Source organism: Oncorhynchus tshawytscha, linkage group LG03 (assembly GCF_018296145.1).
Source record: "Oncorhynchus tshawytscha isolate Ot180627B linkage group LG03, Otsh_v2.0, whole genome shotgun sequence".
Classification (NCBI taxonomy): Eukaryota; Metazoa; Chordata; class Actinopteri; order Salmoniformes; family Salmonidae; genus Oncorhynchus; species Oncorhynchus tshawytscha.
This window is the reverse complement of record NC_056431.1, coordinates 29102449-29245887: the sequence shown is the minus strand read 5'-3', so window position 1 is coordinate 29245887 and position 143439 is coordinate 29102449. Positions and strand designations below refer to the sequence as shown.

The 143439-nt window shown below is 42.6% G+C and overlaps 8 protein-coding genes across 18 annotated transcripts in view; 4 read left to right on the top strand and 4 right to left on the bottom strand.

Annotated features, from left to right (window-relative positions):
- The window catches only part of lyplal1 (lysophospholipase like 1), a 6167-nt gene extending 4518 nt beyond the window's left edge, over positions 1-1649 (top strand). For both annotated transcript variants that reach the window (XM_024402033.2, XM_024402026.2), the window contains exons 4-5: positions 680-795; positions 1093-1649. In XM_024402033.2, coding sequence (XP_024257801.1) covers positions 680-795; positions 1093-1344 — 368 coding nt within the window. In that variant the 3' untranslated portion in view covers positions 1345-1649. The remainder of the gene's footprint in view (positions 1-679; positions 796-1092) is intronic.
- Positions 1650-28559: 26910 nt separating this feature from the next.
- On the bottom strand, positions 28560-38251 carry LOC112234033 (prolactin regulatory element-binding protein). Of its 4 annotated transcripts, none has more exons than XM_042313910.1 (10): positions 38022-38251; positions 36845-37021; positions 36442-36622; positions 35817-36067; positions 35633-35725; positions 35368-35495; positions 33781-33954; positions 29873-29945; positions 29634-29793; positions 28560-29533 (listed from the first exon to the last, which is right to left on the bottom strand). In XM_042313910.1, exons 2-10 carry the CDS (start codon positions 36977-36979, stop codon positions 29439-29441), a joined length of 1290 nt encoding a protein of 429 aa, XP_042169844.1. In that variant the 5' UTR covers positions 36980-37021; positions 38022-38251; the 3' UTR covers positions 28560-29438. The 4 variants fall into 4 exon arrangements, with proteins under 4 accessions (XP_042169844.1, XP_042169834.1, XP_042169833.1 ...); XM_042313900.1 differs by having other exon boundaries at positions 35817-36070; positions 37905-38250; XM_042313899.1 differs by having other exon boundaries at positions 35817-36070; positions 38022-38247.
- Positions 38252-40636: 2385 nt separating this feature from the next.
- Positions 40637-66323, top strand: LOC112234013 (adenylate cyclase type 3-like). Of its 3 annotated transcripts, none has more exons than XM_024401995.2 (20): positions 40637-42907; positions 44113-44262; positions 52576-52718; positions 52869-52980; positions 53205-53332; positions 53784-53942; positions 54298-54463; positions 54838-54954; positions 55401-55543; positions 55872-56033; positions 56193-56280; positions 59274-59390; positions 59701-59969; positions 60209-60290; positions 60449-60607; positions 63948-64094; positions 64288-64401; positions 64719-64845; positions 64957-65081; positions 65541-66323. In XM_024401995.2, the coding sequence occupies exons 1-20, from the start codon at positions 42233-42235 to the stop codon at positions 65721-65723; spliced, it is 3366 nt and encodes a 1121-aa protein (XP_024257763.1). In that variant the 5' UTR covers positions 40637-42232; the 3' UTR covers positions 65724-66323. The 3 variants fall into 3 exon arrangements, with proteins under 3 accessions (XP_024257763.1, XP_024257756.1, XP_024257769.1); XM_024401988.2 differs by having other exon boundaries at positions 54835-54954; XM_024402001.2 differs by having other exon boundaries at positions 40638-41037; positions 54835-54954; positions 65541-66321.
- Positions 66324-69631: 3308 nt separating this feature from the next.
- On the top strand, positions 69632-81986 carry LOC112233999 (WD repeat-containing protein 26). Of its 2 annotated transcripts, none has more exons than XM_024401970.2 (14): positions 69632-70296; positions 72441-72540; positions 72740-72796; positions 73699-73835; positions 74197-74294; positions 75042-75198; positions 75630-75768; positions 75938-76078; positions 76327-76446; positions 76559-76704; positions 76807-76885; positions 76973-77102; positions 77414-77608; positions 78521-81986. In XM_024401970.2, the coding sequence occupies exons 1-14, from the start codon at positions 70004-70006 to the stop codon at positions 78592-78594; spliced, it is 1866 nt and encodes a 621-aa protein (XP_024257738.1). In that variant the 5' UTR covers positions 69632-70003; the 3' UTR covers positions 78595-81986. The 2 variants fall into 2 exon arrangements, with proteins under 2 accessions (XP_024257738.1, XP_024257746.1); XM_024401978.2 differs by having other exon boundaries at positions 78511-81986.
- Positions 81987-82137: 151 nt separating this feature from the next.
- cnih4 (cornichon family AMPA receptor auxiliary protein 4) lies at positions 82138-88891 on the bottom strand. Its single transcript, XM_024401957.2, has 5 exons — positions 88765-88891; positions 88191-88259; positions 84513-84625; positions 83381-83521; positions 82138-83191 (listed from the first exon to the last, which is right to left on the bottom strand). Exons 1-5 carry the CDS (start codon positions 88831-88833, stop codon positions 83164-83166), a joined length of 420 nt encoding a protein of 139 aa, XP_024257725.1. The 5' UTR covers positions 88834-88891; the 3' UTR covers positions 82138-83163.
- Positions 88892-102971: 14080 nt separating this feature from the next.
- On the top strand, positions 102972-117163 carry LOC112233963 (fasciculation and elongation protein zeta-2). Of its 4 annotated transcripts, XM_024401936.2 has the most exons (10): positions 102972-103517; positions 104386-104494; positions 104717-104830; positions 105171-105306; positions 105547-105818; positions 106147-106227; positions 115634-115709; positions 115913-115978; positions 116279-116306; positions 116557-117163. In XM_024401936.2, the coding sequence occupies exons 1-9, from the start codon at positions 103210-103212 to the stop codon at positions 116287-116289; spliced, it is 1173 nt and encodes a 390-aa protein (XP_024257704.2). In that variant the 5' UTR covers positions 102972-103209; the 3' UTR covers positions 116290-116306; positions 116557-117163. The 4 variants fall into 4 exon arrangements, with proteins under 4 accessions (XP_024257704.2, XP_024257694.2, XP_024257717.2 ...); XM_024401926.2 differs by lacking the exon at positions 116279-116306 and having other exon boundaries at positions 102974-103517; XM_024401949.2 differs by lacking the exons at positions 106147-106227; positions 116279-116306 and having other exon boundaries at positions 102976-103517; positions 105547-105674.
- A 1386-nt stretch (positions 117164-118549) lies between these two features.
- Positions 118550-120983, bottom strand: LOC112233958 (calcium homeostasis modulator protein 5). The gene is made up of 2 exons (XM_024401915.2): positions 120248-120983; positions 118550-119986 (listed from the first exon to the last, which is right to left on the bottom strand). Exons 1-2 carry the CDS (start codon positions 120788-120790, stop codon positions 119642-119644), a joined length of 888 nt encoding a protein of 295 aa, XP_024257683.1. The 5' UTR covers positions 120791-120983; the 3' UTR covers positions 118550-119641.
- A 470-nt stretch (positions 120984-121453) lies between these two features.
- Positions 121454-125641, bottom strand: LOC112233957 (calcium homeostasis modulator protein 6). Its single transcript, XM_024401901.2, has 2 exons — positions 123522-125641; positions 121454-122386 (listed from the first exon to the last, which is right to left on the bottom strand). Exons 1-2 carry the CDS (start codon positions 124062-124064, stop codon positions 121949-121951), a joined length of 981 nt encoding a protein of 326 aa, XP_024257669.1. The 5' UTR covers positions 124065-125641; the 3' UTR covers positions 121454-121948.
- Positions 125642-143439: the final 17798 nt, after the last annotated feature.

The window sequence follows — 143439 nt, the reverse complement described above, 5'->3', positions numbered from 1 at the left end:
GGCTCTACATAGTACCAAAAATGCTTCTACAAAGGGTTATCCTATGGGGACAGCCAAAGAACCCTTTTAGGTTCTAGATAACACCTTTTTTTGGTTCAAGGAGTATAGCCGGTGAAATAAAGAAAGAAACAGAATCTCATGGACAAATGTTTTATTCGTTGGGCAAAGCGTGTGAACTCCCCCCATATCTCCATTCTTCCCTTCCCCCTCTGACAGGATGATGGGTACTTTCACACTTTCCCAGATGTACACCGTGTGCCCAGATGTACCCAGATGTGTGAGATTAAGGACGGGCTCGTGAACGGATGCCGACTCCTGAGGAGCGAAAAAGCTGATGATGTGGAACTATGGAGTCTGTTTCATTTTTAATGTTTTTTTATTTTCTTTCTCAGTCAAAGGCAGAGTATTTTCCACTTCGGACCGCTTAAACTGCCAGGATGGCTTAAACTACTGTTACTCATACATAATAATAAATTAATATATTTATTATTATGTTCCTATCTTATATTATTGCCAGTATGCACAGTTGGAAAAAATGTTTTTTTTTTTTTTTTTTCCCCTGGGAAAAGCACTTTGGATACAATATTCAATACACATTTTCAGTGAATACCTGTACAAAGACACCTAATGGAACCCAGTGCAATGACATGTTCTGTTTTGTCTTGTTCCTCGTCCAAAGGGGGTTTCTCTATGGGCGGAGCTATGGCCCTCCACCTGGTGTGCCGTTATCACCCTGACGTAGCAGGAGTCTTTGCTCTGTCCAGCTTTCTCAACAAAGACTCTGTAGTATATCAGGTAAGGCAGGCTGTCACTGGTATGTCTACTAAACTGTCCAGACAATATTCAAAATCTTGATTAGAGTGCCAGAAAACTACAACTACCTACTCAACTGTCCTTTGAATGACAGATAGTGGTAGAGAAATATTGGTGTATTGATATACAGTTTCCCAATTCAAAGATGCTCCATGTCAGTCCCAAGATCTTGCATTTATCAGGAGTTGGCTGCACTTGGTTCTGACAGAGATATTGGGCCTATAGAGTGTGCTAGTAAGCAGTCTAGAAGTGTCTGACTGACTATTCTCCCCCTGCTAGGCTGTGGAGGAGCGGGCAAGGGCGGGGAGCCCCCTCCCAGAGCTATTCCAGGGCCATGGGACAGGAGACGAGTTGGTGTTCCATAAGTGGGGAGAAGAAACTACGGCCCTGCTGAAGAAGGCTGGAATGACAACCACCTTCCACTCGTTCCCAGGCCTCCAGCACCAGCTCTCCCGGCCAGAGATTGAGCTACTGCGCTCCTGGATCCTCACCAAGCTGCGCCCGGACAGTCTAGACGCCAGTGGGCAGTGACCAGTCAGCCCCACACCACTAAACAGACACATTAACAACATGCTATTAACATGTTAAAAACACATTCACACTATTGAGCTGCTTTAAAATGAGCCAAACCAAACGGTACTGCGCTGGCCTGGTAAAGCACTGCCCATAGTTTCTGGAACAAACCTGGAAAAGCCAGCCAGCACGGTCAGGTCGGTACTATAGTGTGAAAAGGATATTAACATGCTGGGTGGGCTGTGGACCACCTCACAACCTCTGTTGGACACAATACCGCTTTTTAAAAAATGTGTCAATAAATGTTTGGCTTTTTGCTTGGACACTGTCAGTTGTGCTTGCTTAGTGTCCTCAACAGCTGTGTGGTTCCCTTCAAAAGAGAACATGTGATAGTTGAGTGTGCTTATAACCACTCCCTCTGCACTTGTACAGTCTCCACTCTTCGTCTGTCTAACTCTGATAGGATATGGGAGCATGCTCTGCCTTCACCCCTATCGTTTAACTAACACTAGAGTCAATTTAGTACCGTTGCTGTAGAGAGAACAGGAATTGTTTAGTCAATCTTGCTCGCTCTGTTTTTTTTATACACCATTATCGTTTTGCGCTGGGGAATGTGTTGAACATGTGTGGGGATGGAGGGAGCGGAGGTCTGTTCTGTTTGCTCAGTAGTTCTGCTCCGTAGCACACATCGCCTCATTGATAGTTATTGGGAAGAAGCAGTTAGCTATTCTTCCCTTCTTCCTACCTGCAGCCTCTCTCTCGGCGTTGTGCTTAAGGTAGTCCGGATGTTGGGCTGACTTCACTAGTGTAGGGCTGCAGGCCAGGGTCAGAACACAGGAAGATCATGAGTGAGCAGTAGTAACACTTAGGTGCCAAACATAATGAGTTATGGAAATGATTCACGTTTCTTGTGTAGTCCTGGCTATAAATTAAACATCTGTCAACATCAGCAGTCACCCTTTGGAAAATACTTTGAATTATGATTTTTGAAATTGTATCCACAAACCTTTAAAATTAACATTATTTGAATGAGTTTATTATATATTTGTCGTTTACATGATATAGGCTATAACAAATCAGCAACTTAGACATGAATAAGGTGGGGGCCTCCCGGGTGGCGCAGTGATCCAAGGCACTGCATCACAGAGCTAGCTGTGCCACCAGAGACTCTGGGTTCTAGCCCAGGCTCTGTCGCAGCTGGCCGTGACCGGGAGGTCCATGGGGCGACGCACAATTGGCCCAGTGTCGTCTGGGTTAGGGAGGACTTGGCCAGAAGGGATATCCTTGTCTCATCGCGCACTAGCGACTCCTGTGGTGGGCCGAAGCAGGTCGCCAGGTGTACGGTGTTTCCTCCGACACATTGGTGCGGCTGGCTTCCGGGTTGGATGTGCGTTGTGTCGAGAAGCAGAGGCTTTCGACCTTCGCCTCTCCCGAGTCCGTACGGGAGTTGCAGCGATGACACAAGACTGCAACTACTATCAAATAAAAGACATGAATAAGGTATGAAAAATGATAGCTGCTCAGAACCAGCTAGAGAATGTAACATGGTCCCCCTACACACATTTTGGTTGGGTGTTCTTGTATCTCACTGCAAAGGAAAATGCATGTTTATTACGTCACAGCCGTGCATGCTTTCATTCCAACATATAAACTGTATGTCCAAAATGCTTTGGCATCTAGCTGTTTTTACAGTAGCAGTAAGGCTATTCAAATTCAATTAGAAGTTGGCCTCAACACCATCCACCATTTAGGAAGCGTTCACCTCCAGCATCTGTTTCATCAATGTGTGTTGAACTCAACACTGATTAAAGTCTGCTCCCACTATACTCTCTCCACTTTCTAATCACCCAACAAATCATGTGCAAAGTTTATTTGTCAATCATGCTCTCTCCCCCTTTTCTATCTAGGTTTTTTTTTCTCTGTCTCCTACAACTGGAGAGGATGGAAACGTGAGTATCAGGTGAACTCGGATTAGGCAACAATGTTAAGATCATTCTTAGTGGTTTGGTGTGGCTGGGATGGGATGGGGGGCTGAGAAAGGGAAAAGAGAATGGGGAGGTGGAAGATGGGGGTGCGCTCAGGGCCTCAGCCCATGTCGAGGGGAAGGGAGAGAAAGAAGAGAGGAGGGTGGGAGGTGCGGCCAAAGCAAACAGACTGAGCTCTGAATTTTTCTCTGGCCCTGATCGCTGATTACTTCCAGCTATGTGTGAAAGAATGCTACTGTTGAGCGGCCAGCAGTTCTCCTCCCCTACACCGACTGGCACACTCCCCTTCCCTTGTATGCCTCCTTAGCCATCGCTCCTTACTCGCTCCCTCCCTCCATGCCCCCACACGTTCTCTCTTTTTCTACCTCTCTTTCCCTTGCCAGTGAGAGGCCTGGGCTGTAGCCTATTGCCATCCATGCGTTTTTGTTATTTAATGGCGGGAATAGATGTAGGTAATGAAGGAGGCCTTGAGCGGTCTACTCCTCTCTAGGTGAAATTTTGGTGAAGAAACAAGTGTTTGTCGACGCCTCTAAAAACGCTGCATTTCGAAACGAGGAGGATACAGCCTTTACCGTGACAACCCTTTTCCACTGTAGACTTTAAGTCCTCTCAACACTCCTTATCCAATACCTTACTTTTCACCACTAATTGGCATATGATATGCCACTACAACTCCCGTCACTGTTTCTGAGGCTCCTACAATACTAGCGGATCGCAATTACATAGCCACCCTAACTTGTAACTGGCCCCTTAACCCTTAGCCTACCTCACTCCTCTCTCACTGGCATTTCTAACTTCACCCTTCTGTTCTCCACCTTCCCTTCTCTTTGCTTTCTTGTTCTCTCTTTTCCTGAGGTATTCCCCCTTCCTCTCCTCCCCTCCCTCCTCCTCTAAAGTGCGTCCCCTGTCGGCTCAGATGATAATCTGCTTCACGGTGCATGTGTCAGGGGGAAGGAATGCTAATCTGGAAGAGTTGCGGACTGTGAAGTCGGGGCTTTTTTGGCTGCCAGTTTCCACTGTGCACTACTTTCCATGTGGACCTGCTCCAGAGTGGCCAGGCTACAGCAGAAGGAATTCCCGGCTGAGGGAGCCGAGATGTTGAAAGATTCCAGATCACTCATCTGGTCACCCCCCCCCAATTAGAGGTCACCACTCAATTGGTCTATCGCAACGCTTGACCATCCGTCGATGATTTGTAATTAGATACTATGGATTCCAATCCAGTATTAAATGATTTGTGGTCTAGGGATTAGATTATTGTTGTAGTGTCTAATATATTTTTCTAACATTTGTTTTGTACAGTGTGCCAGCCAAATTAATTAGGAAGTGTGTGAGCAAGAGTGCCAAAATCTGATTGTATCCTCATTTTATTCCAATAGCCCATTTATTGTAGATTAGGATTTATAAATAGTCTGAATTGAAGAATAGGGTCTAACTTGAGTTAATGTTACTTTATAGAAAAACTGTTCCGACCAGCAAAAATAAGTTCTGAACCGGTTTGACCCCCAGAAAAATGCTGGTTCCTTTCTGTTCCTTTTTTTAACCTGTGAAATAAACCGTTTTTGAAAAACATTTAGGTCATTCAATTACTTAACCAATCAGTGTGGGTAGAGCAGGCAAGCTAGTTGTTTACATGCATGATGGACTGACATGTGTAGCCTATGGCGCAAGATGCGACTGACATTTTGCAGAGGGTTGAGGAGGCTTGAAGCGCTGGGCTGACATGCACTATCTGAATTAGTCCCCCCAGAAGAACTGTACCTGGCTTTTACAAGAGGCTGGAGCTGGGCTCTGGACAGAGATGTCACGGGCTGTAGCCATGGCCAATTTGTGATGGTGATCTCCCAACTCTGAAGAAAGTTAGAGGTAAGTGCAGGTGATTTACACGGAATATACCAATTAGGAACACCTTTCTAATATTCAGTTGGGGTCATGGACTCTACAAGGTGTCAAAAGCGTACCCCAGGGATGCTGGCCCATATTGACACCAGCTCTCCTTTGGGTGGTGGAACATTCTTGATAAACAGGGGAAACTATTGAGTGTGAAAAGCTCTAGCTTTGCAGTTCTTTTTTAAAATATATGTTTATTTTCCAAAAAGAGAACGAGATACAAACATTGACTTTCACTGTACTGTTGAATGGGATGGCAAATTTAGAGGACAAAACAAAACTTAACTCGCATATCCAAAATAAAAATCCTATTAGGTAGTACATATGATAAGACAGCGTATAGTCATTCCAAGCAGTGTAGTTAAACCAGAAGTAAATATTGAGTGGAGTACAGCACAGAGTAGCAGCAGGTCATCAACCCAGTTATGAAGGGGGAATAGACCATTTATCCCGTATCGGCTGCCATATTTTGTAAAACATTGGACTTCTATTGGAAGTATTGTATCGAATCTTTTTTCATTAGCATTACGTATCCTAAATCCGATCATCTTATTTTTTCAACTTAATTGAGAACAACCCAAAATGTTTTTTTGATACTGATGCAAAGCTAACCAAAAAGCATCATTCCCCAAGAGAGGATAGCTTTCACTTAAGCAGTGAAAAATTAATGAACTTCTTTGACAAAAAGATCATGATCATTAGAAAGCAAATTACGGACTCCTCTTTAAATCTGCGTATTCCTCCAAAGCTCAGTTGTCCTGAGTCTGCACAACTCGGCCTATATCGAATCTCCCATTCCTCTCAAAAATGTTAGAAAAAGCTGTTGCACAGCAACTCACTGCCTTCCTGAAGACAAACAATGTATACGATACGCTTCAGTATGATTTTAGACCCCATCATAGCACTGAGACTGCACTTGTGAAGGTGGTAAATTACATTTTAATGGTGTCAGACCGAGGCTCTGCATCTGTCCTCGTGCTCCTAGACCTTAGTGCTGCTTTTGATACCATCAATAACCACATTATTTTGGAAACCCAACTTGGTCTACACGGACAAGTTCTGGCCTGGTTTAGATCTTATCTGTTGGAAAGATATCAGTGGATGGTTTGTCTTCTGACAAATCAACTGTACATTTCGGTGTTCCTCAGGGCTCCGTTTTAAGACCACTATTGTTTTCACTATATATTTTACCTCTTGGGGGATGTCATTTGGAAACATAATCTTAACTTTCACTGCTATGCGGACAACACACAGCTGTACATTTCAATGAAACATGGTGAAGCCCCAAAATTGCCCTCCCTGGTAGCCTGTGTTTCAGACATATGGAAGTGGATGGCGGCAAATGTTCTACTTTATACTCGGACAAAACAGAGATGCTAGTTCTAGGTCCCAAGAAACAAAGAGATCTTCTATTGAATCTGACAATTAATCTTGATGGTTGTACAGTCGTCTCAAATTAAACTGTGAAGGACCTCTGTGTTACTCTGGACACTGATCTCTCTTTTGACAAACATATCAAAACTGTTTCAAGGGACAGCTTTCTTCCATCTATGTAACATTGCAAAAATATTAAACTTTCTGTCCAAAAATGATGCAGAAAAATTAATCCATGCTTTTGTCACTTCTAGGTTAGACTACAGCAATGCTCTACTTTTCAGCTACCTGGATAAAGCACTAAATAAACTTCAGTTAGTGCTGAATACGGCTGCTAGAATCTTGAGTAGAAACAAAAAATATGATCATATTACTCCAGTGCTAGCCTCTCTACACTAGCTTCTGTTAAGGCAAGGGCTGATTTCAAGGTTTTACTGCTAACCTACAAAGCATTACATGGGCTTGCTCCTACCTATCTTTCTGATTTGGTCCTGCCGTACATACCTACACGTACGCCACGCTCACAAGACGCAGGCCTCCTTACTGTCCCTAGAATTTCTAACAGCTGGAGTCAGGGCTTTCTCCTATAGACCTCCATTTTTATGGAATGGTCTGCCTATCCATGTGAGAGAAGCAGACTCGGTCTTGACCTTTAAGTCTTTATTGAAGACTCATCTCTTCAGCAGGTCCTATGATTGAGTCTGGCCCAGGAGTGTGAAGGTGAACAGAAAGGCACTGGAGCAACGAACCTTACTTGCTGTCTCTGCCTGGCTGGTTCCCCTATCTCCACTGGGATTCTCTGCCTCAAACCCTATTACAGGGGGTTAGTCACTGACTTACTGGTGCTCTTCCATGATGTCCCTAGGAGGGGTGAGTCACTTCAGTGGGTTTAGTCACTGACATTGATCTTCCTGTTCGGGTTGGCTCCCCCCCTTGGGTTGTGCCGTGGGGGAGATCTTCGTGGGCCATACTCTGCCTTGTCTCAGAATGGTAAGTTGGTTGTTGAAGACATCCCTCTCGTGGTGTGGGGGCTGTGCTTTGGCAAAGTGGTTGGGGTTATATCCTGCCTGTTTGGCCCTGTCCGGGGGTATCGTCAGATGGGGCCACAGTGTCTCCCGACCCCTCCTGTCTCAGTTTTCAGTATTTATGCTGCAATAGTTTGTGTCAGGGCTAGGGTCAGTCTGTTATATCTGGAGTATTTATGCTGTCTTATCCGGTGTCCTGTGTAAATTTAAGAAGGCTCTCTCTAATTCTCTCTTATTCTCTCTTTATTTATTTATTTCTCTCTCTCTCTCTCAGAGGACCTGAGCCCTAGGACCATGCCTCAGGACTACCTGGCCTGATGACTCCTTGCTGTCCCCAGTCCACCTGGTCGTGCTGCTGCTCCAGTTTCAACTGTTCTGCCCATGGCTATGGAACCTGACCTGTTCACCGGACGTGCTACCTGTCCCAGACCTGCTGTTTCAACTCTCTAGAGACAGCAGAAGGGGTAGAAATACTCTGAATGATTGGCTATGAAAAGCCAACTGACATTTACCCCTGAGGTGCTGACCTGTTGCACCCTCTACAACCACTGTGATTATTATTATTTGACCCTGATGGTCATCTATGAACATTTGAACATCTTGGCCATGTTCTGTTATAATCTCCACCTGACACAGCCAGAAGAGGACTGGCCACCCCTCGTAGCCTGGTTCCTCTCTAGGTTTCTTCCTAGGTTCTGGCCTTTCTAGGGAGTTTTTCCTAGCCACCGTGCTTCTACACCTGCGTTGCTTGCTGTTTGGGGTTTTAAACTGGGTTTCTGTACAGCACTTTGTGACATCAGCTGATGTAAGAAGGGCTTTATAAATACATTTGATTGATTGATTTCAAAGGTAGGTACAGTCTACAATTTCCAAAATTGCAATATGAGCCTTTTAGCTAATAGAGTACAAAGGGAAACAGCCTTCCCTTCCTGGTTATTCCCATCAACTGTACCAAACAATGATCAATTGGTCTGGGGCTATAACACTAAGGCTTTAGATGTGTTATCAAAAATGAGAGCCCAGTAAGCATGTCCAAAATAAGTGTGCCAAAGTCTCCTCATCCTGCTTGCACCTCTCACACAGTAGTGAGGTGTCTGGGAATATTTTATGCAGTTTTAACCTTTGAGTAATGTAACCTGTGTAGCACCTTAAACTGAACAAGGTTGTGTCTGGCATTCACTGAACTGTGGTTTATATTCATGAGAGCTTCTTCCCAGTCTTCATCTGAGATTTCTGAACCAAGTTCCTGCTCCCAAGTCCTTTAAATAGTGTCTGTAGATTCCTCTATGTGGGCAGGTAGCACATCATAAAGTCTAGAGACCGACCCTGTTGAATGGGGTTTGACAAGGATAAGGCTATCTAAAAAAAACAATTTAAAAATCCAAGATGGCGTAGCAGTCAGATGACATTGTCCTGTCCCTTGTGTAAATATATTTTTACTTATTTTTCTCCGCATATCTTTTAAAAATATTTTCCTAAGCCTCAACTTCTAAATACTCTCCTGCAACCCGCCTCACCCAATGTGGCATGGATCTGCTTTTTTCTAAAGTATATCTATTTACTTCGGATCTGGAATCCCTCAACTGAAGCCAGCTAACTACCTACCAGCTATCAGTTAGCAAACCATTGCTAGCGGTCATCAGCTAACCTTTAGCTCGGAAAGCTCTCGCCAGTTAGAACAACGTGACTCAAACCAGAGCATAACGGACCTATTTCTCTCCATATCCCCGGATTCCTACCGCAGACTGAATATTTTCATCTGGATCTTCGCAACTAGCTAACCGCAAACCCGGGTGACCACTCCTGGCTAGCATTTCCATCCCGGAGTAAGAACCAATTAGCCTGAAGCAAGCCCGGCCAGGGCTCCGGTGCTACCACAGAAGCCCACTCCTGGGCTACAATATCCGGAACTCTTCTACTGCCGGTACGGGGTACAGAACCCCGCCGATCCTCTATGACTGGAATACCGACATAATCTGCCCGAGGACTCCAACAGGCCCCTCAGGCGCGACGCCCGCTGAAGGCCCATTCTACTAACCTGCTAGGTCTGCTAGCTACATAGAGCTACCTGGAACCCTACTAACTCCACGACTGGTCTATCGACGTCACCGCACGAAGAGGCAAAAACAGACTTACCCCCATCGCGACGTCCCCCAAAGGCTAACTTGCTAGCCCCGGTCTGCTAACTGCTTGCTTGCTAACCCGGTCTGCTAACTGCTAGATTGCCAGGCCCGGCCTACTAACTGTTAGCTTGTTAGCATCGGCCTGCTAACTGTCTGAATCGCCGTGTCCCGAGTCAGCCCAACCACTCACTGGACCCATATGTTCACTTGGCTACGCATGCCTCTCTCTAATATCAATATGCCTCGTCCATTACTGTCCTGGTTAGTTATTACTGTCTTATTTCACTCTAGAGCCTCCAGGCCTGCTCAATATGCCTTAACCTACCATGTTGTTCCACCTCCTACATATGCGATGACATCACCTGGTTTAGATGTCTCTAGAGACTATATCTCTCATCATTACTCAATGCCTAGGTTTACCTCCAATGTACTCACATCCTATCTTACCTTTGTCTGTACACTATGCCTTGAATCTATGCTATCGAGCCCAGAAACCTGCTCCTTTTACTCTCTGTTCCGAACATGCTAGACGGCGTATAGCATTTAGCCGTACCCTTATCCTACTTCTCTTCTTTTTTTCTGGTGATGTAGAGGTTAATCCAGGTCCTGCAGTGCCTAGCCCCACTCCCACTCCCCAGGTGCTCTCATTTGTTGACTTCTTTAAAGGTAAAAGCATTGATTTCATGCATGTTAACATTAGAAGCCTACTCCCTAAGTTTGTTTTACTCACTGCTTTAGCACACTCTGCCAACCCGGATGTCTTAGCCGTGTCTGAATCCTGGCTTAGGAAAACCACCAAAATCCCTGAAATCTCCATCGCTAACTATAACATTTTCCGCCAAGATAGAACTGCCAAAGGGGGCGGTGTTGCAATCTACTGCAAAGATAGCCTGCAGAGTTCTGTAGTACTATCCAAGTCTGTACCCAAACAATTCGAGCTTCTACTTCTAAAAATGTACCTTTCCAGAATCAAGTCTCTCACTGTTGCCGCTTGCAATAGACCTCTCTCTGCCCCCAGCTGTGCCCTCGATACCATATGTGATGTAGATGTCATCCTAACTAACTCGCCCTCCAAATACACCTCTGCTGTTTTCAATCAAGATCTCATCGATCACTGCCTCATTGCCTGCATCCATAAAGGGTCTGCGACCAAACGACCACCCCTCATCACTGTTAAACGCTCCCTAAAACACTTCTGCGAGCAGGCCTTTCTAATCGACCTGACCGGGGTATCCTGGAATGACATTGACCTCATCCCGTCAGTAGATAATGCCTGGTTATTCTTTAAAAGTGCCTTCCTCACCATCTTAAATAAGCATGCCCCATTCAAAAAATGTAGAACTAGGAATAGATATAGTCCTTGGTTCACTCCAGACCTGTCTGCCCTTGACCAGCACAAAAACATCCTGTGGCGTTCTGCATTAGCATCAAATAGCCCCCGTGATATGCAACTTTTCAGGGAAGTTAGGAACAAATATACACAGGCAGAAATATACACAGGCAGTTAGGAAAGCTAAGGCTAGCTTTTTCAAACAGAAATTTGCATCCTGTGGTACTAACTAAAAAACGTTCTGGGACACTGTAGAGTCCATGGAGAATAAGGGCACCCCTGTTGACAGCCTTTGAACAGGCGGAATGACTGTGACATCTCCTGATTGGTTACCACGGATGCCACTGGGAGTGCATAAATTATTCTTATCCAATTAATAGATTCCTTTACAAACCCGAAATGCTTCAGAACCTACGACATATACTTCCACTCAATCTGCTTTCTCTATATCAAGAGCAAATAGCACTACTTCAACTTTATGATCATGATACTGTGGTATCCCGGGAGGTCTACCCCGAGGGTTGGTGATAGAGGGGAGGTGCGTACCGTATTTGGCCACTTAGCCGGCAGACACAGCAGTTCTGTATCCTCAGCCAGTCCTGATGCCTCGACTGTCACCTTAAATCGAGCTGGGAAGAAGAATCCATATCGGGTGTTTTGCCGCCCTGCATTTCTTGCGCAACTCATCATACTCTTTCCATTGGTTCCTCACCTCCAAAGTAAGATCTGGGTAGAAAGACACCCTGCCTCGTTGTAGTTAAGGGGGAACTTTTGACTAGCCAGCTTGAGGATGAGATCCCTGGTCTGGGGATAGTGCAGCCGTGCGATGAATGGCCTTGGTGGCGGGCCTGTGATCTGTGTGCACCATCGATCAGGATGGGCCGTTTGGAAGTGTTCACTCCCCAGAAAGATCGGTATCAGCTCCGATACAGATTCCGTGGGTTTCCCTTTCTCAGTGTCCTCCTGGATCCCAAATATTTGGATGATCGGGCTTCTTGAATGCGATTCGACCATTTCCAGTCTGGCTTTCAGTGTTTTGTTGTAATTTTTGTCCTGTAGCCTGGCCTCGTGATCGTCTGCCCGACCTCATGCACCCTTGGTTGCCTTCACAGTTTTAGACAAAGACCCAATACTCTTTGAGATATCGGCCAACCTGTGTCCACCTCTTTGCTTTGTGAGTTTATAGCGGCTAGTAGGTCACTTGGAGTAGGTTCTGTGGGGAGCTAGTATCTTCAGCTAACTCCTCGTGGGTCGATGTTGACATTGGTTTGTTTTCTGTCTCGTCCAAATTATCTTGTTTAGCGCCCCCTTTTTTGATGCCTTTTCCTTTTGTCACATTGCCAGACAATGTTTGAAGTTATATGTGGTGAGAGATTAACATAAATATGATTTTGTTTCAAAAGTGAGCAGATCTCTACAAAACACGTCTATTCCATAGCACACTCTCTAGCGCCCCTCCGCGTTACAGTTCTTGACATAAACCGGTGCGCCTGGTACCTAATACCATACTCCATTCAAAGGCACTTAAATGTTTTGTCTTGCCCATTCACCCTCTGAATGGCACACACAGAATCCATGTCTCAATTGTCTCAAGGCTTAAAAATCATTAATTATCCTGTCTCCTCCCCTTGATCTACACTGATTGAGATGGATTTAACAAGTGACGTCAATAAGGGATCATAGGTTTCACCTGGATTCACCTGGTCAGTCTTTGCCAGGGAAAGTGCAGGTGTTCTTAATGTTTTGTACACTCAGTGTATCTTATCACGTGCCTTTGCATATAGAGAAGATGCTTTGTCAGTTTTGTGGACAACACACTCAATTTCACTGTTCTCTCTCCGCCCATCTCTCCTCACGCACACACACTCTCTCCCTCTCCTTTCATTTTGCTCCATTCACCCTCTAACTCTTATAACCTGCTGACGAAGTGAAGCAGTAGGATGCCCGAGAAATTGTTCATAATCAGATGGCAACAGAATGCCGTGTAGTCAGTGATGATAATAATAGCTTGTGTGACTGGCAGACCACCCTGAAGTTCAAAGTATCCAGTGTTTACTTATTTCCATTTTGTTCTTTTTTTTAATGCCTTCCAAAAGGCATCATTGGCAGAGTTTAGTGAGAGGACATGAAAACATTATACCTCCTTTACCCCAGAGGCAGTACACAACCACTGGCATGGAGCCTCCATCCGGGCACTTCTCCATGGGTACGCACCCCAAACATTACACCCCTACCCCCCTGCCCCTCTATCTCCGGGGCACTTTTCCAACAAGAGATCATTAAGAGGCTTGTTTTAAGCTCATCAGAATTGTTTTAATTAAATTTGTCTGTTCATGTTGCTAAAGAAGGGGGTGTATGACCATTAACACAACATTAACAAGCCCTTAAAAACCAACTCAATACATTATGCATAAAGCTCTAGCCACATAAACAAGCTAACATTACTGTTTGGCAACATTGACATATGGTGCCCTGGACACCATATGTGAATTGATTGTCCCCCGTTAACTTGGCTTAGAACCTTGAGCGTGGCTGAGTTCGTACTGTTAGGTGACATAAACTGGGATATGCTTAACACCCTGGCCGTCCTACAATCTAAGATAGATGCCCTCAATCTCACACAAATGATCAAGGAACCTACCAGGTACAACCCCAAATCTGTAAACACGGGCACCCTCATAGATATCATCCTGACCAACTTGCCCTCTAAATACACCTCTGCTGTCTTCAACCAGGATCTCAGCAATCACTGCCTCATTGCCTACGTCCGTAATGGGTACGCGGTCAAACGACCACCCCTCATCACTGTCAAACGCTCCCTAAAACACTTCAGCGAACAGGACTTTCTAATCGACCTGGCCCAGGTAGGATGTTGACCTCATCCCGTCAGTAGAAGATGCCTGGTCATTCTTTTAAAAGTGCTTAAATAACCCATTCCAAAATGTTTTAACTAAGAACAGATATAGCCCTTGGTTCACCCCAGACTTGACTGACCTTGACCAGCACAAAAACATCCTGTGACGTACTGCATCCGCATCGAATATCCCCGCGATATGCATCTTTTCAGGGAAGTTAGGAACCAATATATACACAGTCAGTTAGGAAAGCAAAGGCTAGCTTTTTCAAACAGAAATTTGCATACTGTAGCACAAATTTTTGGGACACTGTAAAGTCCATGGAGAATAAGAGCACCACCTCCCAGCTGCTCACTACACGGAGGCTAGGAAACACTGTCACCACCGATACATCTACGATAATCAAGAATTTCAATATGCATTTTTCTACAGCTGGCCATGCTTTCCACCTGGCTACCCCTTTCCCAGCCAACAGCTCTGCACCCCCTGCAGCAACTTGCCCAAGCCCCCCTCACTTCTCCTTCACCCAAATCCAGACAGCTAATGCTCTGAAAGAGCTGCAAAATCTGGACCCCTACAAATCAGCTGGGCTAGACAATCTGGACCCTCTCTTTCTAAATTATCTGCCGCAATTGTTGCAACCCCTATTATTAGCCTGTTCAACCTCTCTTTCGTATCGTCTGAGATCCCTAATGATTGGAAAATTGCCGCGGTCATCCCCCTCTTCAAAGGAGGAGACACTCTAGACCCAAACTGTTACAGACCCATATCTATTCTGCCCTGTCTTTCTAAAGTCTTCGAAAGCCAAGTTAACAAACAGATCACTGACAATTTCGAATCCCACCGTACCTTGTCCGCTATGCAATCTGGTTTCCGTGCTGGCCATGGGTGCACCTCAGCCACGCTCAAGGTCCTAAACGATATCATAACCGCCATTGATAAATGACAGTACTGTGCAGCAGTCTTCATCGACCTGACCAAGGCTTTCGACTAAGTCGATCACCCCATTCTTATCGGTAGACTCAACAGCCTTGGTTGATCAAATGACTGCCTCGCCTGGTTCACCAACTACTTCTCAGATAGAGTTCAGCGTGTCAAATCGGGGGGCCTGTTGTCCGCACCTCTGGCAGTCTCTATGGGGGTGCCACAGGGTTAAATTCTCGCGACGACTCTTTTCTCTGTATATATCAAAGTTTTCGGCCTTCGCTGCGGGTGATTCTCTGATCCACCTCTACGCAGACAACACCATTCTGTATACTTCTGGCCTTCCTTTGGACACTATGTTAACAAACCTTCAAATGAGCTTAAATGCCATACAACACTCCTTCCGTGGCCTCCAACTGCTCTTAAATGCTAGTAAAACTAAATGCATGCTCTTCAACTGATCGCTGCCCGCACCTGCCCGCCCGACTAGCATCACTACTCTGGACGATTCTGACTTAGAATATGTGGACAACTATAAATACCTAGGTGTTTGGTTAGACTGTAAACTCTCCTTCCAGACTCACATTAAGAATCTCCAATCCAATCCAAACTTAAATCTAGAATCGGTTTCCTATTTCGCAACAAAGCCTCCTTCGCTCATGCTGCTAAACATACCCTCGTAACACTGACTATACTACCAATCCTTGACTTCGGCGATGTCATTTACAAAAATAGCCTCCAACACTCGACTCAGTAAATTGGATGTAGTCTATCATAGTGCCATCCGTTTTGTCACCAAAGCCCCATATACTACCAACCACTGTAACTTGTATGCTCTAATTGGCTGGCCCTCGCTTCATTCGTTGCCAAACCCACTGGCTCCAGGTCATCTGTAAGTCTTTGCGAGATAAAGACCCGTATTAGCTCACTGGTCACCATAGCAACACCAACCCGTAGCACGCACTCTAGCAGGTACATTTCACTGGTCATCCCCAAAGCCAACACCCCCTTTGGTTGCCTTTCCTTCCAGTTCTCTGCTGCCAATGACTGGAATGAATTGTAAAAATCCCTGAAGCTGGAGACCTACCCTCACTAACTTTAAGCATCAGCTTACTGATCACTGCACCTGTACACAGCCCATCTGTAAATAGCCCATACAACTATCTCATCCCCATATTGTTATTTATTTTTGCTCTTTTGCATCCCAGTGTCCCTACTTGCACATCATCATCTGCACATCTATCACTCCAGTATTAATGCTAAATTGTAATTATTTTGCCACTATGGCCTATATATTTCCTTACCTCCCTAATCTTACTACATTTGCACACACTGTATATACATTTTTCTATTGTGTTATTTGACTATGTTTGTTTATCCCATGTGTTGTTGTTGTTTTTGTCGAACTGCTTTGATTTATCTTGGCCAGGTCACAGTTGTAAATGAGAACGTGTTCCCAACTGGCCTACCTGGTTAAATAAAGGTGAAATAAAAAATATATTTGAAAAATGTTATTAAAAAGAAAAATGAAGATGTGAATACCTTGCAACAGATCAGACTCTGGTCTTACGATGATGATGAAACTCTGAGTCGAACTCATAATGCAGGCATTAGTCATCCAGGTTTTTGTGTGGATGTGTGTCCGTCTGTGTGTGTGTCCCCGAGAGTGTATGACAGAGAGACTAGAGATCGAGTGGAGTATGTAGTCTGCTGGTCTGTGTCCGCACTATGCTGCCATTTATAGGCTTTCCTGTGATTAGAAAAGCAGCTGCAGGCGTCCGCCAGTGTTGACTCAGGGCCCTGCGGGGGCCGCCATGTTTTCTTTCACTGTTTAGGGGGCTGGGCAGCTGGAGTACCCGGGGTGATAGAAACTCACCAAAGAAAATTTGACGTCCACTGCTTTATTTGAGCCTTTTTGGGTCATCCCTGCCAGAGAAAACCTTCCTGAAGCAGAGAGTGAGGCCAAAATGCAGGATAAACACTAAACCCTCCAATCACAATACGCCCCTCCCTGCTGCTGCTTATTTTGAAGAGGGATCACATTCAAATTTTGCCCTATTAACATTTCAAAGCGTGATCAAATAATGAAATACCTCAAGTTCTCGTGCAAAATGGGTGCACCTTGTTTGAAAGTGAAACCTCGGAACCCAATAGGAGGAGGAAATCTAATTTAATTTCCTCCCTTGTTGTCCATTACAGTGATTCGATTTAAGTGTTTCAAAAGACCTTTGACATCAGAAAGAGAGACACTGAAAGTCCTCTGAAGTTTATACAACTGCCTCGAGTAGGCTCCATTTTTAATAGTGGGCCATCGTCCAACGTATATATTATTCCAACTTTCTTACTGCCACGAGACAGTGCCTGCTCTGTTCACATAGAGCCCATAGATGGCCCTCCCCATCCGCTATGCTCTGCTCCACACTACTCTACCAAACCAGTCCAATCACACCGCTGCCAGTGGAGCACACACCGATTTGCAGTTCAAGTACATCCCGTGTCTTATGCTGGGATGTGGCATCGTACACTTTTCAAGCTAGCCCTCTCAGGAGCACACTTGTACATTTCTATTTTCATTTCGTTGTTTCTTTTCATCATGCTGTTTTCCCAGGAAATACTTAGGTTAATGTAATGTGCAAACAAACACCTTGCCCTTTCATCTTGAAACATTTTGCAGTCGTTACAGTACTGTACAGAAATGTCATGTTATTTAAAACGTGTCTACAGCCACATGGAACTTGAACACAGCGTGACTTGTAGACGTATCCAGAAATTAACCCTAAAAGTATAAGTCGTTGGAGGGGGTTCTACTAAGCTAACATATGGAATTGTTTTAACATGGTGATACCATGGATCATTTTGCTATTTAATTTTGAATTTTAGGACCCCTGTAGGTATATATTAGTTGTAGGCCAAACCGTTCGGGCGCTACATCCCGATTTTCAGGATGTCTCCTGGTCTGACAAACAGTGCTGGAGCGCTCTCACTTTCCCCCGCAAATGCGGAAAGCTGATGTCTGGCGGATGGATGGTGGATGGTGGATTGAGACCAATGCAAAAAAAACAGATCTTTAATTTAAACAGACTTTTTATGGGGATTTTTGTATTATGTTAATTAGATTGGTGCTTCAGTCGACTCTTATTTTTATTTTTTATTTTTTTTAAAGATTATGCAAGGCTCCATCATTTCAATGAATGAAACAACCAGTCTGTTTGGCTTGAGACTTGAGAAAAAAAGACTTAAGGACTAAAACATACACTTATGTTTCCTGACCAATCGTGTGGTGTAACAGCAGGTGATGCCAATAGCAGTAGACATTTCTAGAATGCACTCCTGCAGTCTGAGACTGTCCAGTCATTGACACGCAGCGTTGTGCTTCAGACAGAATGTTCCTGTATTTGTCATGGGGTTTTCAGATGGCTGTCACTTGCCAGATTCAGTGCGCTGTGACATTTAGTGCCATTTTCGCAGGGGCGTGTTGTTTACGAGACCACTGATTGTTTTACCAGAAGATCCTTTTTTTTGTTATAGTTTTATTTTATTTATAGAGGAATAGTCTAAACCTGGGCAGTTGCCCACCCCCCCAAAAAAAATATATTTAATGTATTTCATATGTTAAAGATGATTACCAACATCTTCTTTAATGCGGTGTAGAATGGGTGTGACTACCTCATGCAAATAAAATGGCTGTGTATGAGTATGTGTGTGTTTATGTGTTGTGTTAGTGAGTATGTTTGCAGTCGCCAGTCAGATGCATCCATCAGGAGGTATAGTCCAGGTGAAAATTGCTAGTCAGCTACCTACGTTCCTCTCTCTGATGCTGAGACTGTGAAGCGCCGGACTGCCGTTAGTGGTGTGGTGGTTGTCTCATTCATAGCAGGGTTGAAGGGGAGATGTTTGGGACTCCACCCCCACTACCTCTGTAGGCACGCTATCCAGGGAGAGTGGGACTGTACTCTTTCATATCCACTGGTCCCTCTCATCCCAGCATGGAGAAATGGACCTCTAGCTAGCCGATAGCCACGTGTGATCATCACCATCACAGGTAGTCTGCAGACCGGTAACTGACCTCCTAGTAATGAGCCTGACTGCCCATATGTGAGAGCCCCACTGCCCCCCAGCACTGCTGCCTCTGGACTGGTCTGATCAGGGAACAGCTGGAGAGACCCTCTGATTTATTTCACCTCACAGGAGTCAAAATGGCCCCTGCTCGTGTTCACTCTGCTAACTATCCAGTGCTGCGAGAGACAGAGGCCTGCCTGTGAGAGGAGGATGTCTCATCACGGCAAACCAAAGCTCAATCGCGGATCTTAACACATCAGCCCTGCGGCAAACGCACATAAACGTACATGCTACCTCACTCATAGCACCACCACCACCACCACACACAAACCATGCGCTGCTACTGGGGATCAAACCGCATCACGGTGAATCACACAATGTTTGCCCTGGGCTAGACGTATAATTTCATTGTGCTGCTTGCGTCTTAAAGAGTGGGCGGTAGAGAAAGTGGTGCCATCACCAGCAGGGAGCCCCCCACCACAAGCCCCACAACGGGTGTCCGTGACGCGCCACACATGGCTTTAGCTCCAAGGACTGGCTGAGCATGTTGACCCATATCTCTGTCATCCGATGCGAGTTTACCAGGCCAGACTGTGGGTCTGTGAGAGATACCAGAAATAACCCATGACGCAGTAATATATCATTTCTAAATGTTGACAAGTGAAGATGTGAGTCGTTTTAGACGACTTCAGACTTGTCTATGGAACATAATGATCGTGTTACCCCTGTCCTGCCGCAGCATCGGTTTTCCAACTCTCGCCTCAGCAGGCAAGCCCCATGCTGCTCTAACGGGCCAAGACTGTTCAAGTCACCCACAGCCAGACAGAGAGAAAGGGAAGGAGGGAGTCAGACAGAGGGACATAGTTGTTCCACTCACCCTGTCATTTTCTTTGTTTCATTGCCCTTTTGTCAGAAACCAAAGCCCTTCTCTTAATGCGACCATGTTGTCTTTTCCATGTTTGAGTTCAGAACTCCTTATATTAGACCCAAAATATCAGCAGCAGCAGGGCCAGGGTGTGTGCACCCAGATTCCCATCATCTATGTTATTTAATGCCCCGTCCTTCACTCGGGCACCATAGCCACCATGGTGACAAAAAGAAAAAGAGTCAAAATGATTCCGTCTGGTTTACCGAAATAGAAGTCGAAGGGAAATTACGCCCTGAAAACGCCCCCACTCTCCCGTGGCACCCTGTTCTCACCAGAATGGTATATAGCAGGTTGGGAGAAAGAGCCCATACCAATAGATGGGTTGGTTGTTTAGCAACTAAACCGACACGTGCGCAACTATGGGGCAAAACAGATGGGGTTGGCTTACATTGTTCACAACATGTAAACAATATTTAGTCTCCAATGTTAATTGCAAACGTAAATAAACACACATATTTCTGCCCCATTGAAGCGTGTGCATTGTTTTCGTGACATTGTCAGCTAACCCATCTATGGCCCAGACAGATTGTGGCTAAATGGGTGGGCAGAACTGCAGTTAAGGTTCGCCACCAAGGCTTTCTTGTAGGCCAGACTCTACGCACATGGCACAAAGCACAGTATGATTAAAAACAATGATGTGTGACACACAAACAAGCATCCTACTGCTGGTTATATATAGTTTGGTTGACATGCAGGGCTTTGCGTCACAGCCTCAATAACATGTCTGTGGCTTTCCGTACATCTAGGCTGCCAGGGTCCAGTTCTGCTCTGTGTGTACTGTCTACTGTCCGGTGGGCACGAGCCAGGAGAGTCAGAGCTTCAACTGTGTTCTGCCAGCAAATTCAACATACTGTATCTATTGTGTGTGTGTGTCTGTGTGTGTGTGTGTGTGTGTGTGTGTGTGTGTGGTGGTGTGCCAATTAACATTGAAATATTTAACCTACTATTTTATATGTATAGGACATGCTTGTGTGAGGCATTGCAGGGTTATGCTTTTTTTAAAGTTTTGTTTTGTTTACCCTGGGAGATTTTGCTCATGAAAAGGAAAAACATATACTTTTACATCCTTCATTTCTTGTCTGTTGTTGTTTTTCCCCTCTTGTTTATGTGGCCTTCTAATTTGGGCTCTGGCTTATTTACACACACATCCACAGACAGGGCCACTTTTAGCTGTGTGTGACAGATTTCCACTCCAGCCGTGGGCCGGCTGACTCCATGGCTGACGTCAGTGCAGAGGGGCCCCGGCGCAGACACTTGTGGTGTGAGTGTGTGGGATGGGATACAGGGTTTTCTCGCTGGAAATCCCGGCTTACTCACTGCCTGGCTCATTGTGGCTAGGTCACCACTGGCCTGGGTTTGCTGCTAGGGTAAGAGCTTAGACGCTAGACTAGACTAAGACACATGGGCTTTAGTCTCATCGGGTGTCATTCCATCCCATGTAATCTGATTATATTTGACCTCTCCTGCGAGGAGAGTTATGACGTTTTGAAATGGCATTGGCAGATACCATTAGAACACCAATGTTTAGAAAGACATAGGCCTGCCAGGTTTTTTGGGTAGGACTTGGCGTCTACAGAGGCACACCCCGCTATCAAGTCCACAGCCTATGTCTGTCTGTGCGTATGTGGCTATATGTATATATGTGTGTGTGTGTGTGTGTTTGTTTAATCTGTGCCAGCAAGACTGCCTGGCAAGCATACCACCCTGAGTTGGTGAGACGGGTCAGCAGTGTTTAAACAATGGCCAGATGAGAATAAACAGAGCATGGCCACAGGACGGTATGGGAGGGAGGTAGAGATGAGGTTCTATTCCACATTTAAAAACTGACTCACTCCCAGACATGGGGGTGAATCATTCCAGAATAAGGGGCCCTACAATTAAAGTCCCTGACACACATTTTTGCTGTTTTCTTTCCAGCCCATCCCAAAAGCTTCTCATCAAAAACAAACACTCTTTTTCTTTCTTCTCTAGACTCCTTGGGGTCTGCCCACCACAAAATTTAACTCAGGGCGGATCATGTTTTACTATACATTCGACCACCAACAATTTTAAGCAGTATTCTTTTTTTTCGTCTTATGTTGCCATGTCATGGGGTTGTAGCCACACGAACACACACACACACACATTCACAAAGAGACAGGGTTGAGCGCAAATTAAAATGAATGTACATTTTATGTGTGGAATTTAAAGCTAACCCCTAACCCTTCCAATTCAAACTGGTTGTGATGGGAGTGAAGTAATGTGTGGAACGAAACATGCTGAAGCAATAATACTCTCTGTGTTCCATCTCTGATAAAGCACTGTACCTGGTGCCGCTCTGGCTACCACTCCACCTCATACAATCACACTGCTAGACGACAGCACTCTCCCATACACACACAGTCACTCAATCCCAAAGCACATAGTCACTCCATCACCCATATGCTGTACTCACCTCAAATACACAGCCACACATACAGTACACTCAAAGACAAATTCACTCACCACACTGCAAAGACACACAGGAAGAGACATAAGCACACTACACTGTTCCAGTTCTATGCCACACAATTACACTCACCCTTACAAACACACAGAATCAAAGTCAAACATGAAATAGCCTACACACATGCATGCAGACACAACCTATTTCTTGTACCATGTATGGTGCTGTACAAAAGGTATGTTACACATTTTGTTCAAAGTGGTTCCTCGCTCTTTGTCGGTTCCCAATAATGGATGAAAAGACCTTGAGTGGTCGTATATCATTCATATAAAACGTTTTATATCTATAGAGAGGACCATACGATAATGAGGAATTCCTCCTCTCCCATCCAAGATAGGGCTGAGAGATGGAGATGAGTAGACAGGAGGTTTAAGTCAAAGGCAGCTGGCCTGGCCTCTCCACTGCTGTGCGGTATGCTGCTGTGATGTGGCTATGAAAGGTGAGGCTTCTGGGCTGCAGAGGCTACCAGGAGGGGGCGACTTCTGGGTTCAAACTAAAGCTCTGCTACCTGACCCGAGCCCGATGGGCGCCGACATTATACGTTGGGTTTTCATCAATTTGTACAATAATTTACTCATTTACTCATTTTCAAAACATTATTGTTACAAATTCCAATTTGTTGTGGCTAACGTAAGCCACCAAAAAATGTATTTCATAAATTTTGAATTCAGGCTGTAACACAACAAAATGAGAAATAAGTCAATGGGGAAGGAATACTTTCTGAAGGCACTATATGGGGTTTAGTGTGTGTGTGTGTGTGTGTGTGTGTGTGTGTGTGTGTGTGGGGGGGTCTCTTTTATATCTCAGTTGTTTGCCATGCTGATAGAGGCAAAGGCAGGTATAATGTTTGCCCTGCTTGTCTGTTTCACATTATTGCTTAACTGTACTACATTTAAGACTGTATTTTATGTGCTTTAGACCCCAGGAAACCTTTTCATCTGGGAGAATGTGTTTTTTTCCCCTCCCTAATTTGAAATGCTTGATCTTCAACACACCTGAAGCAGCAACGGGAGAGGCCTGCCTTTATAGTGGAAACATGCATGTTTTATGATTTCTATCTCACACCTTTGAAATCCATTTAAAGCTGCCGCTCTCTGATACCATAACTGTATCCAACTGGGTGAGTTTGAAGTGTTTTTTACATGAGAATTGAAGAGAAATGCAAAGAAGATCAATGTTTCCCTGTAATTCGACATGACAGTATCTGAACCAGTGGTCACACACAGCCTGGTCTCATAGACTAGACGTAACATAGTAAATGCAAATGCGGGTCACTCAAATTAGTAGTAATTATTATGATATGTTACATTTGGTATGGTTACATAAGACAGAAGGTTACATAAGGCAAAAACAAAAGTAGGATGATTGGTCAGGGTGGATGTGTAGGCATACGATGCAAATGTTCAAATCTCATCACGTACCACTTTAGCATTTTAGTTAGTTAGCAACTTTGCAACTACTTTCTACTTTTTAGCTACTTTGCAACTACTTAGCATGTTAGCTAATCCTTCCCCTAATTCTTTTACCTAACTCCTAACCTTAACCCTAACCCCTAGCCTAGCTAATGTTAGCCACCTAGCTAATGTTACCATTAGCCACATCACATTGGAATTCGTAACATATCATATATTTGGCAAATTTGTAAAATATTGTATGAATTGCAATTTGTAATATATTGAACAAATTGCGATTTGTAACATTTCATACGAATTGTAATTCGTAACATCATATGAAATGGATAATGGACATCCACAAATCAATACATACCATACGAATCATAACATATCATACTAATTGGAGTGTTCCGCATTTACTATGCTACGTCCTACCCCTGAGTCCCTGTTGTCCCACAAGGTTTGATCCATGAACTCACATATCCATTCATATTGTTTTAGTAGTCTCATTTGAACAGGAGTCCCCAATGCTCTGTGCAGACCAGGCTGACTGGCCAGCCAACAAAACCCACCCGCTGAGACACATGACCCTGGTCTGCATTATTACTGTATTACTGTATTATCAAGGTACGCCAAAACAATCACCACGATGGGACAGATAATCATGGTCACTTGCTTAGTCACCACTATGGAGAAAGACAAACTTCCCCCTCGCTGTCTAGCCATTTTGCCCCATGCCACCAGTCAACTCCTCAGACAAATTGAAACCATTTTACTGGTCTGGCAAGGGGCATACCCACAGGGTATGTGCGTTGTCGGGAGGACAGGAGGTGAAAAAAAGAGAAAGAGATGGTGTTTGTTCCTCTTCATGGAGTTTGAGACACGGGCCTGTCTGGGGAATTCATTTCCTGCTGGGCTGGGCTGCGATGTAGGTGAGAGGTGGGAGTTGGGTTTCCTGCCTTGTGCTGATGTAGGGGTGGGCCGTGGGGTGGAGGAGGCTGGCTGGAGGGCGGGGGTGTATTTGGGGAAATGTCTGAATCGGCTTCACAATTTGGTGAGAAGAATGACGTTTCGGAGGGGCGAATGGGTTGCGCAAACATGGCTGCTGACCTTTTAGGGCGTCATTTTGTCTCACTGATGGAACTCAGCATTTTCAGCACAATGATGACTGATACTTGCCCCTTCGCTCTCTCATATAGACAAATAAACCAGGGATGGCTGGCTGGACAGACAGCATTTAGAGAGTTTCACAATGAAACACATACTGCCATTGTGAAGTGGCCTTGGACTTTACTGGAGAAACCATAGACCTCTGAGTCTGAGAGGTCTGAGACTTTCCCCCCCTATCTGTGATAACTGGCTCGGATGTGTGGGAAGGTTGTGCTGCTTCAACTGAATCAGAATGTAGGTTAGATCAACAACATGGGGACTTCCACCACTATACAGCAAGAATTTGCCAGACACACAGTGCCACCTGTTGGCCAAACACACTGTGAGTGAGTGCACACATGCACACATTTGTTTTCAGTGAAAGCCTTAAAGACATGTTCCGGTACTTTAGCGACTAAGGAAGTAATCTTTAAGCCTCCCTCTTTGGGGTGGATGTGTCAATGTCTAGTTCATACTGCTGGAGCTGCAGGAGGTAGGAACACAAGCATTTCGCTACACACGCAATAATTTCTGCTGAATATATGTATGCAACAAATCAAATTTGACTTGATTGGGTGTCGTTCATACATGTGTAGCAGCTGTCCAGAGAAGACAAGATGACTGGTCTCGGCACCAGTAGTGTAACAGATGTGATCATACTTTGTGACTGTCCAGCCAGCGATGCCATTTGATTTGTGTTTATTCTGACAGTAGACACAAGGAAGCGCATTAGAAGTGCAGGACAACAACATGTTTATGGATGTAGATTTCTTGATTTGTCACTTGCATGTCAATATTTGTCTGGGTATATTGAAATCAAACATAACAATGACAAAAATAGTACAAAGGAAGCACATTAGATGTAATGATTTGATTTGTGTTTATTCTGACAATAGACACATTAGATGTGCAGGACAACAGTATGTTGATGGCTGTAGATTTGTGATTTGTCTGTTAGAATGGAAATAACTGAATTAGCAGGGAGCTAACATGACCATTACAATTAGAGCATGCTAACTCGCTCATACAGCAATAACATACAAAAGCAGATCATAGGATGCCCCCAATATCTAACAGGTACCATACACATATATACTGTATATACAGATCAGGACATGTGCAGAGTGAACTCGTACACATATAAATATGAAAATAGAATACAGTATTTCAGAACGTGACCTACCACTTGAATGTCAATATCAGAGTGGGAAGAATTTAAATTTGTGATCTCCCCCTATCTGCAAGCATGACCAATGGCATAACATCTCATTGATATGTAAATTCAACCAACCAAAATGAATACTGTATAGAGATTTATTTTTTTCTATTGTGTAATTGACTGTACGCTTGTTTATTCCATGTGTAACTCTGTGTTGTTGTTTGTGTCGCACTGCTTTGCTTTATCTTGGCCAGGTCGCAGATGTGAATGAAAACTTGTTCTCAACTAGCTTACCTGGTTAAATAAAGGTGAAAAAAAAATCTAATAAATAAACATCCAATACATATTTATGCAGTGTCAAGTGGAAACGTAACCAACCTTGTTACACATTCATAATCAACTTGCAGAATGACTGTCTTACCTCAATTAGCCACAAAACTGTTTTCTTGAAGTTGTCCTGTGTCATTTTCCCTACATTTTCCTCATATGGGACAGCCCCCTAGCAATTCGTGTTCTAGCCAATGAGCTTCAGCCCCTCGCATTTGAGTGACAGCTAGCAGGAGGCCTGCCCAGTTTTATCAAATGAGGTTGCAGGAAGGGCCCAACGACTCAGTGTACATTAGAGAGAGAGAGAGCAATGAGGTGGTGCACATATCTGCACATAGTACACATTTTTTGGGGACTACTTTCAGAACTACTGGCTAAAAAGTATACAAAAGTACCAGAGAATCTCTTTAAATGCCCAGTGCAATCAAAAATGTGATTTTCCTGTGTTTTATACTGTATATACTATAATATTGTGAAAATTATAATACCCTTTTTTATTTAACCTTTATTTAACTAGACAAGTCAGTTATGAACAAATGCTTATTTAGAATGGCAGCCTAGGAACAGTGGGTCAACTGCCTTGTTCAGTGGCAGAACGACAGATTTTTAGCTTGTCAGCTCAGGGATTTGATCTCTAACCACTAGGCTACCTGTAAGAGCTGTTTGAAAAGATTGCCTAGAATTTCTGACTGTTTTGGTGGGAAGGAGTTTTGGCCTGCCTGGTTAATAGAACAATAAGAAAGAGTTCCAAACCTTTCTGCCAAGAACAGCTCGTTTTCAGTTCCCTTTCCCAATCAGACCACTCCCAGACAGTCCTAACAAAATTCTTGCTTGAGAAATTTCTCTTTTGCTAAAAAGCCATTTTTGTTTATTTTTGATCATTTTAATTGAAAACAATCCCTGTAAGGTACTTAATTGTTACCCAGAAATGATTTGATATTGAAATAAAACCGTCTGCATTCGACCTTTAATAAAGGGTATATTCTGCCTGTTTGTTTTTGAGAGAGTGTACAAATGACACACTGCTGCTGTAACAGAAATTGAAGAGGTAGAGAGCCCACACTCCTTGACATTCTACACATCAGAGGCCTTGATGTTGAGGGAGGAAAATTGGCAAGTCAATTCTGATCAAACAAATTGTAGTCCAACTGCTGGCTTGGTTTAAGGCTAAAACCCCATCCAGTGTGCCGTGTATGCCAAAGCCAAACAATATTGCGGCCAACATGCCAGCAATGCATGCCTCTCAAGGTTTCTTGTTCCCTCAAGAAGTGTCTTTGTTGTCACTGGCAAAGCACCTATAAAGGTTATGATGTGAACTGGTGGGACCAAACATTTAAAATGTCCCAGATTGCAAAGTTCACGGTAGATAATGTCCATTCTACACCTCTAATTTGTATATCAAATGTTTTCAACCTTGTACCCTACTATTATGCCCCGGGGCTCGTGTTCAAGAAGGGTAATCATTTAAAAAAAAGAAGTTTTGCAATGGGAAACTAAAATTCAACTTTCTTATTGGATAAGTCCATGTAGACCCTCCCTGTTTTAGTCCGTTGTGTTCCATTCGGTGCTTAATGAGCACGTCCCAGTGTATCACAGCAACCTTTCCATCTCTGCAACAACGCAAGTGCTTAGGCCAGGCATGTAGAGGAATGGTGGTGAGACTAGGGGCCAGAACCAAGCTGTTACATAGTCAGGTACCCAAACGGGCTGGTGGCATTATTTTAAAGAGTGTGAAGAAAGCGGAAGAGAAAGTCATTAAAGCTCTTTAGTTGAAGGCCATTAAGCCTCGACAAAAGAGATTCCAATAAAGTGTTTAATTGGTTGAAACAAACACAGATGAACTATACAGCTTGATGATAGTGTTAGTCGGCCATTTGAAACAAACCAAGCACTCTCCATGGTGCTTTGGTCGAGAATGTGCAAGAATCTTGAATTCCATGCTACAAAAGACCATACAATGCTGATATACAGTATGTATACTCTGCAAGACACAGAAAACCATCACATACACTGGATCATAGCCTGCCTCATCTTTTATTTAGGTTCATTATCTCGTTCTTCTATCTTAGCTAACTTGTGTTAAAATGTCACGTGAGTGACTAGACCATTAACATGAATCAGTCGGTCCAGCTCTGACGAATCAGAGCAAGCCCTGGGCCCAGACTGAATGGTTGTACACAAACACATCTACGGAGCTGTGTGGAGCAGAAAAAAAGACCACCCTTCCATCTGTCAATCTGGTTTAATGTCGAAATAGGCCTGAAAGGAGACGATTAGAGATCCTTTACAGGTGCCTTCAGAGCAGAACTCAAATTGGCAGGTCTTTCAACATTGGAAATAGAGCTAAAGGGGAGTCCACCAACCTAATTGATTTAGTTTTTCCTGAAGGTCATGATGCCCTGTTGCCTGGCCTGCTTCCCAGTCTGGGATGAACAACATTAGATAGACATTTGGTCAATGATGCCAACTAGTGGACAAAGCAGGAAACACAGGCCTCACTGGAAACTGGTATAGAAAATCCACACACAGAAATGTTATCCAACCAACTTGCTAAAATGACAAGTGTGTGTTTATGTATGCACAGGACAGATGGAAACTGACAGAAGAGCAATGATTTAAGTATATTTATAATTTTAAATTATTTATTAAATAGCTATGATAACAAAGGCCCAACCCCTTGCACATTCATGATGATATAGATCTGAAGTTGAGCCCTTAACTCCCCACCATGGTATAAAAGCAAAAAGAAGATTGTTACAGATCAAGAAAAAAAGGAAAATAAATCTTGTGTCTCACAGAATTGGGGGTGGAAGGAGCACAGATGGTTCACTGAGGGGGGGGGGATAAATGATGCAGGGAATCTTGCTGGGTTAAGAGGGAGTAAATGGCTATAGTAGATGTAGTCCAGGGTTGGGCAAGTGTGGTTCAAATGTTCCACGGTTTGGTTAAGTGTGGTACGATGGCTATAGGTAGGAGATCGATGCGTGTTCCAGGATTGAGTGGTGTCAGGGTGGCTTCCTCGGAGGTTGTTGTTGAAGATTGTAGGGCTAGTAGTGGTTGTAGGGCAGTCTGATTCTGTCCTTCTCCTTAACTCCCTGTCAATGTCTAAATGAATCCTGGGAAGAGGTGCTGCAGGAGCAGGACAGCTCCCACCACCATGAGGCCACAGAAGAACAGCACCAGCCAGATAGGGAAGGATCCTGGGATGGTGGAGATGCAGAGAGAGAACGAAGGAGGGTGAGGGAAAAGACAATACTACTCACAATGCTAAAATCAATGCTACCAATTCAAACCACTTACTTCGGTTGCGTACAGTGTGCATCTGACAGCGGCAGTCCACAGCCACACTCAACATGGCTGCCTCGTTGTTCCCTTTGAGGCTCTGGCCTTTGGGAGTGTCAGGCAGGAAGGCCAGATCGGTCACCACAATGCCGTGGGACTCCTGCACATAGTACAACTTCTACAGAGACAAGATAAATAGGGAGTTACACAGGGATATGCTAAGGCAGCTAATTATTTGTGTGTGTGTGTGTGTCTACCTGTAGTGAAAAGGCAATATAGATTGCTACTGATCCCGTCACTGTCCCAAGGCCAAGAAAGGTTCCAGAGTCACTGTGGAACACAGCGAGAGCAAAAAGGAGGTTAACTGGGAAGAACAAATATCTAATACAAACACATTTATTCAGGGCTAGGTGGTATACCCTATTTTAATATATATCAGTATTGATGCACAGACCAGTTAGTTTTTACTTATCCTTCTGTAACAGTATTTCAATGTTTGGTTCATTAAATGTGATACACCACCTCGTTTTTATAGTTTACTCCGCTACTTGAGTCGTCTCTCTCCCCAAGCTCTGCCCCGTCACTGAAGGAGCTCAGTTGATGTTAGACCACGAGATCATTTGCCGACAGTTTAATTATTTTATTTTTTACCTTTAACTAGGCAAGTCAGTTAAAAATACATTCTTATTTTCAATGACGGCCTAGGAACACTGCCTTCAGGGGAAGAACATATGTTTACCCTGTCAGCTTGGGGATCCGATCTTGCAACACTGCCTTCAGGGGAAGAACAACATGTTTACCCTGTCAGCTCGGGGATTCGATCTTTCAACCTTTTGGTTACTAGTCCAACGCTCTAACCACTAGGCTACCTGCCGCCCCGAATCTCTCTTCAGTCTGCATGGTCAATGTAGCAGATGCAACAATATGTTGATGACAGTGACACTGCTTTCCACATTGCCTGTTAATATAAGCATTCTAGAAATACACTATTCGTTTGTGCATCTTAATGTCTGCAAACAGCCAGTTTATTTTCTTAGAAAGATGTGGGGGGAAAAAAATTGTGTTCGCCGCTAATGCTAATCACTAATTAGCTGGATAGCTAATACATGTACTGAGTTAGAGCAAATATATAGTCTGACACCAGTGATGGTGTAGGGCTAAATCGGCAAGTTGTTATCAAGGGACCTAATGTTTGACAACAACAAAAAAATCCCCACACCAGTACACCACCACCAACAGCCTGTACCGTTGACACCAGGCAGGACGAGTCCATGGATTACGTTTACATCAAATCCGGATTCTACCATCAGCATGACGCAACAACATTCGTTAGACCAGGCAATGTTTTTCCACTCCTCAAATTGTCCCATGTTGGCGATCGCGTGGCCGCTTCTTCTTGTTTTTAGCTGATAGGAGTGGAACCCGGTGTGGTCGTCTGGTGCAATAGCCCATCCATGAGAAGGCTTGACGAGTTGTGCGTTTCGAGTTGCCATTGCACACCACTGTTGTACTGCGCCGTTATTTGTTAAGAGTGCGAGATTCTTGCCATTTTCCTTCGACCTTTCTCATCAACGAGCTGTTTCACAGGACTGTTGCTGACTGGTGCAACCAACATCCATTCTCGGTAAACCCTAGACAATATTGTGCGTGAAAAGCCCAGGAGGGCGGACGTTTGAGACACTGGATCCGGCGTACCTGGCACCGACGATAAACCAAGCTACAAAAGTAACTTACAGTTGAAGTCGGAAGTTTACATAAACCTTAGCCAAATACATTTAAACACAGTTTTTCACAATTCCTGACATTTAATCCTAGTAAATTTGTTTAGTTTTAGGTCAGTTAGGATCACCACTTTATTTTAAGAATGTGAAAAGTCCGAATAATAGTACAGAGAATTATTTATTTCAGCTTTTATTTATTTCATCACATTCCCAGTGGGCCAGAAGTTTACATACATTCAATTAGTATTTGGTATCATTGCCTTTAAATTGATTAACTTGGGTCAAACGTTTCAGGTAGCCTTCCACAAGCTTCTCACAATAAGTGGGGTGAATTTTGGCCCATTCCTCCTGACAGAGCTGGTGTAACTGAGTCAGGTTTGTAGGCCTCCTTGCTCACACACGCTTTTTCAGTTCTGCCCACATATTTTCTATAGGTTTGAGGTCAAGGCTTTGTGATGGCCACTCCAATACCTTGACTTTGTTGTCCTTAAGCCATTTTGCCACAACTTTGGAAGTATGCTTTGGGTCATTGTCCATTTGGAAAACCCATTTGCTACCAAGCCTCAACTTCCTGACTTATGTCTTGAAATGTTTCTTTAACATATCCACATAATTTTCATCCTCATGAAACCATCTATTTTGTGAAGTGCACCAGCCACTCCTGCAGCAAAGCACCCCCACAACATGATGCTGCCACCCCCGTGCTTCACGGTTGGGATGGTGTTCTTTGGCTTGCAAGCCTCCCCCTAGTTCCTCCAAACATTATGATGGTCCTTATGGCCAAACAGTTCTATTTTTGTTTCATCAGACCAGAGGACATTTCTCCAAAAAGTACAATTTTTGTCCCCATGTGCAGTTGCAAACCGTAGTCTGGCTTTTTTATGGCGGTTTTGGAGCAGTGGCTTCCTTGCTGAGCGGCCTATCAGGTTATGTCGATATAGGACTCGTTTTACTGTGGATATAGATCCTTTTGTACCCGTTTCCTCCAGCATCTTCACAAGGTCCTTTGCTGTTGTTCTGGGATTGATTTGTACTTTTCGCACAAAAGTACATTAATCTCTAGGAGACAGAAAACGTCTCCTTCCTGAGCAGTATGACGGCTGCGTGGTCCCATGGTAATTATACTTGTTCATCTGTACAAAAAAATAAATAGTACACGTGGTACCTTCAGGCATTTGGAAATTGCTCCAAAGGATGAACCAGACTTGTGGAGGTCTTAAAAAAATGTATCCTGAGGTCTTGGCTGATTTCCTTTGATTTTCCTACAATGTCAAGCAAAGAGGCACTGAGTATGAAGGTAGGCCTTGATATACATCCAGAGGTGCACCTCCAATTGACTCAAATTATGTCAATTAGCCTATCAGAAGCTTCTAAAGCCATGACATAGTTTTCTGGAATTGTCCAAGCTGATTAAAAGCACAGTCAACTTAGTGTATGTAAACGTCTGACTCACTGGAATTGTGATACAGTGAATTATAAGTGAATTAATCCGTCTGTAAACAATTGTTGGAAAAATGACTTGTGTCATTAAAGTATATGTCCTAACCGACTTGTCAAAACTATAGTTTGTTAACAAGAAATGTGTGGAGTGGTAGAAAAAAAAATGTTTTAATGACTCCAACCTAAGTGTACGTAAACTTCCGACTTCAACTGTAGGTCCCTCGTTTTGCACATTCTAATGTTCAATCGAACAGTAACTGGAAGCCTCGATGCCGGTCTGCCTGCTTTATATTGCAAGCCACGGCCGCATAACTCACTGTCTGTAGGAGCAATCCAATTTTCGTGAATGGGGTGTTGTACCTAATAAACTCTCCAGTGAGTGCAGAATTAGAATAATCATTCTATTTCCATGATTACAACAGTTCACCCGAGTGTTTTGATCTAAATCGCAAGTCAAATCACAATTGCAATATTTAGATAAAAACACAAGGCCTTGGGTTTTTTTGCACATATTGTGCGCCCCTACATGGCATTGTGGAAATTATGTAAAAATAGATCAACTTTTGGTTTGTTTGATTGTACAGACTAGAGAAAGCCCCTTTGAAAATAACTTTGTGTAGCCACCCTATGATCATGCACAACTCAAAACAAATTTAGAAATATTAATATTCAAAAACATAAAATAACTTAAATGTGAAAAATATTGTGAAATTATATTTTGGCCATATCGCCCGGCCCTACATTTATGATACAGTAACGTCAGAGAAATACCTGCAATGAGCAGTTAAGCGACCTTAACAAATAAGGCTCTTTCTCAATTCATCTTTGCTCAATTCCTCGCATCCTTTATGATTTTCCTCCTCGCCTTCTCAAAATGCATTGGGAAAGAAGGTCTGAGGTGAGGGACATTCTCCAATACGGTTCAGAAGGGGGCAAGGGAATAGGATGCAGATAATCAAGGAAAGATTAATTGAATCCTAGGTATCCTCTCCATCCTTCCTCACCTGACAGCCAGGGTGGAGATGACCTCAGTGCCGCAGGGATTCGTCAGCATGGGTAGGAAGTTCTGGCCGTCCCATTTAGAGAGGTAGCATTGTGGAGGTTTTCTGTCTCGTTTGTGGGGGATCTGGACGGTGTAGAGCCTCATGTTGTCTTTCTGGTCCTCGACTTTTCCAAACCTACACGGGAGAGCAAAAAAACAAACTCAGCAAAAAAACAAACGTCCCTTTTTCAGGACCTCTGTCTTTCAAAAATAATTCATAAAAATCCAAATAACTTCACAGATCGTCATTGTAAAGGGTTTAAACACCGTTTCCCATGCTTGTTCAATGAACCATAAACAATGAATGAACATGCACCTGTGGAACGGTCGTTAAGAAACTAACAGCTTACAGACGGTAGGTAATTAAGGTCACAGTTATGAAAACTTAGGACACTAGAGAGGCCTTTCTACTGACTATTAAAAACACCAATAGAAAGATGTCCACGGTCCCTGCTCATCTGCATGAACGTGCCTTAGGCATGCTGCAAGGAGGCATGAGGACCTCAGATGTGGCCAGGGCAATAAATTGCAATATGCCTACTGTGAGACGCCTAAGACAGCGCTACAGGAAAACAGGACGGACAGCTGATCATCCTCGCAGTGGCAGACCACGAGTAACAACACCTGCACAGGATCGGAATATCCAAACATCACGCCTGCGGGACAGATACAGGATGGCAACAACAACTGCCCTAGTTACACCAGGAACGCACAATCCCTCCATCAGTGCTCAAATTGTCCGCAATAGGCTGAGAGGGGCTGGACTGAGGGCTTGTAGGCCTGTTGTAAAGGCAGGTCCTCACCAGACATCACCAGCAACAACGTCGCTGGACCAGACAGGACTGGCAAAAAGTGCTCTTCACTGACGAGTCACAGTTTGTCTCACCAGGGGTGATGGTCGGATTCGTGTTTATCGTCGAAGGAATTAGCGGCACACAGATGCCTGTACTCTGGAGTGGGATCGATTTGGAGGTGGAGGGTCCGTCATGGTGTGGGGCGGTGTGTCACAGCATCATCAGACTGAGCTTGTTGTCATTGCAGGCAACCGCAGCGCACAGGGGAAGACATCCTCCTCCCTCATGTGGTACACTTCCTGCAGGCTCATCCTGGCATGACCCTCCAGCATGACAAAGCCACCAGCCATACTGATCGTTCTGTGTGTGATTTCCTGCTAGACAGGAATGTCAGTGTTCTGCCATGGTGCAGTCCATGAGGAGATGCACTGCAGTACTTAATGCAGCTGGTGGCCAGACCAGATATTGACTGTTACTTTTGATTTTGACCCACCTTTGTTCAGGGACACATTATTCCATTTCTGTTAGTCACGTGTCTGTGGAACTTGTTCAGTTTACGTCTCAGTTGTTCAATGTTGTTATGGTCATACAAATATTTACACCTTGTTATGTTTGCTGAAAATAAATGCAGTTGACAGTGAGAGGACGTTTCTTTTTTTGCTGAGTTTATGTGGTATGCTAGTGGGACCAGAGCCATATGTCAGTGATGTTACAGGGTATGTGAATATTCGTAGGAGAAAGGGGTATGTGCTTGCCTGCAAGCCATATAGCGGTATGACTTTGCTGCTATCTGAGGCATCTTCTCATGCCAACAGAGGTTCATGGCCAGCTGGTTGCCACTCCATATACTGCAGGCAAAGTCCCGGCCCACTGTCACAAGGTGCTACACAGAAACACAAAATAACACACAGGTCAGAAAACACTTACCAGTTTAGCTTACACATGATGTTTATAACCTCTTTATTACTGTGATTCCAACAGACAGACATCGAGATCATATACTTATTAGCTGGTTAGTACCTTGTTATTCGGACTGATGTCCAAGTCTTCAATTTCCCCCTCATGGGCTTTGAAGTCCAACTTCTCTTTTAAGGAGGGGTACTGGTGAAAGAGCTTAGGCATTACAGTCAAGCTCAAAACCTGCACAGTAACAATTGGGGAGAAGTCTCAACATGGCAGCCATTTTGGCATAACTTAAACTCACTTCCCACACTCTGATGTGTCCGTCTGTTCCGCCAGTCAGTAGGAGGCTGAGATCGGGACTGAACCTCACACACTTCTGGAGGGGGTCCTGGGGGTTGAGGTCCGACTGCACCTCCCCAAACGTGTCAACAGAGATCTGGGTGGTGTTATCCTTCATCTCGGACACATTGCTCCTAGCAGCAGCAGCTCCCTCACTACCCTTACCCCCTTTCCCAGCTCGTCTCCTAGCTGCGCCCTGCTCACTGCCACCCCCTGCTGGAAAATAAGGGGCGTAGTGATGTGTTCATGTTAGGCAGTGTTGCCCAATCATTCTCTTTGGGACCCAAAGGGGTGCACATTTGAATCCCCCCCCCCACCCCCCCTACCACAAACAGACGTGATTTAAATAATCAAAGGCTTGATGATGAGTTGATTAGATTAATTAAGTGTGTTAGGGCTAGAGCAAAAATCATAATGTGCAGACCTTTGGGTCACCAGGACAAGGATTGAGAAACACAGATGTAATAGATGAAATGTAAGATTGGAATGACGTTACAGTAAATGTATCTGCAAAGATAATTTGAACTTTGTATATAAAGAGGTTTATAAAAGTGAATGGCAGGTTTTTGGGGGCGTTCCTTCCTTACCTGCGGCCTTGCCCCTGGTCTGGCGTTGTCTGAAGCGCATGAGGCTGCATCTGCCGTCCTGCCCTGCGGCGATCACATCCCCACCTATTGCCAGGTTCATGGTGGCACGCGTGTCTGTGTCATGAGAGTGCACCAGGGTGGCACAGTGCTGGTCTCCTACCAACTCCAAACCCAGGAAGTGCTGAAAAAAAGACAGTCCCAACTTTACTTAGCAAATACGGTACAACATTCCTCAGATTTAATTAGATCAAAATAAATGCTGAATCACACATCTACAATGTTTCTGCATTTTCACACTTACAGAATACATGCAATGTAAAAAGGTGCGAAAAGACTAGAAATTGAGAGATTGTACCCATAGAGCAGAACCATTACATGATCACCTAAACATTCAGTAGCTTACCACTGCATTCTTTATGCCCGTCTTGGAAGCACCTCCCCCTCCTGCAGTGATCACCCATCCTGTTTTGGGGTCGACTTTGATTGTGTAGAGGGGGAAGGGGGCCCTATACAGGTCTGGCATCCTCCATTTGCCCATGGCCCTTGAAGGAATCAATCCACTTCACGGCAAATTCCTTGTCTGTAGAAACAGATGCATGAGAACTCAAAATACAAATCAAAAAAACATAATTACACAATAGTAGCTAGATCCTCGCTTTGAGCAATGCTGGCGTACTTACATACACTAGCGTTGCTTTCAATTGTATTTGCACAAAACAGTCCATGGGAAGCCAGAAGTTAAATACAAATTTCAGACAACTTAGGATGTTGCACACCCTTGGCTGAACGCGGTTTGCAACATCCTAAATTGTCCGAAATGGTGGTGGACAATTGTGTATTAAGACAGTACACATATTTTTCCTGTTTTAGAAGATACTGACCCTACCATTACACGTGTTTACACTGAGCCGCACTGAGGGCGGAACACAATAATGGTTACATTAAGACACTATGGAGCCGGGGGGAGATATGGGTCGGAAAACATACCTCAATGCAGGGATGGGATACGCCACTGTACTCCAGATTGTACCTTTATCCATACTACACCATTGAGAAGATTGAAATACTGCTAGTTTTCCTGGGAAACTGCTCTTTTCGGCTAGCTGAAGATGAAAAGTGACGTTTTCTGGAAACTGGCAGTATTTCAATCTTCTCGATGGAGCAGTGTGGATAAAGGTAACATTTGGAGTACAGTGGCATATCCCACTCCTGCAATGAGGTAATAAAATAATAAGAATAATATCATGACATATGATCTCAGGTGTAAACAAGAGTAACGGTAGGGATGGTATATTCTGCCTGGCAAGCCTAACGCGCTTGCTACATCGTTTACTAACTAACTGGAACAGGTTTTGTTCTTTTAATGTTAGTTCGCTAAACATCCCATCGCGAAAGTCTTGTTAGCTAGCTACATAATATTGAAATCTCAGCAATAGTCACTGCAAAATACATCTGAACAATACCGTTTATCTAGATAGCTAACTCGCCATCTAAGCTTTTAGCATGCCCTCCAACCATTAGCTACTCGAGCATGAATGGTGTAGTGGATGCCAATATATTTGAGGTCTTGCAAACTCCACCTGTGTACTCTGCTCCAATTTCTCTCCTGACGCCAATTATTTCAATTCGTTGGCTATTATTCCCATGATGAGCTGTCACTGGCTGCACACGTCTAATAAAAATAACGCTCAAGTTGCTAGCTAGGTAGCCAGCTTGCTACTTCCCTACAAACACGTCAGCAGCGTGCAACCTGAGCGAACACGTCATTAAAGACGCCCCTGTACGTACGCTGTCAAATATTTTTTTTAGAACTATTTCGCTAGATAGACCACACCCTGTCGTTTCCAAAGAAAAGTAATCATGGTGGGCAGAGCTAAGTACGACCTAGCGAGATCCTATTGGTGCGTTCTAGCATTATTTGCATATTCCCCTTAGGGAACGCCTACTCTGTGAAGTGCGCGTGCTCAATAACTCAATTCGCCCTTTACTAAACAGTGCATTTTTATAAATTAATTTTTTTACTTTGGCATAAGGTGAAGTCTACAAAACTTGATCCACTCTGTTCGTAACAGATTCTAGTTTGGGGAACAGAAAACCGTGTTAAGATTAAATGTTTTAATCGATGAGAAAATGTGCAGAACGTTGGCCAAAATCCATCTCACTTCCATCTTCTCCCACTGCCAGCCACTGGGCTTCCTCTAATAACCATATTTGGTGGTGAGTGGAAATCCTAACCGGATGCTTCAGATTGATATATCCGGTGAAACGTCTGTCTCATTGTTCTGTGACACTGTATTGATTGAACAGTATTGTTGTTGTTTTTGCTAAATACAATAAACATTTTAATAGCATTGCAAAACAAGAGCCAAATATTTGCAACACATGTTTTACATAGATGTATTCTATTCTACATAGACCTAAAACCTTCTGCAGATCATGGACAGCAGAAAATATTTGCACAGGCCTATATTGGCCAAACAATGTATTGATAATAACACTTTCCTTGTGCAAATAATAGGTTTCTTCTTTGTCCTCTGTGGCCAATGCCATGGGAAACAATATGCACATCAGATGTCCTATTCTGATTCTGCCCAACAGGGTCATTCATAGAGTTACAGTGTATCGGTTTAATCACATGAGAGGGATGATGAAAAATATGGTCTCTCTCTAAAACAATCATGCATTCATAGTGATCCTGAGAGAATGGTTGTGATATTGTCATAGGACAATGTTTATTTATGAATCTAGAGAAAACATGATGAGAGACATGGTTAAACACAATAAACAGGCTCCATTTGTCACTCCCTTCCCTTGCCCATTTGTTACATGGAAGAGATTATTCTGAAAACCGGACTTGTAAAATCCGCTTTAGCCAAAGCAATCAATTGTTATGCCTCCGAATAAAATCAGGACATTACATAATCATCTGTCAACTGTTAAAGGATGTGCCCTAATCCATTGCCTCCCATAACCTGTGTCTAATTTTGCACACCATTGCCATCTGTCCTACCTCAGCCTTTGCTGGCGCTAAAGAGCACTCGTTTAATAATTATTGTTGGCTGTTCTCCGGGGAAATCTGTCTCTCCAAGGCAACATCAGTCTTGGAATCCAGCAATTAATTAATCACTTTTACAGAGAGGTTTACCTACAAGCCTCGTCTATTCTCAATTGGCTGCATCACTCTAGGCACATATAGGTAGCGGTGGGTTAATTCTCCATGATTAGCACAGCTTCAAAAATATGTTCACACGTGTTCTCGTGGCCTATAACCTCTGCTTCCTTGACAAAATCCAAATTAATACATCATGTACTTTTTTTTTTTTTTAAAAATGAGGCAAAGGAAAATCAAGGGGGTGTTTATGGGGGGGGGCATAGTAACAAGGGAGAGGACAGTGGGCCCTGTGATATTGGGTATCACACACCCCAAGCTATAGAGGGATGAATACAGGTATGATTGTTCAATTTGGGCCAGTAAAAAAGGTCAATGGTCTGGGTATTGATCACACGTTCAATACAGGGTTTCAGTGGAATAATCAATACAGGTCTCATGGCGGTGTCAACGAAAGAAGCCGGTCTCGGGCAGGTTCTGCACAGCCAGTAGTGTTTCTGGGACACAAACAAATGACCAGACACAACAACCGGAACACATCTCATAATCAAAAAATAATAATAAAAGAACAATGCCATATGGTGCATGAACAGCCCTGGAGGTCAGCCCTGGACTTGACTCAGTTCCTGCTCCACACACACATCGTTTGGCATTTTACTGCATCGTTAGGAGCGTTTCGCTTCACCCGCTGTAAGATTTGCTAAATTGTGTAAGCAACCTTTGATTTGAAACAGGGTGGGCGTTGTGTGTGTCTAAAATAAACTGATGTTGTGTAGTGGGCTGCTGCTCTTGTTTGGATTGTTCAAGCCGATGGGGGAACAGCTGTCGATAAGTAGCTATAAATTGTGGTGGTATGGCCAGGAGGCAGAAAAACACTATGCGAACTCTAGTGGCAATTAATCAATAAAATGAAATCAAGTGTCATATTAGAGCATGCTCGACCAGTCATAATGAATAACCATAGGCTATTTACATGTAGTTATCCTATTTGGAATTGTCTGTCCCTATTTCTGACTTTGTACATGGGAAGCAAGTGGAGTGGGTGATCTAAAGAGGGGGACGGGCTTATCGGGGGTAGAAAGTGAAGATCGAGGGCGAAAAAGCAGAGCTGTTCCGTGTTTTCTGCAGAAGGCGAGAGTCCATTGTAGTCTATTACTCGTCGAGAGGGACATGTTCAGGTTATTCTTATAACAAACACCCCAAATGCACTGTTTTGATTACAAGTGACATCTAATCCTTACAAGAGCGAGCACCACCTATAGGAGATCGAAAGTGTATTTTTCCCCCCCATGGCTCGGTAAACGGATGCAACAATATGCGGATGGTTTTTACATCATCTGGTACAAAATCTCTGTTCACAGGCGGCATCTTAAAAAGGATAGATAGACAGGAGATGCCAAACGTCGAGTCACTGGAGAATGAAAACCTACATTGAAAGATCACGTTCATCTTTGGCCATCGACACATGTTAAATGGATACAGAATGGGTAAATAATGACGCTTATTGTTTTCAGTCATTCGATCATTTATATGGGTATGACAATAGCGGTCCTCTATAGCACCTTTTTCAAAATAGAAATATAGCCAAACGATTTAACCCTGAAATCACAGGCAACAAACTCATCAATATGTGTAATGAGGGCAAGAAATATGATATCCCTGTACTTTAGGCTGGAAAACCGCGTTGCTTAATAATAGGGCAAAAAGACTTAAGTATTTTAAATGGATAGCCACGATGGTGTCATTTTGGACATCCATTTTACAAGTTCTATCTTTTTTCTCTCTTTGATAGAGCGCAACATGTAGCCTATTTCCTGTGTGCGCTGTAAAATCAGAAGTCACGCATAGTTCTCCGGGGATATTCTCAACTGAGGACAGAGGCGCAGTTTTCTCAAGACAAATATTGGTAGGGAACGACAGACATTGCTCTCAGTATCAGTCTGTCAACTGCAAAGAAAAAACCAACCTAGGCCTCTTTTGCACAGGCTGTCCATATTTCCCAGTAACTTTCTTAAAAATCCCTTTTTTTCCCAACGTGGATTGCTAGTCAGGTGACATCTCAGGTGGGGGGGGGCACAATTCATGATCAAACGGCATCCCATATTCTTCACTTCTTTTGAGTTTTCACCATGGAAACCCCATGTGAACAATGGTGATGACCTTGATACAATGAATATAAAAGAGAAGGGTGTCAATGTAAACAAAGTTTTGCATTCGAAAAGAAACAAAGCTACATTATCGCCCTCACTTTATTCTTAGTGAGTTTTCCATGGGCTCACTTAAGGAAAATTAACATGGTCCAGGAGACCCTTCAAATCTCCTTTTGTCTTAAGTCTACATTTGGAGGACATTGGATTGGTGAATCAACTGACAGAATCAACTGACACTGTCAGAGACGTGTACCTAACGAATATGTGAGGAAAGCTATTCCAAAGTGCAGGGCCTGACAATCAAGACACTACGTGTGATTTAAAGGACATTTGTGACACCTCAGGGCAAAGGGTTCAGTTTACACACATATGAGAATAAAAGGGAACCTGATGAGAGAGCATGATGTAGGCCTGCGTTTGAACCTTACAACAGTACCTTGAGGAATTTTACACCTGCAGAACTACAAACAGATTCCCACTTTTTTTTACGACGAGGTCACAGGAAGAATACAAAACTTAGTCAGCATTCACGATGCCTCGCAACCGGGCCTTCTCAGAGCCGGAGTACTCAGCAGAGTATTCAGCGGACTGCTCTGTGACCCTACCATCAGACCCGGGCCAGGCCGTGGGGCGCACGCACGAGGTAACGGTTCGCAGCCAAGGGTGCTGCCTCTGCCTACCACGCTTCATGCGTCTCACCTTTGCACCCGAGTCTCTGGAGAACCTCTATCAGACCTATTTCCGCCGGCAGCGACACGAAACCCTGCTGGTTCTGGTTGTGTTTGCTGCCCTGTTTGACAGCTACATCATTGTCATGTGCGCTGTGGTCTACACGGGTGAAAAGCTGGCCTCTGTGGTGGTGGCATCAGTGGGCCTGGCATCAGACATCCTACTCTATGTGTTGTGCTGCTACGGCCTGCTACCCGACCGCATCTCACGACGTGTGGTGCCCTACGCCCTGTGGGTGCTCATAGCGGCCCAGATCTTCTGCTACCTGGGCCTGAACTATGCCCGCTTCCACCAGGCCAGTGACACAGTGGGCTGGCAGGCCTTCTTTAGCTTCTCCTTCTTCCTGACACTGCCCTTGCGGCTCACGCCCATTGTGCTGATCACATCCGTGTCATGCGGGGTCCACACCCTGGTGCTGGGGGTCACCATTGCACAGCAGCAGCAGGAGGATATCCAGGGGGCTGCCCTCGGGAGACAGGTGAGAGTGGGGATGGGGCTGAGGACACACCTTGCGTGGGGGATGAGTTGCAGTGGGAGTGGGTGATGGGGATTGAAGTTGCAGGTGGAGAGCGAGACAGGTGAGAGTGGTTCAGGAAACACCTGGGGTGGGTGGACGCGAGTTGGATGGAGTTGGAGACAGGCAGGTGTGTGTGGGGTGGGGGGGTAGATAGTAGGGTGGCAGGTAGAGAGAGGTGAACAGATCTTGTGAAGTAGCTCATAAAATAAAATATCTAGGAACATTGCAACATGCCATACTTGCAACACAAGGAACGATGAGCAATTACTAGGCTATATACAGTAGATTTAATAAGAGGCTGATATAGTTCAAATGACAGTGCAGGTAAGTCATGCTAGCTTTCCTGATCACATCAAATGGTGTGTTGAAATAATTTTATCATGCAGAAGATTAGCCTCCAGTCTATGTACTATTTATGTCATGTTATGCCCCGTAATTGTCTTACAGCATCTACAATGAATAGGCATTACTGATGAGTCTACAAACAGGCTCAATGTATCAAATGTTTCGGTGACAGAGCAGAGGCTGAGAATAGACTGAGGTTTGAGTGTCTCCTAACAATTAGAGGTAGAATTATCAATGGCAAAAAAAAAGCCTTTGTGGTTTCGTCATTTGTCGATACTGTTCTCAAAAGGTCCACAGTTTTTGGTTCTCAGTATGCTCACATCTTCTTTAATCATAATCGCACAGTAATCCAATGAGAGGCAGGCAGCCCAATAAAAGGCCAACCCCCCTATCGGAGCTTCAGTCTCGGCGAATCAAAAGGTTATTCAATGACAAAACAGTGCAGTATCCAAACTTTGTTTGAAATGTAACTCATCAGCAGCCACCTCACTGCAACCTCTACGAGTTTGGTAATAGTTTAGAGTGCTGGTTTCTTTTTGCCCGTCTGCCACATTCATGAATGCAGAAAGTCCGTAAGATACCACTAGCCTAGGTCGTGATAAGTCTACACAAGGGTCCTCCCCACAGGGTTCAGAGTGTGTGTGCATGCGTCCGTATGTCAAATTTGTATTTGTCACATGCTTCGTAAACAACAGGTGTAGACTAACAGTTAAAGGCTTACTGTGCGTGCCTGTTTGTGTGTTTATTTGATTTTATAGTGCATGTGTTGTGTGTAAGTAAGTTTGTGTGTGTGTGTCTAATGACTCTGTTGCGTTCTCCAGCTGCTGGCCAACATAGTGATCTATGTGTGTGCGATCACTGTGGGCGTCATGTCCTACTACATGGCAGACCGGAAACACCGCAAGGCCTTCCTGGAAGCACGGCAGTCCCTGGAGGTCAAACTCAATCTGGAGGAACAGAGCCAGCAACAGGTGAGACTGACAGACTGAGATAGGGAGGAAGTGTTGGGAAAAACATATGGCGGGAGGACAGAGGGGCATATACAACATATTCAGAGAGAGAAAAGTGAGAGGTTAGTAGGTCTGAGTGGTAGGTTAGAGAATGGGGGTGGGCAATAAGGAGTGTGTGGCAGTGCCAGAGTAGTGCCCTGGTTTGAATGTATGTGATTCTGATTCAGACCAGTTGTCTTTATGTTGAAGCCAAATTGAATTTAAACACAATTCTTAGTATCTACAGTTCAATTTGATCTACTGTTACACTACACTAAGCTAGTTAAATGTGTTAGCGTGCGTGTGTGTGTGTGTGTACACTTTGTCTGTTTGAGTTAGCGCTGTGTCAGCAGTCATTTCCCCTCCCTCCCCCTGTCTCACAGCTGTGGCCAATGGGCATTCTTGATTGCTACTATTTATGGACCAGAGGGTCACTGCTATAGAGAGCTGAGAGGAAAGGGGTGATTATGGTGGAAAGGAAGGAAGGAAGGGGCAAAGGTGTGTGTGTGTGTGTGTGTGTGTGTGTGTGTGTGTGTGTGAGAAGGGCTGATAAGACCACGAGAGGAGAAACTCCCAGAATACTAATGGAGAAGCATGGGCTGCTGGGAGACAAGGACCGCCAGCCAATCAAGGAGCATCCGGTCGCTGCAGGTTACCATGGTGACCTGCCTCCTGAGACGATGTCCGCAGTAATCACTCTGCTGACTCTCGTGCCCATTTTTTTGTCTCTCTCGGTCAGGTTTTGATAAGAACGTAGAAAAACCCTGCCACGTTATTTGTTTTCCTCCCTCCGTGTGTGTGTGAACTCAAGGCTTTTGTTTCCCTGATGCGTTTGTGTTTTCCAATGTTTATGTTTCTAGTCTTGGATCATCAAGGGTGGAATCTGTTCAGATGGACTTATGATGATGAGTGATAGTTTTAGGCCAATCAGATTTGTGTACAGGTACAGTGCTTTTAACAGAGAGAAAAGTTATAGGCCTCTATTTTGGCTGACCATGTCTATGTACTGTGTAATATGTGATTATATATCATGTTTATATGTTGGATGTTTATTATTTTATCAGCGAGTCATACTGCGATCAATGTCTCTTTTGTCTCAATGTCTCTTTTACAGATGAGCCTTAAATGACAGAAAATACATGCATCAAAATGCAAACTGAAAGAAAAACATGGTAAAAAAAACAACACATTCATCTGTAATAATCCTTTGTAAGGTAAAAAAAATAAAAATTCTCAATCAGCTTTCTGAATTCCCCTAGAGGCACCCAAATATCAAATCTAAGAACATTTTGAAGATTATTCCACAGATAAAGTTAATTTTTGTAAAAGGGCTTTCTAAATAAAAACATAGCAACGTATCAACCAACCTCAATCGACGGGACAGTAGTGGAGAGGGTAGTAAAGTTGTAAGTTCCTCGGTGTACACATCACAGGCAAACTGAATTAGTCCACCCACACAGACAGCGTGGTGAAGAAGGCGCAGCTAGTATCACTAGCCACTTTAAACAATGCCACTTTTATATGTTTACATTTATATTTCTACATTACTCATCTCATATGTATATACTGTAATCGATACCATCTACTGTATCTTGCCTATGCCGTTCTGTACCATCACTCGTTCATATATTTTTATGTACATATTATTCATCCCTTTACACTTGTGTGTATAAGGTAGTTGTTGTGAAATTGTTAGGTTAGATTACTCGTTGGTTATTACTGCAATGTCAGAACTAGAAGCACAAGCATTACACTACACTTGCATTAACATCTGCTAACCATGTGTATGTGACAAATCAAATTTGTTTTGATTTGATACGTGACTTCAGCGGTCCAATCAACTGTCTGTCGGACCCCAAGAAGACTAGCTGTCGCTAATGGGGATCCTAATAAATCTAATGAATGCATTGATGAGTACAAATATTTTAGCCTGTAATAAAGGGCAGTGCGCTATGATAAACTGCATCTAACAGCTTTATTGAAGTGGCAGCTGACTTCACATAGATGATGTCGCCATAGTCTAGGACCGATAGGAACGTCGACTGAATAATCTGCGTTCCACTATTTAGCGAGAGGCAGGACCCATTTCCATAGAAGGAGCCCATTTTTATTCTCAACTTCTTAAGTCATCAATATGCTTTTTTAAAAGGCAGCTTTAAATCTATCCAGATATTTGTAAGCAGGGACCCAATCAATATGGACACCATCCAAATGACATGCTAAAATCAGAGTTATTTTGTTGTGCTCTGGAGAACAACATATACTTGCTTTTACCTGAATGCAATACTAATTCCAGGTCAATAAAGTATTTCTGTAATACAATGAAGGCAGACTGTAGTTCAGACAGAGCCTGGTCAACCGTGGGGGGGCAATAGCATGCACAACAGTATCATCGGCATATGAGTGCAGGTTTTTTTAAGGAGTCGATATTGTTAATGTAAAAAGCACAGGATCAGAATCGACCCCTGTAGGACAGCTTTCGTAATATCTAGGAAACCTGATTTGACACCATCAGTAGATATACACATTGAGATTTATCTGTCAAGTAATTTTTAAACCAGTTACATGCAATCTGGTCTAGGTCAATTGAGGAAAGCCTCTGAATTAGCCATGAGTGATCAAAAGTATCGAAAGCCTTTGACAGGTCAATGAAGAGGGCAGCACAATGTTGCCTTTTATCCATACAGTTAACCGCATCATTTATAACTTAAGGATGCAGCGGAGATAGTGCTATGACCTGGTCTAGAAACCAGCTGATGTACATTTAGAATACATTTCAAAGACAAGAAAGATCTTAGCTGAGAATGAATCAAGGATTCTAATATTTTTAGCTAGGTAAGAAAGTTTAGAAATAGGGTGATTTTGAATTATTTAGATCACAAGGGTCTGCACGTTTGTGAAGGGGGGAGTACATGGGCCGCCTTCCAAACCTTGGGGATAGTACCAGATATAATCATCAGGTAAAAAATATGGGTTAATGATTCAGTAATCAGGGGGGCAGAGCTGCAGCAACAATGGATCAAGCATATCAGCCCCAGTGGATTTTCTTTTACCAGTCTTAAGCAAGGCACATCACATATAGTAAATTGTTGAAATAAAAACAAAGATTCACGAGAAGTTGATTGATTAACCATCAAGTCAGCTAGAGGCTGGCAGAGGAAGAGCAGATGATTGACATACCAAGGTCAATTAAACAACAATTTCTCGCAAATAAAAAGCCTGCCAAGATAAAATTATGATTAAAAGCATCACTCATCCCATTCTTCTCAGTTATGATGCCAGAGTCAGATAGAACTTGCTTAGGAAGGGAAGAGGAATTTGTACGCTTCAGTGAATTTACTGTTTTCCAAAATTTTGAAGGATAACCAACTGTCGGATATAGAGCTTAAAAGGTAGCTTTATTTAGCTTTCTTAATCGAGATAGTACATCTGTTTCGCAAGTTTACATACACTCAATTAGTATTTGGTAGCATTGCCTTTAAATTGTTTAACTTGGGTCAAATGTTTCAGGTAGCCTTCCACAAGCTTCCCAAAATAAGTTGGGTGAATTTTGGACCATTCCTCCTGACAGAGCCTGTGTAACTGAGTCAGGTTTGTAGGCCTCCTTGCTCGCACAAGCTTCTTCAGTTCTGCCCACAAATTTTCTATAGGTTTGAGGTCAGCGGTCAAGGCTTTGTGATGGCCACTCCAATACCTTGCCTTTGTTGTCCTTAAGCCATTTTGCCACAACTTTGGAAGTATGCTTTGGGTCATTGTCCATTTGGAAAACCCATTTGCTACCAAGCTTCAACTTCCTGACTTATGTCTTGAAATGTTGCTTCAACATATCCGCATAATTTTCATTTCTCATGATGCCATCTATTTTGTGAAGTGCATCAGTCCCCCCTGCAGCAAAGCACCCCCACAACATGACGATGCCACCCCCGCGCTTCACGGTTGGGATGGTGTTCTTCGGCTTGCAAGTCTCCCCCTATTTCCTCCAATCATAACAATGGTCATTATGGCCAAACAATTCTTTTTTTTTTTCATCAGACCAGATTACATTTTCCCAAATAGTACAATCTTTGTATCAATGTGCAGTTGCAAACCGTAGTCTGGCTTTTTTATGTGTCACGTTCGTTGAAAGGAATGGACCAAGGTGCAGCATGGTAGGCGTACATTTTCCTTTATTAAATGAACACAGAACAAAAATACCAAACGAAACCTGAAGCTAAATAATAGTGCTGACATGCAACTATCCATAGACAAGATCCCACGAATAACAATCGGGAAATGGCTACCTAAATATGATCCCCAATCAGAGACAACGATAAACAGCTGCCTCTGATTGGGAACCATATCAGGCCATTATAGAAATACAATTCACCTAGATGACCCACCCAAGTCACTATCACGCCCCAACCAACACAGAGAATAAACAGCTTACTATGGTCAGGGCGTGACATTATGGCGATTTTGGAGTAGTGGCTTCTTCATTGCTGAGCGGCCTTTCAGGTTATGTCGATATAGGACTCGTTTTACTGTGGATATAGATACTTTTGTACCTGTTTCTTCCAGCATCTTCACAAGGTCCTTTGCTGTTGTTCTGGGATTGATTTGCACTTTTTGCACCAAAGTACGTTCATCTCTAGGAGACAGAACTCCTTCCTGAGCGGTATGACGGCTGTGTGGTCCCATGGTGTTTATACTTGTGTACTATTGTTTGTACAAATGAATGTGGTACCTTCAGGCATTTGGAAATTGCTCCCAATGATGAACCAGACTTGTGGAGGTCTACAATGGTTTTTCTGAGGTCTTGGCTGATTTTTTAAAATGTGATTTTCCCATCATGTCAAGAAAAAAGGCACTGAGTTTGAAGGTAGGCCTTGAAATACATCCACAGGTACACCTCCAATTGACTCAAATGATATCAATTAGCCTATTAGATGCTTCTAACGCCATGACATAATTTTCTGGAATTTTCCAAGCTGTTTAAAGGCACAGTCAACTTAGTGAATGACATCCACTTTTGATCCACTGGGATTGTGATACAGTGAATTATAAGTGAAATAACCTGTCTGTAAACAATTGTTGGAAGAATTACTTGTGTCATGCACACAGTAGATGTCCTAACCGACTTGCTAAAACTATAGTTTGTTAACAAAATAATTGTGGAGTGGTTGTGTATGTAAACTTCCGACTTCAACTGTATATACTGTATACTGCATCCTTCACTATCTAAAACAGAGTGATGGCCTCTACTAAAAAGAGGAGTATATCATCAGCTTTATATAGGCTGGGCCTACTATATTTATTTATGTCTCAACTTTCTTAATATTACGCACATTGCTTATATTTACAACAGGAATATAGCCTACCTGGCTGGCATGAAAATAAACAACAGGGTAAAGCATCCTCCATTCGCTATTTAAGTGCATAGATGACATGTAATTTTTACTGCTGCCCCTGTTTTGAAACGGGTGCATGATAATGGTCCATTCTAAATCAAAACAAAATTCACACATATATATTATTTAGTACATGTAAAGACAATATTAAATCAAGAATAGTCTGATGGGTGACAATATTAGCTTATCACTTGTGAATGATGTATTATCATTTCTGAATGATGCCCAGCATAAGAAACAAATACTTTTTTTGCGACCTTTTGAAATCATATTCGCACACCTCATGTAGCCTAACCCATGGGCCTATATGTTTTAATAATGTTTGTATCGCAACTAAAGTGGCCAAATAACTTCTTAAAATGAAGCACATTAATCCGCTTTACAAGGGGTGTAGAGCCTAACTGGCATACATAAGCAGCATGTGAGTTTCAAGTTTGGGGAAGATAATATTCACCATAAAAATGCATCTTTATAATAAAAGCATTACATGCATAATTGCATTTGTGGTCACTTTTGATAATGGTGTTTTCCGCTAATGGAACGTTCACACTTGTAGCCTACTACCATGTGCGCATTGCTGTACTTATAATGTGAAGAAATATTCTAATAGTTTATCAGCATTTTAAGCTAAACGTTCTGATCGGTTGCATCAGTCTCATTGCTTCGACTTTTGTACTATGGGGGATAGTAAGATTGACATAGGCTAGTGCTTTTGCTGTTCGTTGTGCCTACTCATCTTGTTGGCTAACTAAAAGTAAATGTGGACAGTTCTTACAATATCTTCAATATGCACCTCGAAATTGGATAAGGATGTGTGCAGTTGTATCCCCGACGTGTCTGTCTTCACTTGTAGCCTGTGAGAAAGACGGATCATGTGATAGATTGTGCAGCACTCAAGGAGAAGCGCACAATGGCCACTGTCCGCAAAAGGCATGGATTTTTTAGGGTGTATTACAGCCACACAAAGTGGATGGCGCCGTGAAATTCTGGGCATTATCAAATGCTTGTCAAATTGTGAATGAGTGACTGATGTAGTGTGTACAGCCTGCGCAAAAAACAAAGCAGGGCTCATGCCTTTCAAGCGACCTTTTTCAAATCATTTTTAGAGTCACATCATGCAGCCTTACAATGTATTAACAATCAAAACATATAGCCCAACGTTTGTAGAACAACTACAGTTACAATAATAACTCAAAATTAAACATATAGGAATACCTATTTCTTTGAACCTCTTAAGGATCCGCCCCTTTTTTTAAATTTTCACCTAAAATTACATACTCAAATCTCACTGCCTGTAGCTCAGGACCTGAAGCAAGGATATGCATATTCTTGATACCATTTGAAAGGAAACACTGGGAGAATATAAACATTACATCTGGTAAAAGATAATACAAAGAAAAGAAAAAAATACTTTTTTTGTATTTTTTTTTGTACCATCTTTGAAATGCAAGAGAAAGGCTATAATGTATTATTCCAGCCATGGACTTCTAAGCAAATCTTGTCTGCTAAATGAACTAGTGTAGCCCACAGCCATTTGGCATAGCCAAATCATGACCTAACATAAGGACAACTCAGAGTATGCTATTCTGTTCTTCTGAAATTGACTACATTTTCATTATATTTTGCTTCTGTCTAAAATAGATCATGGATTTATTGTGACGGTGTAGGCTATATTACATGGATTTATTAAACTTTTTTAAATGTAGATGTTCCAAAGGTCTGCATCAGTGGCTTGTAGGCTATATGTGTAAGCCAGGAGATGCTAAATGTGTTTGTTAATTAGCGGTCAATTACCCTGAAACTGACAGTTATTTGCTTGACAATCAGCGGCTGATGAAATTTCGGGACCGCCACATCCCTAGTCTCTCCAGAGATGTTCGATCGGGTTCAAGATCGGGCTCTGGCAGGGCCACTCAAGGACATTCAGAGACTTGTCCTTAAGCCACTCCTGCATTGTCTTGGCTGTGTACTTAGGGTCATTGTCCTGTTGGAAGTGAACCTTCGCCCCAGTCTGAGGTCCTGACTGCTCTGGAGCAGCTTTTCATCAAGGATCTCTCTGTACTTTGCTCCGTTCATCTTTCTCTTGATCCTAACTTGTCTCCCAGTCCCTGACGCTTTTAAACATCCCCACAGCATGATGCTGCCACCACCATGCTTCACCGTAGGGATGGTGCCAGGTTTCTTCCAGATGTGACGATTGGTGGCAGCACCAAATAGTTCAATCTTGGTTTTATCAGACCAGATAATCTTGTTTCTCATGGTCTGAGAGTCTTTTTTAGCTGCCTTTTGGCAAACTCCCAAGTGGGCTGTCATGTGCCTTTTTACTGAGGAGTGGCTTCTGTCTGGCCACTCTACCATAAAGGCCTGATTAGTGGAGTGCGGCAGAGATGGTTGTCCTTCTGGAAGGTTCTCACATCACCACAGAGGAGCTCTGTCAGAGTGACAATCGGGTTCTTGGTTACCTCTCTTACCAAGGCTCTTCTCCCCTGATTGTTCAGTTTGGCTGGGGGGCCAGCTCAAGGAGGTCTTGGTGGTTCCAAACTTCTTACATTTAAGAATGATGGAGGTCACTGTGTTCTTGGGGACAGAAATGTTTTGGTAATCTTCCCCAGACCTGTGCTTCGAGACAATCCTGTCTCCAAATGCAGTCAGTCATCCATGTTTATTTCGTTACGGTATTTATTTTTCCAAGATCTATTGGTTGAAGGACAGCTTCCTTTGCTACAGAAGGTGGTTTAATTAGGTCACTGAATCTTTTTTTATTGATTCTGATTGAGCATTGATTGATTCTGCTGCCAATCACACAACATGTAAGTGCCTTTATTGTAAGCCGTGCGCGCGTCTATTGAGGCTCTTTGGAGTCTCCTCATATCCACTGAAACCTCACCACTCTCCCTGTCCTCCACAGGAGCGTCTCTTGCTGTCCATCCTGCCCAAGCATATAGCAGACGAGATGTTGCAGGACATGAAGAAGAAAGAAGCCAGTCAGACTGGACAGAAGGAGATGCAGCAGTTCAACACCATGTACATGTATCGCCACGAAAACGTCAGGTACGACACAGTGGCCAGACTCTCTATTTGCAATCTATAGACCTATGGCGAGGAGAGCATAACTTATAGAGTACACTGTGTTCTATAATAAAGAGGCAGGATATCTAATAGGATGACGTGATGACAGCATGTATCCCCTTTCTCCTGCAGTATTTTGTTTGCAGACATTGTGGGATTCACTCAGCTGTCATCATCATGCAGTGCCCATGAGCTGGTCAAGCTCCTCAATGAACTGTTTGCCCGCTTTGACAAGCTGGCTGCCGTGAGTCACACACACCCACAGACAAATATATGACTTACTGACAAGAAAAATGTATATTGGTTGGCATGTATTTATACTAATATTTTAAACAGATTTATTTCTAGATTAAAGTAAATTTACATGAGTAGTCACATCATTTCACATATAGATGAAATCACTTTGAATGTTCCAGCCCCTCCACTAACTACCTCACTGTGTGTGTGTGTGTGTGTGTTTCTGTGTAGAAATACCACCAGTTGAGAATAAAGATCCTGGGTGACTGTTACTACTGCATCTGTGGCCTGCCAGACTACAGAGAGGACCACGCTGCCTGCTCCATCATGATGGGCCTGGCCATGGTGGAGGCCATTTCGTGAGTACCACCCAATAATGGCAATGTGGACTGTAGAAACTGTAGAGTGGTTTGTGGTATAGGGCTGCATGTCAAAGGGCATCCTATTCAATCACTTAGGGTCAAAGATAGTATACTACTGTAGAACCTATTACTTTCAGGTGCTAAATACAGGTCTGACATCTACAGTATCTGGATAAATGGTGAGAAAATAATACGCAATTTAATATTTTCTACCAAGGTTTGAGGAGATTTTAAGTCCAAACCTTTCAGTTTTCCGAATGACCTCCATTTCAGACGTGTTCACATCTCAGAGGTCCTTCTGTACTTGTGGTGAATAAGGGTGTCATTTGAGATTTGCACATAGAGTAGGAATAATGTGATGTGCTGGAGGCAAAACGAATGGTAAGGGAAAGACTGGCTAGGGTGGTTCTTCTTGGCTCTGTGTCACGGTGACTGTGTTGTCCTGTAGGTATGTTCGTGAGAAGACCGGGACAGATGTGGACATGCGTGTGGGGGTACACACTGGCACTGTCCTGGGGGGCGTCCTGGGACAGAAGCGGTGGCAGTATGACGTCTGGTCCACTGACGTCACCGTGGCCAATAAGATGGAGGCGGGAGGAATACCAGGGTAAGAAGCAACTGGTTTAAACCCCTCTTAAGTTATTACATTTCCCTAACTCTATTTACAGATATTTACTACAACTTTAGATGATGCGCAGGCAAGATTGACCTGCCTCATGCACTCATATTTGTCAAATGTGTTTGTGCCCAATACAAACACTCTATACCTATTGCTAGCAATAAGTCATGAATTATGAAGTCTGTAAGGAAATGTTGATGTACTGAATATCAATTAAGCGTGTGACAGCAGGAATTATTCAAAGTTTGCAATAGGGAGGGCATAGGGTCAGCCCCCACCCGTTCTGCCATTGATAGACCAGGCTCTCTGACCTCTAGCCTATAACCCCTGACCTTTGCGGCAGGCGTGTGCACATCTCCCAGGCCACCATGGAGTGTCTGCACGGGGAGTTTGATATGGAGCCGGGGAACGGGGGCGACCGCTGTGAGTACCTGAAGGAGAGGGGCATCGACTCCTACCTGGTGGTGGTGCCCAAGGGCCCCTTGGGAAAGAACGGCATCAACGGGGTGGTGAGTATTGCCTCAGCACCTAGTTTTATTCAACCTTTATTCTTACAGGTTCGTCTTACTAATATAAAACCTCTGTAAAACTTTATTTTACAACCAGGTAGTACTTACTAAGAAATAACTTTTGTCTTTAACTTTGATGCCAGTCTCCAATTTTGTTGAATTCTTTGAGGTAATTACCAAGCGTAGTTTCCTAGTTAATACCATGAAAATACCAGGTAAGTAACAGCTTACAACAGGCTGTAAAAGAAAGCGTAACAAAATGTCAATATATGTTTTTCTCCAGATTCCTCCTGTCAACACACCACAGTCACTGTAACACACCTCGCATTCTCTCTCTCTCTCCTCCTTCCTGTCTCTTCGTTTCCTATCAGAAGTTGTCTGTGATGTCGTCCAATGGGAACTCTCCATTGTTGATCAACACCACTGAGTGTAATGGGAGTGTCCACACAGCCTGCACCACACCAGACGACCCAGAGGAGCTGGACACACGGGTAACGTATGACCTTTACGGTAACCCCTAACACACAGGATTGCAACTCAATGTGCTACAAGTGCACAGTGTGTGCAGGCCTTTTGTTCCAGGATTAGTACACCTATTCAAATGATTAACTAATCATTGTCTTATATTTAGACCTCGATTTGTTTATTCAGGGGTGTTATAGCGCTGGGCTAGTACAAAAACCTCCAAATGCTTTGGCTGTCTCCAAGACAGGAGTTGCTCCAAAGTGTGCTACCTTCTCTACTTCAAACCAGAATGAAGAGTGGCTCCACCCAGATTCTCCACCCTTCTAATTAAGTGTGTATTTGCATACTCCCCATCATGGATCTAAAAGAGGGAGTGTGCACATGCACTTTTTAGAAGAAGTGTGGAGAATCGGGGTGCATCCAGTGAGTGGTGTAATGACAGACGAGGAATGCCACCTTCTTGTGACCCCAGGTGGTGAACCCTTCGTTCCCCAACCCTCGGCGGAGGCTAAGACTGCGGGACCTGGCCGAGAGGGTGATTGATGCCCAAGAGAACGAACAGGAGCTCAACAAACTGCTCAATGAGGCACTGCTGGAGAGAGAGACCGTACAAGCGTGAGTAGACCGAGAGGGAGGGTGTGTGTGGGGTTGCAAAATTCCAGGAACTTTAAATAAATTCCCTGGTTTTCCTGAAATCCTGGTTGGAAGATTCTGGATTTCATGCTTATTCCCTCCTGATTTTGGGAATCCCCCAAATGGGAATTTATTTAAAATTCCCTTCATTTTGCCAGCCTTTGTATATCTATGAATGTGTGTGTGTGTGATAGTCATAGAGTAACACCCAGTAGCAGAGGGTGTGTGAGTGAGCCTTGTGCAGCCAGGTATGAATCATCTGTTATGTGAGCAGACAGACTGTGTGAACCCTCCCTCTCTACCCTGTCAGTCTGAAGGGGAAACACACCAATCGTCTGTCCCTGCGCTTTGTGGACCCTGAGCTGGAGACCCGCTACTCCGTAGAAAAGGAGAAGCAGAGCGGAGCTGCCTTCAGCTGCTCCTGTGTAGTGCTCCTGTTCACTGCAGCCATGGAAGTCCTCATAGACCCTCGGTGAGTTCACCTAATCTCTCGTTCTCTCTCTCTCTCTCTCTCTCTCTCTCTCTCGTTCTCTCTCTCTCGTTCTCTCTCTCTCGTTCTCTCTCTCTCTCTCTCTCTCTCTCTCTCTCTCTCTTCCGTTCCTTATGTTCTGTGTGTTCTTGCGGTTGACAGGATGATAGCAAACTACGTGACCCTAGCTGTGGGAGAGGTCCTGCTGCTCGTCCTAACTGTCTGCTCTCTGGCGGCCATCTTCCCTCGAGTGAGTGCCCCTTCCCCCAGCTCCACTATCACACTTTGCTCGACATCCAATCAGAGAGCAGCTAGCCTTTCAGAGCGAGCAACAGTTAACCCACAGCCAAATCCGAATTTATCATAGAACATTTGCCACAACATAAGAAATCTGTAGATATGAAGATATTTGTTGTGGTATACTCTTGAGTAAAAAAATAACGTAGTTGTGATAGTGGATCAGCATACCGTAGTTAAATAACTTTTTAAATGTGCTAAGCATCTCATGATGCTGTGCATTTGATGTGTACAGACACTCCCAATGTTACGTAAGCTGAATGTGGTAAAGAATGTGTCTAATCAGCAACCCATACGTTCGTTCTTTTGTCACGCATCAGCACTTGTGATTTAACCTCATGAGCCAGGTCATGGAAAGTCAAATTTATTGACTTCTACAGACAGTTATGTAGCTACCACTATCGACTGCTCCTATCACCCTAACAACAACACTCCTCCCCCATCCCCACACTGCCCACAAGGGTTTTGAACCTGGTGCACGGTGCACTCTATCTGTGCACCGTGTGCAATGCAGACACACAGTCACACACACACGCATACAGTGCATTCGGAAAGTATTCAGGCTTTTTCCACATCTTGTTACGTTACAGCCTTATTCTAAAATATATTAAATAGTTTTTTCCCCCTCATCAGTCTACACATGACACCCCATAATGACAAAGCAAAAACAGGTTCAGAGGATCTCTCTCTACTTTGCTCCATTCATCTTTCCCTCGATCCTGACTAGTCTCCCAGTCCCTGCCATTGAAAAACATCCCCACAGCATGATGCTGCCACCACCATGCTTCACCGTAGGGATGGTGCCAGGTTTCCTCCAGATGTGACGCTTGGCATTCAGGCCAAAGAGTTCAATTTTGGTTTCATCAGACCAGAGAATCTTGTTTCTCATGACCTGAGTCTTTTAGTTACCTTTTAGGAAACTACAAGCAGGCTGTCGTGCCTTTTTACTAAGGAGTGGCTTCCGTCTGGCCACTTTACCATAAAGGCCTGATTGATGGAGTGCTGCAGAGATAATTGTTCTTCTGGAAGAACTCTGGAGCTCTGTCAGCGTGACAGTCGGGTTCTTGGTCATCTCCCTGACCAAGGCCCTTCTCCCCCGATTGCTCAGTTTGGCCGGGAGGTCAGCTCAAGAAAGAGTCTTGGTGGTTCCAAATGTCTTCCATTTAAGAATGATGGAAGCCACTGTGTTCTTGGGAACCTTCGATGCTTTCAGACATTTGTTGGTACCCTTCCCCAGATCTGTGCCTCGATACAATCCTGTTTGGAAGCTCTATGGACAATTTCTTCAACCTCACGGCTTGCTTTTTGTTCTGACATGCACTGTCAATTTTAGGACCTTATATAGACAGGTGTTTGCCTTTCAAAATCATGTCCAATCAATTGAATTTACCACAGGTGGAATTCAATCAAGTTGTAGAAACATATCAAGGATGATCAATGGAAACAGGATGCACCTGAGCTCAATTTTGTATCTCATAGCAAAAGGTCTGAATATTTATGTAAATTAGCTCCTGAGTGACGCAGCGGTCTAAGGCATTGCATCTCAGTGCTAGAGGTGTTCGATCCCGGGCTGTATCACAACCGGCCATGATCGAGAGTCCCATAGGGCGACTCACAATTGGCCCAGCATCGTCTGGCCTAGGGGAGTGTTTGGAGTAGATTGATGAGGAAAAAAATATAATTGTATCAATTTTAGAATAAGGATGTAAGGTAACAATGTGTAAAAAGGGAAGGGGTCTGAATACTTCCCGAATGCACCGTACACACATGAACAAACAGATGAACAACTATTATATCAAGGGTGAAATGCATGTCCATGTCAACATGTCTGAGCCTGTCCCAGTACAATGTCAACCACACGAACACCAGAAACCACACACACTCACACACACACACACTTTACCCCAGAGCGTATAAGCAAGAGCTTTTAGTGCTACATAAGAAATGCTTTTACTTGAGGCTGTATGGGCCAGATTATTGTTCAGCTGCCCTAGAGAATGTACTGTACCCAATGAGATCAGATTTAACCATTGGAGATCTGAGTCCCCTCGCGTGACGGTAGTTCCAATCCAGTGACTATTCTTTATCTATGGAAAATCAATCCCTCCTCATCATATAGAGATGTTCATAGAGAAGCCCTCTGGTTGGACTGATGCATGACTCCTAATGGCATGATTGATGGTTCAATGAGGAAAACCAATATGTCTCGTCCTCAGTTTGTCCCAGCTCATCTGAAATGACCGTTGACAGATACAGCACTGGGTAGTCGTATACTGTTCTGCCACTAACATGAAAGTCACTATAGTACAGATGTAGGATCTTAATTTGAACACTCAAGTTTTTTATTTATTTAACTAGTCAGTTAAGAACAAATTCAAATTCTTTACAATGATGGCCTACTGTTGCAGGACAACTTGTAGTGTATTTGAGGTTTAGAAAGGCTTCTGAAGTTTACCACTTTGACATTTCAGACTTGAATTTCCCTTATGAGAAATGTATCAGCCCCTACAAAAATGTCCAGTAATCATAATCCACATAATTCACACTTCCTGTTGCTGCAGGATTATTTTCCTGCTGTAGCAAGCTGGTGCAAATGAATATCCTTCATCTGTACAAACTCACTAGGAGAAATACCCTGACCGCTACTATGGTTTCCATCTGACGATGCGTTTGAAAATTGAACATGATTACGATGACGATTACAATTGCATTGCTTTGTTGGTTATAGCGAGCAAAGACGACCGTCACCATCAATCCTAGTTTAAAACGTTTTTAATGTTCCGCCATTGCCCCACATATACCACGGGTGTCATAAAAGAGTGTTGTAAAACATTACTCAGAACCACATCAATACAACGATGATAGATGGATAGATATTACTGGTGAGTTCACGTGACTGGTTAATGATATTACTGTTGATGGCCAACATGTTATTTTCCCACCTAGGTTTTCCCTAAGAGGCTGGTGTCTTTCTCCACATGGATCGACCACACCCGCTGGGCACGGAACACATGGGCCATGGCAGCAATCTTCATCCTCACCATGGCCGACATTGTGGACATGGTGAGAAATCGCTAGTCCAGCAGAAGAAATCACAACACTGGCTTTCTGGTGTTGGAATGATGCAGTAGCATGCCAACACACAAGCCTTTCTCATAAAGCTGGGTTTGACTTAAGGGTCTATTTTTGGTATTGACTTGCACGCATACCGTCCATATGCAACAGCACGCGTTGCAGTTAAATGTTTTAAATTCATAATAAAGCAACGAGATGGGAGTGAAACCAAGGGGTCCATATAAGCTTGGAGGAAGCACTAGAAATCGATCTTGCGTTGACATTTGGCCTCTATCCCCTCTCTGTCCACGCCGTGTAGCTGAGCTGTCCCCGTCCCTCTGGAAACGCCACAATGGCTCCACCTTCCTCTGTTGTCCAATCCGGGGCAGAGGGCTGTCTGGACAACCCCAAGTACTACAGCTACATCGCCGTGCTGGCACTCATGGCGACCACCATGCTGGTACAGGTCAGCCACATGGTCAAAGTCACACTCATGCTCCTCATCACCATAGCGACGGGCATCGTCAACATCTACAGCTGGAGGGACATATTTGACCGCTACGATATGGCCCGCTTCCAGGACTACAGGTGGATGTGGTTGTGGTGTTATAGGCTGTAGAACAGGTGTGGGTGGTGGTCATCAGTTTATGGATGTGTGGTCATCATTTCGTTTCAATTAGTAAAACTGGAATTGGAATTTCAGTTGACTGAATTGAAATGAAATTGACCGCAACTCTTGAGTGTCATGTTTAGTGTGATTATTGTTGTTCTGTAAACAATGTGAGCATGCTTGTGATTTCTGATGATCTCTGTGCTCTGTTTTTTAGGTCTTACCTGGTTCCCTCCAAATATGCCATGACTATCATGATCTTCATCATGATGATCAGCTTCTACTACTTTTCTCGACATGTAAGTTACCACGGCAGAAATCGACTAGTTATATACCTTCCAAGTCGTCACCACCTTCTCTATTCTCCACACGTTCTGCTTCTCCTCCTTTCTTGTTGACCTCTCCATCTCTATTTGAACCTCTTTCCTGTCTCCTGCCACCATGTCCCTGACTTTAGGTGGAGAAGCTAGCACGTACTCTGTTCTTGTGGAAGATTGAGGTCCATGAGCAGAAGGAGAAGGTGTATGAGATGAGGCGCTGGAACGAGGCGCTGGTCACTAACATGCTGCCAGAGCACGTAGCACGCCACTTCCTGGGCTCCAAGAAAAGGGACGAGGTGAGACAACTTCACTACTGTACATACAGTACCTGGTTCCCCCTTCATGTCATCCAAAAAGTTATACTTTTCAGTCATCTGTCCATAGAACATTCTTCCAAGAGTCTTGATGATCTTCCAGGTATGTTTTGGCAAACTTTAGTCAACTTTTTGGACGACATGGGCCCCATTATGTCTGGCAAAAACCAAGCACTGCATTCCACAGTAAGAACCTCATACCAACGGTCAAGCATGGTGGTGGTAGTGTGATGGTTTGGGGACGTATCCAATTTGTTTTGTTATTTGTAAACTCAGGTTTCCTTAATCTAATATTAGGTTTTGGTTGAAGATCTGATAACATTCAGTATAAAGAATATGCAAAAATATAGAAATTCCCAGGGCTCTAAATTTAAAAATGTCATTGGTGGCACTGAAAATATATTTTTTAATCGATTGAAATATAGCCTACTGTATGTTGGGCCTTGAAGTATGCTAGCTACTTCTGAAGCACATGTTGTGCCCTTGAAACTATATGGAAACCTGTAAATGCATTTAGGAGTATATGCGACCAAAATTGTCACACTTTATAGCCCTGACCGTAGCTACCATGTAGCTACAATGTAAATACGAGGGATGTGACGGTAACGGAATTTTGGATGAAAGTTTTACATGTTCACTGTTATAACCGTTCTAATAGCAAAACAATTAGAATACATGTACAAAACATGAGTCTACACTGAGTGTACAAAACATTAGGAACCCCTTCCTAATATTGAGTTGCATTCACCCTCTGAATGGCACACATACACAATCCATGTCTCAAGACTTAAACATCCTTATTTAACCTGTCTCCTGCTGGAGACATCAATAAGGGATCATAGCTTTCATCTGGATTCACCTGGTCAGTCTGTCATGGAAAGAGCAGGTGTCCCTAATGTTTTGTGCACTCAGTGAATATATTTTTTAAGATGCACATTTTCTCCTGTCTTCTGCATGTGCTGCTGCTGCAGGGAGTGGGGTGTTGCCTAGGCAACCGATGCCTCGTTTGCTACAACACCTTGCATGTTTCAGCAAGGAGAAACAACGTTTCATCACGTTGCAGAGTCCATGGTGCAGCAGAAACTGACTCAATTGCGCTAATGGCCGGCCATCCCATCTTCAGTCAGCTGGTCGATCATATACAGTACCAGTCAAAAGTTTGGATACACCTACTCATTCAAGGGTTTTTCTTTATTTTTAATATTTTCTACATTGTAGAATAATAGTGAAGACATCAAAACTATGAAATAACACATGGAATCATGTAGTAAGCAAAAATGTATATAATTTATATTTGAGATTCGTCAAAGTAGCCAACCATTGCCTTGATGACAGCTTTCACACTCTTGGAATTCTCTCAACCTGCTTCACCTGGAATGCTTTTCCAACAGTCTTGAAGGAGTTCACCCCAAACCATCTCAATTGGGTTGAGGTCGGGTGATTGTGGAAGCCAGGTCATCTGATGCAGCACTCCATCACTCTCCTTCTTGGTCAAATAGCCCTTACACAGCCTGGAGGTGTGTTGGGTCATTGTCCTGTTGAAAAACAAGTGATAGTACCACTAAGCGCAACCCAGATGGGATGACGTAGCGCTGCAGAATTCTGGGGTAGCCATGCTGGTTAAGTGTGCCTTGAATTCTAAATAAATCACTGAGAGTGTCACCAGAAAAGCACCCCCACACCTCCTCTTCCATGCCTCAAGGTGGGAACCACACATGAGCAGATCATCCGTTCACTTACTCTGCATCTCACAAAGACACGGCGGCTGGAGTCAAAAATCTCATTTGGAGTCATCAGACCAAAGGACAGATTTGCACCGGTCTAAATGTCCATTTCTCGTGTTTCTTGGCCCAAGCAAATCTCTTTTTATTATTGTTGTCTTTTAGTGATAGTTTCTTTGCAGCAATTTGACCATGGAGGCCTGATTCACGCAGTCTTCTCTGAACAGTTGATGTTGAGATGTGTCTGTTACATTTATTTGGGCTAGTCTGAGAAACCGATGCCTCAGAAGTCCTCAACTGGCAGCTTCATTAAATAGTACCCGCAAAACACCAGTCTCAACGTCAACAGTAAAGAGGTGACTCCGGGATGCTGGCCTTCTAGAGTTCCTCTGTCCAGTGTCTGTGTTCTTTTGCCCATCTTAATCTTTTCTTTTTTATTGGCCAGTCTGAGATATGGCTTTTTCTTTGCAACTCTGCTTAGAAGGCCAGAATCCCGGAGTCGCCTCTTCACTGTTGACGTTGAGACTGGTGTTTTGCGGGCACTGTTTAATGAAGCTGCCAGTTGAGGACTTGTGAGGCGTCTGTTTCTCAAACTAGACACTAATGTACTTGTCCTCTTGCTCAGTTGTGCACCGGGGCCTCCCACTCTTTCTATTTTGGTTAGAGCCCGTTTGTGCTGTTCTGTGAAGGAAGTAGTGTACAGCGTTGTACGAGATCTTCAGTTTTTTTGCAATTTCTCGCATGGAATAGCCTTAATTTCTCAAAACAAGAATAGACTGACGAGTTTCAGAAGAAAGTTATTTGTTTTCTGGCCATTTTGAGCCTGTAATCAAACCCACAAATGCTGATGCTCCAGATACTCTAACGAAGGCCAGTTTAATTGCTTCTTTAATCAGGACAACAGTTTGCAGCTGTGCTAACATAATTGCAAAAGGGTTTTCTAATGATCAATTAACCTTTTAAAATTATAAACTTGGATTAGCTAACACAACATGCCATTGGAACACAGGAGTGATCGTTGCTGATAATGGGCCTCTGTACACCTATGTAGATGATAAAAAATCTTCCGTTTCCAGCTACAATAGTCATTTACAACATTATTCATGTCTACACTGATTTCTGATCAATTTGATGTTATTTTAGTGGACAAACAAATTGCTTTTCTTTCAAAAACAAGGACATTTCTAAGTGACCCAAACTTTTGAATGGTAGTGTATGTATATATATATATATATATATATATATATATTTTTTTTTACGGATATGACAGTTCTTTAATTGTCATGACGGTCTTCATCCATAACCTTCGTTTATATGGTAATTGTGCCAGCCCTAGTAAATACATACCTTTTAAGGCAGTCAATGTGAAGTGGGACCAATACATGTATAGTTGAGAAAGAGGTATCAGCCATGGTCACTGTGTGCGGTGATGTTACCATGTTATCACAGTGGTAAGGTTTGTTCAGCTGTTGCAAAGTTTATACCTGGAGTTATGCTCTTGACTTATCTATGTCTGTACATCTGTTAATCTGAAATATATATATATATATATATATATATATATATATATATATATATATGTATATATATACTCCTTCCAGGAGCTGTACAGCCAGTCATATGATGAGATTGGGGTGATGTTCGCCTCCATCCCCAACTTCTCAGACTTCTACACAGAGGAGAGCATCAACAATGGGGGGATTGAGTGCCTCAGGTTCCTCAACGAAATAATCTCCGATTTTGACAGCGTAAGAAGCTCATGAATGCATCATTTCCACTTGTGACTTGTAACAGTCATGCAAATGTTGAAACTAGCTTGCTATGACAATGGAAGTACTGTATGTTATTGCTCCCTATTCCCAAGGCATGTATAGGAATTAAAGATGCTGCCTAATACTTTGAGACTTGACCTTTCAACCCATGACCTTTAACCTCTGACAGCTCCTGGACGAGTCTCAGTTCCGCTGCATCACCAAAATCAAAACCATTGGCAGCACTTACATGGCAGCGTCAGGAGTCACTCCTGACGTCAACAACGGCTACGCCTGTCTGAAGGTTAGCTCATTACCATGGTCATCAGCCACTGGGTCTGGGTCAGAGGCTTAAGCTAGCCGTGTAAACTATATCATGTATGACATAATCATGTGAACTCCTATAGCCAAACAGCAGAATTCCCGATGAACTCAGTCTTGGGTATCTTATAGTGTTTGTGGTAGCAGGTCAGAAATGTGATCAAGAGCTTTGGGACTGATCTTTTACAGAGGATATGTTAATTTTATGGGTGATGATGATCGTAGTGGTGGTGATGATCAAATTAATTCACTTGAAACTTGATGATGAGGATGGTTACGGTAGAGGGCTCTGTTGTGCAGAAAGAGGAGCTGACTGACAGAGAGCGCTGGCAGCATTTGGCAGATCTGGCTGACTTTGCTCTGGCCATGAAGGTCTCGCTCATGAACATCAACTACCAGTCCTTCAACAACTTTATGCTACGCATAGGTCAGTGCTAACTTTTCAGCCATATATTTTAAGGTGAGAGAAGAATGGAGAGTGTGTCCTAGTTTTGTACAGCATGCATATCATGTATCCCATACTTCCTCCTCTCCTCAGGTTTGAATAAAGGGGGGGTTCTGGCAGGAGTGATTGGTGCCCGGAAGCCTCACTATGACATCTGGGGAAACACTGTGAATGTGGCCAGTCGCATGGAGTCCACAGGGGTCATGGGTAACATCCAGGTAAGGCCTCTCCATAACAGGATGCGACGAGATGCAGGATGGGATAAGTATTGAGGTGACAACCAAACAATCAGTTATAGCTGTAGCGCATTGGCCCGTAAGGTCGTTGATGTACCTGATTTCTGGTGAGGACTGAGCAGGAGCACTTGATAGCCTACAATGATTGATACATTGCAGTCGCCTGCAAGATCTCGAAACCACATACAGCAATCTGATACCTGACTGCGCAGTCGATGATGTGGCATGCAACCATTGGTTGACTGCAATGTAGTCGGCCTGGAATTGTTGTTTCCCAGATGGCTATAATAACACAAGAATAATCCTACTTTGTTTGATTACTATTTAGATCTTGGGGTTTGACATCAGGGAATAGTTTTAAGTGGATTACCAAATCTGGGTAGAAAACACATGTTGGATGGATTCATCACCTACAATTTGATGTGATTCTACTGCCCCCAGGTGGTGGAAGATTGTTACCACATCTTGAAGGAGTACGGATTCCGTTTTGTGAGGAGGGGACCTATCTTTGTGAAGGGGAAAGGAGAGCTGCTTACCTACTTTCTGAAGGGTAGAGAAAAACAGGGCTCCTTCATCAACGGCTCCTCGGTCACCCTGCCACACCAAGTGGTGGACAACTCCTGACCTGCGTGTCAATGCTCACAGAAACACACACGCATAATCAGAAATATACATTGTAATGTATAAGTGAGATCTGAATTCATGCTTATACCAACACTCTTTCAGAATTGCAAAGTATGTCAGAGGATATGGACATCTTGCAAAGAAAGAAGATTTGTCCTGCCTCCCCCTCCCCCACCCTGCCTGTTCAAATACTTTTTTTGCAAACTACAAAGCTTTTGAAAATAGTGCTCAGCTATTTGCACTAGAGACTTATGAACACATATCACGGTACTGTATAGTCACACATAGTTACACACAGTCTTAGACAAACACTCTTATTCAGAAACACAGTCTGACAAACACACATTCATGTACTCACTGCAATGCCATCCTTACGACGCGCTCAAGCCAGATGCATCATGGCTGTTGGACTAAATGCCTCATTTTGAATACTTTCCCCCTTTTACAAAATACTTTATATTTGGAAAAGAATGGATTTCATTGTGTTTGTTACAGTATCTCCAAACTGCTTGGAGATGGCGATGACCTGAGATAAGATGGTAGAGGTGTGTGTGTGTGTGTGTGTGTGTGTGTGTGTGTGTGTGTGTGTGTGTGTGTGTGTGTGTGTGTGTGTGTGTGTGTGTGTGTGTGTGTGTGTGTGTGTGTGTGTGTGTGTGTGTGTGTGCTGAATAAGCCTGCAGTGAAAGTATTCTTTCTCACTTTTTCTGATCCGGAATCAAGTAACATGCCATGCCCTTTTTCTGTTAGCTATGAATTTGGAACACATGCCTTCTATGCCCCCCCCCAATCACTTCTTTACGGCATCTGAGTCTATGCTGACAGTGGGCACAGAACCCAGGTGTGAGTCCTCAGGTGTGAAATTGGCGACAGGTTGAATGTTTTTGTGTTTTTTTTTTGAGGCATTGCAGGTGTGCGCATGCACGTTGACAAGCAAGAGTGATTCATGGTATTTTAGAGTTTGTGGCCACCAGGTCTTTGTGAGTAGCTGACACCTGTGGTCATGGGTATTCCGGTGGATAGAAATGCAGTACCCTGAAAAAAGTATTTGCCCCCTTTTGGATTTCCTCTGTTTTTACATGTTTTTGATACTGAATTAGCAGATCTTCAACTAAAACCTTATATTAGAAAAAGGGAACCTGGGTTTACAACAAACAAACAAAAACATATTTCATTTATTTAATTAACAACGTTATGCAACACCCAATTCCCCTGTGTGAAAAAAGGTATTGACCCCTTACACTCAATAACTGGTTGTGCCACCTTTAGCTGCAATGTCTGCAACCAAATGCTTCCTCTAGTTGTGGATCAGTCTCTCACGTCGCTGTGGAAGAATTTTGGCCCACTCTTGCATGCAGAACTTCTTTAACTCAGCGACATTTGTGGGTTTTCAAGCATGAACTGCTCCTTTCATGTCCTGCCACAACATCTCAATTGGGATTAGGTCTGGACTTTGACTAGGCCATTCCAAAACTTCAATTTTGTTGCTTTTTAGTCATTTTAAAGTAGACTTGACTTTTGGATTAAAGTTGACTTACGTTTGCCAAAAGACACCTGGAAGATCATCAAGGCTCTTGGAAGAATGTTCTATGAACAGATGAGTCAAGTGTATAACTTTTTGGAAGACATGGGTCCCATTATGCCTGACGAAAAACCAAACACTGCATTCCACGGTAAGAACCTTGTACCAATAGTCAAGCGTGGTGGTGGTAGTGTGATGCTTTCGGGATGCTTTGCTGCCTCAGGACCTGGATGACTTGCCTTAATAGAAGGAACCATAAATTGTGCTCTGTATCAAATAAAAGGTTATTGGTCACATACACATATTTAGCAGATGTTATTGTGGGTGTAGCAAAATGCTTGCTGCATCAGTGAATTCTACAGGAGAATGTCGGGCTTTCTGTGAGCTGAAGCACAGATGGGTCATGCAGCAAGACAATAATCCAAAACACACAATCCATGGCTAAAAAGCAACAAATTTGAAGTTTTGGAATGGCCTAGACAAAGTCCAGACCTAATCCCAGATGAGATGTTGTGGCAGGACTTGAAATGAGCAGTTCATGCTTGAAAACCCACAAACGTCGCTGAGTTAAAGCAGTTCTGCATAGAAGAGTGGGCCAAAATTCCTCCACAGCGACGTGAGAGACTGAGCAAGAACTAAAGGAAGTGTTTGATTGGAGTCATTGCAGCTAAAGGTGCCACAAACAGTTATTGAGTGTAAGGGGAAATTACTTTTTCACATGAGCATTGGGTGTTGCATAACTATGTTTCTGAAATCAATTGAATAAGTATGTAATTGTTGTGTTATTTGTTCACTCAGGTCCCCTTTATCTAATATTAGATTTTGGTTGAAGATCTGATAATATTCCGTATAAAAAAAAAAATGCAAAAGTAGAGAATTAAGGGGGAAAATTACTTTTCCACAGCACTGTATGTTTGTTTGTTTCTGTATATGTAAGGTGGATATGTGGACAGTATTGCAGGTGCGGGTGAGTTTCTTTTGCTCGTATTGTGTCCCCGTCAGTGTCTTTTCTCTGAAATTGGATGGAAGTGCAATAGTTTATTCTTCTACAACCCTCTGTCCTCGCTTGCCCCTTACACAAATTACAACATTCCTGGCCCTTTTAATATTTTTATAACTAAGTTTAATTCATGCTGAGATTCTATTTACAGTGAAGGGATAAAGGACTAATGAGTCTCTAAGTTGTACATACAGTTTACTGTTCATTAACTTAATTTATTGCAGTTGTCAGGGACAGATTTCCTTTTTTTAAACCAATGTAAAAGTGCCAATGTTGAAGGAATGGCTTTGGTCCCTGTACATGTGGCCAAAATGCAGGTCTTTGCTGTTTCTCGATTTGTATTTTAAAGAACCTCAGGCTTGGGAATAAAATGGCACTTTGAATGGTCTGTAAACTATCTGTGTTTGAGTTGAAAGATAAGTTATTAATGTATTTCATTTAAATTATTTGTCATTTTCAAGTGTATTGATAAAAAAAACTAAATTAAACCATGGTCCCTAATACTTTCTTTATTTAGTGTGTTTTGAGTAGGTCTGTTTTCTCCTCTTTGGATAGCATAAAGTTGTTGTATATGTTGAGAGTGTGACATCCAATCCATTTCATGCAGAAGTTGCAGAACCTAATGAACACAATATGTTGAAAAGACGTTTCAACCAATTTTGCTTGTTGAGAAGAGATCCCCTTTTTGATGTAGCTTGAAAAAAAACTTAAAGGGGAAACCTGCAATTGCAACTTCCAGTTTTAGACTTTTAAATTAATGATATATAATCATTACCTGGGGTGGCAGGTAGCCTAGTGGTTAGAGCATTGGGCCAGAATCCCTGTGCTGACCAGGTAAAAATATGTTGTTCTTCCCCTGAACAAGGCAGTTAACCAACTGTTCCCCAGTAGGCCATCATTGTAAATAAGAATTTGTTCTTCACTGACTTGCCTAGTTAAATAAAGGTAAAACATTTAAAAATATATACCCATTGATTATTGAATAGAACAAGTCTCATGACAAGTCTCATGACCTTAGGTCAATTGTCGTAACCCACACAAACTGAAAATATAAACTCTAAACAATGTAATTTGAAACAAAAGCTGTATAGCCTCAACTTAGTTAATTCTATAATTTTGACGTCATGGATGGTCAGCCCTTGCATCCATAGCTCTTGTCTATGAATTTGAGAGTGGTTGCATTTGGTTACAGTGGTTACAGCAGGACGGTCACTGTTATTGTTAGAACTGCAGATTCACCCTTTTATCGTAAACAAGTTGTCATTTTCCCAATAGAAAATTAATCAAAATATAAAAAGGTCTATTAACTTGTGAAACAAACAAAGTTCAGTATGAACTTCAAGTGGGCCACAAATGGACTACCCGGACACAAGGTAGTGTCGGAATTTCCGGTGACGTCATTGCGTCTCAATATCCATAATGAATCTGCAGCTGACTGGAGAGCAACAATAACAAGAGAAGCTCCGCGATAAAAACGAGTTATTGTCTCGTCTCTGACACCTTTGCCAGCATTCTGTCACCAACGCCCTTGGCGAATTAACTCTGGCCTCCGCTTCCTCCGACTCGGAAACCGGCGGAGTGTCGCCGCCACCGCGGAAGAAATACCGAGCTTCGGTGGTGGAGGGAGCAGGGGAGCTTGGGGCTGCAATTGGGTCAGCGGCCCTGTCTACAGTTGTGGGGATTTTAACTTTTCCCAATTCACCCGTTGCTCCTGTCATTCGATTAAATCCGCATAGTGTAGCCCACATCTACATTAATAACATGCAGGCCAACGGGGCAGGACAGGGTCAAGATTTGGAGCTGTCCTGCCTAAACAACAGTGCGCAAAACGGAGAGCCGTCCTCCGCCGGGGGAGCTCACACTAACGTTAATGGACTATCCACAACAAACAATGGGAACTCTGTCAGTAACAACGTCGGTATCCCAGCCCCAGCAGCATCCAACAACGCCGTGTCTTCGGATGCAAACTCCGTGAAAAAGAAGAAGCGTCTCTCTCAGTCAGAGGAAGATGTCATTAGACTTATAGGGCAACATTTACACGATTTAGGACTTAAGTAAGTAACGTTCGCTAACTTCCTAGCTAGCTGTCAGCTGATGCTAAATCGTGTCCTTCATAATAAGCGCGAATAAAGCAAGTCGTCATGTTGACAGCGACTAGTTCGGTGAGATAAACAGAGTTTTGTAGAGGTCACATTGAATACAGCACGGGTCCTTTAGAAAATTGATGAAGGGAGAAAGATGGCCCACTATTGCACAGTTTAGCTGGTCTTGGTAGGACGCTGTCTACCGTTAACTGTTACTTTGGGGTCCAGAAATGGGACTTCATGAAATGACAAGAACATGGGAGTTTTCTCGTTACGTAGCCTAACACTTCCCTAATCATCAGCCATATGCAGACTTTTTATATATATACAGTATATAGGACCAAAAAAAGCCAATGCCGATTTATGTATGTATGTGTGTATATATATATATATGTATGTATGTATGTGTGTGTGTGTGTGTGTATGTAATAATGACAATTACAACAATACTGAATGAGCAATGAACACTTATTTTAACTTAATATAATACACAAGATCAATTTAGTCTCCAATAAAAAATGAAACATGTTAAAGTTGGTTTAAATTATGCAAAGACAGTGTTGGAGAAGAAAGTAAAAGTGCAATATGTGCCATGTAAAAAGCTAGCTTCTAAGTTCCTTGCTCAGAACATGAGAACATATGACAGCTGCTGGTTTCTTTTAACATGACTATTCAATATTCCCAGTTAAGATGATTTAGGTTGTAGTTATTATAGGACTATTTCTCTCTATACCATTTGTATTTCATAAAACTTTGACTATTGGATGTTCTTATAGACACTATAGTATTGCCAGCCTAATCTCGGGAGTTGATAGGCTTGAAGTCATAAACAGTGCTGTGATTCAAGTATTGCGAAGAGCTGCTGGCAAATGTAGGAAAGTGCTGTTTGAATGAATGCTTATGAGCCTGCTGCTGCCTACCACTGCCCAGTCAGACTGCTCTATCAAATATCAAATCATAGACTTAATTCTAATATAATAAACACACAGAAATGCGAGCCTTAGGTCATTAATATGGTCAAATCTGGAGACTATCATTTCGAAAACAAAATGTTTATTCTTTCAGTGAAATATGGAACGTTCTGTATTTTATCGAACGGGTGGCAACCCTAAGTCTAAATATTGCTGTTACATTGCACAACCTTCAATGTTAGGTCATAATTATGTAAAATTCTGGCAAATTAATTATGGTCTTTGTTGGGAGGAAATGGTCTTCACACAGTTCGCAACGAGCCAGGCGACCCAACTGCTGCATATACCGACTCTGCTTACACTGAACGCAAGAGAAGTGACACAATTTCAGGCACCGCATTGATTATATGCAATGCAGGACAAGCTAGTTAAACTGGTAATATCATCAACCATGTGTAGTTAACTAGTGATTATGTTTCGATTGATTGTTTTTTATAAGATATGTTTAATGCTAGCTAGCAACATACCATGGCTCCTTGCTGCCTGTACTCGCGTAACAGGTGGTCAGCCTGCCACGCAGTCTCCTTGTGGATTGCAATATAATCGGCCATAATCGGCGTCCAAAAATGCAGATTACTGATTGTTATGAAAACTTGAAATCGGCCCTAATTAATCGCCCATTCCGGTGAATCGGTCGACATCTAATATATATATATATATATATATATACATTTTTTTAAGTGTATTTAAAAAATATGCTAACAATAACATTACTCTTGCGAGTTGCCTAGACCATGGAAACTGGAAAATCTTTTCCAGAATACATTGAGAATGTTTGGTTTCTTGATAGTATTTGCATGTCAGTCAAGCCACAAGATCACGTGAAATCGATCTGTTTTCATGAAGAATTTTGAAAATTGAACGGTCATCATATTTGCCTCCAACTTTAAAGATATGTCTACATATTTGATACAGCACAAGTCTAATTGTTTAGGACTTTGGCAAGTCATTGATGAAGATACAATGATCACCCTATCAGGCATTGTGATATTGTACTTGACCAAGTAATAAGTTAGTAGACATGATTCAAATGAATTATTTATTTATTGTTGAATTCCTCTACATAAAATAATGCTATTTGACATTTGAAAATACTTTGTATTTTTCCTTTGCACATGCTTCCCCTTTCCCTCTCATCTACAGTCAGACAGTGGACCTGTTGATGCAGGAGTCTGGCTGCAGACTGGAGCATTCCTCTGCCACGAAGTTCTGCAACCATGTGGTGGAAGGAGAGTGGGACAAGGTGATGAAACCATTTGATATGTTTTTATTTTTTAAGTCATCTAACTTTAGAGGTACACAAAACATCTATTCTACATGTTGACTTATTTTATTCATTCCTCTCAAACGTTTTAAACAACAATTTTGCTTATTATGTTGAAATGTACAGTAGTTAGAAAAATCGAAAATAACCCGTGTCTATTTTTGGGTTTTGAATATAGGCTGAAAGTGACCTGAGTGAGCTGAAAGCATTGATGCATTCTCCAAGTGCTATTGTGGTAAGCCCAACAGTGTTACAGTTAGTGCTGAGTGATTGTTGCGTTTTGAGGTCGGTTTTGGTTCGATTATATATAAAATAAAATAATCACTGTTTTCAATGATTGTTTTTAACATTAAATGCACTATGTATTAAGTGGGTTGAATGCTGTAACAACATAGAGATGAAAAAAATAAAAGTCCCATGATGGTAAGGACTGCCCATTACTGCTTATCACTTATTAACCATAATCTATTCACATTTAATAAAATATTTCAGTTTTTCTGTATGTTACATTTGTTTTAGGCCTATTTGATGGCAATTATTTAATTCAACGTCATCTCTGTAGAGCTGATGCTTATGCTGTCTGACAAAATCACTATTTTAGTGGTTCTTCGCAGTAAATAAAGCATACTTTTATGACTGCTGAATACCAACTACCAATCTTAGATGATGTATTTTCAGGTATCGATACCTCACGAAGCAACTGCTCTCTATCCCTCTTGATTGCACGTTCTCTCTCTCGTTTGTCATTGTAGGTAATTACCATGTGTTCTGCACAAAACTATGTAGAATATTGGCCTGTTGGAAACTCCCTACTACATTGCGCAGTTCGGGCTTGATCTGATTTATCTCTAGAGAAACTGTGCATTGCGCTCACAGAAAAAACCTGAATTCAAATAATTGAACTGACATCTTTCAATTAGTTGTTTAAAAAGCAAAAAATGACCAACATTTTGGTTAATCACTCAGCACTAGCTACAGTTGAATGCGGACAAGAGTAAAAGAGTAGGATGTGTAGGCTACATTTTCCTCACAGACAACCGTTTTGATATGTTTTAAGATGCATGTGCTTAACTCATAATGCACTCATATTTGTACATGTCCTTTCCTCCCCCGCCCGTCTTATTTTCTCCTCTATAGCGGATGAAGTTCCTGCTCCTGCAACAGAAGTATCTGGAGTATCTGGAGGATGCCAAGGTCCTGGAGGCATTGCAGGTCCTGAGAGCTGAGCTCACTCCCCTCAAGTACAACACAGAGCGTATCCACATCCTGAGCGGGTAGCTACCTCTGATCACAGTCCTAATGCCCTACCCCACCCTAAAGGAATAGCCTAGATCACAGAGCTAAGCCTCTTTTGAAATTGAAACCGCTGTCACTTGTAGTTCCCTTTAAAAATGGAGTTGGTCCATTGCAATGTGTGACAACTAACTATTCCATCAGTGAGGAGTGTTTGTGTTGGAGTACAGCCAATCCTCGTTCAGTATGGTCGATGGTATGGGATTTGATTATAGACACATTTTTGACTCCACTTTGAATTTTAGCTGATTTTGACTGAATAATGGGAGTCCCTGTCTGTCTTCGCGGTGCTGGGGATGAGTCCTGCAGGGCAGCCTAATGCTGATGACATCTATTTCCAAGGTACTTGATGTGCAGCCATGCAGAGGACCTGAGAGCAAAGGCAGAGTGGGAGGGTAAAGGCACTGCCTCCCGCACTAAACTCCTGGACAAGTTACAGAGTGAGTGCCATCTTACACGCACACGTACACACCCACATATACACACCCACACATACACATCTCACACACACACATACCACATCCTCACATACAACATCCTCACATTCAGCCTACCCCCCAGTTTTGTTTAAGATGAGTACACCTTTATTATCAAATGAATTCCTCTTGTTGCGTTCTGAGAATATAAAATATACTTATTCATGTCACTGAGGGAGAGAGGGAAATGTATAACGTATACATTCTGTCCGGATATGTTATTGTTAGCCATCAGGGATCCTATGGGAGGAGAAAAGACAGTCTGGTATGAGTCGAAATGACACCCGTGAATGAGTGAGCACTTTGGGATAGAGGTCAGGTCGAATGAAGTGAGGAAGAACAGATATCACTACGGTTCTGTCTAGCAACAGAGATGCATTGGCTGTTCAGGTGTGTAGGAGGAGACTCAGCCTAGGAGAAAGGGTTAAATATCAGTGCTTGTGTGAATATGTCTTTTGTCTTATGCAGCTGTATCGGCCCAATGGGTGAATAAACTTGGTTTCAGCTTTATTAAGCGTCCGTGAGTTTTCATAGGTTCATGTGGAACCTAAAACTCCAGCTTGGACACAGATATTTTGTTCCTCTTCTTTTCTGAGTGACATTTTAAGGATAGAATCTCTTTTAAACAATTTATCTCTCTCCCTCTCTTTGTTCCCCTCATTCCAATCTTATCAAACTGTGCCTCATTCCCTCCCATCTCCTGTCCTGCAGTGTACCTGCCTCCCTCTGTGATGCTGCCTCCGCGCCGGCTGCAGACCCTGCTGAGGCAGGCTGTGGAGCTGCAGAGAGAGCGCTGCCTCTACCACAACACCAAGCTGGACAGTGGCCTGGACTCTGTGTCCCTCCTCCTGGACCACGCCTGCAGCCGGTAAGGCTCTTCATTCTATACTCTGTCTGTAGTTGTCTGTCCTTCCTGTGTTCATTCCCTTAATTTGGCCGTCAAAATTGCCTTGCCTTGGACCTCAGCTGTTGTTGTAATGGTCTTACTTCCCAGTAATATTTAGTTTTGCTTCTATTGTGGTTGTTATGTCACAAGATTGTATGTGACGATTGTATGGATTCACGCGCCATTAACTAACGTTCGTTTTCTGACGTTCACATTGTGAAGTGCTTCATTTAAACCGATGCAAAAACATTAGCGCATTGCCACTATCTGCCCTGGATTAAAAAATGTTTATTAGCTACCCACGCTAGCTGGGTAGAACGTTCAGGGTGATAAGGTCTATTCCTGGAATTAACAAAACCTTATTATCTCCTATATGTCCTCTCTCCATGACGTCTGAGTGTTGTTATCTACAGGAAACAGTTCCCTTGTTACACCCAGCAGATCCTCACCGAACACTGCAATGAAGTGTGGTTCTGCAAGTTCTCCAATGACGGCACCAAACTCGCCACGGGATCCAAAGACACCACAGTCATCGTGTGGCATGTCAACACAGTAGGAGCCTTTCTCATTACAGACGAACCATGATCATGCTGATAAGTGTATCAGGTTTTAGTAAACAGTGCATAAGAGAGGGGGGTTTCAAAGGGGTGGTGGAGGCGGGAAGATGTGAACTTTGGGGGAAATTATTAGCTGAGGTGATAACTGTGCTGCTGATTGACAGGAGAGTCACCAGTTGAAACTGATGAAGACTCTTGAGGGCCACGCCTACGGTGTCTCATACCTGGCCTGGAGCCCTGATGACACTTACTTGATTGCCTGTGGCCCCGATGACTGCTCAGAGCTGTGGCTGTGGAACGTACAGGTAACGTTGGATTGACTTTTTTATCCAGAATGCTTGTTGTTGGAAGGATCAAAAGTCCTCTACAAAGTCCTATTCCTCAATGATTGTGTTGTGGAAGTCATCTCTAATTTACCCACATCTTACTCTCACCAGGATGGAAATGGTAGTTGTTATTGTCATGTTATTACTAGGCATTAATAAAAAGGTTAAAGGTAGTTTTTTTTAAAGTCCTCCCTGCTCACTCACCCATGTCTCTTGTCATTGGCCAGACGGGTGAGTTGCGGACAAAGATGAGCCAATCACACGAGGACAGTCTGACCAGTGTGGCATGGAATCCAGACGGCAAGCGCTTCGTCACCGGAGGCCAGAGGGGCCAGTTCTACCAGTGTGTGAGTGTCTTCCATCAGGGCGTGACCTGTCTGTCCCAGCATAAGGGCAGATTGAGCTATTGTGTGTGTTGGACTAATCAGTGCATTGAGGTTGACATAACCTTATCCCCAGGATCTGGATGGTAACCTGCTGGACTCGTGGGAAGGAGTAAGGGTTCAGTGCCTGTGGTGCCTGGGTGACGCTCGGACCGTCCTGGCATCAGACACACACCAGCGTATCCGTGGTTACAACTTTGAGGACCTTACGGACAGAAACATGTAAGTTAGTCCCATCTGTTGTCATATCTAATCACCAGGCCCATCCTGTGCTTATGCAAGTTCTGTCATTTTAATTTGTCTGTTTGTGCTGCACTTCCACAGAGTCCAGGAGGACCATCCAATCATGTCTTTCACAGTTTCAAAGAACGGGAGGTTAGCTCTGCTGAATGTGGCTACTCAGGTGAGTGGTTTGGCTTTTCTTGGGGGGGGGGGTTGGTTCGGATTATGTTGAGCTGTCAGAGAGTGCACCGGTCTGTCTGTGTTGTAGGGTGTGCACCTGTGGGACCTACATGACCGGGTGCTGGTGAGGAAGTATCAGGGCGTGACACAGGGCTTCTACACCATCCACTCCTGCTTTGGAGGACACAACGAAGACTTCATCGCCAGTGGGAGTGAGGGTAAGGCCACGTCCCCTTCTAGTCGATCTCATCTGAGTCCAAATTATGCTTTGACATTACTTTCAGTACTATTTGTAAACCTGTCAGTATAACAACACTAACTCACTCACACGTCAGGGCAGTTTATTAGCTCATGCAACGGAAAACGTTTGCAAAGGAAAATGAACGTTTTTTTTTGGAAGGCCAGGTAGTCCCTCCCTGTTTCAGCCTGTTTTCTTCCATTTGTTGCCTAATGAACATGGCCCAGGAAAAGGTAGAGGAGAATATGTAACACTCGCATTGTCTGGTTTATGCTGTGTGTCCATCTACAGATCACAAAGTGTACATCTGGCACAGGCGCAGTGAGCTGCCCATCGCAGAGTTGACAGGTCATACACGTACAGTGAACTGTGTGAGCTGGAATCCTGTAGTGCCCGGTCTCCTGGCCAGCGCCTCAGACGACGGCACCGTTCGAATCTGGGGGCCCGCCCCTTTCCTTGATGTCCAGGACGCTGAGGGGCTAAACGGTACAAGATTTATTTGACTGGTCATCATACTTTAACTAGTGGTCTAGAGCCCACTTTATATCTGCCATTTTTATTTGACCTCTATTTAACTAGGCAAGTCAGTTAAGAGCAAATTCTTATTTTCAATGGCAGCCTAGGAACAGTGGGTTAACTGCCTGTTCAGGGGCAGAATGACAGATTTGTACCTCGGGGATTTGAACTTGCAACCTTTCGGTTACTTGTCCAACACTCTAACCACTAGGCTACCCTATGTTGTTAGGTTCAGTGTCTATTATTACCATAGCCTCTACACTGTAATTATGAGACAAAATGTGGTGTAAAAAGACCATTTGTAGGTTTTTAAGTCTTGTGTGGGGGTGGACCAAGAAGAAAAAGTAATATATATATGCAAATGCTCTGCTATAATGAACTCTACGTATAGCATTGTTGGGAGATTTAGAAAGCCAATAGTCAATCAATCAACAATGTAAAAAATATATTTATGTTTAACTTACAATATGTAGATCCTATAGGATTAGACGGGTTCAGATTTTATGTGAGCAGCACAGAAATCATGAGGGCGGTTTACGGCGATAGGTGGGATGGACTGAGAGTAGCTGAGGTGTGGTTTTAAAAGCTCATGTTCTATAATAGTTATGACTGACAACGCAAGGTATAAGTACTATTCTATATAGATGTAATGTATAGAAAAATATCAAATTATTTTATTCTTGCTATGTAACTACTGTAAAAATATATATATGTTTGTAAAATGTGTGTAGACTGCATGTAAAAACAAAATTTAAAAAACTGTAAAAACAAAGTTTATTTTTGTAGTCCGAAGAAGGGGATGGGCATAAATAAATGTTTAAAAAATAAACGATAAATGAAAATGCTCTTCTGTTTCTCTCTCTCCATGAAAGAATGTTGTAGCATGGACAGCTGATGGTGACCTTGGAGCAGAAGACTCTACTTCTCGAATCCAGGAGAACAACACTAGACTCTAACAAATGAAGCAGAGAAACTATTGCATTTTGACAGCTGCTTTCTGGAGGTTTGGCCCTGGGGCTGTGCTCCGGCGGCAGGTGATAACGTCACACACACACGGAGCTGTCAGAGAAATCACAGAAATTAACTGATTACCCAGCAGCCACCTTGACTGTGACATCCCACCTCCTCTTACCTGTCTCCCACCTCTTACCTGTGTGGCTCACAGTGTCTGATGTCTGCACCTCCTGTGTTCAGCCAGGCCCCATCCTCTTTTGTCTCAGAGCTAACCCCAGGACTGACACCTTTCACCTGCCTCGTTGAGAGTTTATTATTTATTATGGATAATATTATTTATTGTCATGATTAGTACGTTGATATATAGAGAGGGCTGTAGTGGTGGAGAGTGATAAGGGTATATATAGTGCTGTGAAACTATTTGCTCCCGTTCTAATTGTCTCCTTTTGCTTATTTTTGATACTGAATGCTATCAGATCTTCAACCAAAACTGAATATTAGATCAAGGGAACCTGAGTGAATAAATAACACAATCGTTACATATTTATTTTCATAAACAAAGTTGTGCAACACCCCTGTTTGAAAAATTAATTGCCCACTTACACTCAGTAGCTGGTTGTGCCACCTTGACCTAGAATGACTCGAACCAAACGTTTCCTGTCGTTGTTAATTAGTCTCATGTCGCTGTGGAGGAATTTTGGCCCACTCTTCCATGTAGAACTGCTTTAACTCAGTGACATTTGTGGGTTTTCAAGCATGAAATGCTAGTTTCAAATCCTGCCACAACATCTCAATTGGAATTAGGTCTGGACTTAGACTAGGCCATTCCAAAACTTCAAATTTGTTTCTTTTTCATGTCTTGCTGCATGGCCCAGCTGGGTTTCCGCTTCAGCTCACGGAGGGATAGCCTGACAATCTCCTGTAGAATTCTGATACAGAGCGGAATTCATGGTTTGTTCTATTAAGGCAAGTCACCCAGGTCCTGAGGCAGCAAAGCATCCCCAAACCATCACATTACCACCATCATGCTTAAGGTTTTTATTGTGGAATGCAGTGTTTGGTTTTCGTCAGGTGTTATTGGACCCATGTCTTCATAAAAGTTATACTTTTGAAAAGTCTGTCCACAGAACTATCTTCCTAGAGTCTTGAGGATAATCCAGGTACTTTGTTGGCAAACTTGAGTCAACTTTTTGGATGAGAAGGGTCCCATTATGTCCTGCAAAACCAAACACTGCATTCCACAGTAAGAAACTCATACCAACGGTCAAGCATGGTGGTGGTAGTGTGTTGGGTTGGGGATGCTTTGCTGCCTCAGGATCTAGACGACTTCCCTTAATAGAAGGAACCATGAATTCTGCTTTGTATCAGATAATTCTACAGGAGAATATCAGCCATTGGTCTATGGGCTGAAGCTGAAGAGCAGCTGGGTCATGCAGCAAGGCAATGATCCGAAACACACAATCAAGTCTACATGAAAATGGTTAAAAAGTAACAAATTTGACGTTTTGGAATGGATTAGTCAAAGTCCAGACTTAATCCCAATTGAGATGACACGAGCAGTTCATGCTTGAAACCCCCCAAAATGTTCTGCGTACAAGAGTTTGTGAAAATTCCTCCACAGCGATGTGAGACTGATCAACAACTACAGGAAGCATTTGGGTGCAGTCATTGCAGCTAAAGGTGGCACAACCAGTTATGGAGTGTAAGGGGGCAATTGCTTTTTAACACAGGGGAACACTTTGTTAATAGAGTTTTCTTGTAAACTCGGGTTCCCTTCATCTAATATTAGGTTTTGGTTGAAGATTTGATAACATTCACTATCAGAAATATGCAAAAATAGAGAAAATCACAAAGGGGGCAAATACTTTTCACAGCACTGTATATCTATGTTGTTCTTCCAACAGGAAAGGCATTTTTTATTGGTTTATTCATTGCTGCCTCTAATAAACGTCTCAACGTATATGAGATTGGTTTTCACACGCTGGAAATATTTGTTTTTTTTTATTTAACCAAACTTTTAGCAATTTTTAAATGATAGGACTTACAGGCATTTTAACTGAATCGGATGGATATAAAATCCACACATCTAAGTGAATCTTGGAGGTGCTTGTATGGTTATGATGTTTACGTTTGTTTGGTGTTTTTTTAACACAGTAAAATATCATTTTAAATTGGATGTAGCTTTGTTTCCCCGAATTGGTGGGATGGTGAGATTGATGTGCATGTTGCTTAGGCCTCTGCTGCCAGAAGAAACCATTTTGACCACCAGTGGTTCACAGCTAAATAACATTTGATTATATGGTGGCTATGCTCTTACTCTTCAGTCTCCTTGCTAGACCTAGTGAAGCACGTGCTGAGGCTAACTTTCTAATGGGAACGTTTAGGAGGTTATAGTTGTGGAGAGGTTAGGTAGTGGGGGAAGGACTTGCTTAAACTTGCTGTTTGAACTGGGTTGTATCAGCAATGAGGTTGACTGGGTTTTCCTTGACTTTGATCTCATTTATGTGTCTACCATTGTGCTGTTTTCATTTTACCTCCATTTCCCTCTTCTCTCCTTGCCTCTCACTTGTTCCCTTCTCTCCTATCCCTCGTCTTTAGCGCTTACGTTTTTGGTGTATCCACTTTTTTCTCTAGCTGTGGTGAAATTAGCATTTATTTGCTGCTTGGTTTGTTTTTCATTGTCCTGATTTGTTATGTGTTCATTACAGGCTGACATAAGTTGTTTTTTTTATGGCTTTTGTGAATTTTGTTACTATTGTTTTCTGTTTCATGTATCTCATATTCCCTCTTCAACCATTTCATTTTCTATAAGTTAATTTATTTGACCACAATTAATCATGTATGTGTAATGCATTTGTACACAAGTGTATCAGATAATTATGAACATGTACAAATTGTTCCTTTTGGACAGTCAAGCAAAATAAGCTTTTCTGATATAGTATGCGCTTTATATCTGCATATGTTATGGCATGTATAATGAGATGTGCAAGAACAGCATATAGGCTCAGCATTTAACCGCGACACAGATCTCCCCTGCCCACAGGTCATTACAGCCACCACCAGCTTGTTCTGTTACAGAAGACTGATAGATATAAAAGACACACCTCAGTACAGATCAAACAGTAAAACAATCACAGATGTGGTGTTCTAGGTTCAGCTTATGCAAGTTTTTGTTCTTTTGAGACTTACCTTATTTTGGGGCTTATTTCCCACTCCTTGCTGTAAACGCTTGGCGAGGTGAGAAGCCATCGTTAGGTTTGTTTGTTAGTGGCCAGGTTCGGAAGAATCCATTTTGCAATTAAATGTGTTATTACATAAAGTGATTGTACTGTTATGTAATGTCGTGTAGAAGATATGTATGTATATTTTCAATAAAGCATTCAGGGTTTTAAGACCGCGAGTGACGTTAATTAGCAGCTTACGAAACACAGCCACAGAAATGATTATATTCTCAGAACATGCGTAAATCTCCCCAGGTTTCACTTTGTATTAGCCCTACCTCAATACGGGTTGATACAATCTCACCAGAAAAAGACACCCAAGTGTTCTCTTTCAAGTTTATTTATTTAAGAAACCCCACAAATTATTTTCAAAAGCAAAAATGAAACTTGACAGTCATTTTAGTTTGAGTTAAACAATCGGAAACACACGCCCTTCCCCATGGAGTACATTTGGCTGGAACATGGTCATTCTCAAACTGTACAAATAAAGTGTTCACATTGACATACATAGTGATGTGTAATAAATGTGCTTCTGTCATACATAGTGACATGTAGTATAACTATCATACAGACGAGGGCTTTGATTCAATCTGAAGCGCGATACAAATTTAAAAGGCAATGTTCCCGCATTCGTGATAAATGCTGCATGTCAGCTCAATTGGAAAGGGCCTTAAATGAAATTGCGCTTCAGCGCTATGGATTGAATCGAGCCCAAGGTTATATTGCCCATTGATACACAGTCAGAGTGATAAAACCATTTTCCAATCCAGCTGCATGTATTCCCCTGAGAACACTTTTTGTTTTATAATACCAATCAAATGTGCACCTTTCAGCAGTCAGGGGATGTCAGATCTATAACTTATTGATGTTAAGAGAGACTGCAAGAAAATATAATAGAAATAGATCGCCAAAACGCAGGTTAGTATTCTGCAAAGGATATTCAATTCAAGGATTTTCCAGCATGTTGACAAGAGAAACAAACAAGAAAAATGGACAATCAAATATGGCATTCGCCATGCTGCAAGAGGATGTTCTAGCTGTTGTGATTGGCTCTTGGCTGTAAATGCTAAATCGTATGCACCTGTACGATTGTCATGTTTTCCATCTGCCCAGAGAAGCAGTGCATGGACAGCATTGTTGGACACAGGCTGAACGAAAGAACACACACATACCCACGTGCACAAGCGAGCGCGCACACAATTCCAGGGCAGTTATGAGAACACAGAAGGAAGGGGGGGGTAAGGTCATGTGACTCCAGCTGAGCAGAGGACTGAGGACCAGGACATATTGAACACCACATACTGATTAGTTTGTGATTTGGCCAATTGGATTAAAACAGCCGTGGGGATCTCAATCGTTGATCAGTGCCAGGATCATGCTGTGGAGGAGAAAGGAAGTGTGTGACAAGTGATGAAGTGACTATAAAACTAAACTTAAGCTCAGGCTAAACATCAAAGTTATCCTGTACTAAGCAATAAATGAAGCAGTAAGATTAGCTACGTTAGTACTGTAACATATGACAGCGACTAGCATATAGAATACCAGACAGGAAGGGCCAATCTCTTACCTGTACAGGTAGATGAAGAAGCAGAGCAGGTGGAAGCCGAGTTTGATCATGGACTCTTTCATGTGAGACTTTAGTTGTCCCCGGTTGTGGATCTCAGTGGGGTCAAACACCCCCATGTTTCCCATGGGCACCTTCCAAACCCTGTCGGATAAACAATAGGTAGAGGAAAACTAACAACACTTGAGACAAAAGAACAACTGCTTGGGGTTGGGATATATCTCTAAGAGTTGGGGAGTTTGAAAAGGGCTTACATGGGCTAGGGTAGTTATAGTATTACTTGTGGGCGCTGGAATTCCTGCTGAGCAGGATGTCAAGTTCAATAACGTCACTTCCTGGGGGAAGTTCAATAACATCACTGATTTCTGGGGGAAGGCAGACACAGTGAGCCACCTAGTCTGGGTTGGTGAAGAGATAGAGTGTGGAGTTGTAGGTACATGGGAACCATCATGGACAGCACACCCTCTGTTAATGCCAACACTCAGAACATCATACACCTGCCATATAGAGAGTGTGCTGGCTTTCTGTTTCCTGGCCTGGTACGGTGGGCAGTCAGTGGCTAATAAGGGTGTCCTCAGGCGGACTGTGAACCTGGGGTTCAAGCTCTGCGGGCTGCAATGCAGGGGACTTCAGAGCCACTATGATAAACAGGCAAGGGACAAGGCCAAGAGCATCATAGAGGAACCCACACGCAATCTTGCCCAATGATTTGAGCTGCTGCCCTCCAGAAGGCGATTAAGGGTCTCACTGTTCAGTAAGAATAGGAGGAAGGCAAGTTTCATTCCAGTAGCATGGTAAACAGTGGGACATAGGACAGACGCAGGCCCAATACACGGTCAGACAGTAGAATATGTGAAAATGGAAATGTGTGATTTGTATACTAACTTTCCAGTTTTCAGTACTGCATGTAATTTATTGTGTTGTGCTTGTATGCTGACGTCACAAAATGAATTTCAATGTAAATTTAAAAATAAAGTGTATCGTAAGGTTTACACACAGCCACTGATGACATCTCTGCGTGGACCCCCTCACTCCTCATACACAAAAGTGGCTTTACTGTTCACATAAGAAAAGAAGTTGCCGTTGATCATTAACATTCAGTTGTCATCTCAAACAGCAGGTACGGCGTATTTACCTGTACATGTTCCAGGTGGCCACAGGCAGGTTGAGTAGGAAGACAAACCAGTGCAGCGAGACGAGCATCAGCACTGTTGCCAGGGCCTGGCCTACCAGCTCTGGTACAACCCACTGCAGATACACATTATGAAAAGTATATGAGCACAAGCATACAGGACACAATAGATAAAAAGACAACTGGAGACAACGGGCCACAGAAGTATAAGTCAGGAAGTTGAAAGTTACTAACTATATGTAGGGTAAATCCATTTGAATTCAGTAACTTTTTGACTGCACCTCTTTTGATTTGAATGAAACCTTCCATACATAGGCCTATTTAACCATAGTAGAAATGCTCATAAAGTGTCTTTTTGGACCTGAATTCCAAAACATTCAAGAAATAAAGGTGCTCAAAGTTAACCCATTTTGCATACCCCCCCCCATACCACATCTTCATCACTGGAAAAGATAAACAGATGAGATTTATATAATTTAAAAGCTTACAAGCAGGGTTGTCAAATTGTTTGATAATTTGTAGATTTATTTTTGTAATATCATTTTTTTTTTAAACCTTTGTCAATTATCTAAAAACGCTATTCGCATATGCTGTAGCTTAGACCCTATTTGACAAGATTTTTGTGTTGTGTCATCGGTTAAGACACAACATGCTCCTGAATAAAGGGCGGGTGTCATGTTTTGGCTGATAAATGTACAAATATGGGAATAAAATTGAAAAGTCAAATTTCAAATGGTACCACAAAGATGGTTGGAGGGCCAGACATCAGCGAATGTTGACTGGAAAGGGTATACCTGTTGTTTCAAATTATACTGTCAATCGTCCATAGGATACCTATTGAAACCATAGAAATATAGATAATAGAATTGGCATAACTATTTACGTTGACAGTCGACGATGGGCGGTCATCTTTGTGGTAGTAATTAGAGGTTAAAATGTCAATTCAATTTAAATGTTAATAGTATACCAGCGAAATTGCAGTGGTCTGAAGGGATAGTTCCATTCTATGAATTATATTTCTATGATTGAAATGACACCCAACCTGTATTCAAGAGCATGTTGTGTCTCAACCGATGGCGGGCACAAGACAGAAACCTTAGATGATGTGAAATAGGATATATGAGAATATGAAAATATTTGCAGTTTATCCGTTTTTTGATCCTTTACATTAAAAGCTTTTTTTTTTTTTTTAAATGACAATTTATATTCCAATTTTTTTCTCTCCAAGAAATAAAATAGTTTGACAAAACTGTTTGTAAGCTTTTAAATGATATTAAATTATATTATTTCCAGTGAAGAAGACATTGATGTCTCATGGTATGGTGGGGTACGCAAAATTGGTAAACTGTTAGCATCTTTATCTCCTGAACCTTTTGGCAATCAGGTCCAAAAAGTCACTTTCTGACCACTTTTCCCATGGGCAAACATGTCTGGAAAGTTTAGTTTAAAACAAAAAGGGATCCTGACAAAAAGTGATTTCATTCAAATGGATTTAGGGATGGATCAACATTTAGAGAATGGTAACCTGAAGGAAAATGGGGGAGGGTCATACTTTATCAATTTTAGTCAAGGGGAGGGGTTAGTATTTTCTTAATCTAGTCCAGGGGACGGTTATGTAATTTGTAATTTGTCAAAAAATAAAGGGAACACTTAAACAACACAATGTAACTCCAAGTCAATCACACTTCTGTGAAATCAAACTGTCCACTTAGGAAGCAACACTGATTGACAATAAATTTCACATGCTGTTGTGCAAATGGAATAGACAACAGGTGGAAATTATAGGCAATTAGCAAGACACCCCCAATAAAGGAGTGGTTCTACAGGTGGTGACCACAGACCACTTCTCAGTTCCTATGCTTCCTGGCTGATGTTTTGGTCACTTTTGAATGCTGGCGATGCTTTCACTCTAGTGGTAGCATGAGACGGAGTCTACAACCCACACAAGTGGCTCAGGTAGTGCAGCTCATCCAGGATGGTACATCAATGCGAGCTGTGGCAAGAAGGTTTGCTGTGTCTGTCAGCGTAGTGTCCAGAGCATGGAGGCGCTACCAGGAGACAGGCCAGTACATCAGGAGACGTGGAGGAGGCCGTAGGAGGGCAACAACCCAGCAGCAGGACCGCTAACTCCGCATTTGTGCAAGGAGGAGCAGGAGGAGCACTGCCAGAGCCCTGCAAAATGACTTCCAGCAGCCCACAAATGTGCATGTGTCTGCTCAAACAGTCAGAAACAGACTCCATGAGAGTGGTATGAGGGCCCGGCGTCCACAGGTGGGGGTTGTGCTTACAGCCCAACACCGTGCAGGACGTTTGGCATTTGCCAGAGAACACCAAGATTGGCAAATTTGCCACTGGCGCCCTGTGCTCTTCACAGATGAAAGCAGGTTCACACTGAGCACATGTGACAGACGTGACAGAGTCTGGAGACACCGTGGAGAACGTTCTGCTGCCTGCAACATCCTCCAGCATGACCAGTTTGGCAGTGGGTCAGTCATGGTGTGGGGTGGCATTTCTTTGGGGGGCCGCACAGCCCTCCATGCTCCTGCCAGAGGTAGCCTGACTGCCATTAGGTACCGAGATGAGATCCTCAGACCCCTTGTGAGACCATATGCTGGTGCGGTTGGCCCTGGGTTCCTTCTAATGCAAGACAATGCTAGACCTCATGTGGCTGGAGTGTGCCAGCAGTTCCTGCAAGAGGAAGGCATTGATGCTCTGGACTGGCCCGCCCGTTCCCCAGACCTGAATCCAATTGAGCACATCTGGGACATCATGTCTCGCTCCATCCACAGACTGTCAAATTGAATTGCCAGTCTAGTGTAGATAATCATTGTAGCGTCTAAACTGCTGTGAAATATATTTTCCATAACGAAAAATATTGTATTTTCAGCTGTTTGAATGAAGATGGTGTACAAAACCTAAAGTAATGACGAGACAACTAAATGTAACGGAAGCATAGGATGCGCATGCACAACAGATCTACCCTTTCTTAGACTTGCTTTCAATGAGAATGACAGGTCTATAACCAGTGGCCAAAAAGTTACATATTGCAGCTTTAACTTTCATATCAGCGATGAAAAACCACAAAAGATACACTTACATACAGTACACAGTTTGGCAAAGTTACACCTTGCTGTGTAATTATTTTATTTTTTAAATACTCCAGACGGAATCTAATGTTCCAATGAAGGGAGTTCGATTTAGCTCGCCCGGTTAACCCGTTCTGTGGTCAAAAATAATGATTGCATTCGTTTTGACCACAGGCTGCCTCCCGGATTTGTGGAGTGGGTAACAAGGTGGGATATCTCTCTTTATTAGCTGGGTGCTCTGCCAGCAATTACCTAAAACGAAATCCCAAATTCAAGATCATTGGGAAACGCCGGCACACCAAAATGTGGCCCGGTGATGCTCGATTTACGATTCACAAGTGTATCTTTTGGTATTTGAAATATTATTTATCGCTAATGTGAAAGCTAAATCCCAGAGGTTTCCAAAGCCTTATCGCAAACGAGATTGAATGTTTCTAACCGTTAAAACAGTCTCGGGATTATATCATATACAGTGAGCCAGTGGTGGTCTACACCTTTAACCGTGAGCCCCAAAGGAAGGCTATGCCCCCTGGGTTCTCGAGAGCCAGCTAGCTGTGTGTGCATGCAAAAATATATATATTTGAAAGATGCTTACTCTGTTTAACTTCGAACAGCAGGCTCGTGCATTGATGTAGTCACACTCTAGATCGGAGAGGGTAATTATCTATTCATGAAGTTAAGGTATGTAAACTGTCTGGGCAGAGATGCATCAGGCTAGCTATACAGTAACATGTTCTCTATATTCTGAATGGCAGCTAACTCAAGCGAGGAAGCCATTGAATGCGTGGGAATGTGTGAGAAACAAGAGCTGACAGTCTAAGCGTACAGTAACCACTGAACTTTTGCTAGGGAAAAAAAACAAGCTGCAGATACCGCATCTAAAATATGTCAACACTGCTGTTGACAGCCAGAAGAACGGCATTTTAAAGTGCAAAGGACGAACAGGACGTTGGCTCACTGGCCCTGGCTGGCTAGTTCGCCAACGTCCGTTTATCAAGACAGAGCAGCACGGATTGGATTGATCCGGATTGATGCCAACGTTAACTAGCACCGTCTGCCACAGACAGGTGCCCACAAAGCACGAGCGCTAAAAACGTATTGATCATAACAAAGCATACCAATAGTGATCCAGTACACAACGTATTATCTAACGTTCAAGAAAAGGATACGAAGTACACAGCCAGAAAAATCAAAGCACAGCAGTCGACCAGCGATAGAATGAACACAGCCGCCTCCATCTTTCGTCTTCCGCATTCACTGCTATTTCCTGTTATTTTGAAAATAGGTGCAAATTGTTAGTTAGCTTTTACCTATGCTGCCACCTCTCGTACTGTAGTAGATAGTACAAACTACCGCCCATGAGACAGACCTACAGTATAATACAAATCAAAATAGCCTACAATACAAAGCATAGCCTGCAGTGAACTACATGCAGTTCAACTAGCACCGCAAGTTTAAGACCATATGCTATTCTCCTTCTTTACGTCTGGTCTTAACAAGAGATGGGTCACCGTTGTTTGATACTGGTTTCCTTTATTTATTTGGCGTGGCCTACGGCCAAATAGTAACCTGTGTTGAGTTTGGTTAATAAACTGGGAATTCGTAAACGCAATCCATTAGTTCATTTAGGATCTAGCCAGGTCATTACAATATTTTTACTGACCAGAATATGACGTATTTTTCTGACCACCATATGAGCAGTTGGTCATAATTGTGACCTCTATATTATGTCCTATGTTATGCAGCCAACTGGTCACAGTTAAGATCTCATCATAACCTGGTAACGAACACCTGACTACAGCTTGTTACCTACACCCTTAGAAAAAAAAGGTTCCAAAAGGGTTCTTCAGCTGTCCACGTAGAACCCTCTGTGGAAAGGGTTCTACCTGGAACCAAAAAGGGTTCTTCAAAGGGTTCTCCTATGGGGACAGCCGAATAACCCTTTAAGGTTCTAGATAACACCTTTTTTTTAAGAGTGTACTGTAAAATGTATTGCTGAGGATGAAGTTGGATATTGAAAACATTGTTCATTACATTTCTATTTGTTTCCATAGTCAGCAATTAAAGTTAATCTGCAACATATTCTTACATTTTAAACAGATCAAGCAATGGCAAAAACAAATCTAAATCACAATTTTTCGCACATCGGCGTACAGTAATTGTTTCATAATTCACCCACAGACATTACATGCATAGAAAGACTGGGACACAGAGTATATAAAGGCCAATTGTATTATTTGATTAATGATTAATAAGCATGGTTTGATGGGGTAGAGCCTCATCAAGGTCCTCTGAGCACAGAAGGCGATCTGGAGCGTAGTGGCTCTCTTGAAGAGTCGTGTGATGAGTCAGATCTGTAGTGAAGAGAATCAGCACATTACATCTCTATCAATTTTGTATTTTAAAAGAAAACTAGAAAAGGACATTCTCGAAGAAACTTTGTGGACTCAGCTGCCTATAGGTATTTCCATGGTGGTAGTTGACTAATTTTGTGGCAGTTATAGCTTAGATATGTCTTTAAAAAAGAGCAATTTGATCATATGCATAGTTTACATCCTACACCACCCCGGTCAGGGGCATATTTTAGTACTTTCCAGAGGGCCCGCAACATATCAACCTACTGAGTTTTCTGGCTTTTCATGGCACTTACTGTAAGCATAAAAAGAGAAGAAAATAAATGAATGATTGGCATACTGTGGGCATGCAGGACATTGTCGTGACTTTTCCTTCAGTAATCTGATGACTGTTATTTATTTAATCCACTACCTATGTTTAATTGTTACCCGATTCAATTAATCATGTAACAATTAACTCATTAGGATTTGGGGCACCATAGAAGAGGTTAAAGAGTTACCATCGCCTGAATTAAACTCTATAAAGGTATATATCTATTACATCGATAAACAGTCATCTTATTAATCATTACCTCCTTGCATCTGAAAAAAACCCAGCCTTGCGCATTATTCAGTACTACACAAATTGGTTTAATTATTTATGTACTAGCTAACTAACACAGAATACACACACTTACTACATGAGACAAAGGTTCCTAGTGGACTGACACAATATGGCATTTTACCCAGTGAGCGAAAGAGAGACATTTCAGAATTATTCTCACAGTAACGCTAATCATATAGTTTGCACACGAATCGCCGCCCGCTTGGAATAAGAAATCATGAATGTGTTTGCGTGTGGGTTCCCTTGTCCATTGTGTAGTCCTGAACAGAACTACAGAGTTCACTCTTCCATTCGCTCATGAAGCTGCTTATTTGAAGATAAGCCAGCCGTGTCGATGGTTCCAGTGGGGTGATGAGAGTATCATGCTACAGTGATTTGAGACTCGTAGTAGGATGGGATGGTTTGAAGAGTTTGAGATATTTGACTCAGGACAGCTAATCAGCTGTACCAGTGATTGCCTGAGGGGGGAGTTTGTCGCCTCTTGCTCCTCGTGTTGATTTTTCAGGGTTCAGGATTCAAACCACTATGGACATGAGCTGTAGCTCTTCGTCTCTCTGGTCTAAAGGAAGGCGAGTTCATTTCTTCACCTCGTGTTGAGGTTCAAAGTTCCAACCATTTCAGACGTGTAGCGACCGCTCCACACTTTTCTGGTCTAATGTTAATTTCGTTACCAAGGCTTTTTATGCACTCTGGCCAAAGGGGACGGCTCCGTCCGTCTGTCACGCTCTTCTGGCCTCACACAGGACGTGGCTACTTAATGTGCAAATAATAGGATTAGAAGTTCTCTCTTATGACTCCTAAAATCACATCCATATCATTTTTCATATCCTATGCACAACGTATTGGATGGAAACTTGACAGATTTCCATGTTACAGTATTTTGTCCATACAGTTTTTAATGACATCACAAAATGAAAAACAATATGACATTAGTGATCTACATCTCCCCACTGACCATTCCCCACATTCTTTATGTTAGAAATATTGTTCCATTGTTCACTTTTTGGACGTTAGAGTTTTGGGTGGGGAAAAAGTCTCTGGAGACAAAGGGACATTCCTTTAGCCAATACTGGAGGGTAGAGAGAGAGAGTCCTCTCCTGCTTAATTTACGACCGGGTGTTGAGGTGTCAAACCCCCACTCCAGTTCCATCCTCCCCTCTGCCAAACTGATCTGACCCATTGTGATCCTCACAGGACAGTCATGACAACATGACAGAACAGTAACGTACAGTAAAATATTTTTAACAGAATCACTAAAAAGGTATAGCAAAGGCATGTTTGCTCCTCTGTCCCTTCATATAGAAGTGGGAAATTAATATATTAGTCATCAATCTGAAACAGTTTAAGAAAGAGGATATCAACATTAAACAGAAGTAGGATAATGACAATTTTAACCCATTTTAAATGGTAAAGTTTTGCTTAATCCTAATACATGTTGTGATATTTATACAACCTTTTAGAAACACACACTCCATAATCCTGAGGACATTGTCCCTGACAGAGGTTCCCCCAATTGAGGACAGCTTGGCAGTCTTAAAAGAAATATACATTTAGCTTTGTGTAAAGAGGAAATAAAGAGACAATAACATATTATCTTGTTCAAAAGTTGTCTGACATATCATTCTTCCTCTTCTCTGCAACTGCGCACGTATGTGAGTTTGAGTGAGCGACAGGGAGAATGAGCAAGAGAGAAAAGGAAGAAACTTTACATGACTCACCAAGGTAGATGTCTGTTGAATCAGGACACAAGGGTTTTGCATCTGAAAAAAAATTGCTTTACAAATGTATTCTATTAGAAGTGGTGCTATATCAAATGGATCTACTTACACCACACTCTTAGTGTTCCAAAAGGGTTATTTGGCTGTCCCAATAGGAGAACCCTTTGAAGAACCCATTTTGGTTCCAGGTAGAACTATTTTTAGTTCCAGGTAGAACTATTTTTGGTTCCAGGTAGAACCCTTTAGGGTTCTATGTAAACTCCTCTGTGGAAAGGTTTCTACCTGGAACCAAAAAGGTTTTTTCAAAGGGTTATTTTATGGGGACAGCTGATGAACTCTTTTAGGATTGAGATACCACTTGATAGTTTTTTGCAAATCAACTCAGCCAAATCTCAGAGTTCTATTTAACCAGGTCAGTAACTCGGTTGCTCTGCAACAACACAGCTGATGTTCATATTCTTAGCTCGCTAGCTTGTCTGAAATCCAGCAGCTAACACCAGTCAGCTAACGAACAGGCAAAGAAAGGTAAGTAGCTATATTTGTTTATGGAAGGTTTATTACATAAATTGTATTTTATTTTTATTTTTATTTCACCTTTATTTAACCAGGTAGGCTAGTTGAGAACAAGTTCTCATTTACAACTGCGACCTGGCCAAGATAAAGCATAGCAGTGTGAACAGACAACACAGAGTTACACATGGAGTAAACAATTAACAAGTCAATAACACAGTAGAAAAAAAAGAAAAAAAGAGTATATACATTGTGTGCAAAAGGCATGAGGAGGTAGGCGAATAATTACAATTTTGCAGATTAACACTGGAGTGATAAATTATCAGATGGTCATGTACAGGTAGAGATACTGGTGTGCAAAAGAGCAGAAAAGTAAATAAATATAAACAGTATGGGGATGAGGTAGGTAAATTGGGTGGGCTATGTACCGATAGACTATGTACAGCTGCAGCGATCGGTTAGCTGCTCAGATAGCATATGTTTGAAGTTGGTGAGGGAGATAAAAGTCTCCAACTTCAGCGATTTTTGCAATTCGTTCCAGTCACAGGCAGCAGAGAACTGGAATGAAAGGCGGCCAAATGAGGTGTTGGCTTTAGGGATGATCAGTGAGATACACCTGCTGGAGCGCGTGCTACGGGTGGGTGTTGCCATCGTGACCAGTGAACTGAGATAAGGCGGAGCTTTACCTAGCATGGACTTGTAGATGACCTGGAGCCAGTGGGTCTGGCGATGAATATGTAGCGAGGGCCAGCCGACTAGAGCATACAGGTCGCAGTGGTGGGTGGTATAAGGTGCTTTAGTAACAAAACGGAAAGCACTGTGATAAACTGCATCCAGTTTGCTGAGTAGAGTATTGGAAGCTATTTTGTAGATGATATCGCCGAAGTCGAGGATCGGTAGGATAGTCTGTTTTACTAGGGTAAGTTTGGCGGCGTGAGTGAAGGAGGCTTTGTTGCGGAATAGAAAGCCGACTCTAGATTTGATTTTAGATTGGAGATGTTTGATATGAGTCTGGAAGGAGAGTTTACAGTCTAGTCAGACACCTAGGTACTTATAGATGTCCACATATTCTAGGTCGGAACCATCCAGGGTGGTGATGCTAGTCGGGCGTGCAGGTGCAGGCAGCGAATGGTTGAAAAGCATGCATTTGGTTTTACTAGCGTTTAAGAGCAGTTGGAGGCCACGGAAGGAGTGTTGTATGTTGTTGAAGCTCGTTTGGAGGTTAGATAGCACAGTGTCCAAGGAAGGGCCGGAAGTATACAGAATGGTGTCGTCTGCGTAGAGGTGGATCAGGGAATCGCCCGCAGCAAGAGCAACATCATTGATATATACAGAGAAAAGATTCAGCCCGTGAATTGAACCCTGTGGCACCCCCATAGAGACTGCCAGAGGACCGGACAACATGCCCTCCGATTTGACACACTGAACTCTGTCTGCAAAGTAGTTGGTGAATCAGGCAAGGCAGTCATTAGAAAAACCGAGGCTACTGAGTCTGCCGATAAGAATATGGTGATTGACAGAGTCGAAAGCCTTGGCCAGGTCGATGAAGACGGCTGCACAGTACTGTCTTTTATCGATGGCGGTTATGATGTCGTTTAGTACCTTGAGCGTGGCTGAGGTGCACCCGTGACCGGCTCGGAAACCAGATTGCACAGCGGAGAAGGTACGGTGGGATTCGAGATGGTCAGTGACCTGTTTGTTGACTTGGCTTTCGAAGACCTTAGATAGGCAGGGCAGGATGGATATAGGTCTGTAACAGTTTGGGTCCAGGGTGTCTCCCCCTTTGAAGAGGGGGATGATTGCGGCAGCTTTCCAATCCTTGGGGATCTCAGACGATATGAAAGAGAGGTTGAACAGGCTGGTAATAGGGGTTGCGACAATGGCGGCGGATAGTTTCAGAAATAGAGGGTCCAGATTGTCAAGCCCAGCTGATTTGTACGGGTCCAGGTTTTGCAGCTCTTTCAGAAAATCTGCCATCTGGATTTGGGTAAAGGAGAACCTGGAGAGGCTTAGGCGAGTAGCTGCGGGGGGGTGGAGCTGTTGGCCGAGGTTGGAGTAGCCAGGAGGAAGGCATGGCCAGCCATTGAGAAATGCTTGTTGAAGTTTTCGATAATCATGGATTTATTGGTGGTGACCGTGTTACCTAGCCTCAGTGCAGTGGGCAGCTGGGAGGAGGTGCTCTTGTTCTCCATGGACTTTACAGTGTCCCAGAACTTTTTGGAGTTAGAGCTACAGGATGCAAATTTCTGCCTGAAGAAGCTGGCTTTGGCTTTCCTGACTGACTGCGTCTATTGGTTCCTGACTTCCCTGAACAGTTGCATATTGCGGGGACTATTCGATGCTGTTGCAGTCCGCCATTAGCTAGCTAGCTAGAGTCAGACATCAACAGCGTTAGTTTACATCCAAATGTAAATGTAAGCCAGTCCTACATTTTTGCAACACTACTAGTAGCTAGCTACTCCATAGTCCAAGTTACAGTAAGAGCTAGCTACCTTCAGCCACATTTCTCTGTCAGACAGGACACTACTCAAACTGCTGCGAAAACAAATGGCTTGCTAATGATATTAACAGCGCCTCTGGCTCTGTTGTGCAGTGACTGCAGTCTGCAAATTCATGTTTGGTAGCATCAGAAAAACTCACCGGTTTAACATCCATAATGTCCATCTTAGTTCTTATTGCAGGACTTTGACTGTGGGAAATCACCTTTCCAACCAGTCTATTGTGTGTATTGACCATTCATACTGCTCTCTACAGCCTAACCTATGAATTGTGCACCCATGAAATGGGGTATCTGCATTCATAGTGGCACTCAGAACACAACTATGTAGAGTTTACACAAATATTAACGTCTTAGCTCTTATTGTGCAGAAAAAACACTAATTAGTAAAACAAAGAGAAACTAAATAATTGTAGCTGAGTGTGTCCACAACATAAACACATGAAAAGTAAGAAATATGTAGTCACATTTCTGAAGGACGCACACTGGCCTTGGCTAAAACAAAGCATGCTAACTAAAGGAAATCACAGGAGATGACTGGAACTTGTAACTTTTCTCTCGTTACTTCCTTCTCCTCAGAGCTGGAGAACGCCCAGCATGCTCTGCATCACATCACTGGTGGGCAGAGCTACAGCTCTACTACTTTGAGCTAATATTTATTCTCTGTGGCCTTTTGTAACAAGTAAAGCGACACAGTGGGAGGGACATTATTGGAGAAAGTGGATCCCTGCCTTTTGGCAGTAGTCTCAGGCTGGGTAGAAAATAATTTGGGAACTGTTAAATCTGTAAAGGTAGCTCGAAGTGGACTTGTGATGTTTTTCTGTTCAGAGGAGCGGATGTCTTGCTTCACGCGACTAGGGACAAGACCTGTGACTTGCTTTTCTTATTCAGAGCAGGAAGACTTTGAAAGGAGTGATTACTGCAGTGGCATTGAGGTGGAGCAACTGAAATTGAAAATTCCCTGTGTCTGTGACACCCTCCGATTGGTGCGACGCAGACCAGGTAGTGAGCTTGGTGAAACTGAGGAGACATTGTCTGTCCTTTTGAGTTTTGAAACAGAACCTTTACCTGATAAAGTCATGTTAGGATATGTCAGATATCCAGTGAGTCCAAATAACTTGTGCCGAACCCACTAAGGTGTTTCAGATGCCAAGCTTATGGTCATGTTGCAGAAGTGTGTAGGAGGGAGATTAGGATATGTGAGAAGTGTCCAGGAGATCATGGGACGAAGGAATTTGTAGTATCGGCGGGAAAAACTGAGTGTGGGGGGGCTTATGTTGCTGGGGATCAGAAGAGAGAGATAAAGGTATGAGAGAGAGAAAGGTTGAAGTTGCCAGGGTCAGAGTAGAACAGAAGGTGCTGTATACTGAGACAGTGAAGAGAGTAGAGGATGATTGATCAAGGGTGAGTACTAGGCCTAGGCCAATACAGAGTGATACAAATTTGTTCTTCAGTAAGGTTTGCTTCTTAGCGTTCATTCCCATGGTTATCAGCTGTACCACAGAAATGGAAGGGAAATCACAGAAAATAGATGTTATGGTGGCATCTGCAGAGAAGTACTTGGGTGTACAAGGTTTTACGAAGTGTGTTGAACAAAAGAGTCCCTTTCTCCCAGTCCATTGGCCTGGTGTAGGATCAGTTAGGGTCAAAGTAGTGGAATGGGGTGGTGATGTAGATTTGTATTAAATAGTGGTATATACAGTACCAGTCAAAAGTTTGGACACACCTACTCATTCAAGGGTTTTTGTTTATTTGTACTATTTTCTACATTGTAGACATCAAAACTATGAAATTACACAAATTAAATAATGTGGTAACCAAAAAAGTGTTAAACAAATCAAAATGTATGTTATATTTTAGATTCTTCGATGTAGCAACCCTTTGCCTTGATGACATCTTTGCACACGCTTGGCATTCTCAACCAGTTTCATGAGGTAGTCACCTGGATTGCTTTTCCAACAGTCTTGAAGGAGTTCCCACATATGCTTAGCAATTGTTTGGCTGCTTTTAGTTCACTCTGCGGTCCAACTCATCCCAAACCATCTCAATTGCGTTGAGGTTGGGTCATTGTAGAGGCCAGGTCATCTGATGCAGCACTCCATCACTCTCCTTCTTGGTCAAATAGCCCTTTCGCAGCCTGGTGGTGTGGATGGCGTATCGCTGCAGAATGCTGTGGTAGCCATGCTGGTTAAGTGTGCTTTGAATTCTAAATAAATCAAAGCACCACCACACCTCCTCCTCCGTGCTTCACGGTGGGAACCATACATGCAGAGATCATCCGTTCACCTACTCTGCCCTTCCTGCTTCCTGTGAAGCATTTTATTTGGGCTGCAATCCGAGGTGCAGTTAATTGCCGATTTCTGAGTCTGGTAACTCTAATGAACTTATCCTCTGCAGCAGAGGTAACTCTGGATCTTCCTTTCCCGTGGCGGTCCTCATGAGAGCCTGTTTCATCATAGCGCTCGATGGTTTTTGCAACTGCACCTTTCCGGATTGACTGACCTTCATGTCTTAAAGTAATGATGGACTGTCGTTTCGCTGTCCTTATTTGAGCTATTCTTGCCATAATATGGACTAGGTCTTTTACTAAATAGGGCTATCTTCTGTTTACCAACCCTACCTTGTCACAATACAACTGATTGGCTCAAACACATACATTTACTTTTAACAAGGCACACCTGTTAATTAAAATTCCAGGTGACTACCTCATGAAGCTGGTTGACTGGTACTGTATGTGTAGGGTTAGTTGGTGGTGCAGTATTTTCCTTTTCCTTCCTTTTTTATTGTTTTATCACAAAATGTAAATTGATTGACCACACAGTAGGTGGCGGTATGCACAAACAAAATCTGCAAACGCCAAGATACCAAAGAAGAATAAGTACACATAAGGCTTTGCATTTAGTCCAAAAAGTGTATTACTTTACTGTGTTTCTTTGCATATTACTTTAGTGCCTTGTTGCATACATATGCATATTTTTCTTTTCACTCTGTTAAATCAGTATTGTGGAGTCACTACAATGTTGATCCATCCTTAGTTTTCTCCAATCACAGCCATTGAAATCAACGTTACAATCACCAATGGTCTCATGGTGAAGCTGTTTCCTTCCTGTCCTGCAGCTCAGTTCAGAAGGACGACTGCATATTTGATGTGTCTGGCTGATTTAATACATCATCTACAGCATAATTATTAATTTGACCATGCAAAAAGATGTCTGATTTGTTATTGTTACCCATCTACCCTTCTTTAATGAGGCTTTCGAAAGATAATTTTGTCTTTGTAGCTGAATCTGTGCTTGAAATTCAATACTTGACTGAGGGACCTTACAGATGTTGTATGTTTGACGGACAGAGGAAGGGGTAGTCATCAAGAAATCATGTCAACCCCTATTATTTCACACAGAGTGAGTCTATATAACGTATGTGATTTGTTAAGCCAAATGTTACTTCTGAAATGATTTAGGCTTGCCGAAACAAATGGGTTGAATACTTAGACAATGACTGATTTATTTAATTTGTAGAATTTTCTTTTCACTTTGACATTCTGCAGCATTTTCTGTAGATCAATGACAAAAACGATGCAATTCAATCTATTTCAATCCCACTTTGAAACTCACATTTATTTATTTTTAGTTCAATGGGGGTGTAGATTTTCTATAAGCACTGTATGTATATATATATATACATATGTATATCTCACTATATATATAAACTCAGCACAAAAATGTATGTCCCCTTTTCAGGGCCCTGTCTTTCAAAGATAATTTGTAAAAATCCAAATAACTTCACAGATCTTCATTGTAAAGGGTTTAAACACTGTTTCCCATGCTTGTTCAATGAACCATAAACAATTAATGAACATTCACCAGTGGAACGGTCGTTAAGACACTAACAGCTTAGGCAATTAAGGTCACAGTTATGAAAACTTAGGACACTGAAGAGGCCTTTCTACTGACTCTGAAAAACACCAAAAGAAAGATGCCCAGGGTCCCTGCTCATCTGCGTGAACATGCCTTAGGCATGCTGTAAGGAGGCATGAGGACCGCAGATGTGGCCAAATAAATTGCAAATGTCCGTACAGTGAGACGCCTAAGACAGCGCTACAAGGAGACAGGACGGACAGCTGATCGTCCTCGCAGTGGCTGACCATGTGTAACAACACCTGCACAGGATCGGTACATCCAAACATCACACCTGCGGGACAGGTACAGGATGGCAACAACAACTGCCCGAGTTACACTAGGAATACACAATCCCTCCATCAGTGCTCAGACTGAGAGAGGCTGGACTGAGGGCTTGTAGGCCTGTTGTAAGGCAGGTCCTCACCAGACATCACCGGCAACAACGTCGCCTATGGGGAAAAACCCACTGGCCCTGGACCAGACAGGACTGGCAAAAAGTGCTCTTCACTGACGAGTCGCGTTTTTGTTTTTGATGGTCGGATTCACTTTTATCGTCAAAGGAATGAGCGTTATACCGTGCATTACTCTGGAGCAGGATCGATCGGTAGAGGGTCCGTCGTTGTTTGGGGCGGTGTGTCACAGCATCATCGGACTGAGCCTGTTGTCATTGCAGACAATCTCAACTCTGTGCGTTACAGGGAAGACATCTTCCTCCCTCATGTGGTACCCTTCCTGTAGGCTCATCATGACATGACCCTCCATCATGACAATTCCACCAGCCATACTGTTAATTCTGTGAGTGATTTCCTGAAAGACAGGAATGTCAGTGTTCTGCCATGGCCAGCGAAGAGCCCGGATCTCAATCCCATTGAGCATGTCTGGGACCTGTTGGATCAGAGGGTGAGGGCTAGGGCCATTCCCCCTAGAAATGTCTGGGAACTTGCAGGTGCCTTGGTGGAAGAGTGGGGTAACATCTCACAGCAAGAACTGGCAAATCTGGTGCAGTCCATGAGGAGGAGATGCACTGCAGTACTTAATGCAGCTGGTGGCTTCACCAGATACTGACTGTTACTTTTGATTTTGACCCCCCTTTGTTCAGGGACACATTATTTCATTTCTGTTAGTCACATGTCTGTCTCAGTTGTTGAATCTTGTTATGTTCATACAAATATTTACACATGTTAAGTTTGCTGAAAATAAACGCAGTTGACAGTGAGAGGATGTTTCTTTTTTTGCCGAGTTACACATATCCTAAATATATATCCTAAATATAGTTTCAGCTTTATGAACAAGGAAAGACAGAATTTTCTCTCTGAAAGGTTTCTTCAGTCGTTGCCCGTATATTGGTCTCAACACTGGCTGGCCACGCAATCTTTCTATTTCCCACACTCTATCTAGACAAGTCTCTCAGTCATATTGTTTGGCTACTTTTCACTCTCATATGCATCACAAATGCCATTGTAACATTTATATCAACCAATACCTGTCGCAGTAGTACAAATATTAGACCGTGATTGCATTGTTTGATTACAATGTTTTATTAAGGAAGTGAACGGTGAAACTTCCTGCCACCACACCCATTCTCCATGACTCTTTAGTGTATTTCGGAGGTAAGAGATTCCATTGCAGAGTAGTATGCAGCCTTGCTTGAGTTACAAAAGTAAAGGTGACTTGAGAATAGAAATGACACATGGCACGGCCAAAGTACCAGTTATTGGTACTGCTTTGTTTAGTGTTGGCAACTATATGCGTACTGGGGTATAATGTCCAGCTAGAAGCCAGTGAAGCTATGGCCTTTTGTCTGGGCTCATTCATCCAAAAATCTAATGAGGAGTATCTCTACAAAGTTCTTAACTTCAAGTACAAACTGCTTCAGGTGAGATCACCAGAGTTTCCCCTGAAATTGGGAGTGTATGATGAGCACACACCTTTTGGTTATATTGTTATATAAATTCTCTAAGGTTCTGCTGTTTGTGTTTTCCATTGGTCATGTTGTAATGATAATGTTTGTCAGGGATCGCTGTAACCTACTGTATGTTGTTGTTAATTGTATGATTGTTACTGAACCAGTGAACTTATTCTTGCCATTACAGATCATGATTTAGAAAGGAATTCATCTTGAATGCACGGATCAGACTAACCAATTGCAAAAAGGGAGAGGTGCAGAAAGATAGTTCCTCTGTCTGGCACTGATAAAGCAATGGTGAAAATGAAGGTAAAGTGTTTATCACTGCAAAGATTACTCAATTATAATAGCACCAGACTAACACAGTAATAGCCTATAGGACAACATAAATAACAATAGGTAACACTTAACTTTGCACCCAGCATCATAACACGTTATGACACGGTCATAACCATGTCATAACAGCTGACATAACTTGTCCTAAACTGTCATAATATGGTCAAAACACTGTCAGGACACATATATTGAAATCTGTTGTGACATATATTGCGTTGTTTCATGACTGGTTATGACACTTCCTTAAGAGTGTTAAAACCCACAAAACCTGCCACAGTAGTTATTTTATGGCTGCTTATGACACCTACATAAAGGTTTCAAAACTCACTAAACCTACCACACAAGACAAAACATGCCATTTACATTTTACATTTGAGTCATTTAGCAGACGCTCTGATTCAGAGCGACTTCCATTAAACCATAGCCTACTTTTCAATATTATGTTTATGTTATGTAACATTTACTGAAATTGACCATGTTCATTTATTTTTGTAATTGCGCACAAATTGATGTCAGACATGCACCGACCCCAATGCTCTGCTGCTGATGACTGGGATGAATGCAGGAGAAGATTTCAGAAGCAGGACAAGACCTCCTTTTTTTTGACTGATGACTGACATAACGGCATGTATGTGATAGGCCTATATGATTATGATGGTCATAATGCTTCTTGACAGTATCATAAAGTGCATTTTCTTAGTCCAAGTAAAGTGGCACAGGATGGTCATAATGCTTCATGACAGTGTCATAAAGTGTATTTTCTACAAGTTATTTAAAATATGATGAGAAAAAAAAACAAGACTTTAAAGAATTCATGACAACAACAACGGACTTAAGAAACACATTTTCAAATGAAAGGAAACTTCTTGACGGGGAAAAAAGACATTTGATTAAATGTGGGTTTTCACACTCTTATGTAGGTGTCATCTCCAAACATAAAATAACGCAATATATGTCACAACAGGTGTAAATATATGGGTTATGACAGTGTTATGACCATAATATGAGAGGTTATGACAAGTTATGTTAGCTGTTATGACATATTATGACAGGGTTATGACTGTCATAACGTGTTATGAAGCTGGGTGTCAAGGAAAGTGTTAGTATGAAAGAATTATGTTTTGTGCAGTTGAACATTCTGTTATTCTTTCTAAGGAAACCTATTTATTCTGTTTCAAATGTTGGGGTGCCGCTTTGTAGTGTTGCTATACAAGAGCAAAATGGTGTTGACCCAGAATGTTTGCAAACCAATGTAAAATGAGTCCCTGAAGCATCAAAATGTCTAGTCATTCTCTGGTGACTGGTCTGAATTTGATTGTAGCCTAGCTAAACTACTATTATTGTGTAAATGTCATTAAATGCCATAGTTTGGGTCTTGGGACTACAAATTATTTAATGTTCTAGATTATTGAAAACAAATCTCTATGAATACATTTGGTTACGCTTTTTTTGTGTCAAAGGGTCATTTTGTGAGAGGGGAGCCCAGGCCTGAAAGGAACCCCTGGCACCATTTTGCTTTGACCTTTAGTGTTCAGTGATTGCAGATCTGTAAAACCCAGAAAGGTGTAAGCAATAAGGCGTTGTCTCCCCGAATCTTGTGATATTACCATATTGCTTGCGCCTATCCCGTTTTAATAGATGTGCAAACGCCAAGAGGTTAGGACATTGGAGGTGGTGACAAAATAGTGTTCGGACCGGTCCAAAGAGACACAGCTCCCACCGGAGGATGCTGTGTCCTGACATTCCGTCGTCGCATACACTCATTCATCAGAGGCACTTTGGGTGCAGCCATGGCGGCGCCCTTTGCACATTTCGGTGACGAGTGGCACGATTTTAAGGAATTTGAGCCGGTCTCAGAGCAGGGGACTCGGATGGACCGAGTAAACTTGGTTGCCGAGCAGTTGACAGGCGTTCTGAGGGTCCTTCCAGAGCTCAACAACAGCTTTTCGGGCGAAATAGGCAGCTTCAAGTCCATGGAAGATCTGGTGACTGATTTCGACGAGAAATTGGCAGTGTGTTTCCGAAATGTCAACACCCAAACGGAGAACATTGCCCCTGTAAACATTATCGCCGAGGACACAACGTTGAGGAACGACGAGTGAGTATGCGAAGTGACTCCGGGCCAAAGTTAGTTTGTAACAACACCGTTCCTCCCTTGCAAACACAGTATCAAATGTCAATGTCGCGCCCTGCACAATAAACAGCGTCCAACTCATAAATGCTGTCACGAGTATTGATGGTTGATGCAAGCTGCCGGCATTCAACATTGTATAATATAAGTTTATATCATATTTACACCTATTCGAGAATATTGCTATAGGCTTACAGTTATGCTACGTTCTCTTCACTAGAAGTTTACGTTTATAATGATGCTTTTTCCCCCATGCATTATTGTTGCTCTGCACGTACTGTCAGATGACTTGTCAATAAGCAATGTTATCAATGGTCATGTGACTGCTCCATCACACTAGATTTTAGAGCTCACATAATCTCAGGTTGACATGTCAGTGCATGGTTTCCCAAATGTGCCTAAAAACGACATCCCATTAAACTCTAGATTAGAATGTTGACCCAAATACCCTTCCCTGGAGTTCAGAATAAATCGGACAATTCACATTTATCCCCTCCTAAAAGATGAAAGATTTGGCTCATGTCTTGGGTAGAGATAGTTGATCCCACTAATCTGTTTGTGGTTAATAAATAGTTAGCCCAATACTATGCTGTTTATAAATGATAGATTAGTTATTAATGTCTCGCCCTTCCCCTTTTCACTATTCATAATACCGTTTTAAAGCGGTCGATTAGTTCTCCTTACGTCTTACTGCTTCCAAGTGCAGTGTCAATATGGCAAATATAACCACTGTTGGCCATTATTAGAAGTTAGCTATCATTTATCTATATGAGCTTTTGGTCCTAGAGGTGGTTGTGTTCACTTTTATGTGTCTCTCATCTCATTTCCCCCACAGGATCTGGGATGCTCTCGCAGATAATTATGGTAATGTCATGGCAGTGGATTGGAAACAGTCTCGAACACGCTCCCTCCATCTCCCCAATCTAATCCTCAAAGACGAACCAGTGAGTCAAGTTCTTGCTTCATAGAGGGCTCTTTCTTTGCCCCTTTCCTTTCACCCCCAGTCTCTGTCTCTCTCTCTTTCTCCCTTTATCCCTATTCCCTACCACTCCCCCTCTTCCTGCCCCTACCGTCCTGTCCAATCTGTTTATCGCTCCAATCTAAAATTCAGAATTCATTGTGCCAGGATTTAGTTTTGATTAAATCCCCTCCCCCTGACCTGTCAGAGGGTGGATGATGTAACACTGGAGCTGTCCGACGATGAGCTGAGGGAACAGATGGACATGCACACCATCATCGTCTCCTGCCTCAATGACGAACCCCTCTTCACCGCAGAACAGGTAGGGCTACCCACCAATTTACCAACCTACCAACCCACAGCTCTGCCTGGAATAGCCCAAGACTGACCTGCACTTTATCAAAGATAGAATACAGTGTAGCAGAGCTGGGTATGGGGCTTGTGCCTGTTGCTTGAATGTGCTTCACATAGACAGATGACAGGTGAACTGAGCCGGTGTTTGTGTGTTAACCAGAGTTGGGGTCTATTCGATTGACATTTCCAGTCAATTCAGGAATACAATTTAATTCCAAGGATTGGAATTGCACTACATGTCCAATGCAACAGACAGGAATAGAAATGGAACTGATCCCAAATGTGTGGTGTTACCGTGTGTATTGTAGGTTATTGAGGAGATAGAGGAGATGATGCAGGACTCTCCTGACTTGGGGGCAGAGCAGAACCACCCCTCTCAGTCAGATCTCTCCATGCTCTCTCTGGACATCCAGCGCCCCAGAACAAACCACAGCTATGAAGAGCGTGAGTATATCTCTGTCAGTTAGGTGTGTGTGTGTGTGCACGTGTGTGTGTGTGTGTGTAAATGTTGTGAGGGAGGGGGAGGTTGAAAGTGTGTTTGCATTGTTATGCTACATTTTTGTGTGGTGTATGTGTGTGTGTGTGTGTGTGTGTGTGTGTGTGTGTGTGTGTGTGTGTGTGTGTGTGTGTGTGTGTGTGTGTGTGTGTGTGTGTGTGTGTGTGTGTGTGTGTGTGTGTGTGCAGGAGAGATGACCCTGTGTGTAGCAGAGCTGAATGAGCGGCTAGAGGAGGTGGAGATGACCATCAGACATTACAGTGAGGAGCTGATTCAACACCTGGCCCTCAGGGACGAGCTGGACTTTGAAAAAGAGGTGAAGAACAGCTTCATCTCTATCCTGATAGATGTGCAAAACAGACAGAAGGAACACAGGGAACTACTGAAGAAAAATAAAAAACTCAAGAGTGGTGCCGGGGCCCCTCAGGGCCGACCAGAGAGAACACAAGCACTAGGATCAGTGAGTGACATCATCCATGCTGTGCATGCACACACACAAACACACACACACAATTCCTGCTGATCCACTGTTTAATGGCATTGCTTAGTAACCTTTTAATGTATTCAAACCTTATACAACTTATTTCTTGCTTGTACAGATGTCCCCCTGTATTACTATCTTGATACCTTATTACTTCACTCTTTTTACAAACTCATTTACTGGTTTATTGTTTTGGGGATATTGACCTTTTAAACCTTGGACATGGTTCCTTCGATTTTCATCTGCTTGTTTCCTGTTTGTGTGCCTCTTACTTCCCATATCTCTACCTCACTTCCTTCCTCTCTAGCGCTTTAGCATGGTGGGGCTCTCCTCTGCCATTCAAAATGGCTTCCGGCAAACTTTTGGGAGTGGTGGGAGTGAAAGACAGGTGCCTATATTTCTCTCTTTCTCTCTGTCTGTTGCACTCTTCATCGGTGCTGTGTGTGTGTGTTTTTGTTGGTTAACTAGATGGTAATTGTACATGAAGTACAATAGGTGGAATTAAAGTATTTGTGTGGTAGTGGTAGAAGTTTAAAACTTTTTACTTTACTATTTAAAGCAAAGCAGTTGCATATAGTCAAAGTTTATTGTAGTAAAATAATTATTTTTAACTACTATATCAACCATATTCATTTGGATTATGGGGCAGTTAGATCACAAAAATGTCTCAACTACAGTTGTTGCGTGTGAAAACTAAAAGAAGAAAGACAAAGACAAAGCAATCTTTTGTTAGAAGATGGGAATAAAAAGCAGGATCAAGTGGACAACACTCTTACGAAAGCAAAGAAACTCGGAATAAATCACGCTATGGGTTTCAGATAAATAGATGCACGATTTACATTTGTAAAACGTTCAGTGTGAAGGAAGTTTGATTTTAGGTGAATGATGATGTAATGATTAGAAAGTTGTAAGCTATTATTTTTGGAGAGAAATATCTAGTGGTGACAACTCTTTAAAAGTATTTGTGTGGTAGTTGATGAACTACAGTGCCTTTAGAACGTATTCATACCCCTTGACTTTTTCCATATTTTGTTGTGTTACAGCCTAAATTTCACATGGATTAAATTGAGATTTTGTGTCACTGGTCTACACACAATACCAGTTACTCCACAATACTAACCTAAATGACAGAGTGAAAAGAAGGAAGCCTGTACAGAATACAAATAGTCCAAAACATGAATCCTGTTTGCAAATAAGGCACTAAAGTAAATCTGCAAAAAATTTGGCAAAGAAAGTAACTTTATGTCCTCAATACACAGAGTTATGTTTCGGGCAAATCCAACACAACACATAATTTTTAAGCATCAGGGTGGTGCATCATGTTATGGGTATGCTTGTCATCAGCAAGGACTAGGGAGTTTTTTAGGATAAAAAGAAACGGAACAGAGCTAAGCAGAGGCAAAATCTTAGAGGAATACCTGGTTCAGTCTGCTTTCCTACAGACACTGGGAGACAAATTCACCTTTCAGCAGGACAAGGCCAAATCTACACTGGAGGTGCTTGCCAAGACGATATTGAATGTTCTTGAGTGGCCTAATTACAATTTTGATTGAAATATTTTTGAAAACCTATGGTAAGACTTGAAAATTGCTGTCTAGAAATGATCAACAACCAACTTGACGGAGCTTGAAGAATTAAAAAAAAAAAAAAAGTGCAACTATTGTACAGTCCAGGTGTGCAGAGCTCTTAGAGACTTACTTAGATAGACTTGCAGCTGTAATCTCTGCCAAAGGGGATTCTAACATGTATTGACTCAGGGGTGTGAATACTTATTTATGTAAATGAGATATATCTGTATTTCATTTAACATTGTTTTACTAACATTTCCAGAAACATGTTTTCACTTTGTTGTTATGGGGTATTGTGTGAAGAATTCAGAATCCATGTTGAATTCAGGCTGTAACACAACATAATGTGGACTAAGTCAAGGGGTATGAATAGCACTGTATATAACTGCCCCTGAACAGGCAGTTAACCCACTGTTCCTAGGCCGTCATCAAAAATAAGAATTTGTTCTTAACTGACTTGCCTAGTTAAATAAAGGTAAAATAAAATAGGGCTGACCCTAGTTAGTCGACTGGTTGATTGTTTGGTCGATAGGCTGTTGGTCGACCGAGATTTACTTAGTCGAGCTGTGGCAAATATACACTACATGACCAAAACCTTGTGAATACCTGCTCGTTGAACATCTCATTCAAAAATCATGGGTATTAATATGGAGTTGGTCCCCCCTTTGCTGCTATAACAGCCTCTTACACTTCTGGGAAGGCTTAGGGCTGGGTGATATGGCCTAAAACTCATATCTCGATTTTCTCAGCTTATGGGAAATTCACAATATATACAGTTGAAGTCAGAAGTTTACATACATCTTTGCCAAATATATTTAAACTCAGTCCTAGTAACAATTCCCTTTAAACTAATCCTAGTAACAATTCCCTGTCTTAGGTCAGTTAGGATCACCACTTTATTTTAAGAATGTGTAATGTCGGAATAATAGTAGAGAGAAGGATTTATTTCAGCTTTTATTTCTTTCATCACATTCCCAGTGGGTTAGAAGTTTACATTCACTCAATTAGTATTTGGTAGCATTGCCTTTAAATTGTTTAACTTGGGTCAAACGTTTCGGGTAGCCTTCCACAAGCTTCCCTCATTAAGCCAACACCTCATTTGGCTGCCTTTACTTCCAGTTCTCTGCTGCCTGTGACTGGAACAAATTGCAAAAATCGTTGAAGTTGGAGACTTTTATCTCCCTCACCAACTTTAAACATCTGCTATCTGAGCAGCTAACCGATCGCTGCAGCTGTACATAGTCCATTGGTAAATAGCCCACCCAATTTACCTACCTCATCCCCATACTGTTTTTATTTATATACTTTTATGCTCTTTTGCACACCAGTATCTCTACCTGCACATAATTTATCACTCCAGTGTTAATCTGCTAAAATTGTAATTATTCGCCTACCTCCTCATGCCTTTTGCACACAATGTATATAGATTCCTTTTTATTTATTTATTTTTTCTACTGTGTTTTTGTCTTGTTTATTGTTTACTCCATGTGTAACTCTGTGTTGCTGTCTGTTCACACTGCTATGCTTTATCTTGGCCAGGTCGCAGTTGTAAATGAGAACTTGTTCTCAACTAGCCTACCTGGTTAAATAAAGGTGGAGAAAAAAAAACAGGCAACTCAGTGTATGTTAACTTCTGACCCACTGGAATTGTGATATGGTGAATTATGAATTAAATAATCTGTCTGTAAACAATTGTTGGACAAATTACTTGTGTCATGCACAAAGTAGATGTCCTAACCGACTTGCCAAAACTATAGTTTGTTAACAAGAAATTTGTGGAGTGGTTGAAAAACGAGTTTTAATGACTCCAACCTAAGCGTATGTAAACTTCCGACTTCAACTGTATATATAGATTTTTAAAAATGTTTTCTCTAAATAAGCTTTGTTGTACAATTTAAAGAAAAATTACGCTGCATTTAAAACAGTCAGCAATAATCTAATGAATTCAGAGCTTGTGAAAATATATAAGACCAGACCCACTAATAATTTAATTATTTTATCAAAATACTTGTCCCTGCTTTTTTTTTGTAATAATCACTGATCTGGCTTTCAGGTCTGTCTATAAAAATGATATTTTTGTTACAAATTTACCAGAACCATGCATAATGCACATCAACTAATAATGTATCAGGCATAGAAAATGAACACCGGTCTCATAAACAATCTCTCAAGCACAAGCACACGTGCTAGTAAGTAGCCAGCTAATGTTTATTTTTTAAGTTTAGCCAACTTGGATCTAGGTATAATTTCACAAGCTCTGAATTCAGCTAACAAAGCAAAACAGTTGCATTTTACCGAACACATTCTTCTGTCCATCTCCAATTGTTTGAACAGATGTTGAAATAAAGTGGCCTACCTTATTTCTCAGAATGAGAACGAGTTGCCAATTCCTTATATTGTTTTATGCTTATTGCACATTTATAAAACACAGCCTAAACAGCTAGTATAACTATCTTTATTCAACAAAAATGCTGCCAACGATACATTGTACCTTAATGCGTGCACTACAAACTGATCATTCATTTTCCAGAATGAATGTTGATTGGGACATCCGTTTTAGTAGTGTCTGCTCTGCTTGAAATTTGAGGAGTTAAAACATAAACAGGGTATGGTTCGAAAGGTTAACTTCTCCTCTATTACAGTAAAAATAATGTCTCCATGTGTTTCGGTGTCCATATGATCAATTCTGTTGGACCAAACCTCAAATGCAAATAGCAAATTGAAACCGTTTGTCAGAGAGGAAGAAGTGATCTCTCATCTTTTTTTTGTGAGTTGTAGGGGGAGGGTCTTGGGAGAAAGAGGCGAAGTGCGTTTCTATGTGCTTATTTTGAACCTAAGCTTGTTGCCTGCCTGCCCGCCTTTCGAACAACGACACCCGTTGTTATGGCGAAGACATGAGCATCTTGTCATTATATACAGATCTCTGATGTAAATGGGAAGGTGCACAGCACAGAAGGAGCGAACGAGACGAGACCAAAAAGACAACATGAGAACCATCAAACATAAATGCGCATAAAAACGAAAAAAATACAAAAACCTTGATTCTGCGATACAGGCATTTGGAATATTGTTCAAAAACATTCATTCGAATTAATTCTATATATCGCCCAGCCCTACTTTCCACTAGATGTTGGAACATTTCTGCAGGGTCTTGCTTCCATTCAGCCACAAGAGCATTAGTGAGGTCGGGCGCTGATTTTGGGCAGTTAGGCCTGGCTCGCAGTCTGCATTCCAATTCATCCCAAAGGTGTTTAATGGGCTTGAGGTCAGGGCTCTGTGCAGGCCAGTAAAGCTATTCCAAACTGTTCTTAACCGACCGTTTCTGTATGGACCTTGGTTTGTGCATAGGGCATTGTCATGCTGAAACAGGGAATTGCCATCCCCAAACTGTTGCCACAAAGTTGGAAGCACATAATCATCTTGAATGGTATTGTATGCTGTAGCGTTAAGATTTCCCTTCACTGGAATTAAGGGGCCATTAAAAACAGCCCCAGACCATTATTCCTCCTCCACCGAACTTTACAGTTGGCACTATGCATTCGGGTAGGTAGCATTGTCCTGGCATCAGTCAAAACCAGATTCGTCTGTCGAACTGCCAGATGATGAAGCATGATTCATCACTTCAGAGAACGCGTTTCCACTGCTCCAGAGTCCAATGGCAGCGAGCTTTACACCACTCCAGCCGATGCTTGGCATTGCGCATGGTGATCTTAAGCTTCTGTGCGGCTGCTCGGCCATGGAAACCCATTACATGAAGCTCCCGATGAACAGTTCTGGTGCTGATGTTGCTTCCAGAGGCAGTTTGGAACTCGGTAGTGAGTGTTGCAACCCAGGACAGAGGATTTTTACGCGCTACGCACTTCAGCACTCGGCTGAGGCTTTGTTCACGGTTGTTCCTAGACGTTTCCACTTCACTTACAGTTGACCAGGGCAGCTCTAGCAGGGCAGGAATTTGACCAATTGACTTGTTGGAAAAGTGGCATGCTATAACGGTGCCACATTGAAAGTCACTGAGCTCTTCATTCTACTGTCAATGTTTATCTATGGAGATTGTATGGCTGTGTGCTTGATTTTATACACCTGTCAGCAACGGGTATGGCTGAAATAGCTGAATCCACTCATTTGAGGGGGTGTCCACATACTACTGGCTATGTAGCGTGCATTAATAACTTATGTCACACAAGACACCTGTCTGATTCACACTTGTCTCAGTGGACTAATCCATTGCGGAGGCCGCAGGGAAGGCACAGCAGTATCTCCAGTAGTACATTTAGTGTTAATTCCCATAGTTTCTAATCTACAATGTTTGTTTGTTACGGTAATTTCTGTTAATGCACTCAATATATTATTATTACAGTCTTACTGTTGTCACTGTAGGATCTGACACGTTTGCAGAGCACACAACCTAGGCTGTGAGAAAAAAATGTTTTGGTTTATTTCATTCCATTTACAAGTTGTCTATTTATGAATTGTCTTTTGTTTGGAGCACTCCTGTCAATCTTGAGTAAAGGACACGCAACTGATTACGCATATAGAAGTAGGACTAGTCTACTTAGTCTGCGAGCAAATGTAGGCCTATAATTGTGCCCATTTGAGGATCTAATACTATTTATGATTGTCTTAATTTACCATCACTGTGGAATTTCTGAAAGTTATTTTTTCTTCGCCTCAAGCAGCAAGTAGACAAAGTCTGTTTTTACATCCATTGAAAATGATAGTTGTTCCTCAACGGAGCCTATTTGAAAAATCTTTACAGCTCGCTCCCTTTTGATTAACGCTCAGCATGAAAGGGGGAAGGAATGTCATGCTCTGATTCGGTGGAAGCGTCATAACATAGGTCTACCTGATTACGTCTTATCCCTTGCAAAATAGCCTGCAGCTGTGTCTGTCTGTCTGTCTAGAGCTCACTGGAGCTGAAAACTCTGAGGACCCAGAATATTTTATACAATGTTGCAAGTTAGCTAGCAGGAGCTTCAGGCCTGACCAAGTTAACACAATAGTTGACACAATGTTTCAAGTTCCTTGCAGACAGGTCATGCATAGACAATGTGATTTAGATTATATTTATTTTCTACCTGCAGGTTGCAATGTTCAAAATGTTTGGCTTTATGTAAATGAAAATGTAATTGGAAATGAAAATAAAAGTTACTTTTAGATTTGTATCATTTTCATATCATTTAGATTTACCACATAACATTGATTTTGAGATATGAAGGCTTTATTATAAATTAAATTAAACTATTCTATGAAAATGTGCATATGAAAATTATAACTGACATGCAGATCAGTAGAAATGGTGTGATAACTTGGCACTCCAAATGGAAAAGGTTGCCATCCGCTGGTTTAGCCTATTACCTGCAAATTCAGGAGCTTAACAGCCGAGGCAAATCTGCGAAAGCCAGCAGCAGCGGGCAGCGGGAGGAGGAAGGTCGGGAGCAGGTGTTTTTCTTCTGGTTAGGCTATATTGATCTCTGGCTCTCTCTTTAGTAATTTATGTGCCTTCATTTTTAATTGCAGTCCTTAAAGCATCAGACAAGCTCAGTAGCCTACATATAGGTAATTTTATTCAAACATAGGACGTGGAAAAATACAAGTACATTTTATTCGACCAATCAGAAGACTCTTGGTCAACTAAGATTTGTTTTATTCGGAGACAGCCCTACACTGTATGTAGAATAGATTTGTTTGTAGACCTACTGATAGCTAGCTGTAAGTCTAGCTAATAAATGAACTCTTTATTGCTAAAAGTACATTTCCTGAAGTAAATGTGGTTTGTTTGCTAACTTGTTTTAAAGTATGTATGGTTTTGAAATATGTTATAGTAGTGGTAGTGCCTGCAGTATTAATGGTGGTGACTGGTTATAGTTGAAAAAGTAGGTAGTTGAAAAGCTAAGATAGTCTGAAAATATGAAAGTTGGTTTGGAGTATCTAGCTTGAACAGTTCAAGAGTTACAATTATTGTTGGTGGGTATTATATGCTAACTTATGCTCATTTAAGTTTTTCAAATTTATAGTGCAGACCAAAGCTTGTGCGAACCAGAGCACACCCAGGGCCAGAGCTGTACCAGAGCTAGTGCAGACAAGAGCAGTAGTTGTGGTCAGTAGTTGTGTGGTTGTGGTCAGTGTCTAAACTACAGTTGTTGCATGTGAAAACTGAAAGAAGTGCAATGAGAAGCAGGGTTGCCAGGTCTAGCTTAAATTTCTAGCCCAATGGCCTCTCAAAACCCGCCCAAAAGGCCTGAAAACTAGCCCAATTTTTTTTTCAATCAGGCAAGAGAGGAGTTGCCATACATAGACAAACAATTTTTCCATAACGTTATTGAGACAAGAAGGAATATCATACTTACTTGTAAAATCCAGGTTTCCTCAAAATAATAATTATTGCAAGCAATGACATGCCGTAACAAAGGAATAGGAATATGTGACAAAAGAAAAGAAAAGTCCGTTAGCTGTGGTATAGTGGCCATATTGTCATTATAAACTGTTTACCAACGTAATTAGAACAGTACAAAGTAATGTTTTGTCATACCGTTGGTATATGGTCTGATATACCACGGCATTCAGCCAATCAGCGTTCAGGGCTCGAATCAGGTTTATAATTGTAAATAAATCCCCTTTGTGCATGTGCATAACAATAGATAAATCCTACAGGAGAGTTTGAGTGATGAAAGTTGGACAGAGGATCTCGAAATCTCTGAGCAAGAAACACTTGGACAAACATGAAAAAAATAATGTTAGGCTCTTTTCTGGCAATTGGGCTGTTATTGTGTGACAGATGTTAAGACTACAATCTGTCATTGACTTGTCATTTCAATAGACATAGGCTTTAGACTAAAATCATGGTTTTTGATTCTAATTCAATTTTACCATAGTTTGCTGAGATAAAGGCAGGTAGTCTATAGCCCCTGATAGGCCTACATCTCATTTCAGATAGTCTACAGTATCCTAGACAAGTCAATTATTTATTGATGTGCATCAGTTCTAGAGTATTAATATGTTTTATGGAAAAAAATGTTTGGAAAAAGGTGTCTCCATAATGACAATCTAAATAGCCTACCTACAACTGGTGAAAAGTTGTCACAAAGTACCCGTGTGCTGCTCTCGCTCCTCTCGCTCACCTGATGCAGCCAATAACTGTAGTGCTCTCTCAACACACACACACACATACATACACCCCTCTGGCTCTCCCCACTACTCAATCACTCAGGACCAGCCTGTCTCACTGCCTGACAGTCAGGAGCAGGTCACAGTGAAATACATTGCTCAAAAAAAGTTAGGTTAAATTAGATGATTTGTGTAAAAAGTTCATTTACAGTGAATGGAATGTTGGAATTGAAGATGTCACAATGGGGCCTTTAGAACTGTTGAGAAAATTGCCATGAAAGTTGATGGAGGACAAAAAAAATGTAGAACTTAAAAAGTATAAAACATATTTAAAAAAGGTTGTCTACATGTTGTAATGTTTCCACGGCGTTTCTAGCTTGAACAGTGCTAAATAATAATAACAAAAAGTCTGAAGTACGACAAAGATTTAAAGTCTGGACTTTTGCTTCGCAAATCCCACCTAAGAATGCTGATCCCCCCCGCTGTAGTTACGAAGTAGTCTTAACAAACATCACTATGTTAATTTCCTGTCTACAATGGTTGCCCACTTCTACTCTCATGGAGCAGCAATTGAAAAATTGTAATAGCATGTACAGTGCCCAGTGAAGGTTTTCACACCCCTTGCACAGTTTTCTAAATGTTCTGCCGTAAAATGAAATGTAAATGCAAATTACATTTGATTTTTCCCCGACCAGTCTACACAACCTGCTACACAATTTCAATGTAAAGGAAATGATAGAACATGTTCTTAATTAATTAGAACACAAAACAAAGATGCCTTGATTGCATATGTCTTCACATTCAATCTCATTCAAAACGATTCACAGCTGTAATGGCTGCCAATGGTGGTTCCACCAAGTATTAACTCTGGGGTGTGAAGACATATGCAATCAAGACTGTTTTTTTTATTGGTATTAATTTGTAAAATGTTCTATAATTCTTCTTTCACTTTGAAAATGTGGGATAGGCTGTGTAGATCAGTAGGAAAACAATATAACATGTAATTGAATTAAGGCAGACAAATGTGAAAAGGTGTACAAGGGGTGTTTACACTATCACTAGGCACTGTACTTATACTCTCTCTCTTTTTCTCTGTTGTTTCTACCCCATGGCCTCTCTTAGTATCTGACCACAGTCATTCCATATGAGAAGAAAGGAGGCCCTCCATCGGTGGAAGATCTTCAGATCCTTACCCAAAGTAAGTGGCTCCTTAGTAAGTGGCACCTCTCAGGTGCAGAGCATTTATCCCCCGCCCATCAAATGAGTCTTGAATAAATAAAAACATTTGTGCTACTTGAAGTACAGGGTACAGTTGTTTATCTGGTGTTATAGATGGTTGACATACCGTGGTCAAATCAATTCCTGGAATAAATATATTTTTCTGATTGGTTTGTGTTGCAGTCCTGCAAGCTATGAGAGACGACAGTGACAAGGTGCCCAGGCTTCTGACCGACTACATTCTCAAAGGTGAATACACTCAGCCTCTCTCTATGTACATTGTAACATTAGTAGGCTATATTACAGGGAAGTATATTGGCATACTGTTGTCTCTGCATTTTTGTAGAAGAGCACAACGGTTATTGATAACCGGCTATTTTAGTCTATTTTAAGCTAGGTTTTTCTACTGTTTAAGTTGTAGTGCCTTCTCTTTTGTGCGTATGGTACAGGGCAATTTACAGTTGAGTGATCTCCTTTTTCATTTCTTTCAAAACATGTCTCTCCATTCTTCATTTTCTGTTCAATGTCTCGCTGCATTGTACTTGCCAGCTCTGGTGTGAGAGCTGTGGACAGAGAGGTTTGTGGCACACATTCACAGACACTGTACTGTGTAGTGTAGTTCACTCATTGCGGGGAGAGCTTTAGTGTAATGTAACCGTACCCTGCCCTTGTGTCCTGTCACTCCCCCCCCTCTCCAGTTTTACTATTTCATTCCTTTTTCTCCACCCAAGCCTGTTCTATTTCTTACTTTGTATTTTCCCGTAGTTGCCTAACTGGCATTCACACATATTAATGAGTATGGCTGAGACTGTGTGTTTTTTCCACAGTGCTTTGCCCAACATAGACTGGAAGGACAATAATGGACATTTTGGAAACGAGGTGAGGGATCTGGTTTCAATGTCAACAAGCAAAATGAAGAGGACTCACTCAGTGTATAAAAAATAAAAACACAAGCACACTGAATTTATTCTTTAGGATGCATGGTATTTTACCTCAAGTTGCTCCTTTTTGTGTAACACCCCATAAATGTTTTATACCTCATTCAGTTTTATTTTCTCTGTGTTGAGCATGGTGATTTCACAAACCTTGTGTATTTGACAACTTCATGTATTGTTTTATTGTTTTTACTTTAAGTGCAGTGTAAAATACAGTACTCAAAGTCATAAGAAAGATAAAATTGACTAAATTGACTGTGCCTTTAAACAGCTTGGAATCTCCAGAAAATGATGTCATGGCTTTAGAAGCTGCTGATAGGCTAATTGACATCATCTATCGTTGTCTCTGATTGAGAACCATACTTACCTACCCTTTTCCCCCACCTGTTGTGTGGAAAATTTACTTTGTAGTTGTTCAGGACACATAGCCCAAAGCTTCACGGTTTGGTTTTTTGTTCTTTGTTTTGTCGGCGTCATTTTTAAATAAAGTTCAAATGTATGCTTACCATGCTGCACCTTGGTCCAGTCCTTCAGCCAGCCGTGACAGAAGGTTTTCACACACCTTGACTTTTTTCCACATTGTTGGTTTACAGCCTGAATTGACCTATACACAATACTCCATCGTGTCAAAGCGGAATAATGTTTTTATTCGATTTTTTTACAAATCAATTCAAAATGAAAAGCTGAAATGTCTTCGAGTCAATAAATATTCAACCACTTTGTTATGGAAAGCCTAAATAAGTTCAGGAGTGAAAATGTACTTAAACAAGTCACATAAGTTGCATGGACTCACTCTGTGTGCAATAATAGAGTTTAACAATGCTTTTGAATGACTTCCTCATTTCTGTTCCCCCCCACACACACAATTATCTATAAGGTCCCTCAGTTGAGCAGTGAATTTCAAACACAGATACAACCACAAACACCAAGGAGGTTTTCCAATGCCTCGCAAAGGGCACCTATTGATAGATGGGTACAAAAAAATGACAAATATCCCTTTGAGCATGGTGAAGTTGTTAATTACACTTTGTATGGTGTATAAATACACCCAGTCACTGTGGCTGTGATAGGATAAAACTGAGGATGTATAAACAACATTGTATTTACTCCACAATACTAGCCTAAGTGACAGAGTAAAAAGAAGGAAGCTTCTACAGAATATAAATATTCCAAACATGCATCCTGTCTACAACAAGGCACTAACGTAATACTGCAAATAAATGTGGCAAAGCAATTCACTTTGTCCTGAGTACAAAGTATTATCTTTGGGGAAAATCCAATACAACACATTACTGAGTACCACTCTCCATATTTTCAAGCATAGTGGTGGCTGCATCATGTTATGGTTATGCTTGTAATCATTAACGACTAGGGAGTTTTTCAGGATAAAAACTAAAACAGAATGGAGTTAAGCACAGGCAAAATCCTAGAAGAAAACCTGGTTCAGTCTGCTTTCCACCAGATACTGGCAGATTAATTCACCTTTCAGCAAGTCAACCTAAAACACAAGGCCAAATCTACACTTGCTTACCAAGAAGACAGTGAATGTTCCTGAGCGGCCAAGTTACAGTTTTGACCTAAATCCACTTCAAAATCTATGGCAAGATCTGAAAATTGTTGTCTAGCAATGATCAACAACCAGCTTGAAGAATTTTGAAAATAATGGGCAAATGATGCACAATCCAGGTGGGTAAATCTTCGAGACTTACCCAGATAAAGTCACAGCTGTAATCGCTGCCAAAGGTGCTTCTACAAAGTCTTGACTCAGGGGTGTGAATACTTATGACAATTTGAATATTTCTATATTACATTTTCAATAAATTTGCAAAAATGCATAAAAACATGTCATTTTGGGGTATTGTGTGTAGACAGGTGAGAAACAAAATATGTTTAACAAATGTTTTATTCAGGTTTTAACACAACAACACGTGGAACAAGTCAAGGGGTATGAATACTTTCTGAAGGCACTGCAACTACACCGATATGGCTGCATTCTCCCCTTAGTCAAACACGGTGGAACGTGGACAGGTTTTACACACAAACTCACCACCCTGAAATGGTTTTATCGGGCATAATGCAACATGTACAAATAAGGTTCTATGTACAGGTTAATTTAGCGCTTTTACACATTACATGGTTTTACAGATGTTAGACAGGAGAGGAAGAAAAAAAACAGGGGCCACTAAATCTTTTGTAGAATCCAGTGAGAATATCCCGTATGTCATACATGATTTATTACCTCTTCATTTGTGAGTTACTGACTACTATGGACATTAATAACTGAACAGGAAGGCAGTAATGGCAGACCTAAACGTATTGCTTGGACAAGACTAGTTATCATCAAATTACCATGCAACATAAAGTGAGCTGCTTCACTTGTACCGTCATAGAAAGACACTTTAAGGTTGTGCTCAAGTTGACAAAATTCTATAAGCATTGAGTTGTGTAAACATTTCAAGCAAATTGCATGTTACAACTCTATCGTGGTGCAATATTACATACAAAATTCCATATTAAACTATACAACTACAATATCTCTCCTACCATTATCGACCAGTAAAGTGAATGAAATTGCCTCAAAGGCTTGTCAAAGAGAGGCAGAGGAGACTTTTTCAAATGATCAGACAAGAAGCCCTGCTGTTTCACCACTTCTGCAATGGCTGCATTCTTTGGTAATAACTGTCACTGGTAGTAACCTTCTGAATGGTGTTCTGTGTAGATGTCAGTGCTTTGGGGGAAATGCAGGAAACAACGCCTCTCCTCAGTCTGTGAGTTAAACCTATAGTATATACTGCATGTCATTTATAAAGGTAAAACAAATAGGATATACTATCATTCATACACTGTCAATAGAAAAAGTGTCAAACAATGTCCCAATCTAGTGTTCGTGAAATATGGATATGCATTTATATGCCATTATCCACCGCTCTCTCAGCTCATCTCTGTGCTGTGGTCCAGCTCCATGACTGGTCTTTTGTCAGGGCAGTAGTCTCTGGTCATCACGCTCCACATACCACTGCAGGGTGCTGTAGTACTGCTCACTCTTGGAGAAGGTGTAGAGGCCTGAGATCTCCTCCCAGGCCTTGTGGTTGGGGAAAGGGAATATTTCCGGTTCACGGTTCTCAAAAAAGCTTTTCAGGTTCCTCTCGGCCAGCTTGGATGCGTACTCCATAGAGAATGTGTCGAACTGCTCCTTCTCCTTTTCTACGTAGCGCTTCCAGAAGGTGAGCTGCAGGTAGCTCACCTTCGAGCGGCAGTTGGTGTAGCAGGTCCCGAGGAGCCCTAGAACGGCTGAAATGATGATGATACACCAGCCCAGTATCTGCGGATGTACAACCAGGAACCAAAACTCACGCTCACATAAAATGAATAAAGAATGCCAACAGTTTAAATAAATAATAATAATAATAATAATTGTTTATAATAAATTTCAATAGTGTTGCTTACAGTCAACTAAATTACAGATAGTAAAGTATATCAACGACTCGCACCAGCATTTGCAGCTGTACAATATGACATTGAAAAATATGACATTCCACCGTACAAAAGTCACAAACAGGGTCTGACTGCTGCTTGCACTCACCTGTGACTGAGCCCGGAACATAAGCAACAGTTCCATGTTCAAGTCACTGGGCAGCTTGGACTTGCTGCAGGGCACACGGGCCAGCTCCTCCCGGCACATCAAAGTCCTGTTCTTACAGAACATATCCAGCACCAGGTTATTATCCAGCCCGCTGACGGCACACTCGTAGAAGGTCCCGTTCAACAGTGCCACACACAGCCACATGATAGGGGCCACACAGGCACCGAAGAAGATTTTGACAAACACCTTGAGGCAGGTGAAACAGTTGCCACCGGGGCAGAGCTTAACAGGGTTGAGGCAACAGCCAGTGTAGAGGCGCCACAGCCTGCTGCTGAAGAAAAGACCCAGCACCAGAAGCACCAGGCCTGGGCCCAACAGGAAGGTCAGGCCGTATGCAAAGTTCTGGTCGTGGTTGCAGGGGCACTGGAAGGAGACCATGGAGAAGATCCGCTCTCCCCCGATGGTCAGGAGGGCCATGAAGCTGTAGCCAATGGTGGCCTTCTGGTTCATGAAAAAGCTCAGGACGGTCTGGAAGTTATCCATGGTGTCGACAAGGAGTTTTCACGCACGCTCAGCAAAAAACAAAATAACGCACAGAGAATGAAGATTTAGAAGAGGAAAAATAAGGCAGTGAAATAGTTGACGCAAAGGGTTGCGCCTCCAACACTCACTCCACTTCCTGTGCCGTCTGAGCACAAACACACTGAAGCTCTTCGGAGCCTATTTCTGCCCCTCCCTTTCCCTCCCTCCTGTTCTTTCTCTTTCAATCTTCCTCTCTCACCAACTCCTCCCTCTTTTCCTCACTTTATCTCTCTTTCCTACCCTTGTCCGAACTCTTAATCCAATGAGATTGTATTCTCCAACTCTCAAACCCCACCTTGATTCTTCCTTCTAAATTTCCTTCTCTCCCACTCCCCCCTCCTTTCCTAGGCGTAGGTAATAAAACAAAAGTGACTAAACTGGCTGAGATCCTGCAGATCTGTTTTTTTACTTCAGGCCATGCAGCTGCCTTTGTCCTCTCAGAGTGATGTCATATGACAAGCAGCCACAGGGTCATGCAGTCTGTAAAAAAAAAACTTTCAAGCACAAGTGCCATTAATACAGTGCAATAATATAAAGAACAATAACACATAAATACTTTGGAGACCGAGCTTGTAAGGTCAAACTGAATGTTATTGTGGGTGACCGTCATAAAGATGCTACATGTACACTGGTAACAGGCTTTTATTGAAAGTGTTTTGCAGTGCACAAACTAGCTCCTTATTTAATAGAACCAGACCATGCGTTTCCTGTCTAATGCCACAGACCACCTGAGTGCCACCTAATGCCACAGACCACCTGACCACTCAGGCCAAGTCTGAGGAGCATAAAAATACTAAACAGAAAAGTGAAAGAGAAAGAAAGTATGATCAACTATTTAAAAAATTAATAAAAATCCCTCCTGAGCACAATATAAAATTGGGAAGCATTGTTATTGAAGCAAAGACCTGAGAGTGGTTAATCAGATGTGATTTGTCTTTCTACTGAAAAATCCCCTGACGCACAGCGATAATCATGATGATGACGACGAAGAGTATAATCATGACAACAATCCTCTATAATGAGTCATAACTTTGACGCTAAAAGTAATGAGGATGGTTACAGATAGAGTCATGATAGTAATGCTGTCACCGCTGTTCCTATGATCATATGCATGCCCATTCACAGCATCATCTTGCCCTCATCCACAAAGGTGAGCACAGACGGATTAGCAGTGTCTGGACCGTCTGACCTGACAGATGACATTCTGTGGTCCCTGGCCTCTGCAGGGTCCTGGCACTTCTCCACGTACTTGTGCAGGATGCTGTAGTAGTGGTCTCTGGTGCTGAACCTGTAGAGGGACGAGATCTTCTCCCAGGCCTGGTTAGGTGGGGTCGTGACAGGCTCTGGAGGCATCTGCTGGAAGAAGCTCTTCAGGTTCCTCTCTGCAAGCTTTTCGGCGTGATCTGCCGTGTAGCTTTCCAGCAGGTCGCTCTCCCGCTGGACATAGACCCTCCAGAACTTCAGCTGCAGGTAGCTGACTGGGGAGTTACACCGGGCAACACAGGTCAGCAGGAGGTTGAAGACCATGATGGAGGCGATCAGTAGCCAACCCAGGACCTGAAATCAAAACCAAAACATTCCACACAATATTCAACTATTCTGCTTAACCCCTTACCTGGAATGCCTGAGTTAATGTCACAGTTATAATTGCCCACATACAGTATTCTGCTCAAACTCAAACCATATCTATAAATATAGCAGGAGAATGTATTTGGGAAGCATACTGGGGCAGCAGGGTAGCCTAGTGGTTAGAGCATTGGACTAGTAACCAGAAGGTTGCAAGTTCAAACCCCCAAGGTACAAATCTGTCATTCTGACCCTGAACAGGAAGTTAACCTGCTGTTCCTAGGCTGTCATTGAGAATAATAATTTGTTCTTAACTGACTTGCCTAGTAAAATTAAAAAATACTCTATAAGGAACAGTAGATTCATTTCAGAGGTGTGTGTTGGGGAGAGGGAGTGGTAGTGGGTGTGGCCAATGGTGAGATCTCCGACCATACATTTTAGAGGCCCTCCTCTTGGCCGCAGAGAAACAATTTTGCTGTTTTAAAGCTAATTTCGTGCAATTCTACACATTTTGTCATGGGGCCTGTGCCGTGTTCTTATGCTATCGGAATGACTCAAACATTCTATCGAAATCAATGGGGGCTCCATTATCTTTTCTACATACTTTATATCTCATTTACGCCTTTTAAATTTACACTGAAAACATTTTACCATGCCTGCCACTGCTAAATTAATATAGGGGAAAAACTGGGAAGTTTTGTACATTAAGGAGGACAAGTCATACAGAAACTGAGTCAGACTGAAGAAGAACTGCTATTTTATAACAATGGAAGTAGCCTATGCTTTGGGGAACTTTTGCTTTGGGGAATTTTAATGTTGGAATTTCCAAATTAAATGTGATGCAACAAATGCCTTCAAAGCAAAAATGTGTACTTCATAATGTCAGAGGCTCAGTTTAAAAATATACAACTCCCTTAGCTGGCAGAACACATCCAGGGGTGTCAATTACTGTTAGCAGAAACCTGATACCTGTCAGTCTAATCACCTACACTCCAACAGGCCATCAACAAAAACAAAGATAGCCCATTAAAACATATTGAAGTGTGTAAAGTGGGGCAAAGAAGATATGATAAAAAATGATAAATCAAACCATAACTTGGCTCTATTAGTGTGAATATTATCTCACCTGCGACTCAGCGTGGAGGGTTGCCAGCACATCATTGCTGTCAGATTGTGGCACGTGGGTGGCTCTCCCACAGGGGAATTTATAAAGTTCATCCTGGCACTGCGGACTCTTCCCATCGCAAAGGTGGTTGGTGAAAACAGTTACATTGATACCAGTCATGGCGCATTCAAAGTAATTGCCATTGAGCAAAGCGACTGCAATCCAACTCAAAGGTGCAACGACTGCTGTTGTGGTGATCTGAAAGAAGACCACCACACAGGCGCAAAAATATTTAAAACGACACAATTTGGATTTGCGTAAACACAAACCTGTAAACAATTTCCATGTTTTATTGCTCATGACGTAACCTAACACCAACAGCGCCAGAGCAGGCACTAAGAGAAACACCATGCCGTAGGAAAAGTTCCAGCCACTGCAAGGACATTTGAACACCACTGACGAGAATATCTGTTCCCCGCCTGCAGTTAACAACGCAACTAAACCAAACCCGAGACTAGTCTGCTGTTTCTGAACAATTTTAAGAACAGTTTTGAACATATCCATCTTTCCAGACTCACAGGCACTTCTGCTGATAGCAAGTCATGGGAACCATATAAATTGACGTGACAGCTATACTTTCAGTTCTCCTGTCCTCTCTGGCGCGCCTCCAACTCAGGGTGTGACTCGCTTCACTAGGCTACAGTTTATTGATGGACGATACTGTTGCATCCTAAGATGCTGGGTTCTTTTACTGAAGACTCCGAAGCGTACTTATAATAAACGGAAGAGATTTACTTAATATTCTCCTTAACACATTAGTCGACTACTCTCTACAGTGTCTTCAGCCCAACTCTCCAATACATCATTGAATTTTTACCGCCCTTTCATCTCCTAATCCAAACACTTCAATGCAAGACCAGAAACCCCATTATCATTTGTTCATTCAAATAACTCAACCCCTGCATACAAATCCCATTGACTATTTGCAACCATTTTTACATATAAACTCATTAAGCTATCAAAATAAAGAAATTCGCACACTCCACTGTGTCATCTCCCAGTAATGTAATGGATATTTACCAACGTTTCGGGCATCACTGTGACTTCCTCTAAACTCATTAACACATTTCTCAATACACCACACTTCTCCACAAATTCTCACTTCCTCTGAAAACATCCTTGATGAACATCATGGGTTTTCTAAAACAGTTTTTCACTTATCAACTAATATACAACCTGTTTACAGATCCAATTGGTCCGGAGGCCTTCTTACTCTTTTTGGCCTCTCGACGCTCTGGGCCCTCAGGCTCACGGCCTGGCACAATCAGTGTCTCTGTATGTGTGCCTGTCGTAATTCCCAAGTCCCAATCAGAAACGTTCCACTCTGACACATTCAGGTCTTCTCTTTCATTGTGTTGCATCATCATTTGACCCACATGCGTCTTACACAGTTTCCCCTCAGTCTGCACTAAGTAGGTTACAGGACCAAGTACCCTTTTCACAACCCCGGGTACCCATTTCTCTCTACTCCCAAGTAATCTCGGACAAGCACTGTTTGTCCCAACGACTGCATGTCAGCTGAAAAACTGTGTTTAACCAGTGATAACCTTGTTCTAACCTGTCGTTTTAGGAACAACTCGGCTGAAATTTTTCCATTTGTGGCATGTGGCGTATTCCTGTAGGTAAACAGAAAGTTGTCCACACTATGCTGTACAGACCGTCCTGATGACTTGTCCTTCTCTAGAGCCTGTTTTAGATTCTGTACAAGTCGCACTGGGCGCCATCTGAAGCTGCATGATACAGAGACTACTGGATGTGTTTCACCCCATTCAACTGGAAGAATGTCTCCATCTCTTTTGAATCCAACTGTGGCCCATTGTTTGAAACACACTCCTCAACTAACCCGTAGGCTGAGAACATTCCCCGGAGTGTATCTGCCTGTGGCTGAAGTACCGTAATTTCTGGACTATTAAGTGCAGCAGCAGGTGCCTACCGGTACATTGAAACAAATTAACTTTACACAGCCTTTAAACGAAACACGGCTTGTTACAAAAATTAATAGGCCTTTTAACGAAATGCCGCTTGTAACAAAAATAAATAGGCTTTAACAAAACACGGCTTGTAACAAAAATAAATAGGCTTTAACGAAACACGGCTTGTAACAAAAATTGAAAAAAATAGCAGTAAACAGTAGCCTACCAAGAAAGTCATTGGTCACTATCTTCCTCCTCCTGTGCACTGAAACCACTGAAGTCATCTCCTTCGGTGTCGGAGTTGAATAGCCTCAGAATTGAAAATCCACCTCTAAAATCCTCAAACTTCATTGCGGTGGCGATTGTTTTGGCTTTCAGTCGGATCTGCACAGTTGAAACACCTCGGCCGTCTGCTCTCTGTGTGTTGACCCAGTCTTCAAGCTCATTTTCTAGTTCGGGCCATCTGCTTTTCTTCCCTCTGAAAGCTTTTGTTGTCTTTTTGCACTAAGTCTGTTCCTCACGCTGCTGTTTCCAACGTCTTATCATCGACTCATTAAGGCCAAGCTCCCGTGCAGCAGCTCTATTTCCTTTTCCAACAGCCAGATCGATCTCCTTCAACTTGAAAGATGCATCATATGCATTTCTCAGTGTCTTTGCCATGATGAGGGTGACAAAATGACTACCGTAATCTGAATGATGGGAAATTTGAGCGCGCTCGATTTACGTCACATTATGTGACGGTGCTCAGTTTTTTGGCGGCATGATTCTTGTGAAAGCGGGAAAAATCCATAAATTAGCCGCGTCATTGTATAAACCGCGAGGTTCAAAGCGTGGGAAAAAAGTAGCGGCTTATAGTCCGGAAATTACGGTACTACTCATACACTTTACTTCTGGCCAGCATGAGCATGCATCCGTAACTACTAAGAACGGGGTGCTTTCCCTTTTGAGAAAATATATATGGATGCGCTGCCAGGGCCCCGCTCAGGCCACTTCCAAGGATGCACTGGGGCAAGGTTCTGCATATGTCTATTAGACTGACACACCTGGCATCCCCTTACCATGTCTTCTATGTCTGAGTCTAACCTGGGCCACCAAAAGTGGCTTCTTGCAAGAGCTTTCATTTTGACCATGCACCAGTGGTTTTCATGTAGCTCCTTCAGTAGCTCCTTCAGTAGCCAGCACCACCGCTCTCATACCCCATAACCCACAATCTCTTTCTACAGTGAGCTCATCCCTTCTCACCCAATAATGGTTAGGCCACTCTGTAAGTGCGAAGTGCTTCACTTTTGCCAAACCTTTGTCCTTGGTAGTTTCCCTGGCTATGTCCTTAGGTAAAATGGAAAGTACATCTAAAAATGACACTTGATAGTTTGGATTGGTTTTATGACCATATAGGTAGTCAGGGAACTTCATTACCCCAAATATGATCCCTAAGGCCTTCTTCACTATTTGGGCACACTTCAACTCTGTGTGTCGTGAACTTAGTGAGTGTCGTGAACATATGCAATAGGCCTCTCACTACCGTCAGGCATTGTGTGTGAGATGACAGCCCCCACCCCATATGGTGAGGCATCACAAGCCAATATTACTGGCATGTGTGGGTCGGAGTGCACTAACACTGGGGAGGAAGACAGCCGTTTCTTTGTTCTTTCAAATGCCTGCTGACATTGTTCTGATCACACCCAAGGTCTCTCTTTCTGTAAGAGCTCTGTCATAGGTTTGATGAGAGTAGAGAGATTCTCCATGAACTTTCCATAGTGGGTAAGTAAAGGCAGATATGCGCTGAGCTGTGTCACGTTAGTTGGCACTAGGGATGAAACAGTTACCGGTTTCTAGATAAACCACAGAAAAATTCCAGACGATTAGTATTACCGTTTCAAATTTTAATTATCATTAAAAGTCATGGTAAAAATACTGTCCATCAGCAACCAAAGTTAGCAACAGTCTGACGCAGGCGCAGCATGCTACGTGTGTTTTGTTTTGTGTGAAAACATGGCAAAAGGCAATGACAGCGCTCGGGAGATTTTTCAGCCTTCTGAGAGGATCAAATCTGAAATGTGGTCGTATTTTGGGTTTTACAAGAGTGCTGAGGGAAACTTAATCGAAGATGGTCACCCTGTCTGCAGAACATGCAAAAAAAAATAAAAAATAAAAAGTAAATAAAAAAATTTAAAAAATCGCTGTGAAAGGGGGCAACAATTCAAATCTCTTGAGTCATCTTCGTGACCACCACCCACTACTTTATAGCGAATGCAAGGTAAGTGGCATGATGTGGGAACTTCGGAATGGGGGAAAACGTCTTGGTTTGACTGTCTTACTTGCTAATAGCTTGTCAGTAATGGAAACTGAGGCTTTCAGTGTTACCTACTCTTGTAAAAACACCACACGTTGTTCTGATGCTGTACTGTATGTGTCGTGTGTCTGCAGACTCTATTCGCCCATTGCACACGTTATGTAGTTTAGTCACACTACCAACATATTTTGTGTGTGTGTGTGTGTGTGTGTGTGTGTGTGTGTGTGTGTGTGTGTGAGAAATAATAATAATTTAACATCACCAATAATAATAATAATAATAATAATAAATAATACATTTGCTATTCCTTTGTTTACAGAGTGGGCGTGCAGCAGGCAAACCCAGTGATGCTACTGGTCCCTCCTCATCTACAGTTGTGACCAGACACTCCAGCAAGCATTTAAAAAGGCAGGCTGCTTATGGACTTATCAACACAAGCTGATGTATGGGTGGACAACCCTACATCAGCTTCACTATCCATTTCCTCACCCCAAACTGGAATCAAACTGCTTGGAAACACAGTTCTTCACAGAAGATCAATCGGCTCACAACAGAGAGTTGTTTGAGAATATGCTGGAAGAGTGGGGGATCAACAAGAAAGACCTGGTCTGCATAACCACAGACAATGCAGCAAACATGATCAAGGCTTTTGAAGAGTTCCCAGATCTGTGGCTTAGCTGCTTTGGCCATAATTTGATGATCGTACGCTATCCATTTATGTTTTTTGTATGCTATTTTAATATATGAGAATTAACCAATGATACAGGCCACACCCGGCCATGATTACAGATACCTGTGTGTCTTTTGACACTATATAAATGAGTCATCCCGCAGTGTTTGTCATTATACCCTGATGAAGACAGCTTGTCTGTCGAAACGTTGGACATAAATATTTTTGCATCTGAGCTCCTAGAGTGTGCGGCTCTCCTTTATTTTTTAAGTTGGCCATAATTTGAACCTGACCATCTCAAAGGTTTTGAAAATTCAGAGAGTTGACATAGCTGTCAAGGTCTGCCGTCATCTGGTCCAAGGCATCTCACGGAGCTGGAAGAGAAGGAGAGAACTTGAGAGAAAAGCAAGCTGCCCTCAACATGCCACAGAAAGCTCTGATCCATGATGTGGTGACCCGATGGGGATCTACACACAAGATGCTTGAGCGTTTCCTCAGCCAACAGCAGCCAGTTTATGCGACACTTGGTGGAAAAATAGGAACTTGGCATCTGATGCCCAAGGACGCGGACATAAGTGTCATGGAGAAACTGTGCCAGCTCCTTGAACCTCTGAGCAAGTTTACAGATGCACTTGCCTCAGAGACATGAGTGACACTGTCAGCCATCAAGCCTGTCCTGGACCATATCACCCGTGATATTCTGGTGGAAAAGGATACAGAGCCATCCCTGACCAAGGAGATGAAAAGGGTAATGAGAGAAGACCTTAACAACAGATCCACAGAGAAGACAAAGAGAGTCATGCACTTGTTTCATTGACCCCCACTTCAAAAGGAGCTTTTTAGATGAGCCTGAGGCTGCAAAAATTCAAATAAAATCAAATGTATTTATATAGCCCTTCTTACATCAGCTGATATCTCAAAGTGCTGTACAGAAACCCAGCCTAAAACCCCCAACAGCAAGCAATGCAGGTGTAGAAGCACGGTGGCTAGGAAAAACTCCATAGAAAGGCCAAAGCCTAGGAAGAAACCTAGAGAGGAACCAGGCTATGAGGGGTGGCCAGTCCTCTTCTGGCTGTGCCGGGTGGAGATTATAACAGAACATGGCCAAGATGTTCAAATGTTCATAAATGACCAGCATGGTCAAATAATTATCACAGTAGTTGTCGAGGGTGCAGCAAGTCAGCACCTCAGGAGTAAATGTCAGTTGGCTTTTCATAGCTGATCATTAAGAGTATCTCTACCGCTCCTGCGGTCTCTAGAGAGTTGAAAACAACAGGTCTGGGACAGGTAGCACGTCCGGTGAACAGGTCAGGATTCCATAGCCGCAGGCAGAACAGTTGAAACTGGAGCAGCAGCACGGCCAGGTGCTCTGGGGACAGCAAGGAGTCATCATGCCAGGTAGTCCTGATACATGGTCCTAGGGCTCAGGTCCTCTGAGAGAGAGAAAGAAAGAAAGAGAGAAAGAGAGCATTAGAGAGAGCATACTTAAAATTCACACAGGACACCGGATAAGACAGGAGAAGTACTCCAGATATAACAAACTGACCCTAGCCGGCCGACACAAACTACTGCAGCATAAATACTGGAGGCTGAGACAGGAGGGGTCAGGAGACACTGTGGCCCCATCCGATGATAACCCCGAACAGGGCCAAACAGGAAGGATATAACCCCACCCACTTTGCCAAAGCACAGCCCCCACACCACTAGAGGGATATCTTCAACCACCAACTTACCATCCTGAGACAAGGCCGAGTATAGCCCACAAAGATCTCCGCCACGGCACAACCCAAGGGAGGGCGCCAACCCAGACAGGTCGATCGCGTCAGTGACTCAACCCACTCAAGTGATGCACCCCTCCCAGGGACGGCATGGAAGAGCACCAGTAAGACAGTGCCTCAGCCCCTGTAATAGGGTTAGAGGATAAAGGTTGAGACCGAGTCTGCGTCTCTCACATGGGTAGGCAGACTATTCCATAAAAATGTAGCTCTACAGGAGAAAGCCATGCCTCCAGCTGTTTGCTTAGAAATTCGAGGGACAATTAGGAGGCCTGCGTCTTGTGACCGTAGTGTACGCGTAGGTATGTACGGCAGGACCAAATCAGAAAGATAGGTAGGAGCAAGCCCATGTAATGCTTTGTAGGTTAGCAGTAAAACATTGAAATCAGCCCTTGCCTTAACAGGAAGCCAGTGTAGGGAGGCTTAGCACTGGAGTAATATGATCAAATCTTTTGGTTCTAGTCAGGATTCTAGCAGCCGTATTTAGCATTAACTGAAGTTTATTTAGTGTTTTATCTGGGTAGCTGGAAAGTAAAGCATTGCAGTAGTCTAACCTAGAAGTAACAAAAGCATGGATTAATTTTTCTGCATCATTTTTGGACAGAAAGTTTAATATTTTTGCAATGTTAAGTAGATGGAAAAAAGCTGTCATTGAAACAGTCTTGATATGTTCGTCAATAGAGAGATTAGGGTCCAGAGTAACGACGAGGTCCTTCACAGTTTTATTTGAGACGACTGTACAACCATCAAGATTAATTGTCAGATTCAACAGAAGATCTCTTTGTTTCTTGGGACCAAAAACAAGCATCTCTGTTTTGTCCGGTGTTTAAAAGTAGAAAGTTTGCAGCCATCCACTTCCTTATGTCTGAAACACAGGCTTCTAGCGAGGGCAATTTTGGGGCCTCACCATGTTTCATTGAAATGTACAGCTGTGTGTCATCCGCATAGCAGTGAAAGTTAATGTTATGTTTTCGAATGACATCCACAAGAGTTAAAATATATAGTGAAAATAATAGTGGTCCTAAAACAGAACCTTGAGGAACACCGACATTTACAGTTGATTTGTCAGAGGACAAACCATTCACAGAGACAAACTGATATCTTTCCGACAGATGAGATCTAAACCAGGCCAGAACTTGTCCGTGTAGACCAATTTGAGTTTCCAATCTCTCCAAAAGAATGTGGTGATTGATGGTATCAAAAGCAGCACTAAGTCTAGGAGCACGAGGACAGATGCAGAGCCTCTGTCTGACGCCATTAAAAAGGTCATTTACCACATTCACAAGTGCAGTCTCAGTGCTATGATGGGGTCTAAAACCAGACGGAAGCATTTCGTATACATTGTTTGTCTTCAGGAAGGCAGTGAGTTGCTGCGCAACAGCTTTTTCAAAAACATTTGAAAGGAATGGAAGATTCGACATAGGCCGATAGTTTTTTATATTTTCTAGGTCAAGGTTTGGCTTTTTCAAGAGAGGCTTTATTACTGCCACTTTTAGTGAGTTTGGTACACATCCGGTGGATAGAGAGACGCTTATTATGTTCAACATAGGAGGGCCAAGCACAGGGTATTGCGCAAGGTTAAATTGAGTTCCTCAGTTAGGTGGTTAACTGATTTTTGTCCTCTGACTTCCTTGGGTAGGCAGAGGGAGTCTGGAAGGGCATCAAGGAATCTTTGTGTTGCCTGAGAATTTATAGCACTTTTGATGCTCCTTGGTTGGGGTCTGAGCAGATTATTTGTTGCGATTGAAATCGTAATAAAATGGTGGTCCGATAGTCCAGGATTATGAGGAAAAACTTTAAGATCCATAACATTCATTCCATGGGACAAAACTAGGTCCAGAGTATGACTGTGACAGTGAGTAGGTCCAGAGACATGTTGGACAAAACCCACTGAGTCGATGATGGTTCCAAAAGCCTTTTGGAGTGGGTCTGTGGACTTTTCCATGTGAATATTAAAAATCACCAAAAATTAGAATATTATCTGCTATGACTACAAGGTCGGATAGGATTTCATGCAACTCAGTGAGGAATGCTGTATATGGACCAGGAGGACTGTAAACAGTAGCTATAAAAAGTGATTGAGTAGGCTGCATAGATTTCATGACTAGAAGCTCAAAAGACGAAAACGTTTTTTTTTTTTTTGTAAATTGAAATTTGCTATCGTAAATGTTAGCCACACCTCCGCCTTTGCGGGATGCACGGGGGATATGGTCACTAGTGTAACCAGGAGGTGAGGCCTCATTTAACACAGTAAATTCATCAGGCTTAAGCCATGTTTCAGTCAGGCCAATCACATCAAGATTATGATCAGTGATTAGTTCATTGACTATAACTGCCTTTGAAGTGAGGGATCTAACATTAAGTAGCCCTATTTTGAGGTGTGAGGTATCACGATCTCTTTCAATAATGGCAGGAATGGAGGAGGTCTTTATCCTAGTGAGATTGCTAAGGCGAACACCGCCATGTTTAGTTTTGCTCAACCTAGGTAAAAAAATATAATTAACTGACAGCTGTGTCCAGGAGGCCTTGAAGCTGGTAGCTGCACATGTCAGGGAAGAACCACAAAGCACCAGCAGCACCGCCACCACTAACACCCCCACAGCGGTATCGGAGGGGAAAGGCCTGGCTGGGTTGTTGAGAAAGATGACCACAACAAGGCAGCTGAGAGGTGAAGAGGGTCAGATTCCGACCTCCCCAGAAGACCGAGTGAAAGAAGAGATCAAGGTCTACCTGTCTCTGCCACCCATTCCAACAGAAGAGGATCCACTGGTGTGGTGGAGGGGCCATGCATCAGAGCTGCCTCACCTTGCCAGGGTTGCCAGGAGGCTTTTGTGCATCCCAGCGTGCCATCAGAGAGAGTGTTCAGTGCCAGCAGGCACATTGTCTTGCCTCACAGATCACTACTTAAACCGGACAAAGTAAACATGATGACATTTTTACATTTATATCTCAAGTGAACAAAGATGCATCCATACAGGATGTTAGGCCAGCAGCATCTTGTGTCTTTATAAAGGAGAGAACGGGCATACAATCAGTGCTGTTCATTTGATTTGTTTATATATTTAGTGTTGTTACTTTAATGTCAACACCTGCACTTTGGATTTGTTTACATATAGTTGGATTTTTTTTTTCCACCTTTATTTAACCAGGTAGACTGGTTGAGAACAAGTTCTCATTTGCAACTGCGACCTGGCCAAGATAAAGCAAACCATTTCACACACACAACAGAGTTACACATGGAATAAACAAACATACAATCAATAATACAGTAGAAAAAGTCGATATACATTATGTGCAAATGAGGTAGGATAAGGGAGGTAAGGCAATAAATAGGCCATGGTGGCAAAGTAATTACAATATATCAATTAAACACTGGAATGGTAGAATGTGCAGAAGATGAATGTGCAAGTAGATATACTGGGGTGCAAAGTATGGGGATGAGGTAGTTGGATGGGCTATTTATGGGATTGTTGTTACATGCACATTGCTTTACTTGTGTTGGTTTTATATGCACATTTGATGTGCTTACTTAAGGTTGTGTTCATTAAAACCTGCACTAGGGAAACTTTTACCTCTCACCTTCACCTTCTATAACGGTATTTTAATGTGATACGCCGCGTGTAATGTCCATTTGTACAGTTTACTCCGCTCCTTGAGTCGTCCTCTCTCTCGCTCGCTCTCGCTCTAGCTCTCTATCGCGCTCTCTCGCGCTCTCTCTCTCTCTACACACAGACCTAGTCCCACCTCCTGTCACTCAAGGAGCGCATTTGTTGTTGCTTGACCACGAGACACTTTTGTTCAGTCTGCATGGTCAATGTAGCACATGCAACAATGTTGATGACAACAATGTTGTTTCCACTTTGATCTTAATATAAATCCACAAGCGTTCTATAATTAACGTAAACTCACAAACTCGTACATCGTCTTGGTCCGTACAATTGCCCTTATTTTAGCGCCCCAAAAACGTAATACTTCCAGGTCAACTGTAATGTCAATACCATTGTAAAGCACCATTTCTCCCCCTTCCAACAAAATCAATTACATGACCTAAACGCTGCCCATTTCTGCAAATTCAAGCAGGCAATGAGCCCCGTCGGGTAATTTTAAAAATGGTGGATGGGGAAGCAAAACTAATGTGTGATTAGTGAGAAGGAGAGAGATGTCATGTGGGAAAATTGCTTTTTTTTCACTCGATCTGTCCAACGTATCACCTTATCGCCTCTAAAATGTAAATAAAACATAAACAGTTTATATAATGTGTGATTACATACCTATTTGAAGGTTTGTGTCGAATTTGAATCAGGTTTTTAGGGCGGTGCTAAAGTGATCTTAGAAGTAAACAGCGGCTTTGAGAATGATGATTGCATTCAATGATGACGAGAAAAATGATTAGGTATCCCCCCTTACCCCCGTCACTATCCATTTCTTGTTTTTAAACGATGAGAGAAGTGCTACACCTGGTGGAGAGAGATAGTAAGACAGAAATAGTTGCTTTATGCGTGCTGTACGTTACGACATGACACGTCAAGATGTAACGGAGGGTCAGTTTTTTCAACTTTTCTCCAATACTATAGAGCCATTACCATGTCAATCAACGCTTGAATAGAAACCTAGTTCACACCCCCGATTTTGACGTCTACACAGTCGCTACGATATCATTCGTTTTCTTTGTAGCCTCATTTGAATGTTGCGGTTGCGCACATTTGTACGGAATGGGGTGAGTTTACGTTACTATATTAGTTTGTGTTTTTTACATCTGCAAACTGCTAGTTTGTATTTTCTTAGCATGTTAAGCTAAATTGTGTTAGCCAATAATGCTAATCACTAGTTAGTAGTTTTATTAGCTAGTTAGCTATCCAGCTGAGTCAGAAAACTCAGTTAGCTAATACAGCCTGATACCAGTACTAAACCAAAGAGAAATAGGCGAAGCATGAATGTTGGCTATATGAATAGAAATTTAATTTAGCCAAAGATTATAGGTCCCTTAGGAAACACTGAACATCACTTTGGTTCCTACCCTGTCACAATAACTCATCCATGGCATTTTCATTCCTTGTCATGTCAAATAACACTATAAAAAGTGCGCACTATTATTTATATTCTAACTATATCATTATAATAAACATTCTATTTCCATGATTCCAAAGTCCACCCAAGTGTTTTGATCTAAATCGCAATTGCAAACATTTGGCTAATATTTTTGCACATATCACGGCAGTGTGGAAAAGATCTCAATTGAGTGCAGGAAGTGCAGAAATGGATGGAAATGCAGGAAATTATTTTAGGTTGAAGTTGAATTGAACAGTATAAAACAATCAGAATGGAGAAAGACCCATTGATTGAATTTAGAATCTATGTGTTGCCACCCTAGGGTCACGCACTACTCATGAAGCACATTTTGAACTTTTATTAATCAAAAACACAAAATACCATCAAAAATGTGAAAAATACCATATGATATATGGACAAAATATCTCCCAGCCCTACTTGTCCCTGTTTACTCTTAACCCACGATCTTGCAGCCTCTTTAACACTGCTTCTATGTTCAGTAAATGGTCCTCGGACGATTTCCCTGTGATATTGTCATCTAGAAAGCACACAACCCCAGGTAAACCCTGTAAGACCTGGTCCATAATACGTTGGAATATAGCTGGAGCACTTGATACTCCATAAGGCAGTCTATTCATCTGGTATAAACCCTCAAACGTGTTTATATTCAGAAAATGCTTGGACTCCGGCTTGAGTAGCAAACAAGTCCTGAGTGTTTGGTAAGGGGTACTGGTCCTCATTCTTTTTTTAAAATTTAAAATATTTCACCTTTATTTAACCAGGTAGGCCAGTTAAGAATAAGTTCTCATTTACAACTGCGACCTGGCCAAGATAAAGCAAAGCAGTGCGACAAAAACAACACAGAGTTACACATGAACAAACGTACAGTCAATAACACAAAAGAAAAGAAAAATAGAAAAATAGATCTTCAGTGTGTGCAAGAGCAGGGAGGTAGGCCCTAGAGGCGAAAATAATTACAATTTAGCATTAATACGGGAGTGATATATGTGCAGATGATGTGCAAGTAGAGATACTGAGGTGCAAGAGGGTAAGTAATAATATTGGGGTGAGGTAGTCGGTTGTGCTATTTACAGATAAGCTGTGTACAGGTAAAGTGATCGGTAAGCTGCTCAGACAGCTGATGCTTAAAATTAGAGGGGGAGATATAAGACTCCAGCTTCAGAGATTTTTGCAATTCGTTCCAGTCATTGGCAGCAGAGAACTGGAAGGAAAGGAGGCCAAAGGAAGTGTTGGCTTTGGGGATGACCAGTGCAATATACCTTCTGGAGTGAGTGCTACGGGTGGGTGTTGCTATGGTGACCAGTGAGCTGAGATAAGGCGGGGCTTTACCTAGCAAAGACAGATGACCTGGAGCCAGTGGATTTGGTGACGGACATGTAGTGAGGGTCAGCCAACGAGAGCATACAGGTCGCAGTGGTGGGTAATATATGGGGCTTTGATGATACTGGCACTGTAATAGACTACTTCCAGTTTGCTGAGTAGAGTGTTGTGGGCTATTTTGTAAATGACATTGCCGAAGACAAGGATCGGTAGGATAGTCAGTTTTACGAGGGTATGTTTGGCAGCATGAGTGAAGGAGGCTTTGTTGCAAAATAGGAAACCGATTCTAGATTTAACTTTGGATTGGAGATGCTTAATGTGAGTCTGGAAGGAGAGTTAACAGTCTAACCAGACACCTAGGTATTTGTAGTTGTCCACATATTCTAGGTCAGAACAGTCCAGAGTAGTGATGCTAGTCGGGCGGGAGGGTGTGGGCAGCAATCGGTTGAAGAGCATGCACTTAGTTTTAGCATTTAAAAGCAGTTGGAGGCCACGGAAGGAGTGTTGTATGGTGTTGAAGCTCATTTGTAGGTTTGTTAACACAGTGTCCAAAGAAGTGCCAGATGTATACAGAATGGTGTCGTCTGCGTGGTTAGCAGACGACATCAAATGGTTAGCAGATGTTATTGTGAGTGGAGTGAAATGCTTATGCTTCAGTGCAGCAGTATCTAACAGGTAAGATCCTTATTATTCTCTGTTTGGTTAGATCAGGGTGTGACTCGGGTGGGAAAGTCTATGTGTTCTATTTCTTTGTTTTTGGCCGAGTATGGTTCCCAATCAGAGGCAGCTGTCTATTGTTGTCTCTGATTGGGAATCATATATAAGTTGTCATTTTCCTTTTGGGTTTTGTGGGATCTTGTTTTCTGTTTAGTGTTTTTCACCTGACAGAACTGTGCTCTTTCATTTTCACTTTTGTTATTTTGTTTGAGCGTTTTTGAATATTAAAATCACTAACACTTTCCACGCTGCGTCTTGGTATACTCATTCCACCACCAACGAGAGCCGTTACAGAAGATCCCACCAAAAATGGACCAAGCAGCGTGGCCAGGAGGAGTGGACATGGGAAGAAATCCTGGATGGAGAAGGACCCTGGGCGCGGGCCGGGGAGAATCGCCGTTCAAGGAAGCAGATGGAGGCAGCGAGAGAGGAATGGCGACGATACGAGCAATTAAGTCATCGATGGAAGCCCGAGAGGCAGCTCCAAAAATACTGTTTTGGGGGGGCACACGGGGAGATTGGCGGAGTCAGGGTTTAGACCTGAGCCAACTCCCCGTGCTTACCGTGGGGAGCGTGTGACCGGTCAGGCACCGTGTTATGCGGTGATGCGCACTGTGTCTCCAGTGCGCATTCACAGCCCGGTGCGCTCTGTGCCAGCTCCCCGCAGTTGCCGTGCTAGAGTGGGCATTCAGCCAGGACGGATTGTGCAGGCTCAGGGCTCCTGGTCTCCGGTGTGTCGCTTCAGTCCAGGATATCCTGCACCAGCTCTACGCACGGTATCCCCAGTTCGCCAGCACAACCCAGTGCGGCCTGTGCCAGCTCCCCGCACTTGCCGTGCTACAGGGGGTATTCAGCCAGGACGCGTTGTGCCAGCTCTACGCTCCAGACCTCCAGTGCGCCTCCACAGCCCAGTATATCCTGCGCCAACTCTACGCACTATGCCTCCAGTGCGCCTTCATAGCCCAGTGCGTCCTGTGCCAGCTCTCCACACTCACCGAGCTAAAGTGGATATCCAGCCAGGATGCTTTGTGGCAGCTCCACGTACCAGGCTTCCACTACGTCTTCTCAGTCCGGTGAGACCTGTTCCGGCTCCACGTACGAAGCCTCCAGTGATGATCCATGGCACGAAGCCTCCAGTGACGATCCATGGCACAAAGCCTCCAGTGATGAGCCATGGCACAAAGCCTCCAGTGATGAGCCATGGCACAAAGCCTCCAGTGATGAGCCATGGCACAAAGCCTCCAGTGATGAGCCATGGCACAAAGCCTCCAGTGATGAGCCATGGCACAAAGCCTCCAGTGATGAGCCATGGCACAAAGCCTCCAGTGATGAGCCATGGCACAAAGCCTCCAGTGATGAGCCATGGCACAAAGCCTACAGTGATGAGCCATGGATAGAAGCCGCCAGCAACGGTCCCCAGTCCGGAGCCCGCAGCGACGGTCCCCAGTCCGGAGCCCCCGGCGACGGTCCCCAGTCCGGAGCCCCCGGCTACGGTCCCCAGTCCGGAGCCCTCGGTGACGATCTACAGTCCGGAGGTCCCGGCGATGATCCCTGCACCAGAGGTGTCACCGAAGTGGGGGAGCCTCAAGCAGAACGGGGTCTGCGTCCCGCACCGGAGCCCCCACCAGAGCCCCCACCGAGAGTAGATGCCCACCCGGACCCTCCCATACAGGTTCAGGTTTGTGGCCGGAGGGGGGTACTGTCACGCCCTGACATTAGAGATCCAACGAGAGCCGTTACACTAACAATTCCACAACAAAACCTAATACACACAATCTAGGGAATGGGATGAGAATATATATTCTATAAAATATATGGATGCGCAGTGATAGAGCGGCTAAGATGTAATAGATAGTGAAGGATACAGTATATGCATATGAGATGAGTAAATGTTCTTTAAAGTAGCATTATTAAAATGACTAGTGGTTCATTTATTAAAATGGCCAATGATCTTGTCATGTCTGGACTATCATTAAATGTGAAGACTGTATATTATCAAATCAATAATCGATGTGTATTTTAATTATGCCATTAAACTATACATGTAACTTTTATTAACTAGGAAGTCGGGGCACCACGGAAAATTTGTTTAGTGCCAATTTCCCAAAATATAACTCTTCAGATGTTCTTATCTTATCAAAACAGTTGCTTATTAATGAATTGTATTACCTCAGTGTCATTACTGAACGGATATCTGCCTTGGATATCTGCACGAACTGTAGCATAGAATCATAAAAACAAATTGGCCTCATTTATTTTCTAACTAACTTAATCAATCACGGAATTACTTAAAACGTACACACAATTAGTTCATACATGGGTTACTTAACATGACGCAAAGAAAAAGTCCCGTAGCGGACAAAACTGATATGACGGCTTGGTAGACAAAGGAAAGGGGGTGTGGACCACTCAAGAGTGGGAAACTCATAGCCGATACAGTTGAAGTCGGAAGTTTACATACAGTTAGATTGTAGTCATTAAAACTCGTTTTTCAACCACTCCACAAATTTCTTGTTAACAAACTAGTTGTTTTGGCAGGTCGGTTAGGACGTATACTTTGTGCATGACACAAGTAATCTTTTGAACAATTGTTTACAGACAGATTATTTCACTTACAATTCACTGTATCACAATTCCAGTGGGTCAGAAGTTTACATACACTAAGTTGATTGTACCTTTAAACATCTTGGAAAATTCCAGAAAATTATGTCATGGCTTTATAAGCTTCCGATAGGCTAATTGACATCATTTGAGTCAATTGGAGGTGTACCTGTGGATGTATTTCAAGGTCTACCTTCAAACGCAGTGCCTCTTTGCTTGACATCATGGGAAAATCAAAAGAAATCAGCCAAGACCTCAGAATTTTTTTTTTTTGTAGACCTCCACAAGTCTGGTTCATCCTTGGGAGCAATTTCCAAATGCCTGAAGGTACCACGTTCATCTCTAAAAACAATAGTACGCAAGTATAAACACCATGGGACGATGCAGCCGTCATAACGCTTAGGAAGGATATGCGTTCTGTCTCCTAGAGATGAACGTACTTTGGTGCGAAAAGTGCAAATCAATCCCAGAACAGCAAAGGACCTTGTGAAGATGCTGGAGGAAACACCTGACAGCTGGGAAATGTACACATTAAGAGATATAGTTGTGTGTTTCCTGTCCTTCATGAGATCACCAAATGAAACACACTCGACATGACTGTCCCTTAAGCATCCACGGACCGTTCCCACATTCTCAAAAATAGAAATGTTTAATTCTCCCATTTTTGGGGATTAGGAGACTCTCTCCCTCAACGAGACCCGTATTCATCTGCGCAATACACGTGGCACGAAAGCCAAAACACCGGTACTCACACAACCAACGGGCATTGGAACAATAATCGACAATCCAATGGTGAAACAAAGGGCATTTATACAAATACATTCAGTGGGAATGGGGACCAGGTGTGCGTAATGACACAGTTCCAGAGGGATCCTTGATAGACATTTCTAAGTGACCCTAAACTTTTGAATGTTAGTGTATGTAAAGATGTGTAGTAAGTAAGGCTAGTATTACTAAAGCATCATTTTAGGTGAACAAAAAAAACTCCATACCAGCAGTGGCCAACCTTGCTCTACTGATGCCTGATCTACTGGGTGAGCAATCAATCAGTCAAATTTATTTATAAAGCCCTTTTATTTTAAATTTTTTAAATTTAACATTTAATTAACTAGGCAAGTCAGTTAAGAACAAATTCTTGTTCACATCAGTAGATGTCACAACATGCTATACAGAATCCCAGCCTAAAACCCAAACAGCAAGCAATGCAAATGTAGAAACATGGTAGCTAGGAAAAACTCCCTAGAAAGACAGGAACCTAGGAAGAAGCCTAGAGAGGAACCAGGCTCTGAGGGGTGGCCAGTCCTCTTCTGGCTGTGCCGGGTAGAGATTAAAAGAGTACATAGCCATTAATTCCAGATTATTCTTCAATATGTTCAGAAGGTTAATAGATGACGAGCAGGGTCAATTAATAATCACAGTAGTTGTAGAGGATGCAACAGGTCAGTACCTCAGTTGGCTTTTCATAGCCGAGCATTAAAGATGGTCGAGACAGCAGGTACGGTAGAGAGAGAGAGAGAGAGAGAGAGCGAGTCGAAAACAGTAGGTCAGGGACAAGGTAGCACGTCCGGAGAACAGGTCAGGGTTCCATAGCCGCAGGCAGACAATTGTTACTGGAGCAGCAGCACAAACGGGTGGACTGGGGACAGCCAGGAGTCATCAGGCCAGGTATTCATGAGGCTTGGTCCTAGGGCTCAGGACCTCCGGGAGTGGAGGGAGAGAGGGAGAGAGAGAATTCAAGGGAGCATACTTAAATTTACATAGGACACCAGATAAAACAGGAGAATTACACCAGATATAACAGACTGACTCTAGCACCCCGGCACATAAACTATTGCAGCATAGATACTGGTGGCTGAGACGGTGGGAGGGGGACACTGTGGCGCTATCCAACGATAACCCCGGAAAGGGCCAACCAGACATGATATAACCCCACCCACTTTGCCGAAGCACAGCCCCCATACCACTAGAGTGATATCAACAGACCACCAATTTACTACCTGAGACGAGGCTGAGAATAGCCCACGAAGATCTCATCCACCGCATGAGCCCAATGGGTCGCAATACCAGACAGGAAGATCACATCAGTGACTCAACCCACTGAAGTGACGCACCCCTCCTAGGGACGGCATGGAAGAGCACTATAGCAAGCCAGTTACTATGCCCGGGAATAGGGTCAGAGGCAGAGAATCCCAGTGGAGAGAGGGTGCCAGCCAGCCAGAGACAGCAAGGATGGTTTGTCACTCCAGTGCCTTGCCTTTCACCTTCGCACCCTAACAGGACAACGAGTCTCTCACATTGATAGGCAGACCATTCCATAAAAATGTAGCTCTATAGGAGAAAGCTCTGCCTCCAACTGTTTGCTTAGAAATTCTAGGGACAATAAGGAGCAGACTTATGTTCCACCCCAGCAATAGCACACTTGATTATAAAACTCATTAGGTTTGATGAATTGAATCAGGTGTGTTATTGCTGGTCTAAAACAGAACCCTGCACACCCAGCAGATCTCAAGCAGGGTTGGCCTGCTACAACTGTAATAGGTTTATACATTGTGTGATGTTTAACTGTATTTTTGTATACAACATGTGTTAACATGAAAGACTCAATCATGGACCCTCTTACTGACAGTTGTGTCTGCTTCGCGTGATATATTGTTGTCTCTACCTTCTTGCCCTTGGTGCCGTTGTCTGTGCTCAATAATGTTTGCACCATGTTTTGTGCTGCTACCATGTTGCAAAAGTATCTATATCCACAGTAAAATGAGTCCTATATCGACATAACCTGAAAGGCTGCTCAGCAAGGAAGAAGCCACTGCTCCAAAACCACCATAAAAAAGCCAGACTACGGTTTGCAACTGCACATGGGGACAAAGATCGTACTTTTTTGAGAAAAAAAGTCAGTAAAACAATTCCACACCAGATGAAGAATAAGGTGTTAATGTTCAGGAACTAGCTAGCTAAATTATTCGAAAGACTAACTTACATTGGCTGGGGTCTGTCCATAGGGAGTTCATATTTAATGACAAAGCAAAAACAGTTTTTTAGACATTTTTGCAAATGTATTAAAATAAAAAAAACTGATATCAGTTTACTTTGTTGAAGCACCTTTGGCAGGGATTACAGCCTTGAGTCTTCTTCGGTATGACTCTTCAAGCTTGGCACACCTGTATTTGGGGAGATTCTCCCAGTCTTCTCTGCAGATCCTCTCAAGCTCTGTCAGGTTTAATGGGGAGCGTCGCTGCACAGCTATTTTCAGGTCTCTCCAGAGATGTCCAATCGGGTTCAAGTCCAGGCTCTGGCTGGGCCACTCAAGGACATTCAGAGACTTGTCCCAAAGCCAAAGCCAATCCTGCATTGTCTTAGCCTGGTTTCCAGTCTGTTTCTGCCCTCTTGCCAACTCTTTATGGAATGTTTAGCTTCACAATGACAACAGAGTAGGCTAGAGGACCACAATGGAAACAACTCGACTAACCTGTTCCCCGCACATTGACTCGGTACCTGTACCCCCTGTACATAGCCTCCT

Coding starts and splice junctions, on each gene's coding strand:
- LOC112233963 (XM_024401926.2), top strand. CDS start 103,210: ATGGCGGCGCCCTTTGCACATTTCGGTGACGAGTGGCACGATTTTAAG. Junction 104,495..104,716: donor TAATCCTCAAAGACGAACCA/GTGAGTCAAGTT, acceptor CTGACCTGTCAG/AGGGTGGATGATGTAACACT. Junction 105,819..106,146: donor GAACACAAGCACTAGGATCA/GTGAGTGACATC, acceptor CTTCCTCTCTAG/CGCTTTAGCATGGTGGGGCT.
- LOC112234013 (XM_024401988.2), top strand. CDS start 42,233: ATGCCTCGCAACCGGGCCTTCTCAGAGCCGGAGTACTCAGCAGAGTAT. Junction 52,719..52,868: donor TATCGCCACGAAAACGTCAG/GTACGACACAGT, acceptor TTTCTCCTGCAG/TATTTTGTTTGCAGACATTG. Junction 64,846..64,956: donor CAACTTTATGCTACGCATAG/GTCAGTGCTAAC, acceptor TCCTCTCCTCAG/GTTTGAATAAAGGGGGGGTT.
- LOC112234033 (XM_042313900.1), bottom strand. CDS start 36,979: ATGGGCAAATGGAGGATGCCAGACCTGTATAGGGCCCCCTTCCCCCTC. Junction 36,623..36,844: donor CGGGCATAAAGAATGCAGTG/GTAAGCTACTGA, acceptor TCTTTTTTTCAG/CACTTCCTGGGTTTGGAGTT. Junction 29,946..33,780: donor ATCTCCACCCTGGCTGTCAG/GTGAGGAAGGAT, acceptor TGTGTTCCACAG/TGACTCTGGAACCTTTCTTG.
- cnih4 (XM_024401957.2), bottom strand. CDS start 88,833: ATGGAGGCGGCTGTGTTCATTCTATCGCTGGTCGACTGCTGTGCTTTG. Junction 84,626..88,190: donor GCTGTTCGAAGTTAAACAGA/GTAAGCATCTTT, acceptor GTGTATCTGCAG/TGGGTTGTACCAGAGCTGGT. Junction 83,192..83,380: donor TTCTTCATCTACCTGTACAG/GTAAGAGATTGG, acceptor TCTCCTCCACAG/CATGATCCTGGCACTGATCA.
- LOC112233957 (XM_024401901.2), bottom strand. CDS start 124,064: ATGGATATGTTCAAAACTGTTCTTAAAATTGTTCAGAAACAGCAGACT. Junction 122,387..123,521: donor CCCTCCACGCTGAGTCGCAG/GTGAGATAATAT, acceptor TTTTGATTTCAG/GTCCTGGGTTGGCTACTGAT.
- LOC112233958 (XM_024401915.2), bottom strand. CDS start 120,790: ATGGATAACTTCCAGACCGTCCTGAGCTTTTTCATGAACCAGAAGGCC. Junction 119,987..120,247: donor TGTTCCGGGCTCAGTCACAG/GTGAGTGCAAGC, acceptor GTACATCCGCAG/ATACTGGGCTGGTGTATCAT.
- LOC112233999 (XM_024401970.2), top strand. CDS start 70,004: ATGCAGGCCAACGGGGCAGGACAGGGTCAAGATTTGGAGCTGTCCTGC. Junction 72,541..72,739: donor TGGAAGGAGAGTGGGACAAG/GTGATGAAACCA, acceptor TTTTGAATATAG/GCTGAAAGTGACCTGAGTGA. Junction 72,797..73,698: donor ATTCTCCAAGTGCTATTGTG/GTAAGCCCAACA, acceptor TCTCCTCTATAG/CGGATGAAGTTCCTGCTCCT.